This window comes from Macaca thibetana, chromosome 6 (genome assembly GCF_024542745.1).
Source record: "Macaca thibetana thibetana isolate TM-01 chromosome 6, ASM2454274v1, whole genome shotgun sequence".
NCBI lineage: Eukaryota > Metazoa > Chordata > Mammalia > Primates > Cercopithecidae > Macaca > Macaca thibetana.
The window spans coordinates 172,770,984-172,915,162 of record NC_065583.1 but is presented as its reverse complement, the minus strand read 5'-3'; the positions used below and the strand labels follow the sequence as shown (position 1 = coordinate 172,915,162).

Below are 144,179 nucleotides of genomic sequence, written 5' to 3'. Positions count from 1 at the left end.
AAAGTAGCCAGAGATAGACAGAATTTGCTCTTTGTCATTTGCTCATACTGGGCTAAAAAATGGCAATTATCTTTTCCTGAAAATCAGATTTTTTAAACTCTAATTAAAGTTTTCCTTTTTTATCTTTGAAACTCTGCCATGCCTCTGTTCCAAAAAGGGAGGCATGTGTGTGTTTTTATATGTGTGTGTGAGTGTGTAGGTAGGAGTGGAGTGAAGGGTGGACCAATAAATTTAAACCTAAAATAATTAAAGTGATTTTAATCTTCCAGGTATGGTAAATGTGTCTGCCATCAAAATGTGTTCATTCACTGGAAACTAGACATCATGCTAAGTCACTGTGTACAGAAGGCTTTGGATAACATGCAGAGGGAGCCCCAGTGATAGGAACTGGCCATCCAGCCAGGCTGTCCGCTGGCTTCCAGCGGCTGGTAAGTGCTCGGATCATAGGGAGGTGGGAGTGGAGGTGGAGGAGCTGGTCATGCTGGGGAAGGCTGCATGGTGCCTGGTGGCTGGGAGGCAGCAGGAGCAATCGGAAGCCTGGGAGCAAACAGGGTGCAGGTTCATGGGGCCTTTACTCCAAAGACAACTGCTGCCACATCAGCATGGCCCTCTGCAGCATAAAGTGCATTGCATTCACCACTCAGGAAGGGAAAAAAGAACGTTTTAAAGTGGAATTTAATACAAATATAACCATCTGCCGCTAGCCCCCGCCCTTTTTTTCTGGCTATTAGAGCAGAAGCAGAATAACCCTCCTACTTTTTCACACCAGCACATTCAGTCTTACTATGATTCTCGAAGAATGTTAATTAGGGGAAAATACCTTAGTTGTTAAAAAATGTAAACATCCATGCTTCTTCTTCACTACAATCTTTTCAGAACATGATATTCAGAGCTGGGCTTTAGAACTTCAGCGTCATATCGTTTGGTTGAAAGATTTTTCTTCTTGACTTTCCAAGAAAAAAAAAATCATTTGTGAACTAGCATATTGGCTCCATTTGTTTAGGCAAAACAAGGTGTTTTCTCATCCCGCAGTGAGGCTACTTTGAAGATAGCTGCTTTAGTGAATGCTTTGTGGCCAAGAGAAACAAAGCAGGTTCTCGAAAGAAATAAAATTAATTATCTCCATTAGCTACATATACAATATTCTATGCATTAAGTACACCATTAATATATACAAACACTCAATGTTGTACAGTGTTTTATTAAATTCACTTATCTTGCCCTTTCACTTTATTATTACATTACAGAATAAAAAACTCCACTAACATATCTTGTGTCAGATAATTATATTTCTTTTTTTTTTCTCTTCTTGGAAATGTAGTACCCTCATAGAATATCCAAAAAAGATAATTCATATTCAGATTCAACTAAAATTAATCAAGTACTTACTTTGTACAGACACGGTATTGGTAGCTTTGATGTACATTATGTTATTAAAGAGGAAATTATTTATCAAACCCCAGTTTTGTTATCAAAACTAAATAATCAAAAATATTTATCAAACCCTCAGATAAAGATATTATCCTACACTCAATGCATCTCCTTTATAAATTTTAGAGAACTGCGAATTTGAAGACTAATGGGGAGAAAATTGCTTACAACTCAACCAAAAATCAAACAACCCCGTTAAAAAATGGACAGAGGATACAACTTCTCCCAAGAAGATAGGCAGATGACCAATAAGCACAGGAAAAGATGCTTGACATCTTTCATCATTAGGAACATGCAGATCAAAATCACAATGAGATATCACTTTCCACCCTTTAGGAGGACTCCTATCCAAAACTACAGCAAGAATCAAAACCAGAAAATAAGAAGTGTGGGCAAAAATGTGGAGAAATTGGAACCCTTAGTCATAGCTAAGGGAGGGGTGAAAAATGGTTTGGAAAATAGGTATGGTAGGTCCTCAAAAATTAAAAATAGAATTACCGATTCATCCAGCAATTCTACTTGTGATGAAACATATACCCCAAGAATTGAAAGCAGACACTTTAGCAGATATTTGTACACCCATCATCCTAGCAGCATTGATTTCAATAGCCGAAAGGTGGCGCATCCCAGGTGCCCGTGGATGAATGGATAAACAGTGAATGAAGAAACAAAACATGGCGTCTACGTACAACAGAATATTATTCAGTCTTAAAAAGGAAGAAAATTTTGACCCAGGCTACAACATAGGTCAAAATACAACATTAACATTATGCCACGTAAAATAAACCAGACACAAGAGGACAAATATTGTTTGATTCCGGTTATAGCAGACAACTAGCGTAGTCAGATTTGTAGAGACAGAAAATTGAACAGTGTTTTCTAAAAGCCCAGGAGAAGGAAGGGGAGGATTTAGTGTTTAACTGGTACAGAGTCTCAGTTGGGGATGATGAGAAAGTTCTGGAAATGGATGGTGGTGATGGTTTTATAACAATATGAACGCACTTAATGCCACTGAATGGTACACTTAACATGACTAAATGGGATAATTTTATGTTGTGTATATTTTACTACAATAGTAAAAGCTATTACAAAGTGTAGGGAAAAAAATCTAGATTAGAAAGAGCAGAGAATAATATAAAATGATGAAAAATGTCTTTCAGATTTACAGATGTCCTCAAAGTCAATGTAGGAAAATAAAACTGTGAATTATTTAGGCATCTTTTTAAATGACAGTTTCAATGGTGTGAGTAAATATCAATGATGCTGTCCATAAAGATGTTAATGGGAGAGCTGCTAACTGATCCTCTGGGGCAGGAGTTAGTACCGTCTCCATGATCGTAATCACCTAATGGGTTGGCCTCCCAAGGGCCTCCTTCCTCTGCTCTCTTGTTCTGCTGGAGAATGTTGTGTTTCAGATTCTGAGTAAATATTCTTCCTTCCTTTTTCTCCTTTTGACTTTCCAAGCTCTTGATGGATTTCTTAATTCATGCAGTAAGCCACTGCGGTTTAAGCACACAGGTTCCATTCAGGACTGGGCAGGTTAATATTCTGTCCCCTAGACTAGAACTGCAGGAACATGACACCGTGAAGGTGAACAACAATGTGGGTCCCTTTCCATGCTTACTGAAAAACAGTGATGTCTACAGACTCTGCCCCCCGGAGCAGAGAGCAACAGGGCTCTGCTGTGTTTAGGGAACAGGATGGTCGGCAAGGCTGAATCGTTCAGACCTAAAAGTAGTTTTATCTTTTATTAGTAGTTTTACAAAAGTAGTTTTATAAAATGCATTGCATTTTACCTGGATGGAATCAGAGATGATATCCACAAATGAATTGTAGCTGGAGTGCATTGTATTACAATTCACTGACTTCACACAAGACTTAAATATGAAATTATTCCTTTAAGAGTACATCACCCTCCAGTAAAATTTAAGGAGAAACAAACACATCTGTAACTGAGATTTAGTTCTTTTCAAAAATACTTAGAGGGTAATGTGCTCTGCGTGCAGGGCTCTGCACAGAACAGGATGAGGGCAAGCGGAAGCTGAATCTCTGCATGTCCACCCCAGGGCTCTGAGTGCAACAGGGTGAGGGTGGGGGCTCCGCAGGCCCACCCTAGGGCTGTGTGTGGGAGATTTGGATGTGCAATTTACTACTATTTGCTAAGAGAAAATTCCCATGCATGTGCCACACACATATTCATGTGCATGTCCATGTCTGTAAGCTATTAGGAAATCTCGGCATTCTTTTTCTTCATATAAGGTCAAAAAAGTAAGATCTTTTCCTCATTCTTCACAAAGTTCATGACTGACACCCATGTAACAGAAGACAGGTTAACAAGAGAAAAGCATGTAAGTGTTACAGGACACGGGGCCCTCCAGAAATGAAGACACCAGGACGTGGTTATTTTTATGCTTTGGTTGGATGAGGAATGAAGGGACAGTAGTGTGGATATACGACTGGACAGAGGGTATGACCGAATGGTGACAACTGGGGGGAGAATCAGCTGGGTTGTGTGTTTGGATTTTTCTGTGTCTTTTTGTCTCCACTCCTTTCCTCTGGCTATGCAGCAGGGAAGGACACCTGTGCTGGAGGTACTGTCTTTGAGAAAGGCTGGAGAAGGTCAGAGGGCATCCTTCATGCTTCCACAATTATCTCCCTTCCCTCAGCTTGTCTTCATATGATACTCAGCACACCATTGTGCCGTCTTTTGGGGTATTGTGTTCTGAGCCCTGAGAGGTGGTACAAAAATTCAGAGGCCAAACGTTGACCCCATTAGTCATTTCCTGAGCATTGCTCTGGCCAAGTATTTGTTACTTTACGAAGAAAGCCTGATAAGCACCAAAGCATCTTCATCCCATACATGATGCTGTTTTGCAGAAATTCCACTTGTATCAGGCTGGAACCCAGTAACCCTGCATTCTTTCAGCTCCATCTTGCTGCAGGAGCCAGGAGCAGGACAAACCCTTCATCCCCATTTGTGTCGATCTCTGATTGCTGACTCCGTACATTAGAAACACACTCCTCCTCTTTACTATCACAAGGTGTCAACTTGAGAATCTCACCTTAAACATGAGAGAACCAGCCTGGGGAGTAGGTTTTACACAGAAGCAATAACGTGGGCCACTTTAGGGAGCCCTTTAAACACCTCTGGTGGGAAGCCCTGGGAATCAAGGCAAGGCGGGCTTAGGTAGGGGATGGTAAGCCAGACTCGCCATGCTCATGAACAGAGGGTGGGCAGGCTTGCAAGGAAGAGTGACAGAGGAGAAGTGTGTGCCAGGGATGGGGGAAGAGGGTGTGTGGATCCAGGGTCTCCATCCCACGTGAGTGGATTCTGAGGGGGGTAAGTAAGAACACCACTGTCCATCTGTCACAGCGAAACCTCTTCTGTGAGAAGCAAATATTTCTAATCCTTTTTGTTAATTGTTCTAGCAGGAAAGGACAAATACAGAGCAGGCAGGGCATGGAAAGAGATTGTAGACCCAAACTCCCCCTTTGCTGTGTCTGCATTTACACAAATAAATAACTTAAGACCCCATAAAGATAATTTTGGTCATCCTATGTTTGACATTTCTAGCAAATGTTTATTTTAGAGATTTCAAGATGATTGGGTCAGTTTAAACTCACAGGATAGTCTTCAGTCTTATTTTTCTAGACAAGCTTACCTTAGTTCGGGCCGAATGGAGGTAAAGTAGAAACGTACCACTTCTACATAGGACTGAAACAGGAAGTGTCTAGCTCCTAATACAGGATTTGACATTCTCCTGGCTATTTTCCACTTTCTGAGCATAAAGAGAGTGGCAAGTGTGTGTCATGCTAGATCAAAATGAAGGTGATTGGAGGCCTGGGGGAGATAGCGCTGCCTTTAACCAGAAGCCCAATCCGGAAGAGGGGTTAAGGCAATGAATGAGGCCCCATGGCTGCTCCTATAAAATGGCTTTTCTTGACACCTTAAGTTTTCAAAGCCTCCAGAGCACTGATTTCTGGAGCCTCCTCTGGTTAATTCAAACCCCAAATAACTTAGAGAACATAAGGCCTGTTCTTATTAAAAACCCATATAGTCATCCCCATTAGAATGGCAAAAATCCAAAGCACTGACAATATCAAATGCTGGCGAGGATGTGGAGCCACAGGAACTCCCATTCATTCCTGGTGGCAATGAAAACTGTACAGCCACAGTGGAAAACAGTTTCATGGTTTCTCACAAAACTAAACATACTCTTACCCTATGATCAAGCAGCTGTGATCCTTAGTATTTCCCCAAGGGAGTTGAAAACTTATGTCCAAGAAAAAACCTACACACAGATATTGATAACAGCTTTATTCATAAGAGCCAAGAGCTGGAGGCAACCAAGATGTCCTTTAGTAGGTAGATGAATAAACTGTGGTTCATCTGAACCTTGGAATATTATTCAGCACGAAAAAGAAGTGTGCAGTCAAGCCATGAGGAGACATAGAGAAACTTAAATGAATGTTACTGAGTGAAAGAAGCAGATCTGAAAAGGCTACATCCTGTGAGTCCAGCTATAGGATATTTGGTAAAAGCAAAACTATGGTGACAGTGAGAAGATGAGTGGTTGCCAGGGATTCAAGGGAGAAAGGAATAAATAGGTAGCATGCAGGGGATTTTTAGGGAGGAGAAATCGTGCTGTACAATACTATTGCAGTGGGTAGATGTCATTATACATTGTCCAAAACCATAGTATTTACAACACCAAAAGTGATCCACCAGTGTGAATGATGAGCTTTGGGTGACAACGATACCCTGATGAGTCAGTGTGGGCTTATCGCCGTCTGGTGGGTGATTCCCATAGTGGGGGAATCTGGGCATGTGTGGAAACTCTCTGTACTTTCTGCTCAATTTTGCTGTGAACCTGAAACTGCTCTTCAAACATCATAGAAGACTTGAACAGATGCTTAACCAAAAAAGATAAAGAATCCCCGATGAGCCCATGAGAAGATGCTCAATATCATTAGTCATTAGGAAAACACAAATTAAACCACATTGAGGTACCACTATACACCCACTAGAATTTCTTTATAAAGGTGAGAAACACTAACAGTAGCACGTGCCAGCGTGCATGTGAGTCCATCAGGGCTCTCCCGCACTGCTAGTATGAATGCGGGATGGTATGATGAGCTGGGAGAATAGTTTGGCAGGTTCTTAGAGAGAGAAACATGCATTTATCACATGTCTCAGCCCTTTCACTCCTAGGCTTTTGCCTAGAAGTGAACACATGCTTTCACACAAACACCTGACACGTGTTCACAGCAGCGTGAGGCATAATATCCAAAAAATGGAAACCACCAAAATGTCCATCAACTGGTGAATGGAGAAACAAATGCTGCTCCATTTATTCAATGGAATTCAACTCAGCAACCAAAAGGAATAGTGAGGCTTGAGTGAATCCACGCTGACACACAACGCGGGCAAACCACAAAAGCATTATTCCAAGTGAAGGAAACCAGGCCCCACAGGATAGCAAGGGTATTATTCTGCTGATGTGGCACTGTGGGAGAGGAACCCCGAGGGACAGAAATCAGACCTGCACTGCCAGGAGTTAGGGGTGTGGGGAAGGGGTCACTCCAGAGGGGCACCGGGGAGGATTTTTTGATTTGACAGTATTGTTCTATGTCTTGACTGTGGTGGTGGTCACACAACTGCAAACACTTGTCAAAACTCAGAAACACAAAAAGGGGATTCTTACTATATATACAAATTACGTCTCAGTAGCTTAGATTAAGTAAGCCATATTGAATTAAAACATTGTTTCTTAGGTTTGATTTTTACCACTTCTCTCGGGCATAAGACAAAATAACATTTCCTGTGCCGATCTAAGAGGGAGAGGAAACAACACTGTAGAGTGTTGTGGACTCTCCCAGATGGATCTGAAGGCAGATTCCATGTTGTTGGAAGTATAGACGAGGTGTGGGTAACATTCTCCAGGCAGCAGACAAGGCAAAGGCCATTGGTCTGTTCGCGCAGTTATCAGGGATACCTAAGGAAGGGGATAAGTAAAAGGGAAGGGTCAGGTGTGGTGGCTCATGCTTGTAATCCCAGAAATTTGGGAGGCTGAGGCAGGAGGATTGCTTGCACCCAGGATTTGGAGATCAGCCTGGGCAATGTAGTGCGATCCTTCTCTATAAAAGGGGAAAAGAAAGGGGAAGGACACAGAGCAAAGCATGGGGGTCTCAGACCGAAACTGCCTCACATGCTCCCCACAAAAACGGAATACCTCACTGCTCCCAGTCACAGCTGGGGCTGTGTATGCAGGATCACGGCATGCCCAACACACTCCGCTTGAATCACCAGCTCAATGTCACTGTGTCCTTCAGGGCTCTGTTCAGGGCCAGCATGGAGCTGTGTGTGACGTGGAAACATTTCATTTTGTTCACGTCAAAAGTCATCCTTTACCATTTCAGTTCTTTTCGCACACTGTGTTCGCTTTCCTTTATGAGTTGATTTATTCTTAGGAATCAGTTTTCTCTTAGTGTGTTTGCAATACTGAAAGTTATTTTTAGACATAAGGATTAACTGACTTTCAATTCAAGTTTCTTTTATAACCTTGACAAATGGTTCTTCATTTTCGTTGACTTTTTTTAAGAGATAGTATTAAAAGAGACTGAGATTTTAGTACCGAAATCTCAAAACTGCTGCATATTACCTACTATATTTTTAAAAATTCTAAAACCTCAATAAACTTCAATACTTTCTCCTTGTTTATGAGATCACCCATTCTACTCCAGTGTGAAACGGTACCCTAAGTTGTTAATTTAATAAAATTTTATTTTCTTCCTCCTGAAGTTGTCCCTACCCCTTAAATCCCCCAACTTCACAATCTACACACACACATACACACACACACATACACACACACACACGCACCCCACAGATTCTTTGTTATTGCACTTACATTGCCTTTTTAAAATCATCTGATTTTTAACCCTCCCTGTCTATGGCCTAAGCTAGTCGCTAGTGAGGCTTGTTCAAGGAGAAGTCATGCTTTCTTACCCATTATCAATCAATAAAATGAAGTTTATTTTGCATATGCTATAAAATCTGCATGAAGACAGAAGGAACCCCCAGTTTGGGGTGTTTGTGTGGAGCCCAGGAACAGAGGCAGCCTGCATTCCATCATGCATAAAAGGAGAAATGGCATTTATGAGCCCACTCGCGTGAAGCTTGAGTAGGCAGATTCATGAAATTCGCTGAGATTTGGATTAAATTTAAACCATTCTATATAGCTCTACTTTTGATTAAGGCTGTGTGTGCAGTGAAAACCTCCCATTTGAATAGAACTTGGGTTTTCAAGAACTTTGAATGTGTGCTCATCTAATTTGAGCTCTGAGTTTGATCTCGAAATGTACAGTGGGTCAATTTGCATTCAGTATTAAAGGGGGCACAAAGGAGAGAGCACTGCCTCCTAGAGAATTCTAGCTTTGGATCTAAGTTCATTAATTTTGGGATCAACATAGAGGTGACTCACTCCAATTGCACTTATTAAATTATGAGACTTAAAGTCCTTAAATAGAAGACTCCAGCAAGACAATTGAGATCAGCAAAGGAGGAGAAAAAGGTTTTCATGTGTACTCACCCACACACTCATCCCTAAAAAAGAAAAGCTTATCCGAATAGCCTCGCAAGGCCCCAGAAATGAATATTTCTGCTTTTCTTAATAGTAGTCATGGACTCATTTTATCATAGTGCATTTTTTACAAAAGCTATTTTTGATCTGACTCTGCCAACCTAGTCCTTTTCCTTTATGTAATATTCTACCTGTCTGTCTGTGCCTGTTTCTCTTTTTTCTGATCATCAGCAGATGTGGCCTGAACATCCGGTCTTGAAGCTTATTTTAATATCTTAAAAAAAAGAACCTCATCTTCCTTTTCAGGAGCTACAGGATAAGTGAAGTTTCACCATCCGTGGTCTCTGAGTGCTGGTTCTCTCACTGTGAAACGCCTTCGTGGGTACCAGCCCTGCTCCCACGTGTGCCCAGTCAGCAGGTGGAAGCCCTGCTCCTGTTTCAATCAGTTGGGATGGCGAAGGTCCTATATCTTCTGTAAAACTCCATGGTGCACTTGGGAGAAAACGAATGAGAGAATAGAGACAATTGATGTCTTTATTAAAGACAACGTCTTCATTCCAAACATAAACGTATTGAATACTTGATGAATATTAAATATTTGATGAAAATATGATGTCTCAGAAAAAGGAACTGGTCCCAGATAATTATGTGGCTGATGAAGGCAGACAGAAATTTTTCCATCAAAAGCTGGCAAAATATAACAGTTTATGTGCATTTTATGTAATGGTATTTTCACTTACCGTGTAAGAAGATTCCAAGTCCCTGGGCCATCACCAGGGGACCCCACAGTACATCATGTCCATCTCTTTCTCAATTTCCATGCATGAGACCTCATGTCTCATTGGCCCTCTCTCCTTGCTCCAGGTGAGAAGACAGTAAATGCCTGTGTGTAGCTGGAGATCTTGGTGAGTCCAAACAAATGCAATCATTTGGAGAAACAGAGACACCAAACTCAACACAGACAGAAGCCCCGGAGGTGCAATCCAAGTGAAATAACTGTGTCATCTACAGATAATTATTTTTAAAAAAGGTTCAGAAACAATTATAAAGCTCTATAATTGTAAATTTGGAAGTGCAGGATAACAAAGTAGTCCTTATAATTATTTATTGTTATTAGAAAATTGTCAAGATTATTATCCTGCACCTAATACACAGTGCTAAATATTTCTTGTCATCTACAAAAACAAAAAAAAAAAAATACATTCACAATTCAGTGGCAGGAGACATTTCATGGGTAAGATTTGTGGCAAGTCTTAAGGAGGTTTTACTAGAACCCACTGTGTAAGCAATGAAGTCACTTAAGAATAATTTCTGGTAACACCTGAGGTGTTTATGCTCACACGGATTCACTCACCTGGAGAATGACTGAGTCAGGACTCTCAGCTCTTGACTCCGGCATTCCAGTGGACAGTTTTCATATGGATGTAAGCACATGGGCCCTTAAACCCTGTTGCAGGAATCCCATGTCTAACAAGGAGATGGCTCACCTTCAAATCTTCTGTAAGTTAGCTGGAAATTCAGAATGCAATCCAACAGAAAACGGTGTTCAATGTCCAGGTCAGTCTATTGCATTCTGTAGAATGTACATTGTAATTGAACTATGTAGATTACTTGCAACATCTACTAAATGGAAGAACAATTCATGAATTAAAAGTATTTGTAAAAAACAGAACTACAATGGATATTGCACTGGACTAAGGTAGCCATCCACAACTCAGCTTCCAGGCCAGCTCTTCCACCAGTTATGTGAATTTGCCTATTACATAAACTTGCCTCCTGTGTGAGTCCATTCGTGCTGCTGTAACCCAAGGCCACAGACTGGGGAACTTACAGAGAAAAGGTATTTACTTTCTTACGTTTCTAGAGGTTGGGAAGTCCCAGATCAAGGCATTAGCATGTTGGGTGTCTGGTGAAGACCCATTTCACACAGGCACTGTAGTCTTGGGGTCCTCACCCAGCAAGAGAGTGGAAGAGAATGGACACTACCTCAAGTTGCTGTGTAGGGACCCTCATCTCATCCACGAGAGTTTCGTGCTCATGACTTAATCCCCTCCTAAGGGACCCACCTCTTAATGCTATCACGTTGGCCGTTAACTTGCAACCTATGGATTTTGGGGAATGCATTGTGACCATTACAGCCACACATCACTTTCTCCATTTGAAAGTTGAGAGCATTGTATTAAAAAGTTTCTAGCAGTCTATTTAAGACCTTTCTTTTCCAATAACTCACTAATTTCCAAACGTTAACATTTGGCATGTGATGTGAACATTTCAGTTTGTTGCACTGCATTTACCTGAGTTTCTGGTCTTTGCACAAAAAGAACCCCTCCATTTGTATAATAATATTCACAATCAGAAGAAGACATTAGTTGTCTTTATTCTCTCATTCATTTTCTCCCAAGGGCATGGTGGAGTTTAGAAGAAAGCAGAGGACCTTGGCTGTCCCAACTGATTGAATACAGGAGCAGAATGATCACCTGTCTTCTAGTAAGTCAGACATAAAAAAGGTATCCAAAAATGTAAAACTATGCCACTTGTCTCACTCACCATTTCCTGTATTGTTTTGGAAAATATAGATATCTATTTGGAAAATATCTGTTTTCTTTGAAATGTTATATATGTTAAAATGCCATGGATTCATAGTCAAAAGATCACATACGTAGCTAGCATTTTTCTCAATTTTAGTTTCTAATATGAGAAGTGTTGATGGATTAAATCCACATAAACAAAAGCTCTTCGAGGTTCTTCAATAATTTTTGAGACCATGAAGGAAGCACTGAGATAAAAAATCAGTGAGAACCATCAGGTCAGCAAATGTGTATCTTTTTTTATTAACCTAACTCAAACAACAAATTCTATGAAGCAAATCAAATGAAATAAGCAATAGGTTTATTGTTATTGTTATTATTATTATTTTATGATTATTTTTAGAGTCAGGGTCTTTCTGTATCACCCAGGCTGAAATGCAGTGGTATGATCATAGCTCACTGCAGCCTCAACTTCCCCCCTCCTCAGTCTCCTGAGTAGCTTGGACTACAAGTACTCGTCACCACACCTGACTAATTTTTCAAGTATTTTTTTCAGTGACAGTGTCTCACTGTGTTGCTCAGGCTGGTGTTGAACTCCTGGGCTTCCACCTCAGCCTCCCAAAGCCCTGGGACAGCAGGTGTGAGTTGTAGTCCCATACTGGCACCCAGCCAGCGTGTCCTACATCATTGATGAATAATCCTTGTCCCCCCACTCTCCTTCTCCTTCTCTTCTGTTCTTCTTCTTGCCTTTCCTCCCCATGCCTTTCTCCCCTAGCCCATGGCTGGCATCATCCCTCAGTTTTCTGGTGGGTAAGCAGAAGCTCACCCTATCTTCTCCTGTGCCTTCAGCCTTACCTCAGTCTCCTGAATCCCAAGCCCTCAGAGGCAGCCGCATCGCCCTTGTGCCACTGCTGGTCCTAAGAGTGACCTGCACTGGGGGTGCTGCACCCATTGCCTGGGCTTGAGGATCTCTAATAAGGCTCTTGTCTCTTAGCAAACTTCCTGCAGGGTCTGTGCATGTCACACATTAAAGATGGCTCCCCACATGGTTCTGGGCAGTGTGGTGCTGGTGGGGGAATTCTCAGTAGCCCCAGGAAGAGGACATGGCTGCAACCTGATGGTGCCCTGGCTTGTTGGAGAGGCCCAGGTGAGTCTGCAATGCAACCTGCACAGTGAAGACAGGAGTGAAAAGCTCATGCGCTGTCTGATGCACACAGGACAGACTCCTGGCAATAGTGGGTTCCCACTGAGCCCTGAAGGAAAGAATGGGCACTGTTAGGGAAACCCTTGTAGAAAAAATGGGCATAATATTCCATGCAGTCTACAGAAAATGGATTAAAAAATATGTGATGATCAAGGCTTTGGTCTGAGGTCAGCTCCGCCTTCCCCACTTCCCCTCAGCCAGGGACCCTGCTCTGCTCCGGGGCTGTTGGGCAGATGCGGCGTATCCTCTCTTTTCCTTTTCTCATTTCCATGGCCCCGGTCCCTCCCTCTCTTCCTCTGTCCCTTCCTGCCCCCATCTTCTCTATTCCTTTTGCTCTCTGCCTCTTTTTCACCCTACTTTCTTCCTTTCCTTCCTTTCTTTTCTCCACTTCCATGGCTTTATACTCAAGCCTCCATGGTTGTGAAGAACATAAAGACACCGTATAAATTGTGGGAGCCCAGAGGTTCTCGTAATTTGGGGTCTGAGGACACTTTTATACTCTTAAAAGCAGCTATGCAAATTAGGACTGAGATTTATTGGCCTTCCACAGAGGGGACATCCAGAACCAGTGACAGGCACAGCTGGAGCTCAGGCCGCCTCCAGACTCAGACCCTTGTTCTCTCTGGGTCTCTGCTCCTCTCTCTCTTTCAGCCCCTCCCTCCTGCCTTCCTCAGGCCCTAGGGCCCCTCCTGTCCTTGTCATTTTTGCTTCTGTTGTTTGCTCTTTCCTGAGGACTGCTGCCCTGTTCACGGTTCCTGTGTCCTCTGCTCTGTGGCTTCTACGTGGCTTTAGTTTGCTCCACTTTGACTCATCTGCAGGGAGCTTACAGCTGAATTCCCGGGGGTGCAGGAAACCTGAAATCCTAATTTCATGATTGATCCTGCCTCCTGTCTTTACCCCTCGATGACACTGCTGTCATCAGCGGACCAGTGACTGCTGTGTCCCTGCAGGGTAATGGGGATATGCTTGTACCTGGGCTCAAGACCAGCTAAGGGCTCACTCGGGATTCAGGTGCATGGCCACCCAAGCATCCCTTTCTTATGTGCAAAGCCCAGGTTGGGCCGTCTGGCTCGGTGGGGGCCTCGGCTGCCTCCTGACTCTGCCACCTTCCTCAGCCTTTGCTGCCCTCTGGATCCAGTCTCAGGTGGCCCTGCCTGAGCTCCTGACGGGGCTTCCCTGCAGGGCTCCTGGTGCCTGGGGTGTACGTTTTCCTCCTGCTCAGAGAGAGGAGGCGTGATTGGGTTCCGAAATCTGCCATGGTAAGTCCTTCTCCTTCCCTGGGATGGGAAGCGGACTTGCAGCCACACAGCGAGGCCTGGGACTTGTGATACAGAAATAGGTCATTTCCTCTCCACGGGGAAGGAAGCATGGGAGGCAGATGCTCAGGTTCCATCTCAGCTTACATTGCCAGCCCCCAGCCTGCCCGCCCTTCCACCAGGCTCTCTCCTGGCTTGCACCAGGCTTCCCCTCTTCTCTAGGCCTTCACGGGCCTTCTCTCAGCTACTCCTCAGGTCTCCCTGCCAACCCCAGTCATTCTAGGGCACCTCAACCCCCAGGAACCCTCTGCTACCCCAGACCATGGGGCCCAGGCAAGGCCCTCCGTCCCCAAATCCAACCCTCATCCTTGGGATTCAGCCTGGTTGTCTTTCCCTCCAGCCCTGACACTCACATCTGGGCCAATTCCTCTGTCCAGCGCTGAACCCCCCATTCAGAGGGGAACCCCCCATTCAGAGGGGACTCTACGCCCAAAACCACAATGTATGCTTGCTCGTTCCCCTCTGCCTGCCTTCTCTCCAGAGGTTTAGGCTCTGGGCAGGAGAAAGTATGAGGTCTTGTTTGTCACTCAATAGCCTTGGGTGATCATCAGGACTGGAAAATATGGTTTGGTTGTGTCCCCACCCAAATCTCATCATAATTCCTATGTGTCATGGGAGGGACCCAGCAGAAGGTAATTGAATCATGGGGTGGGTCTTTCTCATGATAGTGAACAAGTCTCACAAAATCTGATGGTTTTAGAAAGGGGAGTTCCCCTGCAAATGCTCTCTCCTGCCTGCTGCCATGTAAGACATGAATTTGCTCCTCATTTGCCCTCAGCCATGATTGTGAGCCCTCCCCAGCCAGGTGGAGCTGTGAGTCAAACCTCTTTCCTTTATAAAGTATCCACTCTCAGGTATGTCGTTATTAGCAGTGTGAGAACAGACTAATACACTGAGGATCTCCATCAAGCTGCCATCGTCTTACTTCCTGTCTCTCACCTGCTTGGGCCCTACCTGTTATACTGTGCAGAAGCCAGGCAGCCAATTGCTTGCCTGGACACCCTCTCACAATAAGTATGGCTCCCTCAGACCCTATGACCTCTAGGCATGACACGGAGGGGCAGCGAATGAGACAGGACAGTTGTGGGGTCATGGGGATGAGGTAAGAAATGAAGAGGCCCTCCCAGGGGTTGTTACGGTGGATGGACCACCTGCGTAGAGGCACTGGGTCAGGAATCCTAGGGTTTAAAGGAGTGAGGTGCTGGTAGCAAGGGAGGAAATGGTAGAAAGAGAAAGGAATTGGATCAAAAAATGCTCAGAGAAGAGGAGCAAGGAAGAGCGTCGGAGGTCTGAGTGCTCCTGCAGAGAACTGCTCTGATTTGGAACTGGACCTGGGTATGGACCTGGCCCATTGTGGCCAGGCGTCCTGTGGCTGCAGCCCTGTGGATGCATGAGATAATACAGAGATTGGCAACGTATAACTCTGTGGGTGTGAGCCAGGAGCCCCTGAGATTGGAATCTGGCTGTGTGCACTCCCTTGGCTCCCCACACACAGAGTGCACCCGAGGTTCTCTTACCATAACAGTGGGTCTTGCACTCACAGAGCTGATATGCTGATGAGCCCCAGGAGGGCCCCAGGCATGGGACAGCCAGCGGGGCAGCATGGGGCCCACGTCTCAGGAGAAACAGATGCCTTCCTCCAGCCCCTTTGACAACGGAGTGAAGTTTACCAGTGGTGATGCAGGGCCTCTTCCTGAAGGCTGTGTGTGTCCCAGAGCAAGTGAGCTGGTGCAGATCAGTATATGTGCACGTGCATGCGAGAGTATGTGTGTGTCAGAGTGTGAGTGTGCACACGCGTGTGTGCTTGTGTGTGGATTTGAACGTGTGAGTGTGTGCATAAATGTGTGGCTATGGGTGTGGACATGAGTGTGTGTTTGTGAGTGGATAAGTGTGGGTGAGCAAGTGCGGATGTCCTGGTCACCTCAGCAGAGAGCCCCTTGCTCTCCTCCACAGCCCTCCCTTTCCCATCCTTGGAGGAGAATGAGTTCAGTAGGTTTCTGTAATTATATACTGTGAATATTCCTCATTAAGCTTTGAAAAATGCTTGCCAAATTCAGGATATTTTATCTAAAATTGCTTTCCTTCAGGGCCCAGTTCCTCTCTGCACATTTAATTTAAACTAACAATAAAATGCCCCTATAATGAATATGTGCTGTTGGGAAGGGGGAATGAATATAAAGCTGCGGCCACTTAGTCTTGTCGTGGGTGGGGCACAAATGCTCTGTGCTTCGGCCATCAGAGAGCCGGGGGCACAGCAGGCAGCCTGGGAAGCCCACATGGGGTAGACCCTTTACCCCCAGGAGGCCTCTCTGTGGTGTTGGTGACCTCGGGTACCTAGGGGGCTTAGGAGGTTTCACCCGGGGTGGGGCCATGGCTGTGCACATCTGCATCCCTATGCCCCACCCCTACAGTAGCGGTGGGTGAAATAAATGGACGCCTTGTTCCTAGCATACATCATTTGGGTCAGAATATTTCTTCAAAATGTTGACCCATCAGAATGCGAAACCACACCCCTCAAAATCTTTGTGGAAAAGCATGTGTAGCCTGGAAGCTGATGTTGTGTTTGGGAGAGCCTAGGGGTTGCTAAACATCTGGTGGGAGCAATTTCATACCCAAATCTTAACATCTGTTGCTCAGGCATGAACCTAGAGAGCCTGGAAATATAATAAGATTTATGGTTCTGTTTTAAGTAGATTAATTTGGTAATATTTGCTTTTCACCCCCTGCATTTAATATTCAGATTTAGACATGGGAATTGCCTTATAAAATAACTCACGCCACTCAGTCTCATGCATCCTGCTGCCTGGCCTGGCCCCCTTGATTCTCTCTGTTCTTCCGTGTCCCCTGTGGCTTGGTGGACCCGTCACCCTCCCACCTGCATGGGCTGACTGGCCAGGCTTAAGCTTACAGCTCATCCTCCTTCTTTGCCACCAGGTCTGCAATCTCGGCGAGGACCTGTGCAATCTCAGTGAGGACATGTGCAATCTCGGTGAGGACCTGTGCAATCTCGGTGAGGACCTGTGCAATCTTGGTGAGGACCACTTCAGAGGACAAGTATCTGTCACAGGGGAGTGTTGATTTGAGGTTTCCACTAAAATACCTTTAAAGTATAGGTAGCTGGAGTTATCTATAGGTTTTTTTCTTTTTTTTTTTAAGGTAAAATCACTCACATTGTGTGTGAGTTTGCTAGGACTGCCGTAACAAAATACCACAATCTGGGGGGCTTAAACCACAGACATGTCTTGTCTCATGGTCCTGGAGGCTGGAGTCCTGACATGGAGGTGTCAGAGGAGTGGTTTCTCCTGCGGCCTCGCACCCTGTCTTCTAGATGTCACCTTCCCCTCATTCCTTTACATACTTTTCCCTCCGCAGCTGTCTGGGTCTTCATTCCCCCTTCTAATTAGGACCCCAGTTATATCGGATTAGGGTCCATCCAGATGACCTCATTTTAACTTAATTACATCTTTAAAGAACCTATCCCCAAATATAGTCACACTTTGAGGTACTTGGGTTTGGGACTTTTACATAGTAATGGTGGGGACATGATTCAGCCCGTAACACCCTCCTGCAAGAGTAAACACGAAGGTTCTGACCACGAAGAGGAACCACTGAATGATGTTTCTGAATAATCCCAATGCAGGCAGCAACTGATTTCTATTAAAAATTAATTGGAGAGCATAGAGGAATGAAATTATGCTGTCATGTCAACTTGATGTTCCCTTAGACTAGCACGATTAAACAGATTCAACAGATTTAATAACAGATTTAATAACAGATTTAATAACAGATTTAATAGTGCTACTCTAAGGATCATCACCAAATCCTACAAAGAAGGGTGTTGGTCGTTTTTGCACAGAACATCCAATATCAGAGGGAGACATCAGTGGTAACCATATTATTAATATAGATTATCAATTAGTAACAAAATTCTGAAGTTACTTCCAGTGTTTCAGTTGTCAGCTTAGTAATATTTTTGCTGGAGCCTGGATCAAAATAAATATTGCAAGGTAAGGAACTCATAAAATCCAAGAACTCTATAGGTATTAACTTCATATTTTGCTTTTTCTAAGATTATTGTTAAAGTATACTCTGAGCTAAGGAGCCAACATGCTCCTGATGACTTGCATGCCTTCCCGTGGCATCTGTGCTGTGGCTCACAGGGTGGACAGTGGCTCACAGGGTGGACAGTGGCTCACAGGGTGGCCCATGGCTCACAGGGTGGACAGTGGCTCACAGGGTGGCCCATGGCTCACAGGGTGGACAGTGGCTCACAGGGTGGACAGTGGCTCACAGGGTGGCCCATGGCTCACAGGGTGGACAGTGGCTCACAGGGTGGCCCATGGCTCACAGGGTGGACAGTGGCTCACAGGGTGGACAGTGGCTCACAGGGTGGACCGTGGCTCACAGGGTGGACCGTGGCTCACAGGGTGGACAGCAGACAGGCCTTTCTTTACTAAAATGACCACTTCACCCTTAGATAATTAGGCATCTCATTTCAGGGCTCTGAAAACGAAAACGTGGCTGTGCCCTTCCTCAGTCTCTACAGAGGGGAGACCAGAGCAAAGAGAAATTTCCATCCCTAAAAAGATGGCTGGTCACATTGAAATGTGAGACTTTGGATGTTCCTGGTTTCTTGGTCAAGATCCAGGACACATATGATACTGCACAATTAAGACCCAGTAATTTCATGATAAAATAAAAGGGTTTGTCTTTGCGGGGCCAGGGGTATGTTGAGAGCTCCGGAAAGCACCCAGCCTGCCCAGCCGGGGCGGAGTCGTGTTCATTCCCTGAAAACCCAGGGAAGAATAAGCCAGACTCCACGTGCGTTTTTCATAATTGTTCCCGTGTGACGAGCACAAGTAACATACATATTCCAATGTGAATGCGTTTGGCCTGGGTCCTCTTTTATTTGTTTGACCCGGGAATGAAAGGCTATTTCTCCTGGGACTGGAACAGCCCCTTGTCTTAGGCGAGGTGGGCTCGGGAGACAGTGAGGGGGTTCACAGGGCCGCAGAATGCAAGGCTTTCTGCTCCCCCCCACACACAGGCGATACCTGCAGTTTATGGGTGAAACTGTGGAGCTGGATGTAGTTAGGGCCTAAGGCGCACAACCCATGGCCCCACTGACGATTGTCTCCTGTCTCTTTGTAATTCACAAGCTCTGGGTGGGGGTGGGTGATCACCTCCCACCTCATTCTTATTTCTGCCTTCACCGCCTGTTCTAAATGTGTATGAATGGATTCTGTAATTTTTTTTTTCAAAAAGGCTGTTGTACAGATAAAAGGCAGCGAAGAAGAAAACAATTTAAAACACCCCTGTCGTGGTTTGGGGTATTTACAGCTGCAGAGAAGGCTGCTTCCTGTCACCGCCTGAATGTATAAACTTAACTTGATCACCTTCTGAAGAATTTATGAATCATGGTTAATAATCAGCTGTAGGCACTTCTGAGGGTAGAATCACATTTTGAAGCTACAAAGGTCCCCTAAATAGCTCCTGGGAAATGACCCTGCATCCCATTAAGTATAAAAATTCACTACCGAGCACTTGATGTCAGAGGTAAACCACTTCAGTCTCAACTCACTTCAAAACGTCAAGGAGCCCCTCCACTCCAACACTTGATTAATCTGGAAGAACCCGACCAGACAGCTCCATCTCAGGAAAAGAAAAAAAAAGAATGTGTGTGTGTGCTTTTTTTTCTTGAAGAAACTTTTTCTTTGCATTTAAAAACACAAAAACCCTTCTCTTTTTTCCACTCTTTTCCTCGTGTTCATTATTTTCTGTCGTTAAAACGGCTTTTATCTGGCTTTTATCTTTTCCATATGCCCATGGCCAACACTGCCTCCTCCTCCCACAGTACAAATCTGCCCAGGTGCAGGCTTTATCTGACTGGTGCCGGCTTCCCATTTTCCTATTTAAATGGATGATGTGAAATGAAAGTCAAATGTGAAGGTCAGGAAGATGGTTTTTTTGGTGCATGGTGCATCGTGATCTAAGACACAAACAGAACTCACCTAATAGAAGAGAGTCATAGAGGGTTCCTGGGCAAAGAAAGAAGAGGCATCCAAAACAAAATACAAATAAACCTGCACCTGTTGTCAATATTTACAACATATGTCTGCAGGAATTTGGACTCCTGATCTGATTTGTTTTTGATTATTATAAATAGTCATACATAATTATTATGTGTATTATATATTATGCATAATGTACTGGCAATACAATGAACAATGTATGCCATTTATTTATTTATTTATTTATTTTTGAAAGGGAGTCTCGCTCTGTCACCCAGGCTGGAGTGCAGTGGTGCGATCTCCGCTCACTGCAAGCTCCGCCTCCTGGGTTCATGTTCATGCCATTCTCCTGCCTCAGCCTCCCGAGTAGCTGGGACCACAGGCACCTGCCAACATGCCTGGCTAATTTTTTTGTATTTTTAGTAGAGACAGGGTTTCATCGTGTTAGCCAGGATGGTCTCCATCTCCTGACCTCCTGATTCGCCCACTTTGGCCTCCCAAAGTGCTGGGATTACAGGTGTGAGCCACCGTGCCAGGATGCCTTATATTTATTACAACAAATAAAGGATAATAATCCTTCAGGTATTCGTGTTTTAAATTAAACTCGGTCTCCTAGATTTGACAAAAACGCCACCTCATTTGGAAAGTGTTAAAGAATCTCTGTAATTCCCATAATTATTACAACTACTGTATAGCATGCTATTTCCACAGTAAACAGACCAGTTCCTGATTATGTATTAGGTCATTCTAGGAATTATATTGTTCAAAGTTGTCTAGGCATGTGCGTGAAATGAAAATGTGGCAAATGCCAGAAACAGCATTTTTGATTCAATTATGTGGTTTATGTCATATTTAATACAGTCATTTATTTCCGAATTCGTGAGTGATAGCTATGTCTCTGACCCCGAGGTTAAATCTGCCAGTTCAAGTGAAGTCCTGAGCCTTTGTCCTACATTGTCATGTGTTGCTGCCCTCAGTGGGCAGGTGGAGAAAGTTCCCGATGGTTCTTGGACAGCTCCTCACACCTGCAGAGCTCCAGTCAGCCCATGTAGAGTAACGCCGCCTTGAAGCATGAGCCTCAGGAACATGGTGCAGACAGCAGGTTTCCACCACTGCACCAGCAAGACAGCAAGTCCCCAGCTGCTCCTTGGGGCCAGAGCTTGGCCCTTGTTTTACATCCCCAAGACAAAACCTCACTTGGTGGGAATGCACTGTGTTGTCAGGGACTCAAGGGCCCATCTCTAGGTGTGGGAGAGATTTTGCACAGTGTACCGCACAAGGGAAGCTGGTTCAAGTCTGCCAGCCAAGGGCTTCTTGCGGTGAGTAGCCTCCCAGCTCTTTTCACACATAGCTCTAAAAGTCCTGCGGTGAGTAGCTCTCAGCTCAAAGTGTTCTGGAGTTAGCCCTGTCCTGGGCTTGCTGGCAGGGACCCGTAGGTGGAAAAATAAGGCTGACACACAGGTTAGCAGCCAGAAAATGCGGAATCCATCTGGGGGCCCAGGGCCAGCTGCTAGAAGTAGTTGATCTTGGATGTGAACCCTGAGGTGGGGATCCAGAGGCAAGCATCCATGTGTTGCTAGAATGTGGGTTCCCTGGTCTTCCTCAGACCCGCTGCCTGTGGTCCTCCATGAAGCCAGGAGGAGGGAAGGCCTCACTCTGCTCGTTCTACTGCCTGCAGAGCCAGCCCCCCCAGCTCTGTCCCGGTGAGCAGCTATGGGGGCTGCCCAAATTGTGCATGACTGAAAGCTAACCTGGCCACTGGGTACTGGGGACTTTGCAGGCTGGAGGTGGCCCAACACTAGGCCATGGTGTCTTTCGAGCTCCGGCCACTCTGGTCTCTGGGATCTGTTGTTTCTGCATCCTTCTCTCTTTGCACCCACGCTGGGGCTACAGGTATTAAAAAATTGTGTTCTATTAGTCCGCAGTGAGTCAAGCACAAAGATGAAAATGGCTTTTTACGAATCCACCTGTTTGAGTGGATACATGCTGCCGAGATGTGAAGGATTTGGGACTTTCTACGTAGTGACTATGAAATTTTATTAACATGAAAGGACAGAAATCAGGTTTGAGTGTGATTTATGTAGCAGCAGCTGTAGTATTCTTTTCTTTGGAGTTTAAATAGGTTATAAAAACGTGATAGGGCACTGAGGTTACCCGTGAGTCATTTTCTGGCTTATTAGCAGCAACACAATTCATAGAGACAGAGGACTTTCCCTTGACAAGGGGCTTTTCTGCCCCAGTGAGCATTTAAAAGGCACAATTCTGGCTTTGTAAAATACCAAGTTCCACGCAGGGAGGCAGGATGCTCTCCTTGTCCCTGCACTAAAGGGAACCGAAATGTCACCTTCATCATGAAACAAATAACCCATGCTTCTCTCATTAAGATAAATCCCCAGTGTGGTTGAATTGTAAGGTAGGCTGGAGGGCAAGAAATACGGTCGTGCTTTTTCGCCATCATGATGAGGACCCCCTCTCCTGCCGTGGTACTGACAATCCTACTGGAACCTCAAGGCCTTTCAGCAGCTCCAACAGCCCAGCCACCTCCACCGCTGAAGGCTCTACGCTTTGGATTGCAGCTGCAGGCTTCCTACTGCTCCCCTCGGAGAGAAGCACGTAGCACCATCCCAGCCTGAGAGGCTCTAAGATCCTGAATGTTCACCAGAAAATGGCTAGAACATAGAGGACCACAGAGCTCAGGCACACGACCTCTGCCACCATCTGCCGGGAGCCAAAGCACAGTCCCTGTAGCAGCTGGCCTAGAACAGTCAGAACTTAATCAGTGACGACCAGCATCCCCCATGTTACCCCTTCTTTCAACTCGGGACCAGCCTGAGGAAACCAAATTTGCTCCCCTAACCCATCTCATAGGATACCTGACTTCAAGTGGACCTCCCCCAGCTTCCCCAGGACAACAGCTTCCATCAGGGCCCACCTGAGGCTTCCCTTGCCATCATGAAGCTTCCCCACTCCATATGACTCTCTGCCGAAATGCAAGTGATGGTGGCTGACTCCCCTGTCCCGTCAAGCTCTGAGTAAATCACTCCATTCTTTCCCATGTGGGCTGCCATTGGGCAGTCATTCAGCAGTGCACCGTAAGCACTGACTGGCTGCTCTGTGCTGCTCTAGGCGCTGGTGCCAAGTGTAGCATCGCTGAGACTCAACTGGTCTTTTACCCACTGCTCTTGCACTTCCAGGGCAAATTATAGAGAAGCAGCGTCCACTCTGGGGCTGGAATGCTCAGACTCTCAGACTCATGAGCGCTGGTCGGTAGCGTAGATGATAAGCATGCCTAGTCTAAGCCAACGACCACCACGAGAACTAAGTGCCACCTGGACAATGAATCATCCCACCTCCACCCTACGTTGGACAGTGTCAGCCCATGCTGTTCCATTTTCAGGGTCCTCATGACTTGGACTGGAAGAGGTACAGTCTCCCGCTTTTGTAGTGGTGCAGAAAGAAGTCTTTGCCCTCTTCCTTCCAGAAGACAGCAGTCGTGCCCTGGAAGGCAAGTAGCCAGTAGCCCTGCAGGAGCCTCAGAGGCTCAATTCCCCATGCCCTTCAGGTCCTGGGGTGCAGGGCAGGCTACAACCCTCCACTGTTGAGGCCTGCATGACCTCAGGATGTTCACCCCCGGCCCCTGAGCACATGACCCTGGAATCTACTAGGATCTCCATGCCCTGTGACCTTGCTAGGTTGGAAATAAGTCTGTATTCCTCTGACAGTAAGGGCTGAGACCATGTTAATATTTTACAGTTGCATTGTGTTGTTGACCCACATTATTTGAGGCTAACTAAAATCAGGAGTTGTTTCTCTCATGAGGTTCAAGTTCCCAATCTTTGACCTGTGAAGCTCAGTGGGGGGCTTCCTGTTTCCTAACAGCTGCCTGCTGTTGTGTGTTGAGGTCACCTCGCTACTTCCACCTGTGAAGCTGCCCCTGGGAGGAGGGGAAATGAAAGCAAGTCAGTGCCCCTAAAGGACAACGCCTGCAGAAAGGTGTGTGGGGTCCTGGGTGCCACACAGCTATGCCAAACTTGAGGGCATGAACTGTGGACACTCTTTAGAAGAGAGACTTGTGTTTGTATATTTAATGTAAAGAACTCATTAAGTCAATATTAATATACAGTGTCTTAGAGAAAATAAAAATCATATAATGGATTATGTAAAATAGTAGAACTGGGCCATGACCTCGCTACTTGAGTGGTTATGATTTTTGTGATGATGCTGCATTGACTGAATTTTGGACCAACAAGTCATGAATTAAATTATGTAATGAGAGCTAGTTCCCTCATTATACCCTGTTCATACCCCAGAACTGTAGGTATCATTGGTAAAATAATATTCAGCTATTGGAAAAATATTCCTGACTTTTGAGTAAAAGTAAAATTGGAAGGAAATGTTGTGTTAGTCATCTTGGGCTACCATAACAGAATATCATAGACTGGAGCTTAAATAACAGAAAAGTATTTTCTGACAGGGATGGGAACTGGAGGTCTGCAAATGGGGTGCTAGCATGGATGGACTCTGATGAGCTCCCTATTCCTGGTTTGTAGACCATCACCCCACGCTGTGTCCTCACTTGGTGGAGAGAGAGAGATACCTCTGGGTTTTTTATTTCTTACAAGGGCACTAATCCTCTCATGAGGGTCCCACTGTCATGACCTCATGTGACCCTGATAATCTCCCAAAGTTCCCAACTCCAAATACTATCCCACTGGGGATTAGAGCTTCAACATATAAACTCAAGAGAAACATAACAATTCCATCCAGAGCCAATGTACACCACAAAAATGCCCTCGAGTAAAGAAGACCATGGGAAGGAGAGGGCTTTTTCCTAAGGATATGCAAATTGACAGAGCTGGCCACGGTGGTGAGAGAAGTCATCCCAGCCATGCCTTGGGGGCTCATGCTCTGCAGTCAGGGTTTGGTTTCTTCCCCAAGCCATGCTTCCTCACTGATATTTCATGCTATATTAATAATTGAAGTTGCACCAGTGTCCACAATTCAATTGATTAAAGTACTCCAAAAGACATATGCTGTCTCCTGTGTGTCAAAAGCTTGACAGGGCACTGAGATGCAGGGATGAGTCACGGCAGAAGCTAGGCTAGCTTCCGTGGAGCCCAAGCCCACCCGAACTAGGCCACAGCAAGAGCAGGAAGGGTTTTCTACCAGAAAGTGCTGAAGTCCTTGACATGGGACTTGACTTGGGTGAGGGGTCAGGACGTGCCTCAGAGAACTGATCAGAAGAGACGCCTGGAGGAGAATAACACCACCTTCCAGGAGGAGCTAGTGCATGAAATGCGTGCATTCATGCCCCTTCCTCTGAATGCTTGCTCACATTTGGGTTAGAATTTGGCCGTTTATGTTGTTTCCCCATAAGGATGAAATGAGTTGGCCAACGCAGGACTTATCCGGCCCCATTAGCAATAACAATTTCATAATAACTTAGCCAATACACTTAGGCTTTGATACAGTTTGCATATTTCCCCCTTCAAATTTTATGGTGAAATTTGATCTGCAATGTTGGAGATGGGGCTTAATGGGAGGTTTTTAAGTCATGGAGGTGGATCCCATAGGAATGGCTTGGTGCTGTCCTCTGGGTAGTGAGTGGGTTCTCACTCTATGGCTCCCATGAGCACTAATTGTTCTAAAGAGCCTGGCACCTCCCTCCCTGCTCTTCTGCCTCCTCTCCTCTGCCAGAGGTGGAAGCTCCTTAAGACCTCACCAAAAGCAGATGCTGGCACCGTGCTTTCTGCAGAACTGTGTGCCAAGGAAACCTCTCTTCTTTGTAAAATACCCAGCCTCAGATACTCCATTATAGCAACACAAAATGGACTAAGATAGGCTTTATGCCTTCATCACTTGAGGTTGGTTAAAATGGATTTGCCTCAAGAACAGGGCTCTGCTTTTGGGGCTGCCGACATAATCACCTTTATTGTGCCTTCCTCCAAAGCACTCAGTGTTGCCTTCACAGGCCCCTTAGCTGTCATTCTCTCATCCTTCAGCTTTCTCCTTCAGCTTTCTCCATTAGATAGAAGCATTGGTCTGGATGAACAAAATAGTCTTGCATAACTAGACTTGCTTTCTGTCCCTTGGCAGGTTGAGGCAGAGAACTTGTCTTCCATTCTTCTGCTACAATCTTATCTCTCAACGATTTGCACAATTAGACCACTTTTTTCTTTTCTCAAACAGATGCTACTTTTTCTCCTTACCAATTCACATTAGATAAACGAATTTCTATCAGGGCTAACTTTTGCCTCCACAGCCACTCATCTGTTGTTCCTATGAAGTCAGCTGTTTTGCTTGGAGAATCACTGAGCTCTTCACTTTCTTTTTTTCATTCTTCAAAGGCACGTAGAGTACTCACCTTAATCTCTGGAATGTACTCTTTCTCTCTCCCTTGGACACAGAATTTTAAACCCTATTGAGTTGGCTGGTGAAAGTCAGGTCAAGTGAATACTTGGCAATGTTCTCATGCTGCCTTCTAACCCTTGTGCAGAAAGCTGCCCCAACTCAGACAGACGTAAGTGTGGGCCCAGGTACTGACACTAGCCAGTGTGTAAACTTAGACAAGGTACTTAACTTGTCCAGCTTTATTCTCTAAGGCTGTGACATTTGGATAATGGTGACTATATCATTGGCTAATGGCATAAAAAGTAAGCAATTCTTATTCTGGATGCAAGTTCACCTAGTTCATGTTTGATACTTGCTGGCCCTGCCCCTCACAGGACCACTGCACATCCTGCACATCATGGGGACATTGACTAAAGGAGTAAGAAGGGTACAATTTCACCTGTGGTCCATGCACCAAGCTGTGTGCCTGTAATACTGCAACTCCACTCAATCCACAGAGAGGACCCTTACAGGTAGTTGCAATCTTGAATTCCTCTTAAGTTTCTGGTGTAGTTTTAAAGAAAACTATACCCAAGATCCTGCCCTAACCCACACACTGAATCTTGGACCTCTATTCCAAACTATCAGACATTCGGCCAAGCACCAAGTGGAAGACTCCAAATACTGTACATAGAAAAAATGGTAGTGTATGACACATCAGCCTAAAAATTACAACTAGTGTTATAATACATAGCAGATGCACAATTACTCTATCGTGGTAGGGTGTAAAATGCTCACAACGTTGCTTCCTAGTATCCAATTAATGTAGTTGGTGATAAACAGTTACTCATTTGCAGTGATGTCTTCTTTTTTTATTACAGTCAATTATACAGTAAATTGCAATTGACTCATTCTGCTCCTTATTTAACAATTGTATTACCATTTTTTTCCCCAACAAGAACTAGGCAAAAATAAGATCTAACTTCTAAAAGTGTGGTGGGAAAGCAGTCAATAGAGACACACAATGGCAGAGAGTGACACCCACTGAGGATATCACGGAGATCCTCTGGGCACTAGGCACATCTAAGAGTGCACCCACTCCTGTAGCCTCAGCACATTTTTTTTTTTTTTTTTTTTTTTTTTTACTTTAAGTTCTGGGATACATGTGCAGAATGTGCAGGTTTGTTACATAGGTATACATGTGCCGTGGTGGTTTGCTGCACCTCTCAACTGGTCATCTAGGTTTTAAGCCCTGCATGCATTAGGTATTTGTCCTAATGCTCTCTCTCCCCTTGTCTCCTACCTCCTGACAGGCCCCAATGTGTGATGTTTATGGGAGCACACTTTTAAGAAGAGCTAAACACGATTTTAGTGAGTGACTAACTGTATTTAGAGAGTAACTCAATAGTTTTTGATAAATCATTTGGTTTAAAATATTTATTGAAATTTGCAGCTGTCATTATAAAATTTTTCCTATATTATTATTCATCAAAAACATCTTATTCAAATATATACATTATAAGATATTGGCTACTACAAATGAAGAGGAAATCCACAGGAAAAGAGAGAAAAAATAAAGTTGTTTTCAAAGTATAGGTCAAAAAATTTAGAAAATAAAACAAGTTAATTTTTTTTTCCTATGAAAACTTTACAAATTGAAGAAAAAGTTGTGTTTGCAGGAATAGTGGAACAATCTAAGAAACTTACAGAAAAGAGTAATCTTTTACCATTCTTCCTTTTCTTTCCCAGATGGCTGAGGCAGGTGTGTCTTGGCTTTCCATTCATACGTGGATTATGTACCTTATATGCAATGCCATGATTTTATAAACATTCATGCATGCATACAGGAGACATATAGCACTGCAACTTGACTTTCAAAATTTTGATAATATGTAACGGACATCTTTCTAGGTCCATAGATAATTAGTTTTTTTGTTGTTTTTAAGAGATTGGTTTGTGTTTATGTTGGCCAGGCTAGACTCAAACTACTGGGATCGAGCAACTCTGTCATTTCAGCCTCCAGAGTAGCTATTACTTTTTTTTAAATATATATACTTTAAGTTCTAGGGTACATGTGCACAACATGCAGGTTTGTTACATATGTATACATGTGCCATGTTGGTGTGCTGCACCCATTAACTCGTCATTTACATTAGGTATATCTCCTAACGCTATCCCTCCCCCTAACCCCTCCCCACAATAGGACCCAGTGTGTGATGCTCCCCTTCCTGTGTCCAAGTGATCTCATTGTTCAATTCTCACCTATGAGTGAAAACATGCGGTATTTAGTTTTCTGTTCTTGCGATAGTTTGCTGAGAATGATGGTTTTCAGCTGCATCCATGTCCCTACAAAGGACACAAACTCATCCTTTTTTATGGCTGCATAGTATTCCATGGTGTATATGTGCCACATTTTCTTAATCCAGTCTGTCACTGATGGACATTTGGGTTGATTCCAAGTCTTTGCTATTGTGAATAGTGCCACAATAAACATATGTGTGCATATGTCTTTATAGCAGCATGACTTATAATCCTTTGGGTATATCCCCTGTAATGGGATGGCTGGGTCAAATGGTATTTCTAGTTCTAGATCCTTGAGGAATTGCCACACTGTTTTCCACAATGGTTGAACTACTTTACAGTCCCACCAACAGTGTAAAAATGTTCCTGTTTCTCCACATCCTCTCCAGCACCTGTTGTTTCCTGATTTTTTTAATGATTGCCATTCTAACTGGTGTGAGATGGTATCTCATTGTGGTTTTGATTTGCATTTCTCTGATGGTGAGTGATGATGAGCATTTTTTCACGTGTCTGTTGGCTGTATGAATGTCTTTTTTGAGAAGTGTCTGTTCATATCCTTTGTCCACTTTTTGATGGGGCTGTTTGTTTTTTTCTTGTGAATTTGATTGAGTTCTTTATAGGTTCTGGACATTAGCCCTTTGTCAGATAAGTAGATTGCAAAAATTTTCTCCCATTCTGTAGGTTGCCTGTTCACTCTGATGGTAGTTTCTTTTGTTGTGCAGAAGCTCTTTAGTTGAATTAGATCCCATTTGTCAATTTTGGCTTTCGTTGCCATTGCTTTTGGTGTTTTAGACATGAAGTATTACTTTTAAAAATAGTTATGTGGTATTAGTTATCTATTGCTGAAATAATGCTGTGCAAAAACAACCAAACAACTTAAGGGGTGTACAAAAATAAAGGTTTAATATGCATGTACCTGGGCTATTTGGCTAGGCAGCCTTGTTTGTTTTGACTGGGCTTGCTCACATGTCTAAGTGTCCTTTGGCTCTTAGCTGACCTAAGATGGCTTGGGCTGGGGACATGAGGTGACTCACTTTTTCTGTGTGTGACTCTGCTTCTCCAGGAGGCTAGGCTGAGGAGGTTCTTACAGCGATGGCAGAGGCTCCCAAGCAAAAAGGCAAGTACAAGAGTGCAAGTGCTTTCTAGGCTGCTGCTTTTATCATGTATGCTAAAGTTCTATATTAGCAGTCACCAAAATAAGTCATATGGCTGATCCCAGAGAGAGAGAGAGAGAGAGAGAGGGCTGCACAGTTGCATGGCAAAGGGTAAAAGTGCAAGAGATTTGAAAAATTGAGACTGTTTTTGTAACCTACCACAGTATAAATGTTCCAGTTTTTATTCAACCATTCCCAATGTTAGCTGCCATTTTGGATCCTTTCAGAGTGTTATAAGTTAATATTAGCAAGAGTATACATTATTGCATATCTATCTTTATGTATTTGCATTTATTTTAGTGGTACATTTACCAAAGCGAAACGATTGGATCAAATATTTTTATCAGAATTAAAATTTGTATAGCTATATTTATTCAAAATGTGTAGTGATTCATACCTATGGTAGACATGAAATAAAGAGTCTGTTTTCCTATATCTTGGTTGAATAAGACACAGTGATTTTTTTTGTATTAGATTAAAAATCTAATTTTTGAACTTACAAACTCAGTTCCAACATATAAAGAACATAAAAGACATCATTTTTGTCCTAAAACAACAGCAAAAAAAAAAAAAAAAGCTGGATAAATTAAAAATCAATGACTGTCTTTGACCTAATATACATGTAAGTTTGCAGGGCAAGCTATCACCCTGAAATTTGAAGAGACAGCACATACAGAGAATAACAGGTGAGATCTGCGTACCTGACATGCAAGACACTGAAGCCAAAGATGCTGGAATCAGAAACTCCTTGTAATATCAAATACAATACGTCCAGCTTTTCAGCAAAACTTATAAAACATGTAAAAAGACAAGAAAGAAATTCTGAAGAGATAAAGCAAGGCAGAGTCATATATAAAGCAAATATTGGAAATATAAGACAGGAAATTTAAAAAGGCTGTAATTAATATGCCAAGGGATTTAATGAATTAGTAGGTAGCATGCAAAAACAGGTGGGTAATATAAGCAATGAGAGGAAAACTCTAGGAATAAGTCTAAAAATGCTGGAAATCAACAACACAGTCACAGAAAGAATGCCTTCAATAAGGTTATCACTAGATTCAACGTAGCCAAGAAAAGAATAAAGGACCTTCAAGATAGGTCAATAAAAACTTTCCAAACTTGAACATAATGAGAACAAAGTTTGAAAGAATAAATAGAATAGGACATTCACGAACTGTAGAGCAATTTCAAAAGTTACACACACACACACACACACACACACACGTTTGAAATCCCAGCAGAAGTAGTAAGAGAGAATGGAGCCAAAGAAATATTTAAAGTAATAAAGGCTAAGAACTTTCTATAACCAGTGATAGACACAAAACTCCACATTCAGAAAATTCAGAGAACACCAAGCAAAATGAACAAAGACTTACACAAAATACTAAATCATAAATGAACAAATACACACACAAAATACTAAATCATATATTAAAGCTGCAGAACATTAAATACAAAGAGAAAATTTTGAAAGAAGCCAGAAAACAAAATCACCATGTATATAGAAAAATGCTGATCAGAATTACAGCATACTTCTCATCAGAAATAATGCAAACCAGGAAATAGTGGAATAAAATATTCAGTGCTAAAAAACAAAAACCCTAACCTAAAAATCCACATTTAGGGAAATTAGCCTTCAAAATGTAGGAAATGTAAAGACTTTCTCAAATAAACAAAAACTGAGGAAATCTGTTGTCAATAAATACGCTTTCATGAAATGATGATAAGTTCTTTAAAAGAAACAAAATGAGACTTGGTGACTCACACCTTTAATCCCAACAGTTTGGGAGGCCAAGGCGGGCAGACTGCTTGAGTCCAAAAGTTTATCTAATTGATTTTTACAGAATAGTCTATCCGACAACAGCAGAATACACTTTCTTCTCAAGCTACCATGAAACTTTCACCATGATAAACTTCATCATGTGTGCCATAAGGACACATCAACAAATCTAAAATATTATGCATTATACAAAGTATGTTTTCAGATTACAGTGGAATAAAACTGAAAATCAATAACAGAAAAATGGTAGGAAATCCCTAATTATTTGGAAATTAAGCAACATATTATGTAAATAACCCATGGGTCAAATTAGCAATCTTAACAGAAAGCTAAAATATACTTTGAACTAAATAAATATGGAAATACAAATAACCAAAGTATGTGGGATGAAGCAAAAACAGTACTTAGAGATAAATTAATAGCACTGAATAAACTAGGAAAGAAAAAATTTCAAAAGAAGTAATCTAAGCTTTAACCTTAGGAATCTGGTTCCTCAAATAAGAGAGTTTTAGCCTAAAGCAAGCAGAATAATCAAAATTATAAAAATTAAAGCAGAAATCAATTAAGTTGAAAACAGGAAAATAAAAGAGACTTTCAATGAAATTTAAAAATTTCTTGAAAAAATTAATAAAGTTTATAAACCTAGTCATTGCAATCAAGAAAAAAAATTCCTGTATCAGAAATATCAGTAAGGTCATCTCTATTGACAGCATTGACATTAAAATAATAATAAAGAAATACAACACTAAGAACTACTTTTTGCCAACAAATTTGATAATTTAGATTAAGTATCTATTCCTTAAAGGAAAGTATCAGAACTTATACAAAATGTTATAGGACTTGAATAGGGTTTGGATATTTATATAGTTCTATATCTTTAGAAACGGTAGATACTATCTATATTAAAGTTGTTAAATCAATAATAATTACCAAAATAAGAAAGCACAAAGCTCAAATGATTTTGTGGGGAATTATATCAAGTACTAAAAGAAGAAACAATTATTTCTTAGTAATATAATTAATAATAATGATAGTAATTAATAATACTATAATATTAAATATTTCTACAATCTCTTTTACAAAATAGAAATGGAGAGAACACTTCTGAACTCATTTTGTAGAGTAAACTTTATCTTAATACCAAAACCCAATAAAGACATTGCATAAAATAAAAATTATAGACAAAATCCTCCCACGAACATAACTGCATAATGTCCAATAAAATATTAGCAAGTGTAATCCAACAGCATATAGAAAGGATTATACATCATGTACAGGTGGGACTTATTCTAGGTATTCATGAATGATTCAACATTCAGAAATTAGTTAATGTAATCCTCCAAGTCAATAGGCTAAAGAAACAAAAACACATAATCATATCAATTGATACAGTACAAGCATTTGGCAAAATCCAGCATCATTCAAGGTAGAAACTCTCAACACAATAAGAATAGAGGGGAAATTCCTCAACTTGATAAAGGACATGTACACACACACACACACACACACACAACCTGTAGTTAGCATCATACTTAATGGTAAAGCAAGATTGGACAATGTTACCTTCATTCAGGAATAAGGCAAGGGTGTTCTCTTTCACCATTTTTATGTGATGAAGTTGTAGCTGGTGCATTAGTTAGGAAAACACATATACCTATATACATATATGTGTACACACACACAAATGGGAAAGGTAAAAATAAAATGAAAAACTGTTTCTTTTGCAGGTGACATGGTTGTCTATGTATAAAATCTCTCAAAATCTACAAAATCTCCTGGAACTAATAAGCAACAATAGTAAGTTTGCAAAGTCTGTATCCAAAAGTTAATTATTTTCTTACATACCATCAGTGAACAATTAGAATTTTAAATTAAAAACTAATAGCACTTATGACAGCACCAAAAATAAACATACTTAGGTGTAAGACTATACAAATATGCAAGTAAAAGATAAAAACACTGATGAAATAAAGCAAATAAGATTTAAACAAATGGGAATCTATTCTGTGCTCATGAACAGGAAGATTCAATATTGTTAAGATATAAATTCTTCCCAGTTTGACTAATCTGCATTCCAATGCAATTACAATAAAATTTCCAAAAACCTACTTTGTAGGTATCAGCAAACTCTTCCTAAACTTTATAAACTTAAATTAGCCAACATAATACTGAAGAAACATAAAAAATTTGGAGGACTCCCGTGACCCACACTATGAAAGCATAGAAGGTTTACAGTAAAGCAACAGTAATCAAGACAGCCTTGTATTGGTGAAAGAATAGACAAGCAGATCAATGCAACGTGAGAGAGCCAAGTAAAAGACCTAGACAAATATATTTCACTGATTTTTAACACAGGCACATCTGAAATTCAATGGAGAAAAGATAATGTTTTCTATAAAAGGTATTGAGTCTATTGGACATCCATATGCAAACAAATAGATACAGACATAGACTTTATACCTTTCACAAAATTAAACTCAAAATGGATTACAGGATTGTATGAAATGTAAAACCTGTAACATACTTAAAATAAAATAAATGAGAAAATCTACATGACTGGGAACCTGATGATGAGTTTTGAGACACAAAATAAAAGCTCCATCTGTGAAAGAAAAAATATCTGACTTCACTAAAATTTAAAACTTCTACTCTGTAAAAGACACTGTTATGAGAATGAAAAAAGAAAGCCAGAGCCTGGGTGAAATATTTGCAAGACATGCATCTGATATAAGGCTTGTATTCAAAATAGAGGTAGAACACTTAAAACAACAGTAGGAAACAAACAGTTAAAATGGGCAATGTATAGGAACATGAGCCTCACCAGAGAAAATATACAGATGAAAAGTAAGCATGAGTGCATCTTCAACATTAGATGTTATGAAGGAATTGCAAATTTAAAAAAGATAAAAATAGCACTACACACCTGTTAGTGTAGTAAAAATTCCCAAACACTGGCAATACCAATTGCCGGTGAGGATGAAAAGCAACAAAAATTCTCATTCACTGCTGTGGGAATGCAGAATGCTACGTCCACTTCAGAAGGCAGTTTGGCAGCTTCTTTTAAAGCTTAACATATTATTACCACACAATTCAACAATCACACTTCCAAGTATTTACTTAACCAAATTGAAAATGTATATTCACACAAATGCCTGTGTGTGAATGTTTATAGTGGCTATTTTTATAATTACTAAAAACTAGAAGCAATACAATGTCTGTTTTCTAATAGATGAATGAATTCTCAAATATACAAACAAGGGAGCGCTACTGTTCAATCAGAAATAAACTACCAAGCCATGAAAAGACACGGATGATTCTGAAATTCATACACATTGGTAAAAGAAGGAAGTCTGAAAATTCTACATACTATATGATTTTATATGACAGTTTGGAAAAAGTAAGTTATAGAGATTCAGATGATAAATAGATCCATGATTGTCAGGGACCCAAGAGGCTGAAAGATCAGGAGCTCAGATTTTTTATGGATATCATAGATATAGATACAGATATAGATATAGATAGTATGATACTCTAATGGTGGATATATGACATTATGCATTTTTTAACTTTACGGCACAACAAGGAAACCTTAATGCATGCAGACTTAAAATAATTAGGAGTAGGGAAATCCTAGAGCAGAAATAAGAAAGTGACGGAATAATCTAACTGCAATAAATATAAATGTGTGAAACCACTTTACTGAGGTGAGTGGAGATAAAGGTGTTGACCTAAGTAACTTTTTAAGTAAGTGGAAATCATAGACTCAAAAAAGCAAAAACCAAAACAAAAAAACACCAAAAAAAAAACAGACCTGTGTGTAGGCACTGTATTCTAGCTGATAATATTTTCTGTATGCGTAGAGGTCAACACTTCTGAAACCTTATGTAAATAATGGAAATGACTAAGTAAATGTATGGCAAAATGTGAGACCCAGGTTTCTCAGTGCTGGAAGCCTACAGCTATGAAGAGAGTGAAGAACCCATGTAATGGTGGATTAGAGTTAGAGATATCAGCATGAATTCGTAATATAGACACAGATGATTGTGTATAGAGATATTATTATACATGTGCATATTAATGAGTTAGTATACATACGTGGATTTCTTTATTCAGCTAAGAAAGGCTACATGCAAAGAACTCCTCACTAGCAACAAGCATACCTACCACTCAAATCTTCTTTTCTAATGCCATTCTGCAATCAAAGGAACAAGGTCTCCTTGGAGAAATGGCTCACTAATTTTAAGACTGCGGAAGGAAATATCCAAGATGATCTCTGAGCATCTTGTAGTTCCAGAAAGTAAAGTACACAATGCACACACACCTGCACACTCATGCAATACAGAGGTCTGTCAAAGGGACACCAGCACTAACCTAAGGAACCAACAGTGACCAAAGCCATTTTCTCTTTGCAACACAAAATAAAATGGTATTGAGTTATAGTCCAAAGTATAAAATAAATATTCATGATTCCATACTGATGTAACTGACTGCATAAATAAACAAATGGGGAAAATAGGCAAATACCCTATGCAGAAGGTTTTGAAATAATTTATATAGATCACCTTTAAAGAAATTGAGCATAACTCCCCCATTCCCTAGGTGAACATAACAACTTTCTTCCAAAGTGCATAACAGCTTTCTTCCAAAGAACATAGCAAGAAAAGAGCGAGGAGTAACTTCACAGTAGAAAAAACTGACAAACAGAACCTCAGCCTGATGATCAAGATCAACACCACATACCCTTGCTGTGAAGTGATGAGAAGGCCACTTTGCCTCTGTGTTCTTTTCAAAAATCCATAACCCAGTCTAACCGTGAGAAACACATCAGACAAATCCCAGTAGAAGGATATCCTATAAAACGCTTGACCAGTGCTCTTCAAAACTGTCGAGGCCATCAAAAAGAAAGAAAACTTGAGAAATTGGCACAGCCGAGAGAAGCCAAGGAGACACGAGGACAAAATGTAACACACTGTCCTGGATGAGGTCCCCAAATGAGAGAAGCCTTTGGGAAAAGCTAAGGACATCTGTATAAACTATGGACTTCAGTTAATCATAACGAATGGATACTGGTTACTTCATTGTGGCAAATGTGACATATTAAGATAGGATGTTAATTACAGAGAAATGCAGGTTTGGACATAGGGGGAATAGCTGGACTATCTTTACTTTTTTTTTTTGTACACCTAAAACCTCCTACAATAAAATGTATATTTAAAAAACTAACTGTTGATTCACCCTTTATATAAAAGTTAATAATAACATTGTCTCTTGTGAAAATATGCAACGATGATGATGATGGATAAAACAAAAGGAACTAAATAAACTCGAGGGAAACAGATGGCCTTTTCTGCCTTCCAGAAACTTTAATTTGATGGTCATTCTGATTTGGTTAGGATTCCTAACTGCAAATTGACAGGAGTAATTTCACCTAATGTTGATAAAATCTGTTTTGCCCTGAGATAAGTTGCTGGATCTTAAAGCACTGTCCCTGTGTAGCTAAATCAAATAAGTCAGAACGTGGCCTCAAGTAAATAGCACTTAAGCATTTGGAGGAGAGACACAGCAGAAAAGATAACAAAGACAGTGAACCAACAGCTGGAGTATCAGAGTCCCGAGGGCTGGTTTGAGTGCTCTCAGAGGGCTTGTACCCTCCGCAATTACATGAGGAACCTGTGTAAAATAGCAACTAGTGCCAACTGAACTGTTCACCTCCCAAACACCAGTTTATGTAAACTCAATTACTTACATGACCAGAACCAGTGATTTCTGAAAAGAAGCCTCTCATGTACTCTACTAAGTTTTCTGCCAAAACACAGCATGAGTTTTGTTTTCTTTAAAAACTACCATTTCCATATAATTGGATTAACCCAGCATGTGACTATGGCCAGATGTCGAAGCTTCCTAGATTGTGTAGAACCCTCATGTGACCTCAGGCTTCTCTTACAAAATGCTGCGAGTTAAAATTCAGCTGTTGTTTAAAAACTGCCTTAATCATCCTGAGGAAGTTATAACGGTTGGTTGGAAAACAAAAATTACCAACGGCTCAATTGAAGTTTTAGATGTTCAAACAGCCATGGTCAGAGACCAAGAAATGATTTGTTGATTAAGTGCCTGCAGCAACCTTTAGTTTTGCTAAGATGTACAGCAGGAGAAAAATAAAGACATTTTCAAGCAAGTATTAAATTCAGAAAGAGTCTACCTATTTAACCACTCAAGTCTCCTTTTAAAATATTTTCACTGCTATGAATCCAGCATACTTCTTTTCTTTTTTTCAGCACTGATCATCTATCTCCTCCTAAGACTCAGACTTTCAATTAAGTGAGCATTTGCCAAATTCTCCCATGCCCTGCAAATGGAGGGTTGTGAAGATATGAGAGCATCATTGTCCTTGTCCTCTGAATTCATTCTGTAATACAGGAAGTAGGAAAGCACATGGAATTGCAGGGCACAGAGAAGAGGGACAAAGTTTTATGAAAACGAAGAGAAATATTATTTTAAGTTGGGGGAGGGAGTGAAGGAATGTTTCATGGAAGAAGTGACATGGGAATTGGATCAGACTTCCAAACCTGAGGAAGTTTCTTTCATCCTGGAAGGGGACGGGTGCTCTTTGGCTTTATGACATGTGTATGTTTCTGTGAGGCTAGATTGTTTTCTTGCTTGGGATTTTGAGAACTAAATCTTGATTTTTGCCAGAAGATGGGATTATCATATTCTTTTTGGAACACAGAGATTTGATACCTATATTGAGTAAGGGCAAGACACAAGCTTCTTCTTTTTGGAACACAGAGATTTGATACCCATACTAGTGAGGGCAAGACACAAGCTTCTAAGATGTAGCTCCAGGGGCCTTCTGAAGGGCTGCTCACAGGCTTTTTGGAAGATGTGGTAGCTTTTCTTCTCAGACGTTCTTCCTCATCCTGTATTTCGACCAACCCCCTGGCCCTCTTAGCAGGGCTGCCAACCGTTAATGCATCCCAGGAGCCACAGATGACCTTGGAAGACCTGGCTCAGAGGTGGCCCATGAATGACTCACCTGCCTGGGGATAATTTCCATGTGACTTTCTTGCACCTCTCCTACCTGACTACATTTTTCAAAAGTGTAATCTTTAGAAGGGCCAAGGGTAGCCAAGTTTGGTCCACTTGGTCAGCAGCCTTTTCCATGTGGCCATCTCCACATCTGTCAATTTCGAGGTTCTCTTGCACAGTGAGAGTCAGGCTACTCCCTGATTTCTTGTTGCCATCTGTCTTAGTCCATTTAGTGCTGCTCTAACAGAATGCCACCAACTGGGTATTTATAATGAAGAGAAATTTATTTCCCACAGGTCTGCAGGCTGGCACATCCAAGACTGAGGGAGTAGGCATCTGATGAGAGCCTTTTTGCTGTGACACTCTATGCAGAAGGCAAATAGGCAAGAGAGAACCTACTCTTGAAACTCCTTTTTAAAGGCATGAAGCCCTAAAAGCCTACTGACCTCTTACAGTCACTACCTCCCAAAACCTTTGTATAGGCCATAACATTTCAACATGAGGTATGAGAAAGACATATATTCAAACTACACAACCCTACCTAGTAGTTAACCACTTTTTCCATTTATTTTTCCCTGAAAAAGATTTAGTCATACTTTTGAGTTCCAGCTTCTCTATTTAGCCATTCTATGATCTTTAATTCTCTAAATTCCCTAGTAATTACATTTCTTATACTTCAATTTCTTTTCCTGTAATGTGGCAACAATAATAGCTTCTAAGTTATAATATTATAAATGGAACTCAATAAGATGACATTGTAAAATATAAAATGACATGCTGGTCTTAACTCCACGCACCCATGCTGGGCTGCTGTATTAACCTGGTAGGTGCCATGTTTATAGTAGTCCAAGAGGCTGTTTTGCTAAAAATTATATTCCACTTTGTGGAAATCTGGGTTTTTTTATGTTTATGTCTGCCTTTGGACTTATGCTTCAGTGCAAGTATGTTTATTTTGCATATCTCTCCTGAGGTGAAACACAGCTCCGTCCCTCATTGGGGAACACCACTCACACACCAGCACACACTCCATGTGTCAATGTAGTGGACGTTCATGGCATAGTGGGAGGTTATAGGAAAAAGCAAAAAGGTCCACCTGTTAGCAAAGCTACAAATCACCATGGAACATTAATGACACGAACTGGTAAATGGTCCTCTGGCTGCCGCATCAGTGATGAAATCTCACTGGTCTTGGCTCCTGGGGTTGCTGTGGTTCAGAGCATCCCTGGCTTCTTCCTAGCCCCATCCTCCTTCTCTCCTCTTTCCCCAAGTTCTGCCCCTACTTCACCAAGTCTGCTGTGGCCCAGACTCCCCTGACTCTTGTGCCCTGAAAACAGCACTTTCTTCCCCAAGAGGTTGTCTAAAGTGTTTTCCAAAGATTCCTTACCCTCTGAGAAGAGAACGGGCCAGTAATTTAAAAGAACATTATCATTCTGTAACACATAGATATGTGTCTACTGAAACTTGAGATATTTTTCATCTTTACCAATTATTAACTGCATATTCTCTCTTAAGCTTCTGCAATCTAGCTTCTCTTCTCAGTACCTTTGTTGACCCCTGGGGCCTTCTGTGACTATGCTACTTTGAAGTTTGTGTTTATTTCATTTTAATTTATCTTGATTGGGATCGATTATGCTTCCTGACATTGAGGAGTCCAGTGTAATCTAAGTTCAGAAAATGCATCACCATCATCTCTCTCAATATTGCTTTTTCCTCATTTTCTCTTTCTTCTCATTTGGAAACTCCAGTTACATTTGCGTTAGACTTCATTCTATCTGCCATTTATTTTTCTTTCATATTTTCTATTTCTTACTCTGTCTTTTCTGTATCCTGGGTAATTTGCTCAGTTCTACTTTCAATTTATTAATTTCCTTTTCAGCTGTTGTTTAATCTGTTTTTTAACCCATCCTATTTATTATGTTTTAATTTCATAAAAGAAATTTTTAGTTTTCAAACTTCTCTGTGGTTAATTCTCAAATTCCCTTATTGATTATGGTAGAATTTTGTTCACTGGTCAAACTTGTAATTTGACTTTTACATATTGTTGTAATCACTTTTATTATTATTTTACAGTGGGCATACAACATTTGGATTACCTGAGTTTCTCTGAGTGTAATTGTGCTTTGTCTTCTACGCCGATCCAAGCTCACAGTGAATTTTTATACTTTTTTGGTGAGTTGAACTTTTGGGCCTCCGAGGCCTAAATCCGTGGACCTCCTGTAGCAAAGGAGGCTGTAGAGTCACAGAGCAGCTTTTCACTTGCCCCTTCCTAGTGTCCTGGTGTGACCAGATTGAGATGCTTCCTATGCTCCTCTGATCCCAAGCTTGCCTGAGAGCAGAGCTCACGTCAGGAGTCACTGGAGAAGCCCGCACTTTTTCTCCTCCCAGAAACCAGGCCCAAGGTGCTCCCAATAAATGGCATCTCCTTTTCTTGTCTAAGTTCTAAAGCAATGGAGAAATTTACAACATGATAATCTACATGGGAGACCATCCTATCACTTTTCTTATTGATGAAGTCATTGTTGGAGTATTTGGCCATATCTGCAGGCAAATATACCTCTGAATGCTGTGCCTCAAGCTGACCGAGTGGCCCATCCCATCGGGGCAGAGCAGGGACAGCAAGCCCACTCCCCACACGCAGGGAGCAAAGTCTCCCCACTCAGCTCCCTGTTCACCCAAGCTCGCATGCTTTCCCCCCAGGGATGGCAGGATGGCTTCCACGGGGAAGTGGGAGGAAAGACTGGGCACATGCACCCTATTCCTTACCCAAATGTACCCATCAGCTACTCATTCTCCTTCCACAGGGAGAAGTAAGAGGTGGCCAGACACCGAGGGTGGAGATGGGTTACCTTTTCCATGCAACCCGAGGCACATGGGGTGTGGCTGTGAAGGTCCTGCCTGGGAAGCATCTGTGATGGGCTCAGAGCATGCCGGGAACATGCTAGGGGACCACCTGTCATCTGTTCTTATGAAGCCTGCAGAAATGTCTCCTCAGTGTGCCTCTTCCCGCCTCGCCCCTAGCTTGGACCCAGCCCACCCTAACTTATTTTAGACCACTGAGCATCCCCTACCTGCAGTCCTTCCTACCTCAACCAGCCTTCTGCTCCTGCCAGGGTCCAGCTCTCTCCAAACAGACCTCCCGTTCACTGTGTCCTGCCTGGAAAACTCCGCAACCCCAGTGCCGGGAGACCAATGTCATGTCCTGAGTTGAGCCCACGAAGGGCTTCATCACTGGGACCTGTGAGACTTGGGTTCCAGGGCTGGCCCCATCTGCCCTGTGAACTCACCAAACTTTCCTCACTCCTCAAAACACAGTTGGCTCTGAGCTTTCGGGGTCTGATCGTGCTGAGACCCCCCTCCTTGTTCATCGGGGACCATCATAAAGGTCATCATTCCTTCCAGGAGGGAGACTTCCCAGACAGTCACGGCAGATGTGGTAGGTTGACTTCTCTCTCTGTGTCTATGTATTTAAATCTCAGAACTCTCAGGAAAAAGATGGACAGAACAAAACAAATATCTTTCAGGCAAAGAAAAGTGAGGAAAAGCAACAGGGCTGGAGTGTGTACAGCATCATCAAGAGCAGGGTTGGGTTTGTGTTGCACCAAGAGCTTGTGAAGGAGCTCCAGATGGAACAGGGATTGGGCTGCTGACAGAGGGTGGGGGTCCTTGGACACTGAGAAGACAGGTCCACCACGGGGAGCCTCCGAGACTCCAAACTAGGCAAGTATGTAGGGTCATGGCATCACGCAAAGATCTGAAAGATGCTATCATCACCTAGTCAAGAAGGGAAATTTGGAGATTCCATTTCCCATCTACTCCCAGCTGTGCCCACTTCTACTCCTACCAAGATGGAGTGGTGGGCAGGGCTGGCACCACAGAGAGCAGCTAAACCACCTCTGTCAAACCTCAGTGCCAACAGCAAAGGCTGGCACCTCCTTTCTTGCCTCAGGTGTCCCAGAAAGTCAAGCATGTGGTTCTCCTTCTTTGGAGCCTACTGACTTCAATCCTCATGCTTCTTAGAAGTGTTGGGATGGAGGACTGGGCCCCCTTTGTCCACCGTGGGAAGGTAGGGACTTGGGTCTGGGCTGCAACAACAAGCACATAGATGGGGCTGATGGACGCTGACAAAAACCACTCACCAGTTCCTTTAAAATGCATGGATATGCCCTGCCACAGAGTTACATTTCAGAATCGAATCAGCTCAAACCATTGTGCTAGAATCACATTGCACGTTGAAGGCCTGTGGGTTTTGCGGGAGTACTCGGTGACCAAACAATGGGGAAGTCTCACTGCAAAGTGGTCCTGGCTGGTGAGGGCCTTGCAGTGGGTGCAGTTTACTCAGGCTTCCATGAGAGTGTTAAAGGGAAAAGCATTGTCTCTTAATGCAGCTGTTTGTTGTGTGTTATGTTAGTCTGCTCTTATGCTGCTAATAAAGAGCAGAGACTGGGTAATTTATAAAGGAAAGAAGCTTAATTGACTCATAGTTTCAACTGGCTAGGCAGGCCTCACAATCATGATGGAAGGTGAAGAGGAGCAAAGTCACATCTTACATGCCAGCAGGCAAGAGAGCTTTTAGAGGGGAACTCCCATTTATAGAACCATCAGAACTCATGAGACTGATTCACTACCATGAGAACAGTATGGGGAAACCACCCCCATAATTCTATTATTTTCACTTGTCCCCACTCTTGACATATAAGGATTATTACAATTCAAGGTGATGCTTGGGTGGGGCACAGCCAAACCATATCGTGTGTGCACAATGTTTCATTAGTCTGTCCTTCCTTCAATTCTCCCAGTCCACTGTTCATCTTCCCCACCAATTAACATTAGTAACATTCTATGATAATTGCATTTGCAAATGTCATCTTTTCCCAGTAATGTATAAGGCCACAGGTGTGGGGCTGTACATTACAAAGTCTACCACTACTTATGGCAGAACCAGATCCACAGACAAAGCTATGTGCAATGAATGAATGAAGGAAGGAGCATATTTAAACGTTCACTCCTAAAACAATACAAAATGCCTCCATCTCTGATCAACACATTAATGCTGTCTGCAAAATGTGTTTGAGGCACTAAATGTTGTGTCAACATATTATCACTGTAACTAATTTACATGTACACTGGCATATTTAAATGGTAATGAACTAATCACCCTAAGAAGAAGTCTGTAGTTGTATTTATAATAGCATTATCTATTTGTAATCTACGTCCAAAAGTAACTGAAGGTCTAAGTTAAAATTGATTTTACAAGCTAGAGTTTAACACATGTAGAATTTAAGCAAAGAGGAATCAGAACTTCCCTAAGATGAGATAATGATTTATTAGTAGGAGGTGAAACTAGATGACACAGGAAAACAGTTACAAATATTTTGGCTGCTGCAACAGAGTGGTTTAAATAGAAAGTCAGGGCTTGGGGCTAGTCTGATTGTATTTGGGAAGTGCTATGACTCTTGAAAAACAGGGTATTATTAATTTTTGCTTCCTTTGGAAAGAAAAGTGTTAAGAAATCCTACGTTTTATCCATGTGGATTTTTAATTACACATTCACTGATTAGGCTAAAAACTATGCAAAATTGCAAAAATACAAACTTTTCTTGAGGTAATCTAAAATGAATTTAGCTATGTCTGGTAAGAAAAAGAAAGCTTATAGGATTCCAGGCCATTGCAGACATAATCATAATTGGAAGAAACAAGTAAAAGTCAACATAATAAGGGAAAAGTAAGGAAAGCCTGTTGCTGTTGGACCAGTCATCTCCTCTGCACGATTGATATGAAAGGCCCATCGGATAGTCCGTTTAAATGTGCTGAAGGGGCAGGATGCTTAGGAATGGCTGGTGTCGCCACACCTGGAACCCATCCAGGCTGTTCTAAACAGGAAGGGGCAGAGGGGTCAGTGCGGTCAAACATGATGGGAAGAGCAGGATGACCAGTAAGTGGAAAGCTCTGGAGGCTGTAAATAAACAGCCTGATAAAGAGACAGATTGAGGAAGGGCTGCACAAATAATCACAAGAAAAGCAGAAGGGGAATGAGAGGCGCAGGGTGGAGAGTGGGACTTGCAGAGAACGTTTCCATTTAGAGCTGGTGAGCTCCAGCACTGTCTCATGCAGACGGGGGAGTCTGTGGGAGCAGGAGGAGCCAGGCATGAAGATGAGGAGTGGCCAGAGGCTCCTCTAGGGCTGAAAGGAGAAAGAGGACCCCCCACACCTCCAGTCAGTGCTTCTCCCCAAAAATGCATGGGATGCTGCAAATACGTCGATTTGATGAATAACAGGGTGTGACAAACTACACAGGCTCTACATGGGAATGAGAGAACATTCTGATGAAACGTCGCCCGAGAACTGATACTCAAATCCAACTTAACACTGAGAAAGCTGCGTAACTTACTGGGAACTCGATGTGTCCATTGTGAAAAGAGAGCTGGATGTGTCTTCTCACGGTAAACTGTATTCAAGTTCAACTCTAATCCCTGCTCAGAATCAAATGTCACTAAGTTTGAATCGCTGTATAAAATACTCTTTCCAAACAGATGTGTCCTTGAGAGGCAACACTGTCCATACTCAAAGCCTCTCAGTGTTTTAATTCTCTGCAGCCCATCTCTGTTGCTTTTACAAAAAGTTTTGGCGTTCTGGCCAAAGAAAAATCAATCAGCAAGATTTGAAAAAACCAAATAAATGAAGTAGAATTCAATTTAATATTGAGTATGCATGCATTTTTGTGAACTTAGTGGTATTTTCTCATCGCCCTTTGCTGGGTCTTGGGTAGTCACGGGGTCTCCCCAGTTCTGTACCAGCTGGTTCATCATCTCTAATTCTGACAGCTCTTGGGACACAGGGTGGGTGTGTATGGTACACATCTTTCTGATTGTGCATGATCTGGCTAAATTCTTCTCTAATTTTGAGTCTCCACCCTGGAGCTTCATTCCTGAAGTGAAGCACGGTTTCTGCCTATACATGCAGAGTAAGATTTCTGTAAGCTAATTAGGAACACATTTCTGTTGTGACACTTGGTGGCAATATATGCCACAGTAACATCTGATCCTTAACAAGCGATATCCAGGCTTTTCTAGGGAAAGAAGCAAATATGGACGGAAGCCATCTATCCAGTAAACAGGTATTCATTAACTGGGTCCCAGCTAAGTAAAAACTCGGAATTAATGAATGCATAACCTGCATTCATATCAACCACAAAATTTATGGGTTTAATTTAATATTTATGAGTCAAATAAAATTGCTACAGTGTTGGATGCATAGATTTATCTGTAACCCACACAGTAACCCATTGGGGGTATACATTTACTAAACACCCTACTTTACAGATGAGGAAATTGAGGCCACGGAGTGGCTAAGGTTTTATCCAAGGTCACACATGAGAAGTGGAGACGGGTGTCAAATCTAGGCCCCCTGCATTCAAATGTCCATGTTCCTGGCCATTGCAAAGGCATTTTTCTCATCATTTAAGCTCCCTGAGGAGGCACATTCTCATGTAAGCCATCCAGGAGAAGTTCCTAAAGCTGGTGTTAAATTTGGTTCATGCCTTTGTCAAACTGTGGCATGTGGACGAGCTTTCAACCTCTCCCCATAGTTGCTCTTTAATATCGAGGAAGTCCTAGAGGAAAAAGCAAAATTTAAAATATCTAAGCTTTTGATCTTCAACAAACCAGGTGAGAAGTGTTATTATTATTATTATTATTTTCTGTATATAAGCTCTGACGACTTCCTCTTTGATATCTTCCAGTTCTCTTTCTTAATTTGATCCTTCTTCTCAGTCTCAGATTATGCTTCAGTGCAAACCCACGGTCAAAGAGCAAATACTTTCCGTATTCCTCACTATGGGTTTCTTTTCAAACCTCTGCATGCTTCCATTTCCCTTTGTGGCCAGCCTTTTGTAAGGGGTACCTGTGCCCTCAGGTTCACTTTCCCAGCCTCTCCCAGCTCCCTTTGGCATCGGGGCCGCCACCTCTTAGGCTTTGCTCTGAAGGCTCCAGTGGAGGCTGAGGCTTGCCCCCTCCTTGACTTCCTCTTCCGCAGGGTCATTTGCAATTTCCCAGGGGTCTGTCCTTGGCTACTTTGGTTCTGAGCTCTCTTGGGCTCCCTTTTCCTCAAAGACCACATAGGGTGTGATGATTACTCAGTTCTAGATCTCCAAGGTCTCTAGCTCCTGTTCCCTCACCTTGTAATTCCCCAGACCCTGATGCTCACGGTATCCAAAACCCATCCCCATGTTCCCCAAGCCTGGGCCTGACCCTGCATTTCTGGCCATTGCCCATGCCAAATGCTAGGAGTCATGTTTATCTTTCTCTTTCCCTCAATCCTATCTGCAGTAAAGGCTGAGGTTTTTCTGTTTCCCATAGGACTTTTCCCCTTGATGTTCTGTGCCTTCATTTCCTTTCTCGTGGTCCATTTCCCTACTTAGGCCGCCTTTGTCCATTATAAAAGCCCTTTAATGGCTTGCCTGGGTCTAGTTTTTCTTCTCCCCAGCCTGTGCTTCTGTCTCTGGTTAGAACAGTTCTTTATCTAAAACACAGAGGTGATCTTTCAAGGGGCTTCTCATTCCCCATGGCCACCAGATGGTGACCGGTTCTTCAGCACCATTGTCTTGCCACTGCCTCCTCTCTTGGCTCCGTCCTCCAACACTCTACTTTATTCCTGGGTCCAATCCCAGGTAGCAGCTTCTCTTTCCCCAGACATAGCTCGGTGCCTCTGAACATGTGACTGTCTCCTCTTTCCATCATCACTTGAAGGGACCTCCCCTGGAAGCACTTCCCAGACCACTTGGGGCTGCATTCTTCACTCTTCCTATCTGAACACCCGCCTTGTATATTCCCTATCACCTGGACTTAGGATCGTCTTAGCTGGCTCTCTCGCCGCAGTGAACCACAAGGGCAGGTGTTGCATCTGATTCCTTCCCTACACAGCCCCAGCAGGGCACATGCCTCAGCCACAGCTGGAGGAAGCCAGTGCTGTTTGCATCCACAAACGAAGGTTTTGATGCCGCCTGTGCTGATTTACTGCTCTCAAATCCAATACCATCTGAGCTTGATTTCCTTTCCCACCTACTTACCTGCCCTATTCCTTCCCAGCCAATGCACAGGAGGGAAAACCCCACATCTTCTAGCAGCAAAGGCTATGCATGCCACCAGCCCTGTGGAAGCTGCCGAGGAAACAACCCTTGCTGGCTTGTCTCCCATTCTCCCAGCTGACTCTTCATTCCTGATATTTCCAGTTGAGTTGAACAATATTCAGATTACAGCCAAGAAGCCAAGGGGCCAGCCACATTCATCTTCAGATGACATCCACTGAGAATTTGGCCATCACCTAATGGGGACAAAGCACGTGAGGAGTGGTGCATGGGAGATGATGATATAAAAATGCTAAACCCTTTGGGGGAATGGCTGTACACAAGGTCAAATTTGGTAATTCAAGCTAACACAGTTTGTGGTCCTCTGGAGAAGGCAGTCACCACTCACCAGATGCTCTCAGGGCTGCTGTAGAGCCCAGGGTGTGGGCACCAGGGCCCCGGGAGAGGCCATCGCACATGGGCAGGCCATGCCTGGAAGCCTTGCTGTCTGTTTTTTTTTTTAAATTTATAAACAATAGAATTTATTTCTCAGAGTTCTGGAGGCTGAGAAGTCCAAGATCAAGGAGCCAAGTGATTCAGTGTCTGGCAAGGGCTGCTCCCGGCTTCCAAGATGGAGCTTTGCAGCTGCATCCTCTGGAGGGGGCAATCATTGTGCCCTCACATGGCAGAAGGTTGGAGGAAAAAAGGGAAGGAAGAGCATGTGAAGCCCCTTTTATAAAGGCCTTAATCCCGTTCACCAGGAAGAAGCCTTATGACTTAATCACCTCCTGAAGGCCCCATGTCTTAATAATATTACGGCATTAAGAATTAAGTTTTGATGTGAATTTTGGAGAGACACAAACATTCAAACTGTATCACTGCTCATTGCCACCATGGGCTCACGGCTATACAGGGAACATCTCCCGTCCTGAGGACCCTCCAGGCAGGTATGTACTTGGCTCCCAAGCCTCCCTGTAGAGGACGACGTGCTCACAAACAGGGTGTTCCCGATAAGTCCTGCTCTCGCAAACGAAGCAGGGCATTCCCCATAAGTCCTGCTCTCACAAACGAAGCAGGGCGTTGGGGGCCTGTTTATATGTAAACATCTTGAAAATCCAGAAAGTCAGGGAAAGGTCAGAAAAACAACAATGTGTCTTGTGACTTGGCAACATTCCACAAACGACTGTATAAAATAAAGCGGAGTGCGCCATTCGAGGCGGCCGCCATGTTTGTCTTGTCTTGTGTTGTCTTGTGTGTTCATTCCTTTGTTTAGGAAACACGCGGACCCCAACACCTCCCTGTGGTTCCTCACTGTGTGGAGGAGGAATAGGCCCCACATGAGCCGCTAAGGAGGCCTGGGCCAGAGGTAGGCTTAAGGGGTCAACTCTGTGCCCCCTAACTCTTGGCTCCTTCTTAGCTTTCTGAGGGAAATGAAGGGCACCTTTTCTCAGGTAGACAGCTTAGCTGACCTCGGCCACCAAGCTCCTAAAGGAAAGAAGACGAAGGATGTAAAGAGGAGAAGACTGACTTATCCTTCTGCAGAACTCTCTCTGCAACAAGAAGCCGTGCTGGCTCTGCTCATGGGCTTTGTGCGTGGCTGCTAAAGTGCTGGTTGACAGCAGCATCCTCTCTTTGTGTGGTTAAAACCAAAGCTAGGAGAAAGTGGCAGTGAGGCCATCCCCTCCAGGAGGTGCACACTGGTCTCATTTTCCCTCGAGTCAGCCCTTCATTTACTACCTGTGTTACTTACCTTTGAAATTATCTGGAATAGTTGAGTCCTTTAACACAACCACATCACAGCCAGTAAAAATATTTTTGTGTCCAATCCTTAACACATAGCACTGAGTCTTTCTGTATAAAATCATGTGGGTTTTCACAATGAATGTTGGCAAAGACTTTCCTGGACCAAATTGGACTGAGGTTCCTCGGAGCCTTCTTTGACCTTGGCCCCTGCCCTTGTGGGACCTGCAGAGACAGCCCAGTTGTGGTCGGAATCCTATTAAGCCAGTTTGGTGAGAATCCCCTCCCTCTAATGTTTGATCACCCTTGCTATCTGCTCACCCTGGCCTACCTTCAGCAACAATCCTATTAAGTTGGTTTAGCAAGAATCTCCCGACTCTTAATACCTCTTCTTGGTAATCTTCCACCCACTGACCCCCCACTCCCCTGCTGGCTGTTGATCCCCACTTTGCTGTGTTTGTGGCTGAACCCCCTCTCTCTCCCATGGTGATAGTTTTGACACCTATCACAATAGTTCTGAAAAAACTCTTTCTTACCATGTTAACCAAACCAGAAAGAATCTGTTTTTCACTGCATATTAACATCTCCAGATGGGTTTTATGGATTTTGCTTGTTAGGAAAATGGTCCATTGTCATCACAACTGCATCACCAAACCCGTTTGACCACAGGCATCTGATCTCAAGGACACACACTTTTTAGAAATGCGTTTTCTTCCTGCTGTTGCATGTAGCTATGTCCTTGTTTCAGCTCCTGGGTACAATTTGATAACATAAAATGTAAATGAAGACACAATTTTCATAGAGGGTCTCTGGTGGGTGACAAGTAGAGGACAAGTCAGTTCCCTCCACACAGGGGAAGTAAGGCCACCAGCACAGAGTGTGTGGATGATTCCGTGTCCGGGAGCAGGAAGAATATTCCTTCCTCCTGTCCCCTCCTCATTTTCAGTTACAATGGATGTCAATCTAATTTACTGTATAAATGTAAAAGTCTTTTGTATCTTTGCATTTTACAGTAAATCTTTTAAAAAATCTGTTAGGACAATACACAATATTTCTCCAACTCAAGACTGCCCCCTCACACATACAGATGTGCACACGCACACACACACACACACACACACACACACACACACAAGCACAAAGCAAAAACAAGTCCTTTTTAAATAAAAAGTGGAACAATAAATCTTTCACTTCAATTTCTATGAGGAAATTATTCATAATAGGATGGGAAGTTTTTAGTTTGAGTTGGAATATTCTTAAATTGATAACATTAGGTGTTTTTTAGCACCTTTTATTCTGTAGAAATTAAGAGAATATAGTTAGAAATATAAAGCAAAAACCTGGGTTTAACTAAAAGGTATACAGTTGAAGCATTTATTTGAGTAGCTCAAGTCAAAAAGCATCTCTTGAGAAAGATGATATTGCTCTTTTGAAGGTTGTAGCTGAATTTCCTGTAACTCTTTTCAATTCACCTGGAGACTGTTAAATAAATAGACTACCAGCTTACTTCCCCTGGAAATTCTGATTCCACAGGATTTTCATTTTTCAAAGAACATTCTCTAATGATTGTGATGATTGGACGAGTTTGGTAGCCACTGGCCCAGACAAGTTCATGACGGCACCACGAAACTGTTAGGTTGGTGGAAAAGTAATTGCGGTTTTTTAAAAGTAATGGCAGAAACTGCAATTATGTTTTCACCAAACTAATATGTCTATAGTCATGGCAAAGGTTGCTATTCTGCTTCTCATAAACTTGAAGGCTGGTCTGAATTATGAAACATTGGGCATTTATAGTGTCCGTATAGCTTCGAGACTCTGAAGACACTCTAGATCAGGGGTTTTCCAATTATGCCTTACTCAAGACGGCAGAAACCAGGGTGAAGTTGTGGAGGGCGACAAAGGCACCTCAGAAGGACTAAGGTTTCCCTGTCATAAGGCCTGAAAAGCAGAGCATCCCACCATTGAGTATCTTTGTAGCATTCTTCCACTTAGATTTCCTTTGAATAAAAGATTTCCTGGCTTTAAAAATTGTTTGAGAGCAATGATCATCCAGACCAGTGTTACTCAATCCGTGTGAAAATGCAGCCTCGGATTCTATGGGTCTTCGCAAGGGTGGATGATCCGCATTTTCTGCAGTCTCCCAGATGATGTTGCTGCTACGGATCCAAGAACCAGTTTGAAGAGCTGGGATCTAGACCAGTGCTGCGGAATAGAAGGAATGCAAACCACACATGTAATTGCAAATATTTTAGTAGTCCCAGAAGAAGTAAAGACAAAAAATAGTGCGACTGTTTTAATAGATTTCATGAAACCGAATTCATCTAACATGTGATCAAGTAAACATGCAATCAATTAAAAACATACCAATGTAGTATTTTATTTTATTTTTGTTTATTCTAAGTCTTTGAAATCTGGTGGGTCAGTTACATTTAAGGCACACCTCAATGTGGATCACTACATTTCAGGTGTCCAGTGGCCACGTGCTCTACCCTATTGGAAAGTGCAGAGCTAACCCACACACTGACCCAACGTTTAAATCATTTTCAATGATGTTTCAATATGGTATTTTCAGTCACTTCTCAAACATTTATAAATAACAGGAAACATATCTTCTAAAGTTGTACATTTATCCTCAGTGAGCTTTTTAAATTATTTCTCCCTGTTTAGGCCAAAGTTCCTCATTGTGTCTTCCATTCATTGCTTCTAACTCTTGGAGGTGCACAGAACTAAGTCAATATATTTTTTACAAAATATTTTCACATAATGGGAGTCTTTTTTCCCCCTTTTTTGAGCTTTCTCAGATCTTGTCTTATATTACAAAGTCCTGATTTGTTTTTGAGTTATGTTTGCCTACTTTTATTGGAATATTTTTTGGCCCCTTTTACACTCAGAATGTAGGATCAAGCACCACGTTCTAGCTACTATCTGAGCAGTGCAACATCCTTGTTTTAGCAATGATTCAATCTGGCACGGCTCAGCACTTGTTAAAGCAATGACCCTTGGGGACACCTTTATCTCAGCATCAAGGAGCACCCTGGGCACATCCACCCATGCACCACTGGGACTGTGCAGGGCTCTATCTACCCCAGGCAAATACTGCTGTGTTCTATTCAGCTCATTGTCTACAACACAAGGACGTTTTGGATGCAGGTCTCACCATCCACGGAAATCATTATTACATCAAGCCTTATGCCAGGCAAAAATGTGGACAGTATTACCTCAGTGCCCACATCCTAGTGATGACAAATTCCAGCTTGGCCTTGATCCAATGGCCCATATCCTTGGGGAACTGTCTTTCAATATTCTTTGAACCCCAGTAAGGCATCTCAATTGCAATAGCATGCCATCTATGTGCTTTCCTCACGCCCAGAAGAAAAGAACGTGATATTTGCCAGTGTGTTGCAGACATTGACTGTGTCTACGCTGTTTTTCTTATCTAGAAATCAGTAATCTTGTCCCAAAAGACGAAGTTCACCCAACCTGTGTTTGTGAGGAGCCCAGGTAGACACCAGAGATAGCCGCCCCTTTACTTCTTGTTCCTAGACTGACCCATTCACCTCTGACCCAGGTTGACGTCCAGCTTCCTCTTGAGCACAGTCAGAACTGCACTTGCTCCTCTGAGCTATCCTGTCTCTGTGCTACCCTGTGGCTGCTCAGAATGTCTTGCAACATATTCACAATGTCCTTCATACGTTATTTTTGGATTCCAGGATATAATTTGTCCAGGCCCAAAGCTAAGACCTCATTTGCAGTTTGAAAGATCCCTTCTTACAAACCCTTTACCTCACTTGGACTGCAATTCCCTATTCCAGTCCTTATTTTATCTATGTCTTCCAATCCAAAATATCTTTAACTTCAAGAAAGAATATGAGGGCAGATTAGAAGCAGAGGAATTTGGTGTTTTAATCCTCTACATACGTATAAAGAATGCTATTAACAATAAGCAATGCATGGAGGTTCTTTTCTTTCCACTACTTTCTTGGTCCTTCTTCCTAGTCCATGAATTAATCTAATAAACATTTTAATGAGTGGTTATTATGTGGTAAGAACTGTTCTGATCACTGGGGGTCACAGAAATGAAGGAAACCATCATGGTCCCTTACTCCCAAAACTTAGATGCTACTGGACTCTCAGCCACATGGGAAGTGGAACATGCTATGTTCTGGCCCAAGATTCTAGGGATTATTGAGTAATTACCACGGAAATGGGGAGTTTTTAGTACTTTCTTTCCCCCACATTGGCTAACACCCCCAAAATGGTGTTAATGATATGCCACATGGTGATTTTCTCAACTATAATATAATATGGCCCAATACATGCTATCCTCTTGTGTATTTATTTACTGTAGTTAGAAACAGGGAGGATAGTTACTGGAAGACATCCATAGAAAAAAAGCATCATTCTTCATTTGTCATTAGATTTCTCTTGGTTTACTAAGATTTGGGTTCCTTTAGGTCTAAGGCTAAGGAGACTTGATGAAATGGTCCATTTTGTGATATTAGCCTTTGGCTCTTGTATCCACTATGGCCTCCTTAGTTAAGTTTGAAATTTGAAGTTTGGAGGTGGTTATTTTATCATTTTGCAGATATTATGTAACAAAATCATATTTTATAAATTTATTTTCAAATCACATTTGAGATACATATGAAATGCAATATGAGGTCAAAAATTATATAACAGCTATCAAAGACCCCTTTGACTATCTGTGTTTTTCCTTTTTTGATGTTTCTTTAAAATTTATCAAATAAACATTCCTAAAATAGGGGTGGGGGGCATAGAACTTCCAAGATGGCTAATTTTACTGGGTTTTTTATTCAATAAAAAAATATTTTCTGAAAATGTTGTGACTATATGACTTCAAGTTATGTGTCACTTGGTAGTTTTATGAATTCAGTGATAAAGAACTAAAATCCTATTCGAGGCTACAATTTTATAAAGCAGGATGTTGTATAATGTAAGAGATCACAAAATCACTCAATAAATGATTAATATGCCAACATCAATTACAAAAGAATAGCAACTATTTTGCCTTTCCTCTTATAGTAGATGAGAAAAGCCACCATGTGGCATATTAATACTTTTGGGGGACATTAGGAAATATGGAGTAAATAAAGGAGAAGGAAAAAGGTTAATAATTTTATTTAAAAGCAGTTTTCTAATTATCTTGCATTCACAAATGTGACATGTTTTCTTTTTAAAAAATCACGGCCTTTCTAAAAATGCAGTGCTCTGTATTGTGGTTATAACACCAAGGCGTTACGTGGGCAGATGCAAACATTTCAACATTCGGATTATGAGTAGTGCTGTGATCCTATGCCAAACTCAATCATATCGTTTATTTCAAAGTAATGTCTAGAGAGGGGGCCCAGCAGGGAGTATGGCTTCCCCTGACGTTGCTGGAGAGACTCCGTGGACCGATGCAGGGGGCTGGATGGTCAAAGACAACTGGAGTGTTTGCTAAGGATGCTGCCTACAGCCCACCTTTTTTGAAAGTGAGAGGCCCACCAGAACCTTATGGCTGCAGACGATGGGCAAAGTAGGAGACAGAAAACACATAAAGGAGAGAATACCCCAATTTGGAATGTAAGCAAATTTAGAAAGAAACCAGAGTTACAGGCTTAGTTAACAGAGATGAGATTCCCATTTAAGTTTGACTTTTTACCATCTGTGAATGCTTTAAAAATGTATACGTGTGTGCGCACACGTGTATATGTGTGTGTGTCTAGTGGGGTTGAATATATATATATATATACACACACACATATATATATACACACATACATACACAACCACACATATACATGCATACACACACATCATAGATTTATGTGTCTGCATTATATTCACTGTTCTTTAACAGGCTTGTTTGCTGTGAGAAGCATTATATAGAACATGCCATTCTTTTCAAAATTTAGTGTTTTGGTAGCCTGAAATAACACACAACACATCCATAGAAAATAACTACTGATTGTCTACATAGTTCTATATTCTGCAAGTACCCTTTACATTACTGTGCAAATATGTCCAGCTTAGTGTTTCCAGGAAGAAAGAGACAGAGAGAGTGAGAAACAAAGAGAGAGAGAGAGAGAGAGAGAGAGAGAGTTAATTTTGCCTTCAGCGTGTTTCTAGTGTATGCATACAACCTTAATAGTCTTTTATTTTACTGAGTATAAGAGTATCAGTAACATGACACATATTGTTAGCACTACTGCTCTGAAATTTGGTTTGCTTAGAGTTCATTTCCATGAGGCTGGGCCTGGACCTTTCACTGGGGGACCTGGCTGTAGGAGGCATTGAGGGTGGGGAACCTCATGGGGCTAGGGGAGGACAGAGTACTGCATGTTCCCAAGAAGAGTTTATAAATATTCTTTCAAAATTGTCTAGCACATTCAAAGGCATTTTTAATATTGCTTTAATTTAATATTGGCACAGAGAAATGTGTCTTCACAGTATTTTCCCCTAAATCTGTGTTTGTAGCGTCTAACACACAAAGGGTAGAAACAGAAAAAAAAATGTCAGCTATGCCTTTCATATTCTGAAACGAGACCATATATAGGTGTAGAAAGTCATGTTAAAGAGGTTCATACACATAGACTCACGCATCTCACATATCAGGGTCAGAGGTGTACAATCAGAGGCAGCTTTCAGTTGAAGGGGCCAAAAAGAGATCATACACTTTATTCTGTCCTTCTTTTATCTCTAACCCCCACCCCGATCCCCATCCTCTAGGACACAGGAGCCAGAATGACCTAAACAGCCAATAGCATTTTGGGGTTAGTCTGACTAGTGACATCCACACTTTCTGAGCATGGATCAGGCCTCTTCTGCCATGTGCAACCCTCGGGGCCCCTCCCAACTGCTCTCTGCATCTCATGCTGACTTGGAGCCACAGGTGGGCTGCCCATCTCAGGACGGCAGGGCAGAACTGGGGCCCTGGGTGGGACACTCCATCTTCTGGTAGAGGACCACCTATTGTCCAGCCTGGGCCAATCTGTTCCCTGCCCTACGTGGGGAAGGACACCTCGGGGGGGTGCCTCCTCATTGGTAGGGCAGGCTCCTCTCAGAATCTGAAAGGGAAATGGAGAATGGACTGTGACTGCCTTTGGGGTCCCCTTCAGTTAGGGCACACCATTCCCTGACTGGACTAGAGGCCTAAGGGAGGAAGCTAAGAAGCCTTCACTTTGGGAATCCACCCTTTTCACAACTTCCCTAGGCCTGGGACCTTCCCAGGAGGTTCTCTGAGGCAGGGTCTGGACCGACCTAAGCAAGGAGGATGGTAGGGTTAGTGATGGAGGTCTAAAAGATGTCCTCCATCAAGACAATTGCTTGGCTTGTTAAGCTAATTTTTTTCTGTAGGAACCTCTTTTGGCACTTCAGTATTTGTCTGTTTCCAGGATCTTCTCTATATTTCTTCTGTGAGAAACACTAACCCCTCCCCAGGCACAAGAATGTCTCAGGGGAAGGAGAGACAGGTCATGTGTTCACAAGGGCAAAAAAAAGGCTACTCGTAATTTACAGTATTATATATACATGTACAGAAATACATACATCCCTTGCAGCAATCATTTCTTGAGTAACTTCTATGAAATTCACCTGTTAGGTGCATTGTAAACTATGAGTTCAGCAAAAATAGATGAATTACTTTGAATTAAATTATAATGTCCACAAAAGGCCACATAAATCTCTCCCCATATTTTGACTAATGAAAGTACATTCAAAATAAATCTCCTTGAGATCCATGATTGTTGCACATTTCAAATAAAAATTTTCATAAACTCTAAAACCATTAAAAATATTGCTCCAGAAGTAGCAGATTAGCAATTAGAATACATTAAAAAGACCAGTATGCTGGTAAAGGAGCCAGCACCCTCTTCCATGGACACTTAAATGCAAAATAGATGCCAAAACCAGACAAAGACACATCAAAAATAAAACTACGGGACAAAATCCCTGATGGATATTGATGCAAAAATTCTCAACAAAATACTAGCAACCTCAACTCAACCACACATTAAAAAGATCATCATGATCAAGTAGGATTTCTCTCAGGGATGCAAGGATGGTTCAACACTGGCAAGTCAATCAACAGAATACATCATATCAACAGAATGGAGGATAAAAACCACATGATAATTTCAATGTATGCTAAAAATCATTGGATAAACATCAACATCCCTTCACGATAAAAATCTTCATACAGAAAGAACATTCTTTGACACAATTAAATCATATATGATAGACCCACAGCTAGTTTCATATTGAATGGGAGAAAATCAAAAGTCTTTCCTCTAAGATCTAGAATATGTAAAGGATGCTTAGTGTCACCACTGTTATTCAACAGAGTACTGGGGGTCCTAGTGAGAGCAATAAGACAAGAGAAAGAAATCAAGGGCATCCAGATTGGAAAGGAAGAAGTAAAATTATCCTTGTTTGCAAATGATATGATTTTATATTTGGAAAAATGTGTAGAATCCACCAAAAAATACCTTTTAAACTGATAAATTCAATAAAGTTGAAGGACACAAAATCAACAAACAAAAATTAGTGGCATTTTAGGTGTCAAACAGCGAACAATCTATAAAAGAAATTGAGACAAAATCCCATTTGTAAAAGCTACAAATAAACTAGCTAGAAATTAATTTAACCAAAGAACTGAAAGGTCTCTACAATGAAAACTATAAAACATCGATGTAAGAAATTGAAGGCATTCATCACAGAAATAGAAAAGACAATTCTAAACTATATATTGAACCACAAAATACACAGAATAGCCAAAGCTATTCTAAGCAAAAAAGAATAAAACTGAAGAAATCACATTACCTGACTTCAGATTACACTACAGAGCTATAGTGAACAAAATAGTATAATGCTGGCATAAAAACAGACACATAGACCAGTAGAACAGAACAGAAAAGCCAGAAATAAACCCACAAATCTGTAGTGAACTCATTTTTGACAAAATGTTCAAGAACACGCACTGAGGAAAGGGCAGCGTCTTCAGTAAATAGTGCTGGGAAAAGTAGATATCTGTATGCAGAAGAATGAAACTACACCCCATCTCTTTCTATACACAAAAAGCAAATCAAAATAGATTGAATATTTAAATCTAAGACCTCAAACTGTGAATCTACTAAAAGAAAATGTTGAGGAAACACTCCAAGACACTGGTCTGGGCAAAGACTTCTTCAGTAATACCCCAAAGGCAAAGGCAACCAAAGCAAACATGGACAAATGGGATCACATTAAGTTAAAAAGCCTCTGCACAGCAAAGGAAACAATCAACAAAGAGACAACCCACAGAACGGGAGAAAATATTTGCAAACCACCAATCTGAGAAGGGACGAATAACCAGAATATATAGGGAGCTCAAACAACTCTACAGGAAAAATCTAATAATCAAATTTAAAAATGGGCAGAAGACCTAAATAGGCATTTCTCAAAAGAAGACATCCAAATGGCAAACAGGTATATGGAAAGCTGCTCAACATCATGCAGGTCAGAGAAATGCAAATCAAAACTACTATGAGATATCATTTTACCCCAGTTAAAATAGTTTTTATTCAAAATACAGGCAATAACAAATGCTGATGAGCATGTGGAAAAAAGGGCCGCATGTGCACTGTTAGTGAGAATGTAAATTAGTGCAACCACTGAGGAGAACAGTTTGGAGGTTCCTCAAATACCTAAAAGTAGAGCCACCATATGCCCACTGCTAGGCATATGCCCAAAAGAAAGGAAATCAGTATATCAAAGAGATATCTGCAGTCCCATGTTTATTGTAGTACTGTTCCCAAAGGCCAAGATATGAAATCAATCTAAGCCTCCACCAACAGACACACGGATAAAGAAAATGGGGTTCACATGCACAATGGAGTACTATTCTGCCATAAAAAAGAAAGAATGGGATCCTGTCATCTGCAAGAACATGGATGGAACTGGAGGTCATTATGTTAAGTGAAATGAGCCAGGCACAGAAAGACAAGCTTCACATGCTCTCACTTATTTGTAGGAACTGAAACATTTGAACTTACGGATATAGAGGTGGTTACCAGAGTCTGGAAGGGAAGTGGGAGTGAACAGAGTGAGGATGCTTAAGGCTTACAAACAATCATTAGAAAGAATGAATAAGATCTAGTATTTGATAGCACAACAGGGTGACTAGAGTCAAAAATTATTTAACTGTACATTTTCAAATAACTAAAAGAGTATAATTAGATAGTTGGTAACACCAAGGAGAAATGCTTGAGTGATGGACAACCCATTTACCCTGATGAGATTACTACCTATTGCCTGTATCAAAAACATCTCATGTAACCCCAAAATATATACACTTACCATGTGCCCACAAAATTAAAAATAAAATTTTAAAAATATTCCCCCTAAAATTCAATTCAACAAATAAGTTGTACGTGAAGTTTCAGTTTCTAAAGAAATTATTCAAGCATTTTATGTTCACAGAGAAAAAAAATAGTCAGTGCTACCTGAGGCGGTCATTTTTGGGGAAAATCATTGCTGCGGGTCCAGGAATGCTCCCAGGGAGGACCCCTGTGGGGTCACCCATGAGGAACCAGACCTGGTGGATTTTGTTGACCCAAACCCGAAAGTCAACATCCACTTTTCCCACACAGTGGCATATGGCAGAATGAGTGTGAAGGTTTAGATCCTCTGAAACTACCCCCTCAAGTCATTCCTGAGACACAGGAAAGTGCATGGGTAATGTGTGTATATATGTGAGTCCTAAATGGTTTCAGCCACTTGGGATGCAGAAATCTCCCTCCTGGGGCGACCTGCTTGGGTTTATAATAAATCAATATCCCCTGAGAAATCCTGGTTCCCAGGAGCTCTGCTGTGTTTGCTAACTGTCTGCAGAGAATCCAGGCTCTCTGGAGGCCCCCAAAACAACCCCGTGCTGTGCAAACAAAGCCTCTGGACAGCAGCATAGCCCCTACAACGTCTTCCCTAGTTGCAGATGGCAGACACTGAGTATGAAATAAAGGAGGTTATAGTTAAATAACTGCGATGAGGAAATATTTCCCTGAGTCGGGAGGCAGGATTCCGGCCGTCCAGTTCATAATTAAGCAATAATCCCAAGAAACGCAGCCATTACCAGCAGTTAATGACGACTTTGTTGGTTAACAGCTCGACCTGAAGCTGAAGATTGTTAACACTCTATCAAACTCCTTGTTAAGAGTGCTAAGTTTTTATTTAAACACGCTTGGATCGCAGCTGGAGAGCTGTGGGGGCATCGGGCATCCCCCAGTGGCTAATGACTAGTTTTTTTCCATCAGTCAGAGCACCGGGCACATTCCATTATGTTTATATAATAGTTGTTAACTGCCGCACACTGGTGCCACTTTGTATGGGGACCTCATACGACACTAGGTTCAACTCCTTCTCCTCCCCTTGCACCAACGACATATTTGCGGTTGTTTTCCTTGTTATTGATGTTGCCAACATTTTGACTTCTGTGATTTACCTAAGGCATGTTTTGGAATTTAAGGGAATGCACAGGAAAGGCTAGACAATCAGATTGAAGTGGGGACGTGTTATCAGCCTGCAGGCTTACCCAAGCCAAACCTGAAGGGTGCAAGGCCACGGCAGCCTCCTGAGAACTCCAGGCCTTCTCTTTGAAGGTGGTCAATCGTCAATGCAATTGTCATCAGAAACATGTCATAGTTATTAGCCAAAGAGCTATTTTACCTTTAGGATTCCTCATTGACTGGAAGCTATCCTCACATAAACCTGCTGCAAATGCTTTCATCTCTTCTCCTTTTTCTTTAGCATAAATGAGAGGCCTGCATTGGGAATGTCAAGCTGCCTTTAGTCAATCATTAGACTCATCAGAGGAAGCCAGAGCAGGTAGGAGCTTCCAGAGAGGAACCTGGGTGTCTGTATGTGTTCAGGTGTGCAGAAAGACAGCGGGATTCTCCACCATCTGCATCGACATGAACTTGGGTGCCTGGGTATGTTCAGGTGTGTGTGGAGACTTTGGGATTCTCCACTGTCTGCATCGAGATGAACCTGGGCACCTGGTCATGTTCAGGTGTGCAGAAAGACAGTGGGATTCTCCAGCACCTGCATAGAGATGAACTTGGCCACCTGGGCATGTTCAGGTGTGCATGGAGACAGCAGGATTCTCCACCATCTGCATGGAGATGAACCTGGGCACGTGGGCATGTTCAGGTGTGCAGGAAGACAGTGGGATTCTCCACTATCCACATGGAGATAAAGTTGGCAACCTGGGCACGTTTACTTGTGCAGGAAGACAGTAGAATTCTCCACCATGTGTATAGAGATGAACCTGGGCACCTGGGTGTGTTCAGGTGTGTGGGAAGACAGCGGGATTCTCCACTATCTGTGTAGAGACGAACCTGGGCGCCTGGGCATGTTCAGGTGTGCGGGGAGACAGCGGGATTCTCCACCATCTGCATAGAGATGAATCTGAGCACCTGGGAGTGTTCAGGTGTGCGTGGAGACAGTGGCATTTCTCCACCATCCGCATGGAGGTGAACCCGGGCACCTGGGCGTGTTCTGGTGTGTGGGAAGATAGCGGGATTCTCCATCATCTGCATATAGATAAACCTGGCCAGCTGGGCATGTTCGTGTGTGCAGAAAGACAGTGGGATTCTCTACTATCTGCATGGAGCCATGACACACACTTCTTTCTTATGACTGGAAGAAAAAGTTCAATCAAAGGGACCCACGTGGACAGGCTCAGGTGTGTTGCTGACCCCGTCCCGTGGTCCCATCGTCCACATGGAGTCCACACGGCTCTGCCCTAGCCCTGCCAAGTTAGCGTCCCACGAACCCACTCCTTTGTGGCATCTGTCAGAGGCATCCAGAATTCATTATCATATTAATATCAGGACGGGCTCCCCTGGAACTCTGAGTTTTGTCTGTGCAAGGGCTTCCCGGGGCATTGGAGAAGCAGAGCAAAGCCTTTGGAGCAGGAGGCATTCAGTGCGAGATACAGAGGGGCCAGGCCCTTTGTTCTGCGTGGCCTGGCGTGGGGGGCTGTTCTGGGAAGCAGCCAGCCTGCCTTGGTCTCAGTGAACATGGCCGTGCCATTGTGTGTGTTTAATTGTCACTATGTGCCTGGAATCTGAGGGGTGCTCTGGAGGCTGAGGACAAGTGCTGGGAGCCCTCTGCCAGACCGAACAGAGGCCCAGTGCTCCTGCATTCAGTTCCTGTCACCTTTGCTCAAAGAGGGATCCTCCTGACAAAGCAATTAAAAAGTATGACTTGTTTACAAAGCCGTCTATCCAGAAACCCCAGGATGATCTCTCTGGCACTTTCGCACATGGCTGTCTTAACAGGTTCTCCTACTACAAAGCAATTATTTAGACCCTGAGATATCAAGACAGGTGGACAAATAAAAAACTGACCACAGTGCCTCCTGAAAGGAGACTAAGGGGCCGTGTGGTATTTCCTGTCTTTTTTAGAGACAGGGTCTTCCTCTGTTGCCCAGGCTGGAGTGTAGTGATGGGACCGTGGCTCACTGCAGCCTTGACCTCCTGGCCCAAAGCAAATCCTCCCACCTCAGCCTTCCAGAGTGTTGGGACTACAGGTGTGAGCCACTGCATCCGGCCTGAATTTTCCCCTTTGAAAATGCCATTGTTCCCCGCTACATGCTGAGGCATCTGTTTTACAGCCACCTCGTGTCTTTGGTTATATAGAAGATCTTTCTTTGCCAGGCAAGACTCAGTCCAGTGAAAACACTCACTGGGCATGGCCTGGCGTTCTGTATGCTGACAACACAGCTGTCCAAAGGCAAGGGATTAGGATTTTCTAAAGCATGTTTCTTAGGATGGCAGTGACACAATGAGTTATTTGTTACATTTAGACAGAGCCCAAATTTTTCCTTTTAGTCATGGTTTACCTTTTTCAAAGTGAGTTTTAAGTAAATGCTTACCAAGAACCCAGGGTCAAGATCTGGGCTGGTCTCAGGTCGCGTTTCTTGGATTTCCCCTCCAGGCACTCGTCCCTTGTCTGCCCTACGTGCCCTCCTGATGCATCCCTTCTCCCATTCCAGCAGTGACACCCTTTCACCTGCACCTTGCTGCCACACCCTCGAAATTTCTGAAGTCATTTATCTTCTGATTCATCCAGGACGGCTTCCTTCCAGATGCAGCTGGGCCTCTGCCTTTATGCAGGAACCCATCAGAGAAATCACACTGCCTTCTCATCACCTGCCTTTCTGTATTTAGAGGGCTGTGTGCACCGCAGTACTAAGAATTTAATTAGGTTCTTCTGTTGCTTATGGAGATGTACTTTCATCATTTCAATGAAGTCCAACGTCTCAGCAGAAGAAAGAGCATCTCTCTCTGTTCTCCTGTCCTCATGGTATCCGTGTGGGTGGCCTCACCCCGGCAGATATTTGGGCACTTGGCCCTGAGTGAATGCTTGGCATGTATGACCCTACTGTGCCATTCGCTCAAGCTTCTGTGCTTCTCAAGTCTTTAGACCTGGCATTTCTCTCTTGGCACCACCTGACCCTTCTCCATCTTCTTTGTCAGACACCATAGCAAAAGATGTGCACATGGAAACATCTTCTCCACTTTCCAATGGTTGTCTTGTTAAATTAAATTTATCTTAAAGCTGTCTCTTTCCATATTTTAAGTGTGCATTACAGGTCTCTCTGCACATGGTGAACTGAAACCTAACTGGATGTGTAGATAGACTGTAACCTGCTCTCGTGCCAATCACCAAGTTTTGGCCAATCACAGGTGGTCCACTGTTCAAGCCAGTTTCAAATAAGGCAGCCTGAGGTGTTTGTGTGCCTCACTTCCTTTGTTCTGTCCATCAATCCTCGCCGACTGCACAGTGCTGCAGTCTCTCTGAATCTATTCCACTTCGGGGACTGCCAGATTCTTGAATTGTTCTTTGCTCAGTTAAACTCCCTTAAACTTAATTGTCTGAAGCTTTTCTTTTAACAGTCTTTGACCATCAGATGAGAGGGTGAATTTGGAATGCTCTTAGGGGGTCTAGGACTTTGCCTTTGGTTTTCATTTCATTTTACGTTATTCTGATATGAAGTCAGCTCCAGTGGTCTCCTCATGGGACTCTTGGGGGCCATGGTCCTCAGAGAGCTCACTGACGGTCTACTGAAAGAACTGGAGGCTGCAAGAGTATAACCGCTCTTGAGGAAGGGGGGCTGCTCCTACCCTGGGAGGTCCTCACCCACCCACCCATACCCATTTTTCCCTCCCTGTCCCTGAGCTGCCCTCTTGACTCTGGCCTAGTTTCTCCAACTCTGACCACTTTTGTCTCTTTATACAACACGGCCTCCTCCCATCTGGTACCTCAGGGAGCCACTGGCCATTTCTGGGCACTCTTCAGTGGGTGGGCATCTAAGCCACTTCCAGTAAACACAGCCCCCTTGCCTGCAGTCACCTGCCTCCTGCCATCAACCTTATTAGGCCTTTAGCTCAGATTCCCTGGTGCGAACCCATGGCCCTCTTCCAATAGGCCATCCTCCTCAGCCTTGAACCAGAGTATTTGAAATGGACGTGCCGGGACTTTCCCGTTCCGACTCAGTTTTCAAATTCTTGTCTTCACTGGAGGGTGTTTTCCTTTCATTTTGATGCAGCAGTTTTCGCCACGACCCCTGCCATCCTCCCAGCCAGACCTTCTCCTGACTCCGAGCTGCCTCCCTCTGTCCCTGTCTCACTCCCCACCCATGTCAGTCCTGCCTCAGACACTTCTTCCTGCTCCTGTCTTCACCCGTGCTCCTCGGTATCCCCTCCACTTCCACCGCCTCCATGGGAGGGACTTCCCTGTGACCAACTCTTCCCTGGAGCTCCAAGCCTGGATTCACAAGCTGGACCTTCTTGGAGTCTCGCAAATAAAATGCATCCCAAACGCATCCTTAACACTTTTGCCCAGACCCTTATAGCCCTCTTGATTCCTCTGTTTATATTAATGATGTCCACATTTTTCACTAAACTCGGAGCAAAGTTTTTGTTTTTTCAACTTTTAAGTTCAAGGGCACAAGTGCAGGTTTGTTGCATAGTTAAACTTATGTCATGGGAATTTGTTGTATAGATTATTTCATCACCCAGGTATTAAGACTGGTACCCATTAGTTATTTTCCTGATCCCCTCCCTCCTCCCCCCACACACCCCTTGAAAGATCCCAGTGTGTGTTGCTTGCCTATATGTGTCTATGTGTTTTCATCATTTAGCTCCCATAAGCTCTCTCGCTTACAAGAAGTGAGAACATGTGGTATTTGTTTCTCTGTTCCTGCATGAGTGTGCTAAGATAATAGCCTCCAGCTCAATTCATGTCCCCAAGAAGGACATGATCTTGTTCTTTTTTATGACTGCATAGTATTCATGGTGTATATATACCACATTTTCTTTATCCAGTCTATCATTGATGAGCATTTAGGTTGGTTCCATGTCTCTGCTATTGTAAACAGTGCTGCAATAAACAAATGCATGCATGTGTTTTTATAATAGAATGATTTACATTCCTTTGGGTATATACCCCATAATGGGACTGCTGGGTTGAATGATCTGTCTTTAGGTCTTTGAGGAATCTCCACACTGTCTTCCATAGTGGCTAAAATAATACACACTCCCAACAAGAGTGTATAAGCATTCCTTTTTCTCTACAACCTCACCAGTATCTGCTATTTTTTGACTGTATAAAGTAGCCATTCTGATTGGTGTGAGATGGTATCTCATTGTGATTTTGATTTGCATTTCCCTAATGATCAGTGATGTTGAGCTTTTTTTCATATGCTTGTTGGCCACATGTATGTCTTCTTTTTAAAAGTGTTTGTTCATGTCCTTTGCTCAATTTTTTATGTTTTTTTTCTTATACATTTGTTTAAGTTCCTTATAGATGCTGGATGTTAGACTTTATCAGATGCATAGTTTGCAAAAACTTCCTCCCATTCTGTAGGTTGTCTTTTTACTGTGTTAATACTTTCTTTTGCTGCAGACCAGCCTTGAAGTCATCTTTGATTCTTTTTGTTTCCTTGTGCACCCAAAGAGTCACCGTGAGAGGTTGATACTACTGCCACCACTTCTCTCCTATATTGTACTTGTTCTCTATTTTCCAATAAAGCATTGCCCCCACTGCCTGAAATGCAACAATAGCCCCCTTAATGGTGATCTGGCCTCCCTTACATCTCAATCATGCTCATGCCTTCCTCCTATCAGTTCTTTCATGCTTGTTAATAGGTGCCATGGTAGTACTGGGGAGTGACAATGAGTATCCCTTTATATTCTCAGCTTTTTCACTCCTATCCACCATCTTTCTTTCAGTCAACTGATTTTTGTCTCATGTCAGTGCCATTTGCTTCTCTCATGGAGTGCATGCTGTCACTGAGAAGCAAGGCACCAAAGTAAAATAGTCACAATTAGCAATGTAATCGTGGTGGACCTGGGCAGCAAGATAGAGAAACAGGGTTAGGAGAGCTCCTCCCAGAAACAGGACGCTGCTTGGAGCATGATGAGAGCATCGGGGAGCTCTCCTGAAGAAACAGCTTTTGAGTCCAGGTCTGGAGGATAAGAATGTGCCAGCCAAGGAAGGAAGCAAGAAGCTGGGCCCTGCAGAAAGGGATGCATGGGCTGCTCTGAGAAGGGGCGAAGCTCCCTGCAGAGCCCGGGATAAGCTCCAGGGGAGGAGAAGCGCAGGGAGGAGAAGGGAGAGCCCAGGAGGAGGCTAAAGACGACCACCCCAGGCTGGGATCCTGCAGGGGCCATGCGGATCCGATTAGGCTTTGGTGTTTATCCTAAAAGCTCTCATCCTACTACCCTCATTGTGCTTTTCCCTTTGGGATGAAGGGGGTTATGCAGGCACAGAAGGATCAGACCTGCAGCTTTGGCAATGCCTGCTGGCTGCGGGGACCGAGGCTGAACAGGATGGCACTGGTGGGGGCAGGGTGCTCCAGGGCGAGTCAGAGGTCCTGGTCTCAAACTCCTGCATATGAGGCCAATGTCTCCTCTGCTGCATGAGAGGCTAAGTTCATGGGACACAAATTATGTAATTATAGGAATGAACCAAGCAAAGAACAGCAATGGCCTAGGCCAATTATCTCTGGTGCTAAGAACATCCGTTTCAAAAGCCTGCAGAAAAATTGTATCATTTCTCCATGGAGAGAGAGAAGTTACTTCTCCGTGTTCACTGATTGAGGATGACAGGACAAGGGCAGCCTTAGAAACCCTTGGGCTGCCAGGGCTGGTGGCCTGGGCTGATGACGGCCTGGCAGCTGGCACCCCGGTCTGCACACACCTGGGGCTCTGTAGGTTGTCCGTGGGGTCCCCTAAGTCTGCTGAACATCTCTGGAACCCAGAACCCGCTTTCTCTTCTCATAAGACACCCAGCCCTCCAGACGAGAGACACATGCACAAGCCAGCAACTGCCTGCGCTCGGGAAACCAGGTTTCAACACACAGCTGCACTGAGAAAATATACTTCAAGATATGGGGAACAAAACAAAACAGCAGTAAAAAGGCTTGACTGTTTTCTCTATATACTTTTTCCTGATTTTTGAGTTATGTGATTGAATCTTAAGTTACGTGGTTGAATATCGTGAACAGTTTTAGTCTATTTTTTTGTTAAAAACCATAGGCCCACAATTTGGATAAACTGGATAGAAATTTGAAAAACATAGGCATATAGGATGCAGTAATCCAGTTACATGACATTGCAAGGGATCTCACCACTTATATAAAGTAAATTTCACCATGGACTTACGATGTCAGTCATGTAAGAATTGTTGCTAGGAATATTTTTTCTTGTGTTATGAGAATGCTTTTAAAAATAATGTTCAAAGACATTTAAAAAGTATTATTAATAAGTTTGATACTTGAACACGTACATGGCCGAGTACAAATTTGTATCTCATTGACTTAAGGACATATGTGATTCTGCCCTATCTCCATGCAAAATATGGTGCTAAATAATCAAATGTACATGAAATTCTGCACAGCTCAAATAGGCAACATGAATTTTTCCTAGAGTTAAGAGGCCCATTACTATACTGGGAATTAGAACGCTCAGATTTCATACTGAACTTCTCTTTGTGGAGGGATGTAAACCAGTCTCTGACATGTTAAAAGTGTTATATTTGAAATAATCATCATAATAATTCAGGACTAAAGAAACCCATACATTTCTCAAATGAAATTATTTTTCTTATCGTTCATCTAAGATTCATCCCACATCTTTTGTGAGGAGCTGTAGGTTGTTTGCTTCATGTTGTTTTCAGTGTAAATAAGCAAAGCTGGGGCATAGGTAGTGATCTCCCCGTAACAACTCATGGTTCCTGAGTGACCTGAACAACTGCAGCCTGGTCAGGGTCCTGGTTAGGAAGGAGGCCCTGGCACCTCCTGCTTCAGCCAAGAGACCTGGCCATTTCTGTCTCCGTTTGTCTCTCTTGTGCGTCATGTCCCTGACACGGTTTAGTCGGTGAGTCCCCCAACTCTGTATTCAAGGCCACACTCCTTCCATGGCATAGACAAATACAAGCGGGGAGTTAAAAAGCGAATATCCTATGCTTTCTCTTAAGATAGACATTAGCATAGTAAAGTAACTGTAAAAATCATACGAATACCAAGGAACACAGCTCCTAAACCCAAACATGCAATGCCCCTTTTCAGCAAGTATATCCAGTTTCTCATGTCATAAAAATGCCCAACAAAAAGAAATGGAAGGGCTCAGTTATGTCATTAGCATTTAATTCCTAATCAACTTTCTAGGGAGAAGAATTGGTGGTTTGAAATACAAATATCTCCAGCCAGAATTTAATAATCCGTAAGTTATGTATTGACATCAAAAACACACAGACACAGCTCTGCACAGAAGTTATTGCCGTGTGAGTCACATATTAAAACATCACCACCTCCCCTTGTTTTCAGTGTGAAGATGATCATTTTCCCCATCTATCCACCTCTCAAGTCTGAGGTGTATCCACAACCCCACACTCATCATCATTATATCTTCCTCACTCCCTCCCTGCCTTGATTCCATGCTCATTTCATCCAGCCTCTGTGGATTTCTCTCTCCGCATAATCAAACTGCTGTATCAAACACAGAGGAAGTCTGTAGTGGGCAGAATATATCAATTAAAAAGTGCGAGTTAGAAAAAAAAAGAAAAGGCTTTCATGTGCCCACATGTCCCTGAGCTGGATTAGCATGGCTGGGAGCAGGTTGAGTATCAACGCATCGCCCGGGGAAAGTTCATAGGCAACATTCATTTGCACAACCAGCACACTTGAAAGACTCCAGCGCAGGGCTGTGTTCCTGGCCTCAACAAAACACCTGCTTGAAGTGGAGACAAAATGCCAAGCTGGAGAGAGTTCAAAAGAACAGGGTGACAATCACACAGTGTTGAACAACAGCAACGGCAACCCAATCACTGCAGTCTTTTGTCCATGGCTGCTTGATTGGGAAAGGCCCTGGCTCGGCGCGGCTCAGCAATGTTTCTAGCAGTGCATTGACCTTTTCTGTTGAATCAAGACCAAATCATGATGGGTTGAAAAGACGTGTCAGGTCCAATTCAGACATACTGAACCACACATTCAGAGCCAGAAAACATAAAGAGTTCCATTGCCCGGGGACAATCCAATTGACCTATGTTTTGTGGCTTTTCTTCGCTTCTGCCCATGCCTGGAGGCACCTAGACAGCCCTTATAGTAAGTACCGCGGTTCCTGAAAGAGTGGAATAACTCCAGGGGCCAGCCCAGGGTAATTCTGGGCAGCCTGACAGAGAAGTAGGTCTTTTGCAAAATGTCTCTTGAAGGGCCAGAAGTAAAACTTACCTAAGTCTTTATAGTATAGCTACACTCAGAATTGCCTGGGAGATCTGTGATATCTATGAGCCAGATGTACCAATGCTCAAAAAAACCATAGACACACACCCTGTGATAAAAGTGGAAGCTCTATTTAAATTCTGATTTAAAATGTGGGCAGGAGATATCAGGAAGCAAATGAAAGATGATGAGGTGGGAGATGGCCCTGAAAGGCAGAAATGAAAGGGAAGATCCCGGAAGGGAGTCTCGGTTCCAGGACCTTGCAAGAAACAAGCCTCTGCCTGTTCGTAACTCAAGAAATCAAATTACTTTTTCTTCAGAATTAAATTTAAATTTCTCGCTCAATGAACAGGCATGTTCCCTTCTCCAAGACCACGAGAAGTCATATATACCATGTTCCTTTCTTTGCTGTTATTGCCAGAAGATACAGAATTAGGTGAGTATAATTTCATGAATAGAATGGTATCAGGGCATAGAAGATTCTTATCTTCTATGAATACAAATATCAAGCACACCTCCCACCCCCCCACCTTTATTAAACATTAATGCATTTTGTATGTTTTTCATATATTGTACTCAAATAAAATTCAAGTTCCTCATTAGCACCTTTCTAAGAAACCCAGCAATATTATGTTCCAGTTTTTGCAGAACAAAGGCACTGACAAAGTCTGCGGGAGGCAGACCGTTCTCCACTTGTGTCTGAGCAGGTGGAGTGCCCGTGGCCTTAGAGGGGGTGGCGTTGTGCAGTGAGGCTGGGGTCCTCATGCCACTTTGTGTCCACCAGCAGCCTTGGGAACTCAGGCAAGTCCCCTAACGTCATGACCTGCCTGTATCCTCATCCAGGTCGGATGAAAAGTTCAGGATAAATCCTCCCTTCTTGCTCTTTTCACCTTGGACATAATTCATAATTTAAAAACATTTGAGTGAAGGAGAAGAGAGAACATGAAAGTCAGAGGGCTTAATGGCCAAAAAATTATGTCAAGCTTCTTATTTGGGAAATCCACTCAGTGTGATGGCATACACTGTAAAGCAAATATGAGCATCATTTTTTGGCAGACTCACGCACCGGTTAGGGCTGGCAGATGACGCCCAAGTGCCTGAAGACACCAGGATTTTCCAGGAGTTAGAGCCCTCCCTCCTCCACCGCTTGGTCTTGGCCTGTCATCTGAACATCATGTCTTTGCCTAAAATTCTGACAGCTCTCAAAATGCGAATATCCCTGGGGTAAGTTTGTGGCACCTAAGAAAAATGAGCAATCTATTAAGCTTAGTGCAGACCATGCTGAAGGTGAGAGGAGAGGTGGAAGGTGGGCAGAAAGGTCTGTCTCCTGAGAAAGGAGGGGTAAAGGGGCTGAAATGGGGAGACGAAGAGGAACCGGTCTCCTCTCATCCGCCTGCTGCAATGTCTTACACAGGGGGACCTCTACTCACTGCTTCAGGTCTTAGTTCTCTAAGCCAGGAGGTACTATTCATCAATTTTTAAATAAATTAGAGTTTTTTTCCTTAACAAATGTGTGATCCTTGCATGCCTAAACATTTTTTTTTTTCAATTCATTTGGCAACAAATGACGGCCTACTAAGCCAATTTGTTCCTCTCACTTAAAAATAAATTCTGGATTCAGATCATTAGAGCTGCTCTTGGGAGAATATGATAATAGAGTTTTCCGTTAGTGGAAAGAAATTCTCTCCCACTATAATATCAAGACATAAATTGTGGGAAGTGCCCTTTTATTTTCAGACTGGATGCCTTGTGATTTATATTTATATTTTTCTGTGCAATCTTTTTTTAAGGAAGTGATAAAACAAGGACCTCTGTATCCATATTTTTATTTCCTTCATATGAAGGACCACAGCATACAAAATGCAAATGGAAAGAAGAGAATCAAGTTATTATCTTGACTGATATCCTCTATCTACCAGTCAAGATCATCATTTGATTCTCTTCTTTTATCAAGATTAAGTATCAAGATTAGTTACTCTTGTTCATTCAAAATTAATAAACATTATTTTTAGAGCAGTTTTAATTTTGTAGCAAAATTGAGCAGAGAGGACAGTTTCTGTACACCCCAGCCACCACCCACGCATGGCTTCCCCCATTATCAACATTCTCCAGCAGGGTGATCTGTGTGTTACAATTAGGGTTCACTTCTGAGGTACACCCTATGGGATTAGACCAACAGATGAAGACACGTATCTGCCATTATTGTATTACTCAGAGTAGTTTCTCTGCCCTAGAAATCTTGTTTTCTGCTTGTTTGTTCTTCCTTCCCCCGCTCTGCCCCTGACAACCGCTGATCTCTTCACCATCTCCATCATTTTGCCTTTTCCAAAATGCCGTAGAGTTGAATCATGTTGTATGTAGCCTCTTCTTATGGACACCTTTTACATAGTGCTATGCTTTTCAGTTTCCCCCTGTCATTTCATGACTTGATAGCGCATTTCTCTTTAGCACTGAATGATGGTTCATTGTGTGGATGTACCAGAGTTTATATATCCACTCACCTACTGAAGGACATCATGGTTGCTTCCAAGTTTTGGCAACCATAAACAAAACTCCGTGTACAGGTTTTGTGTGAACGTAAGTTTTTAACTTATTTGGATAAATACCAAAGAGCATGCTTGCTGGATTTGATGGTTAGAATATACACAGTTTTGTGAGAAAACACAAAACTCTCTTCCAAAGTGGCTGCATCATTTTGCACTACCACCAGCAGTGGGTAAGAGTTCCTGGATCTCCACATCCTTGCCAGAATTTGGTGGTGTCAGTGTTCTGAATTTTGGGCATGCTAATTGGTGTATAGTGGTATTTTATTTTTTTTAATTTGCAATTACTTAATGACATCTGATGTTGAACATCTTCTTATAAGCTAATTTGCCTCCTATATATCTTCTTTGGTAAGGTGTTAAAGTTTTGATCAGTATTTTTTTTTTTTTTGATACAGAGTTTCACTCTTGTTGCCCAGGCTGGAGTGCAGCAGCATGATCTTGGCTCACTGCAACGTCTGCCTCCCGGGTTCAAGCGATTCTCCTGCCTCAGCCTCCCAAGTAGTTGGGATTACAGTAATGTGCCACTGCGCCCAGCTAATTTTTGTATTTTTAGTAAAGACAGGTTTCAACATTTTGACCTGTTTTTTAACAAGGTTGTTATTTTTCTTACTGTTCAGTTTTAAGAGTTATTTGTGTATTTTGAATAACATATTATTCAAAGTACATGTTATCAGACATGTACTTTGTAAATATTTTCTCCTAGTCTGTGGGTGGTCTTTCCTCTCTCTTGACATGTTCTTTCACACAGCAGAAGTTTTAATTTTCATAAAGTCTTACAGTTACAGTTTACAGTTTTCTCTTATACTCTCTTCTATGCATTTTATTAATATTTTATTTTATATTTAGGTCCACGATTCATTTTGAGTTAATTTTTTGAAGAGTGCAATATCTGTGTCAAGTTTCATTTCTTTTTCTTTCTTTCTTTTTTTTTTTTTAATGTGGACTTCCAGTTGTCTCAGCATCATTTGTTGAAAAGACTGTCTTTGCTCCCTTGTTTCGTCTTGTCTCCCCTGTCAAAGATTAATTGATTATAATTGTGTGGGTTGACTTCTAGGTTCTCTATTGCATTTCATTGATCTATTTATTTATTCTTTCACCAATATGACACTATCCTGATTACTGTAGTTTTATAGTAAGTAGAAATCATGTAGTGTCAGTCTCCCAACTCTGTTTTTTCTCCTTAAATATTGAGTTGTCCATTCTGGGTCTTTTGCCTCTTCAAACAAACTGTAGAATCAGTTTGACAATATCTAAAACTTAACAGGCTGGAAGTTTGATTGGGATTGCATTGAATCTATATATTAAGTTGAGAAGAACTGACATCTTGCAATATTGAATCTTCCTTCTTAATCATGTGCATAAAATATCTATCCATTTATTTATATCTTCTTTGATACATTTTTCACAGTTTTGTGATTTTTCTCGTAGAAATCTAATACCTGTTTTGTTGGATTTAAATCTAAATATGTTTTGGAGTGGAAATGCAAATGGCAATGTGCTTTTACTGTAAAATTTTATTTGTTCATTGCCGGTTTATAGGAAAGTGGTTGACTTTTCTGTATTAACTTTGTATGCTGCAACCTTGCTATAATTCTTCATTAGTTCTAAGAGTTTTTCTGTCAATTCTTTCAAATTTTATGTGTGGAAGATTATGTCATCTCTAAGCAAAGACACTTTTATTTCTTATTTCCCAATCTGTATATCTTCTACTTACTTTTATTGCCTTATTGCATTAGCTAGGATTTCCAGTATAATGTTGAAAAGCAGCAGTGAGAAGAAACATCCTTGCTTTCTCCTTGAGCTTAGGAGAAAAATTTTGAGTTTTTCAGTGTTGAGCATAAAGAGATCCGTAGATTCTTTGTAGATGTTCCTTAAAAAGTTGAGGAATTTTTGCTATATTTCTAGTTTCCTGAAAAGAATATTTATAATCATGAATGGATGGTGAAGTTTGCCAAAATTTTTTTTGGAACTACTAATATGATTATGTAACTTTTGTTTTGTAGGCAGTTGATTTAATATATTAACTGAATTTCTAATGTTGAGCCAACCTTGCTTTCCTGTGATAAATCCAACTTGGTCATGTAATACAAGCCTTTTTATAAATGGTTGAATTTGATTTGCTAATATTTTGTTGAGAATTTTTGCATTAATATTCATGAGATATTAGTATGTAGTCTTCTTTCTTGAAATGTCTTTGCCTGGTTTTGGTATTAAGATAACATTAGCCTCAAATAATGAGTTAGTAAATGTTTCTCTTTTATTTTTCTGAAAAAAAGATTGGAGGGAATTGGTGCAATTTCTTTCTTAAATATTCAGTAGAATTCAGCAGGCAACCTATCTGGGTCTGGTGCTTTCTGTTTTGAAAGGTTATTTAACTATTAATTCAATTTCTCTAACAGATATTGACCCATTCTGATATTTTAATGTTTTCTTGTATAATTTTCAACAGATTATGTCTCTTAAGATATTATTTCAGTTCATTTAAGTTGTCAAATTTGTAAGCAAAGAATTTTTAATAATAATATTTTATTATTCTTTTAACATCCATGTGATTTTTGGTGGTGTTTTCTCTTTCATTTCAAGAATTAGTAATTTGTGTATTCTCTCATATTTTAGCCAGATTAGAGGTTTATCAATTTTATGGATCTTTTCAGAGAACCTTTTAGTTTTGTTCAGTTTTTTCTATTGATTTCTTGCTTTTAATTTTATTAATTTCTGCTCTAATTTTTATTAGTTCTTTTTTTCTATTTCCTTTGGGTTTAATTTGCTCTTCTCTTTCTAATTTCTTCAAGTGGAAGCTTATATTACAGGTTTTAGATTTTTTTAAAAAAAATTATATTATATGATTTTAATGCTATAAATTTCCCTCTAAGTACTGTTCCTCCATCCTACAAAATTTGATAAATTACATTTTTATTTTCATTTAGATAAAAAGTTTTTACATTTTTTTCTTGAGATTTTCCTGATATGTTTTGTTTAAGCTCTGAATATTTTAGAATTTTCCAGCTTTCTGTTACTGATTTCTAGTTTAATTCATTGTTGTCTGAGATGAGGCATATCTATTTTTTTACATTTTTAAGGTGTGTTTTATGGCTCAGGATGTGGTCTATCTTTGTGAATGTTTCATATGATCACAAGAAGGATGTGCAATCTGTCATTGTTGGATAAAATAGTCTATAGGTGTCAATGATATTCAGTTGATTGAATGAATATCCAGTTGAGCTCAATATCCCTTTACTGATTTCCTACCCGCTGGACCTATTTCTAAGAGAGAAATGTTAAAACATTCAACTCTTATAATAAATTATTTCTCTTTACAGTTTTATTAGATTTTGCCTCACATATTTTGACTGTCTGTTATTAGGTGCATCATGTACATACACCTATGTCATCATGTAATGTCTCTATCTCTGATAAATTTCCTTACTCTGAAGTCTGCTGTGTCTAAAATTAATATTGCCACTTCCACATTCTTTCAATTAATGTTAGCATGGTATATCTCTTTCTTTCCATTTACTTTTAATGTATATGGATCTTTATATTTTAAATGGGCTTCTTGTAGGCAACATAGAGTTGAGTCTTGCTTTTGGACCCACTCTGACAATCTCTGTCTTTTAATTGGTATATTTAAATTATTAAAATTTAAAGTGATTATTTATATAGTTGAATTAGTATCTACCATATTGTTACTTTTTTCTATCTGGTGACTGATCTTTGTTTCTACTTTTGTCTTCCATATTTTTTCTGCCATTTGTGTTTTTAATGGACGGTTTTGATAGTTTAATTTTCTCTCATTTCTTAGTATATTATTTATTCTCCTTTTTAAAACTTTTCAGTAGTTTTCCTAGATTCTCCAATATATACTTAAAACTGTGAGTCTTCATTCACATATTATTCCTCTTCACAGATAGTGCAAGTACCTGATAAAAAAATTCTAATTCCTTTCTTCTGCCCCTTATGTCATTGCCATTATTCATTTCAGTTATAAAAACAAACATGGACATATATATGTCTATGTAGTTTTGATCAAATTGTTATTTATTAAATCAGTTAAGAATGAGAAAAATAAAAGTTTTTACTATTTTTACTGATTGATTCTTCAATGCTTTTTCTTTCATTATGTAGATCTGAATTCCTGGACTATGTCAGCTTCTTCTCTCTGAAAGAATTTGTTTAGTATTTCTTGCAAGAAAAGACTATTAATATATATTAGCAAGATATCTATCTATCTATCCATCTATCTATCTATCTATCTATATATCTCAATTTTATTTTGCCTGAGAAAGTCTTTTATATTCACTTTTGATGAATAATTTTACAAAGTATGCAAGTCTAGGTTGAAAAGTTTTTTTGTCTTTTGTTGATGTTGTTGTATTGTCAACACTTCAAATATTTTATTCCACTTTCTTTTTGCTTGCATAGTTTCTAATAAGAAATCAAATGTAACTTTTACTTTTGCTCCTCTGTTGGTAAAGTATTTTTATTTCTGACTTGTTTCAGTATTTTTTCTTTACTTTTAATTTTCTGAATTTTCAGTATCATTTGCCTCAAATGTAGCTTTTTGGTTCATTTGCATGTTTGGTTTTGGTGACTTCTGAGCATTCCAAATCTGTGGTTTGGTATTTAAGAGTAATTTGAGAAAATTCTCAGTTATTATTGCTACAAAAATTGCTTTTATTTCTTTCTCTGTTTCTTCTTGTTTTGGTATTACAAGTATGTTACTTTTTTTTTTAGTTTAGTTTAGTTTTCTCACAATTCTTGGATACGTTGTTCTTTCTCAGGATTTATTTTTCTTTGCTTTCGGGTTTTGAATGTTTCTATAGAGAAATTGTTTCCTTAGGTGTCCAATCTACTAATCAGGACATCAAGGGCATTCTTTATGTCTGTTACTACTTTTTTGTAAACCCTATTTATTTTTGATTCTTTCTTAAAATTTCTGTCTTTCTGTTTACCTGATGAATTTGCTATTGTGTGTTGTCTAATTTATCCATTAAAGCGCTTCGTATATTAATCATAGTTTTATAATTTCCCACTGCGATAGTTCCAACATTTCTGTCATATTTGACTCTGGTTCTGAGGCTCGTTCAGTCTCTTCAAACTGTATGTTTGCACTTTAGTATGACTTTTAATTTTTTGTTGACGTGTGGGGATAATTTACTGGGTAAAAGGAACTATGGGAAATAGGCCTTTAGTAATGTCGTGGTAAGGTGTAGGGAGGGAGCACGTGTTCTATGGTCTTAGAATTAAGTCTCAATCTTTTGGTGAGTCTGTGCCCTAGACTGTGACCTTCACCAGTGCTTCTCAGTCCCCTTTCTCCCCGTTAGGTGGAACAGAGTGGCTAGGGAGGGCTGGGGTTGGATATTTTCCTTTCCCCACATGTAAGGCTAGAGTGGGCTTGAATTGGTATTTTCCTTCTCCAGGTAGGTTAGGTTTTAGTAATCTCCATTTGTTTAAGCTCTGATAAAACAGTTTCTCCTGAGGGAGGTCTTGTTAAGTAGAACAGAATGCTTCAGTATATATTTAAATAATTCATTTTCCCTGCTCTCTGCCAGAAGCTTGAGGGGATTTTTCTCCACTCTTCACTGTGAAGACCTGGTTAAGTTTCTGAAACGTAAATCCCAGTATGGAGAAACCCTTTTGACCGGGACCCTCTGTAGCTTTTCACTGTCAGGCTTGTCCACACTGAGCTTCCAGCAAATTACTGTTTAGGTTTTCTGCTCTGGAACTGGTTTCCATGGAAGTTTCTGCTCTAGAAGGTTATGATTTCTGTATCTATCTGCCTGTCTCTCAGATTTGGGTATGGGCGTTTGTCCTGACTTCCCTCCTCGAATGGTTTTAGAGTGAGCAATTGATTTTCCAGTTTGTTCAGCTTCTCACTTGTCATCAGGATGGAGTGGAAACTTCTAAGCCCCTTGACTACCAGACAGGAAACTGGAAAATGCAACTTAGGGATTCTTTCTTTTTTTTCTTTTTTAGATGGAGTCTCCCTCTGTTGCCCAGGCTGGGAGTGCAGTGGTGCAGTCTCAGCTCACTGCAACCTCTGCCTCCCAGGTTCAAGTGATTCTACTGCCTCAGCCTCCAGAGAAGATGGGATTACAGGTGCTTATCACCACACTCTGGTTAATTTTTGTATTTTTAGTAGAGATGGGGTTTCACCGTATTGGCCAGGCTGGTCTCGAACTCCTCATCTCAGGTGATCTGCCCACCTCAGCTTCCCAAAGTTTTGAGATTACAGGGATGAGTCACCCCACCTGGCCCAACTTAGAGATTTTTATAAAATGAAAGTATATTCTTCCTTAGAGCTTTTTGAAAAGGGGGACTTAATTTTATTTATTAAGATATATACACAAATATTATGTGTATATATAAATGTAAACATTTACCTGTATGTATATATAAAAATATATACATTTATACATAATATACATGCATATTTTGAAAACCTTATTTTTTTACTTAAAGAGTTTCGTCGAGATCACTCGGACTCAGGAAGGGGAACATCACACACCGGGGCCTATCATGGGGAGGGGGGAGGGGGGAGGGATTGCATTGGGAGTTATACCTGATGTAAATGACGAGTTGATGGGTGCAGCACAGCAACATGGCACAAGTATACATATGTAACAAAACTGCACGTTATGCACATGTACCCTACAACTTAAAGTATAATAATAATAAATAAATTAAAAAAAAAAAAAAAAAAAAAAGAGTTTCGTCTTAGAATTTCCAATTACTGCGTAGCCACATTGACACATGAAGCTCTATATAGGTAATTTGGCTAATAGGTAATTTAGCTAAGAAATAAGCAGGAGATGATCTTGCCCAGGCCCAGCCCTCTTTCTCTCTCTCTCTCTCTCTCTGTGTGTGTGTGTATTAGTCAGGGTTCTTTAAAGGGACAGAACTAATAGGATAGATGAATATATGAAGGGAGCTTATTAGGAGGATTGACTCACACAGTCACAAGGTGAAGTCCCACAATAGGTCATCTGCAAGCTGAAGAGGCAGGAAGCCAGTCTGAGTCCCAAAACCTCAAAAGTAGGAAAGCCGATAATGCAGCCTGCAGTCTGTGACCAAAGGCTCAAGAACCCCTGGCAAGTCACTGGTGCAAGTCCAAGAGTCCAAAAGCTGAAGAACTTGATGTTCGAGGGGAGGAAGCTTCCAGCATGGGAGAAAGATGAAGGCTGGAAGATTCAGCAAGTCAGCTCATTCCACCTTCTTCCGCCTGCTTTATTCCACTCACGCTGGCAGCTGATTAGACGGTGCCCACCCAGACTGAAGGTGCATCTGCCTCTCCCAGTCCACTGACTCAAATGTTAATCTCCTTTGGCAACAACCAGGAACAATACTTTGGATTCTTTAATCTGATCAAATTGACAATAAGAACCATCACCGTGTGTGTGTGTGTGTGTGTGTGTGTGTGTGTGTGTGTGTGTGTGTGTTTAATATCTCAGTTATATCCGAACCCCAGACAACAGGTTTCATGGACAGTGATAGCCATATGCTCTTTGAAAAATATAACTACCCCAAATATTTTTTCCAGAAAGTTATTGATGTGATGGATAGAAGATGTGACTGGAAACATGTAGAAGTGGGTTAATATTCCAGAGCAGTGACATATTAGCTATATAAAATCATGCAATTATACCACTTTTCCTACACCACTGTCCTCATCTACAAAATGATAGCACTAAACTAGATAGCTGCTCACAATGGAGGATATAGAAAGACAAATGATTTCATTCTATGCAAGACATTTAAGAAATACCTTGTGAAATAAAATTGCATTAGCCAACTAGTCTCCTGGAAAGTTCTGAATAGGTGGGAGATGAGACCAGTGACTTCACTCAGCCTAATAGATCTTTCTGCTCCAACTAGGAAGGGGAGAAAGATAAGAGCCACCTGGAAGCCAAGAAAGGAAGAATCACCAAAGACCATTTCCCCTGCGAAAACCAACTGTAGATGGGATAAAATGCAGAACGAGGTGCCTGCCATATCCAGACAAGGAAGGAACAAAAACCATGAAGATTTTAGCTTACGGTAATGAGATATGTCCCAACTATTATAGGGGCAGAGCTATTACAGTAAAAGAAGTAAATGGGGCCGGGTGCCGTGGCTCATCCCTGTAATCACAGCACTTTGGGAGGCTGAGACGGGTGGATCACTTGAGGTCTAGAGTTCAAGACCAGCCTGGTCAACATGGTGAAACCTTGTCTCTACTAAAAATACAAAAAATTAGCTGGGCTTGTTGACACGTGCCTGTAATCCCAGCTACTGGGGAGGCTGAGGCAGGAGAATCACTTGAACCCAGGAGGCGGAGGTTGCAGTGAGCCGAGATCGCACCACTGCACTCCAGCCTGGGAGACAGAGTGAGACCCTATCTCAAAAAATAAAAAAATTAAAAAAAGAAGTAAATGGTTTGCTAAAACTTTGGAATAACATAGGCCTGGATTAAAAAACTTGGACAGAATTTATTAACCTATGTCTCATTTTTTAAAGTCAAGATGATATTATCTTCTTTCAAGGGTTTTCATATCAATTAATTAAAATAATAAATGCATAAAACGTCATCCAGTACAACATATGATCTTAATGAGTGATAGTTATGGCAATGGTGATAGTGTACCAGTTAGCTAGGGTGTGATAAATACCCACGAACTCGGAAACTGCAAACAATAACTCTTTATTACTGCTCGGCAGTCTATGGGTCAGCTGGACTCACTCGTGTGATCAGCTATGGGTTGGCTGGGGATAGGCCCATGAGGGGTGGTCTCATCTCAGAGGGCTGAGATAATGGTCCTCACCTCCAGTGTGTTAGTCTAGGCTTGCCCTTTTATCAGTGCTATCAGGGGTCCAAAGGAAAAAAATGAGAAGATGTCCATGGCTGTTTGAGTCTTACAGCGACTGCAACATCAAATCTACCACATCCTATTGGCCATACTGGGTCATGAGGTCAACTTGATTCAAAGGGAGGGAAATGAATGTGCCTTCTAATAGGAGAGTTGCAGAGGCTCATGGCAAAGGTCGTGAGTACAGAGACGGGGGGATAAGGACCCATTCTGACATCACTATACCCCAGTGAATGACGACGGTGCTCAATGTTTCTGAAATATCCCCTTGTGAAAGGGCCAAGGGAGGACGCATGAGTGGTGAGCAAATACCTCTGGCTGGTGTGTAGGAAGAGTGTGGTTCTCAAGTTTTGAATGTGCAGCTTGTTCTCTGCTTCGGAACTGCGTCCATCATTTGTCTTCAGATGTGACCTGGATGCCATTATACCATAATGGGAATGTAACCTGTCACTGATGTTAAACAGCAGTGACTGCAATGCAAACGTTTATGATATTGAAACCCATGTCAGACAAAACATGGGAATCTTCCTGTATTTAAAAAAAAAAAAAATCACACTGTCATGAATCACACACACAGATATGCTAACTTACTTTTTGTTTTTTGTTTGTTTGTTTTTGTTTTTGTTTTTTGAGACTGAGTTTCATTTCATCACCCAGGCTGGAGTGCAGTGGCCAAATCCTGGCACACTGCAACCTCCACCTCCTGGGTTCAAGTGATTCTCCCGCCTCAGTTTCCCGAGTAGCTAGGATTACAGCCATCCACCACTACACCCGGCTAATTTTTGTATTTTTAGTAGAGACAGGGTTTCACCATATTGGCCAGGCTGGTCTTGTACACTTGACCTCAGGTGATCTGCCCACCTCGGCCTCCCAAAGTGCTGGGTTTACAGGAATGAGCCACGGTGCCGAGCCCTGATTTACTTCTTAAAAATGTCATGTTATTACTTTCTGCTATTCAGGGTGACTATTCGGAGAGGAAAAATCTAAAAATTACACAACAGTATTCCCATGACTTAGTTCTGAGTGGTAGTGTTTTTTTAGATAATATATCTTTTCCATAAATGTACTGCATTTTCTAGTTTTGTAAAAGATAAAATAATTATTGGAAACAACACCAAAATAAATCCTGGTAAAAAGGCAAAAGAGGAATCCCCAGAATCCCTTCTCCTACATGTGCCATGGTGAAGATGGAAGGTGTGTGAGCACAGTGCAAGGCACCCATGTGGACGGCGTGGCTGCTGCCAGGCCCAGGTTGGCCGTCCTCATGTGAGCTCTGCCCTGGGCATCTGGAATTGCTCTCAATACTTTTCCCTTGAGCCTAGCATGGAACTATTTCCATAATACATTTTTTAACTGGACAGTGCTTTGTTTTTCAGGTTCTGAAATTGTAGAGACAGGCCAGGCACGGTGGCTCACGCCTGTAATCCCAACAGTTTGGGAGGCCGAGGCAGGCGGATCACCTAAGGTCGGGAATTTGAGACAAGCCTGACCAACATGTAGAAACCCTTTCTCTACTAAAAATACAAAAATTAGCCAGGCATGGTGGCGCATGCCTGGAATCCCAGCTACTTGGGAGGGTGAGGCAGGAGAATTGCTTGAACCTGGGAGGCAGAGGCTGTGGTGAGCCTAGATTGCACCATTGCACTCCAGCCTGGACTACAAGAGCGAAACTCCATCTCAAATATATATGTGTGTGTGTGTATATATATATATATCTATATGTGGTGGAGACAATTTTTTGAAGAGGTTTTAGAGATCGGATTCTGAAACTTCAAAATTTGCAGACAATGGAGCCTACACAAATGTGTCGAATAGCTTCAGAAATAATTTTGTTCTCTTATCAGTGCTGAGTGACAGCTCTAATAAATTCCTACATTTTAAGCAGACTTATATTTCACATGCACTTGCTCTCCTCTCTCGAGCAGAGTGGAACATCTATTGTCAAATGCATAATATAGCATTAGAAATGCAAACTTGCTGTAGCCAATGGTAATGTGTTATTTAAAACTTATGAACCCAAATGAGGGCTTATTTTCTCCAAATTGAAATTTATAGTTTCATTTTAGGGTGCTAACTTGAATATTGATGGGACTTAGGCATGCTGTTATAAAATGGCAATGAGAAACAGAGCAAGTAAGTGCCAGACACAGAGGAGCGATTAGAGCAATGCATGGATCGTATGTAAAAATTGAGTTCCCTTACCCTACTGGTGGCTAAAAACGTAGGGAGGCTTTTGTGCAGGTGGGGGTGGTGTGCAGCTCTCAGTCTGTTAGTATTCTATTGGCTTTCAAACCATGTGAGTTTAGTGCAAAAGAGAAGAAAAAAACAAAAAACAAAAAAACAAACAAACAAAAAAACCAGAAATAGAATAACACAGAAATGACTGGTCCTTCACATCTTCCAGAAGAGGAATCTTTGAAATCCCAACACCCCTCTGTTAGATGAGCCTGTGATTAGTAGCTTTGTCTGTCACCTTAGCAAAATTGTTACAACGTTATGCTTTACACAGTTGAAATTCAAATCAGTTCACCTAATAGACATTAAAGGTCAGGCCCTGCTAACGGGTGAGAGATTCAAATCAAACAGAATATCTGTTTTCAAGGGGCCTGCAACGCAGAGGGAAACACTTATTTGTGTACACTCTAGATGTCACTGTGTAGCACATATGACATTTTTAAATATACAACAATATAAATAAAATAATATAAATAAAGACAAAATGCATAATAAAAAATGAAAAAAAATAAATTAAAAAGAAAAATTGAACAAAACTACATAATGATTGCAATCTGAAAAACAAGAACAATTTAAAGGATAGTTACCCTGAATTAGGTAGAATAGAATAATAATTTAGAAAATAAATCAATATTTTAAAAAAATCCAAACTCCTATTCCCTACAGAAGTTTCTCCCACCCATAGGGTGTGATTCTCCAGATGTCCTTGACGGAATGAAATGCTACTTGTGGGCTCTATTCTATTTCCGAGATGGTTCTGAAACGTATAGTGTCACCTGAGTCAACTACTGATAGAGTTCGTGTGCTTCTCTGATTGAGTTGAATTGATCAAAACTGCAGGAGAAGCTCCTTCAGCCTGGTCGCAGCCTTGGTTGCAGCCTCATCCTAGACAGCTCTACAGTAAAACAGTCAATCTCTCCCCATAGGAAAAGTGGACTGCTCTTCTCACCTGGGAAGGTGCTGCCTGTTGAAGAGGTGCCTGCAATGTGATTCTATGTTGGGAAAAGAGTTGCAGGATATAAATGCAAAACAGAAAAGAGGAGAGGAAAGTGGCCAATGTCAACATCAGCTGTGGCTCTGGGAAATGGCTTCTCTTCGTGAGACATATACATAACTAAGCAACAACAGCAATGACACAGAAAGCATATGGAGGCAGAAGGAAAGGACAACCTCCAACCTCAGTTCATTGCATGGAACAGGATCGTTTTCGGGTTCCAGCACTGACGCTTGGACACATTCTGAATTCCTCCTAGGAGAGCTGACTTGGGACTTTTGTCAGGGTGAAGGAAAACAATAGGAATGTAATCAGGTAATCACAATGACCAGGCCTTGAGTCCTATGGGGCTCACTTGTCCAACTGATATAATAGCATAGACTCATTGCCTCTGTGATGTCATGCCAGAGTTATAGTAAATGCAGTTGCAACTATTAATGGTTTTTACTTAAGAGTATGGCAAAATTGTCAAAAACACAAAGGATAATTGCAATTGCTTGTAAAAAACAAACAAACACACAAAAAACACAACAACAACAAAAAACAAGATGCTCTATTTTCCTGGTGGGATAACACAACTATGACCTGTATTAGTCAGGGTTCCCTAGAGGGACAGAACTAATAGGATAGATAGACACATAGAAAGGAAAGTGTATTAAGTGTTAACTTACACAATCACCAGGTCCTATGTTAGGCTGTCTGCAGGCCTGAGGAGCAAGGAGAACCAGTCTGATTCTCAAAACTGAAGTAATAGGAATCTGATGTTTGAGGCAGGAAGCACCCAGCACGGGAGAAAGATGCAGGCTGGGAGGCTAGGTCCTTTTCGCCTTTTCCAATTTTTCTGCCTGCTTTGTATTTGCTGGCAGCTGATTAGATGGTGCCCACCAGACTAAGGTTGGGTCTGCCTTCCCCAGCCCACTGAGTCAAATGTTAATCTCCTCTGACAACACCCTCACAGACCCACCCAAGATCAATACTTTGCATCCTTCAACCCAATCAAGTTGACACTCAGTATTAACCATTACAAGTTCACCCCTTGTCAACTTGAACCCATACACATCTCCTGAGATCACACATACTCTTCAAATAAAGACAGTAATAAGGTCATAATTACACCTAACATAGTACAACTATCCTTCGTACAACCAGAAATGCACCAATGCCTGAGCCAAATACCATTACATAAACTTAACAATACTTAAATGCTGATATGAAGTCAATAATAATAACAATAATCTTATGCCACATGATAAAAGAGAAGGGAATAAAATGAAGATATTTTCTTTGTACAAGCGTATACATGCACAAGTGTGTTTTTAACAAAAGAAAGGGGAAATGCTCAAGACAATCACGGTTTTCATTTCTGCAGCTGGTCACACGGTCGGTGCTGGTATTGATGACTACCTTCTTCTACTGCCCATTCTGTATTCTCTTTGCCTTTAGCAGGCATCTCAGCACATTGTAGATTTTTCCTGGTGGAATGATCCAAACCTTCATTCCCGAAGGGCCTGGGCCATTTGTAGTCCTGCCAGGATTGGGTTGTTGTAGTTTCCACTGACCTTAATCACAGGGCATGGTAATACTAACAGACACCCGAATGGATCTCCTGAATTCCATGCATACTCTTCCTTACTTCAGTTGTGGAGTAGTAGACTGATTTCATCTTGATAGTCTGGGTTAATCACCCCAGCCAACACTGTAGCTCCCGTCTTAGTCTGTTGACTTTAAGAAAGGAGGAGCCCAAAGTGTCCAGGTGGCAATCTTAACTTGCAGTTCAATGGAATCATTGTTGTGTGTACTGGTAGCAGTGATCCTCTGTCTGGAATTGAGACCTGAAGGCCAGCAGAACATAATGTTGTGGAAACCGGAAGCAAAAATATTGCTAGTGGATCACTAGGGGTGATGGTGAGTGGTGCCACTTTCACTTCCACATGTTGATTCCTGGACCAATGAATCCTGGCTGTGACAGAAACAGTAAAATATATTGGACACTGATTCAGAGCACACATGCCCATTGGATAACTTTGCTTCTGACCTGCCAAGTATTGTCACCTAGTTGGCATTATAATTGTGACTTCAAAAGGCCATTCCACCGTTCTATCAATGCAGCTGTTTCAGGATGATGGGGAACATGATAAGACCAGTGAATTCCATGAGCATGAGCCCACTACCTTACTTCTTTAGCCATAAAGTGAGTGCCTTGGTGAGAGGCAATGCTGTGTGGAGTACCATGATGGTGGATAAGGCATTCTGTCAGTCCATGGATGGTAGCCTTGGCAGAAGCATTGCATGCAGGATAGGCAAACCCATATCCGGAGTGTCTATTCCAGTAAAGACAAATATCTTCCTTTTCCATGATAGTAGAGGTTCAATAAAATCAACCTGCCACCAGGTAGCTGGCTGATCACCCCAAGTAATGGTGCCATATTGAGGGATCAATGTTGGTCTCTGCTGCTGGTAAATTGGGCTCTCAGCAGTGGCTGTGGCCAGGTCAGCCTTGGTAAGTAGAAGTCCTTGTTGCAGAGCCCATGTGTCACCTCCATCCCTGCCACCATAGCCACTTTGTTCATGGGCCCATTGGGCGATGACAGGGGTGGCTGGGGAAAGAGGTTGAGTGGTATCACAGAATGAGTCATTTTATCCACTTGATTATTAAAAGCCTCCTCTGCTGGCATCACTCACTGGTGAGCACTTACATGGGATAAGAATATCTTCACAGTTTTTGACCACTCAGAGAGGTTCATCCACATAATTCTTCTCTAAATTTCTTTGTGACCAATTTTCCAATCATGCTTCTTCCATGTCCCTGACCATCCAGTCAAGCCTTTGGCTGCAGCCCATGAGTCAGTATATAATCACACATCTGGCTATGTCTCCTTCCATGCAAAGTGCACAATCAGGTGCACTGCTCAAAGTTCTGTCCACTGGGAATATTTTCCTTCACCACTATCCTTCAGGGATGGCCTAGAAAAGGTCTGTAGTGCTGCAGCTGTCCACTTTTGGGTGGTGCCTGCATATCATGCAGAATCATCTGTGGCCCTAGTGTTCTCTTGTTCTGTCAACTGATCATAGGAAACTCCCCATGAGGCCATCGGTGCAGGCTCGGGGAGGAGGCAGGGCTGCAGGAGTGGAGACTATGGGCATTTGAGTCACTTCCTCATGTAACTTACTTGTGCTTTCAGGAACTGCTTAACCCCAATCATGTATATACTTCATTTGATGATGGGATGTTGCTGTGCAAGACCCACTTTATGGCTAGATGGGTCAGAAAGCACCCAGTTTATGATAGGCAATTCAGGTTGCATGGTGACTTGATAACCCATAGTTAAACGTTCAGTTTCCACCAAAACCCAGTAACAGGCCAAGAGCTGTCTCTCAAAAGGAGAGTAGTTACCTGCAGAAGATGGTCTTGTTCCCAAATCCTAGAGGCCTCCACTTTGATTCACCTACGGGGGCCTGCCAAAGGCTCCAAACAGCATCTCTATCTGCCACTGACACCTCAGGCACCATTGGATCTGCTGGGTCATATGGCCCCAGTGGCAGAGCAGTTTGCACAGCAGCCTGGACCTGTTGCAGAGCCTTCTCCTGTTCTGGACCCCACTCAAAACTGGCAGCCTTTCAGGTCACTCGATAAATGGGCAGGATTAACACACCCAAATGGGGAAGGTGTTGCCTCCAAAATCCAAATAGGCCCACTAGGCATTGTGCCTCTTTCTTGGTTGTAGGAGGGGCCAAATGCAGCAACTTATCCTTCACCTTAGAAGGAATATCTCAACAGTCCCCACACCACTGGACCCCTAGAAATTTTACTGAGGTACAAGGTCCCTGAATTTTAGTTGAATTTATTTCCCATTCTCTGGTACTCAAATGTTTCACCAATAAGTCAGTCCAGTGTGTTTGCTACTTCTTTCTCACTGGATCAAATCAGCATAATGCCATCAGTGTAATAGATCAGTGTGATACTTTGCAGAAGCAAAAAGCAATCAATTTCTCTCCGAATAAGATTATGACACAAAGTTGGAGAGTTGATATACCCCTGAAGTAGGACAGTAAATGTATATTGCTGGCCTCGCCAGCGGAAGGCAAACTGCTTCTGGTGGGCCTTATGAACAGGAATGGAGAAAAAGGCATTTGCCAAATCAATGGCTGCATATCAGGTACCAGGAGATGTGTTAATTTACTCAAGCAATAAATCACATTTGGTACAGCAGCTAGAATTGGAGTCACCACTTGGTTAAGCCTACAATAATCCACTGTCATTATCCAAGATTGATCTGTCTTCTGCACAGGCCAAATGGGAGAGTTGAATGGAATTTGGTGGGAATTACTAACTCTGAGCCTTTCAAGTTCTTGATGGTGGCACTAATCTCCATAATCCCTCCAGGGATGCAATATTGTTTTTTATTTACTGTTTTCCTAGGTATAGGCAGCTCTAATGGCTGCCATTTGACCTTTACCACCATCATTGCCTCAACCTACCAGTCAGGGAGCCAATGTGTGGGTTCTGCCAGCTACTAATTACATCTATGCCAATTATGCATTCTGGCACTGGGGAAATGACAACAGTTTGAGTCCAGGGACCCATTGGACCTATCGTAAGTCAGACCTGTGCTAAAACTTCATCAGTTACCTGACCTCCATAAACCTCTACTTTAACTGCAGGACCAGGATGATGTTTTGGGTCCCCTGGAAACAATGTCAGCTCAGAGCCAGTGTCCAGGAGTCCCCAAAATATCTGATCACATTCCTTTCCCTAGTGCACAGTTACCCTGGTAAAAGGTTGGTGGTATCCTTGGGGAATGATGGGAGAAAGATTTACTGCATAACTTTTCGGTAATGTAATGGGGTTCTTTCTTAAGGGGACACAGCCTCCCCTTCATTCAAAGGGTTTTGGCTCTGTAAACTGGCTTAAGTCTGGAAATAGATTGTGGGTGCGTGATTCTCTGTTTTTATACTTCACATTAATCTTTTGTCCATTCGACCTAGAAGTTTTCTCCTTATATAAATTAAGTAAGAATGCAGTAGACTTCCTATCAATTTCACTTCTAAGAACACCGTGATTAATTAGCCAGTGCCAGAGCTTTGCAAGAGTCAGACTATTCTGATTGCCGCTTTGCCTCTTCTGTCCGTAATGGCAGCTACATCCACCTTGCTTTTGATGGTTGAGTGGTGCCATTGGCCCCTGCCACCTCCAGATCCAATAATTCCCACTGTATTTAAATTTTGTAGTTGAGTGACTGTGGTTCCCACTGTTAGATCTGTCATATAGAGAAGAGCAATTACAAGACTCTTCAAAGACGCAGTTGCTGCCCTTGCAAATCTATTTCTCAAGACATTGGCCAAGGGTGTATCTTCTGGACACCCCCACCCCCCGATGGGATGAGTAGGTTTAAAGTGACTAACCCACTCCACCATCTCAATCTCCCTAAGCCTTTGGATCCCTATCTTTACATTAAACCAAGAGAGATCAGGCATTTCCAACTCCTTCACAGTAGACCATCTTTTAATCCATATTTCAACTAACCAAGCAAGTAAACTATCAGAACATTTTTAAACTCCCTGAGCTGCAACATTAAATGCAGAGTCCCAACTTAGTGGGTCCAAATCAATAAATTCAGCCTGATCCTACTCTAAGTTCCTTCTACCATTATCCCACACCCTTAATATGCATTTCCATGCTTGTTCCCCAAATTTCTGTTTATGTAAATTAGAAAACTCAAGCAGTTCTTTTCCAGTGTAATGCACCTGTTCATGGATCACACTCTCAATATCACCTCTAGAGACCTGCCAGGGCTTTAGTTTAGTTATTGGTCTGGAAGTAAACAGGGGTGTAGTGGGTGACTCCTGAGGAGAATCAACATTATTTTGCCTAGAAACTGCCTCAGGGGAGGCCATCACTGTTCCCTCAGGCAGCACAGGGTTTATCTCTTCAGGCAAAGGTGGAATGGCTGAAGGCAGGCTGAGTCAGGTAGGAGATGTTGCCACTACTGGAAATGGGGAAACTGTTCCTTCTAGCAAAAAAGGTTCATCAAGGTTTACAAACTCAGTGTCCCCAGTTTCATCAGGGTCCTCCCACACATCCCCATTCCAAGTTGCAAGGTCCCATTCTTTTCCGCCCTCACGTTAACAGTAGACACCTAATGAGGCTGTGCATGCACCTTTTTTTTCAGGTCAGCCACTCGCATGATAAGAGCTTGTGTCTGATTTTCCACAGTTTCAGCTCTTTCTCTATAGGAGATAAGACTCTCACTCAGGGCAATCTTAGCAGATGGGAGGCCCATTATCTGCTTCTGAAGCTGGGAGTTCATAATTTTCTTTCATCACTTTGTCCACTGAACTTAGGAGCAACCAACCAGCTTCATTATGTCCCTTGGTTCTTCACATATGGTCAAAGGTATTATGTACAGAGTCACTAAACTCCTTGCCTCTCATAAGTGGTGAATCAAGAGTGTCAAATGCATTTATTTTGCATAACTCTCTAAGCAGTTCATACCAAACTATCAGTGCTCTCCCTACTATTAGAAGTAGAGTCCTTAGCATTTTGGGGCCTAATCATATTAAGCAGCCAACTCCAAAAACCCCCAAACCAACTAAAGAACTCTATCTTTAATACTCTGTTCCTCTAGAACCACTCCTGGTATCAAAATCTGTATCAATCAGGATTCCCTAGAGGGACAGAACTAATAGGAAAGATACATACATATAAAGGGGAGCTTATTAAGTTGTAACTTACACTATCACAAGATACCACATTAGGCTGTCTGCAATCTTGAGGAGCAAGGAGAACCAGTCTGAATCTCAAAACTGAATGTTCCAGGCCAGGAAACATGCAGCATGGGAGAAAGGTGTGGACTGGGAGGCTGGGCCAGTTTTACCTTTTCATATTTTTCTGCCTGCTTTATATTCACTGGCCACTTTATATTCACTGGCCACTGATTATGCCCATGAGATTAAGGGTGGGTCAGCCTTCTCCAGCCCACTGACTCAAATGTTAATCTCCTATGGTAACATCCTGGCAGACACATCCAGGATTAATACTTTGCATATTTGAATCCAATCAACTTGACACTCAGCATTAACCATCACAGGACCTGTTGATGTGCTGACCAGCTGGAGTATTCCCTGCTTCACTTGGCCCTTCCTGGAGTGCCAGTTAACCAGATCAGTCTCTGGCCCACTGGGCTTGTTCTTCTCACATTGATTCATCTCTCTTGTCTCCATTGCTGAACCAAGACCCATCTGCTGTGTATTGCAATAGAGTATGATGATCTCCATACATCACTACACTTGCATGAGGGACTTGGAGCCACTCAGGGTGTGGTCAGGTCTCCCTGCCGGCAAGTGTTTGCAGCAGGATTTGAATAATAACATCTGGAGCTTGAAGATCACGAATGTCTTTGAGGATGCTATGGATCAGGAATCTCCTTGAAGATGCTGATCCCTGGCTATTCCATGATTTGGGAAGCACAAGCCAAACTCAAGTAGACATTACACTGGATTTCCTTGTTCTCATGTCTCCTTTTAATGCATAGGGTTTGCTCTAGACTTAATGTTTTGTCCTCTTAAAATTCATTTGTTGAAGTCATCCCCCGCAACGTGATGGTATCAAGGAGGCGGGCATTTGGTAGGAGATTAGGTCATGAGAGTGGAACCCTCAGGAATGGGATTAGTGCTGTTATAAAAGAGACCCAGAGACCTCTCTTGCCCTTTCCACCATGTGAGGACACTGTGAGGAGGTGCCATCTGTGAACCAGGATACGGGGTTTCACTAGACACAGAATCTGTCAGTGCCTTGATCTTGAATGTCCCAGCCTCCAGAACTGTGAGGATTACATTAATGTTGTTCATGTTACCGTTTATGGTATTCAGTCACAGCAACTCAAATAGATAGACAGGATTATGGGCAAGAATATTATTTTCAGGCCCCTTCCTTCTTCCTATTCTTACGGCATTTCTTTTCTTTGGCGTTTAACACTTCCAAACGTTAGATGACCTCGGAGACTTACAAGTGTGATACAAGTTGGAACCTTCTGTACACATTTTAGCAAAATAAACACTATTTTGAAATACCTGGAATTGCATATAAGTCTTATATATTTGGAACACACGCACACACATTCTCTCTCTCTCTCTCCTCAAAGTTTGCTGTGATAGATCACTAAGAAGCTGTGTGTCTTTGGTGAGTGTCTTACCGTTGACATGCCATGTTTTTTTTCCAGGTGTGAAATGGTGATTAGAATAGTATTTGTAAATGAATACTTACCACATTGTCTGCCACATGTCCTGTTTTTCATTTAAAAACTTTTGCTGCCCTTATCAATCACTATGGCACATGTACACCTATGTAACAAACCTGCTCGTTCTGCACATGTGTCCCAGAACGTAAAGTAAAATAAAAAATGAAAATAAAATAAATCTTAAAAAACTTTTGGTTGTAACTGTTACAAGTACAGATATTTGCATTACTATTTCTGTTTCTGAAACAAGTCACTAAACAATCAAAGACTTCATACAGCTTGACGCAGTATCTTTAATGCAATAAAGTTATTTCAGTCAGATATTCAACCTAATTTGAACTTGGTAATCAAGTCAACTGGTCTTGGAGTCATTAAGATTGGACAGATAAGGCCTTCCATTGGATTCCTCTACTCTTGCAGTCACTTTCTATTACATAAGACACTTTTAACATCAAATGTATACATTGCATGAAAACAAACAAACAAAAATCTCAAAGCACTCATAACAAGCTGTGTATTATTATTGTTTCATTAAAACTAAATTTGTCAGACATGGTGGTTCATGCCTGTAATCTCAGCACTTTGGGAGGCTGAGGCAGGTGGATCGCTTGAGCTCAGGAGTTCAAGACCAGCCTGGAATATAGCGTGACCCCATCACTATTAAAAATACAAAAAAAAAAAAAATAGCCAAGCGTGGTGGTGCACACCTGCGGTTCTAGCTACTTAGGAGGCTGAGGTGGGGGGATCACTTCAGCCTAGGAGGGCAGAGGTTGCAGTGAGCTGAGATGGCACCACTGCACTCCAGTCTGGGGGACAGAGCAAGACCCTGTCTCAAAACAAACAAACAAACAAACAAACAACACCTATACATTCTGTTACAAATTATTTCTAATCACTTTTAAATTGATGATTCATGTGAGTACATATATCACAGGAAATATTATTTAGGTTGAACCACATAAAATTGCCTTTTGAATGTCAAAATGCTCAAATATTTGCAATTTCATATGGTCTAACCTAACGTTTAATTTTGAAGGCATAGATACATCATTTTAAAATTTAATATTCTAAATATACAAAATATATATTTTACAGACAGTTTAAAAATGATCGTGTTCTAAATGAACTGCATACAATTCCACCATATACACATTATCATTGTGAATTGAGTAGCTCCCTCGTTTAGGGACTGAATGAAATATTTATGGTGGACCAAATAAAAAGCCTTGTAATGGCAAATTCCTATATCTGGGGACATCGCTGTCACTGTGGGCACCAGTGAAATAGCTCTGGCCTAATTTCATCTGACTTTGGATGTGTGCAAATCACAGGGAAATGTGAACTGACTACAGCCTGAGAAAATCAGCAAAGACAGAAAATCATTGCAAATCAGAACCTTATCAATATTTCACTAGACTAAGACTACACATCTCACTCCTCCAGAAGCAGAAAGCTGTTTTCCTGAAACCTTAACACTGTGATATAAAAGTTCATCACAACACTGTTTTATGCCAAGAATTCAAATTGGACCTCAGAATCCACTGTTTATGTATATCTATGTCACATGAAATTAAAATTTGCAGGTCTAAATTTAGTGTCCTTGGATAACAGAAATATTTGTATGGTTTATTCTAATTTGAAAACCATTCAGTCCATGCATTTCTCTTTGTCTACAGTTTTTTAATAGAGAGCTGCATTGGAATCTGTTTGGAAATTATTCTTACCAGCATGACGACGACCTTGAATCCAGAGATCAGCTCCATGGTAACTTCATGGTTCTTTCTGATATTACCGAAAGGAAAAGAGTGCCCTTTTATGGCTCACGACGCTTCTTCCTGACATCCCTAGTGTGACGGCTTGAAAGTTTGGGGTTTAAAAAAAAAAGTTCCAGTCACTTAAAAACAAAACAAACAAAACAGATAAACAGGTAATGACCTCCAACCTAGTCCTGAAATACAGTGGATTCTTAATTTGATCAGCGTGGAGTTTTCTCCAAGAAATGTACTCAACCACATGGAACGTTGAAGATACAATTCTTTGTTCTGTGATACATTTCTCTTAGAAAGAGGCAAATAAAGCAAGAAAAATAAACAAAATCCACCAATTAAGGTTCAACTTAATACTTCACATAAACTCAGAGAACATTGATAAATTTAGCCATTTGCTGGATTTGGAAGGCTTATGTTTTGGTTTGTCATTTGAGTTTTTGCCTTAAGGGAGGAAAAATGTGCTTCTAGTGTTTATAAAAGTAGGAGCTCTGCAGGGAAAAATGTTTTAGATATGTTAGAGGTTTTGTCAAAATTAAAATGTCCAGGTCAGAAAAGGGTGGCCAATTTAGATAACTTAAAGATGTAAAAAAATCATAATTGCCTAAGAGATGGGATCTTACACACATACACACGCAAACACATGCACACACACATGCATGCACACATACACACATGCACACATGCACATGTACCCACACACGTGCGCACGCACACACATGCACACATACACACATACACATGTACACGTGCATGCATGCACATGCACATATACCCATGCATGCATGCACACACACATGCACACAGACATACACACATGCATATACACATGCATGCACACATGCACACACATGCACAGAGACATACACACATGCATATACACATGCATGCACACATGCACACACATGCACACATGCACACATGCACACATGCAAGCATGCACACACAATTGACTTCTTTCTCCCAGTACACTAAAGCTCCCTTAGTTCCTCAAAAAAGTCCCCCTTGTCTCAGATTCTGCCTGATAATCAATTTATCCCTTGCCACTTCTTTCAATTCCAGTCCCCCAATGAACGCACTCAGAATCAGTGCTTCTCCTACCTCAGTGCCCATTCATTCCATGGAGCCCACCACTCAACTGGGAGGGCTCTAGCTGAGGGTAGTGTTTCATTTTTCCCAAATTTCAGAGTCACGTTTAGTCCTTCCCTTACTAAACACCATTCTACTCCCTCATGTCATGTCTTCTCTCATCCTTCTTTTGATGAAATGCTCACATTCCATGGCTCCACACCCACCCCTCTCCACATCCCAGGACTCTCCAGGGATGTCCCTGCACTCATGGTTATGGTCCTCCAGAGGCCTTCTGGCCCCCATCGCCTTCAGGCCTTCACACTCCTCTCAGGTCTCTCCACTGTCATCCTGTATAGGCTCTCTCTGCAGAGCGCCTCCTCATCCTCCACTTCTCCCACCACAGGCAGGCTCCAGATTTGCCACTCTGTATTTTTATCCCCATCTGCTTCCTGTGGCTGATGAGTCGTGCATGTAGATACCTGACAGTCGGTATGCCAGACATGAACTCTGTCAGTTAGATATTGCATCCATCTCTTTCCTCAAGACCAGATAGAACTTGAAGAGCACCAAATAAAAATGCAGGCTCTCTTGACAAAAAAAGAATTTTAAAACGTTCACAGTAAAGCAAACCCAAGCATAGGGCATGGGTGAGAGGCAGTTCCTGGCCCCTGTGTTGGATGGAGCCATAATTTGGTTACAAGTAGCTGAATAATTATCTGGGAACTCCCTATCAAAAGTCTAGTTAATAGTGCGTATTATTAAATATGCAAATATTAAATGCTTATACACTGAGTGCTTAAAACTAATGCAGAGGCTACTGCCCTACACAACCATGTACACCTGCTTTAAGACGTATGCTCTTCTCTCCTCTCCTCTCTTACAGACCAATAACAAGAGTTGTCAGTGCCTTCTGCCCAGAGAACTGCTTAGCCTGCCAGGAAGCTACAGGACTTGGAAAATATGTGGCAGCAGGATATAGGGAACTGGGTGTGGTACTGTGTCCTCAGGGTTCCATAAAAGAGGACAGAATATAAAGGTAGATTAGAGTTTATTACATCTTTCCCACATGGGAGTCACTCATCACACAGGAATTAAAATTCTGGCAAGACACAGCTAAATTGGCTCTTGGGAGGAAGCAGTGTCCCACACTGGCAGAGTGGAAATGCTGGACCTGCCATGGAAAATGATGGAGTGGTGGAGGAAGAAACCACCAGGCCTGGGAAAGGGGGCTGGCTAGGACAGGGGGCTCTGAAAGTGTTTGGAGGATGTTCTACATCCTGAAATGTCAAGAAGTAGACTTTTAGAAAGGCATGGCAGTGTCACAACCCTCAGTGATACCCGTGTACTGAAGGCTAGATCTCACAGTAGAAAATGTTGTCTGAAATGGGGCTTCCTGATAGTGGTGTGGACAAGGGATTCTTGAAACAACCAGAGCCAGGTCCACTGCCAACCCCTGTTTTGTGGGAGAAAGGCTGGCATGGTGACTGTAACGCGTGTCCACCATGAACCTGCCTCCCAGGATCCTGAGCACGGTGTTCCCCAAAGCCAAGAAAACAGACAACCAACATGGATAATATCCAATCTCTATCACCAAAAGATTACAAAGTGAAAGGTCAGGGGCCTGAGGGCAGCCACTCCAACAGGAAGTCTTGGTGACCCCTGACCCATTTCTCAGACCTGAGCAGTCATCACTGTCCTCATCCACCAGCTGGAGGAAAGGCCAGAGCCCCATGAGGAAGGACAAAGGTGGAGTCCTGGGGACCAAAGACAGGAGTCCCAAGGCTCCTCTCACTGTCCCTCCCAGGGACTTCCTCGGGGAGCTGTATTTCTCTCCATCTGCTGTCCCTGGAGGCTCCGTGGGTCTAGCGGTGATGGTTCCCAAAGGGGAATGATTTCTACCAGGGGACCCAGGGGGAGTGCCACTGAGTTGGAAGTCCTGGCTGCCTTTTCCGTCACTTCAGATTCCTTGCCAGGTGGGCAACAGGCAAGGGAAGGCTCACGGTCCACAAAGAGGTAAGGCTATTTCCGAATAACAGGTGCTGGGAAATGTGTTTGGTACAAAGGTGACCCACTGTGCACCCCCTAGTGCCCTCCTGCTCTGCCCTGTCAGTAAGTGAACAAATACAGCATCCACGGCCTAAGAAGGACCTGGCACCAGCAGAAGTGCTGTCAAGGTGGGAGGAATCTAGAATGAACAGTGCACAGAGGGAGATGAGGCCAGGTGCCACCTGGGCCACAGCTGTGATGACAGAGGTGATATCCATCCCACTAACCTTCCCTCGCTCAGTTCTCACCACATATAGATGCTGCTCCTCAGAGCACTCCCTAATAAGCAACTTGAATTTGTGTCTCCATCTCAGTGATTGTTTCCTTTAGGACGTGACCTTTGACACTTTCTTCCAAACCCATAACTACATCCATGTCACCACACAGGGGAGCAAGATATTTTTTTTTTCCTCTGGAAAGATAAAGCTCTCTATCGAAAAGAACTACAGGTTTCTTTTAACGTACCTGAGCAGGACCTGGGAGAGCATGCCGGAAATGGATTTTGAGGGTGTTGGACTAGGGAGATGAGAATTTAAATCTGGATGGGAAAGGAATTCATTGACCTGGGAGCAGGCCTATTACTTGGGAAACAGATTATTGGCTAGGACACAAGAAGAATCTTAATGTACTGCCTGCCCAGCTCCTAGAAGCTTGGATTTAAATATGGCCTGGAGTCGATGAAATTGAGAAGCTGAATGTGCCCAGCCAGAGCACCGAGGCAAGGGTCACAAGGTTCAGAGGGGCAGGGATGGTAAATGGGCTTATCACAGGAGATCAAGCAGCAGGCCACCTGATTGAGACTCCTTGACGAGACTCAGAGGGCCCTGCCTTTAAAGAATGCCTGGTGGCTCTCACCTGTAAGATAGGACTGTGGTGTCATGGGCTGACCTGGAGTCCAAGGTATCCATGGGAACAACAGAATCTAACAATGGCAGAGCTCAACCCTCAGTGACAAGATGGGCGTCATGACTGCAATGGATAGCAAGGCCTGAGTGGCAAGCAGAGTGCCTTTACCTGGAAGGGCTGGAAATACGTGAATTTTCGCATTTATATAACAGAGAGAGAGAAAGAGAGAGAAGACAGAGAGAGAAAGAGAGAGAAGACAGAGAGAGAGAGAAGACAGAGAGAGAAAGAGAGAGAAGACACAGAGAAAGAGAGAGAAGACACAGAGAGAAAGAGAGAGAAGACAGAGAAAGAGAGAGAAGACAGAGAGAGAAAGAGAGAGAAGACAGAGAGAGAGAGAAGACAGAGAGAGAAAGAGAGAGAAGACACAGAGAAAGAGAGAGAAGACACAGAGAGAAAGAGAGAGAAGACAGAGAGAGAAAGAGAGAGAAGACAGAGAAAGAGAGAGAAGACAGAGAGAGAGAGAGAGAGAAGACAGAGAGAGAAAGAGAGAGAAGACAGAGAGAGAAAGAGAGAGAAGACAGAGAGAGAAAGAGAGAGAAGACAGAGAGAGAAAGAGAGAGAAGACAGAGAAAGAGAGAGAAGACAGAGAGAGAGAGAGAGAGAAGACAGAGAGAGAAAGAGAGAGAAGACAGAGAGAGAAAGAGAGAGAAGACAGAGAGAGAAAGAGAGAGAAGACAGAGAAAGAGAGAGAAGACAGAGAGAGAAAGAGAGAGAAGACAGAGAAAGAGAGAGAAGACAGAGAGAGAGAGAGAGAGAAGACAGAGAGAGAAAGAGAGAGAAGACAGAGAGAGAAAGAGAGAGAAGACAGAGAGAGAAAGAGAGAGAAGACAGAGAGAGAAAGAGAGAGAAGACACAGAGAGAAAGAGAGAGAATACAGAGAGAGTAAGCAGAAGGCCAGTGTCAGCCCTGCACCAAGTCCATTTCAGAATTGGTCCAATAGATTCACCCCCCACCTCCATTTTCCACCCTCTTTTACTGTCTGTTGTTTGCCTACTTGGGTTCACCCCACCCTTGCTACAGCCATGGTGGTGCTATGGTTCCACTGGCCTTAGTGAGAATGGGCTACATTACCAGAGCTTTAACCGTATGATCTCGCTTGATAAACCCTCCTAAAGCATCCTGAGGGAGACATCACTGTTACGGATGCAACACTGAGCCCTAGGCTAGACATCACTGAGCAGCAGACCTGGCGTCTGGCTGTTCTAGTACACGACCCTGAACTGAGACCCTCAGACAATGCTGCCTTCCATGTGTTTAAAGTGGATCCTTCAGACTATCATTTGCTTATTTATTTTAGATTTGTGGTTCTATTTGAAACCATTTAAAAGTCACGGCATCCTGCTGGCATTATGTAAAGCCATGTGCCTGTATTTCATCTTCCCTCCCTACCTATCACGTGGACAGTATGTCACTTTTCCTCTTTATAGAGAAAAATTGTTAGTCTTTTCCACATATTTAAAAATTGTCCAAAAGAAATGTATTTGTTTTAAAATGAGGGTTAGCGAGTTTTCTTCTTTGCTTTGTTTTTGACTGCTGTGGTTATCCACGGTGCTCTGTGAATGAAGTGTTTCATTTTGCTCTGAAGAACTGCAGAGCAAAGGCTTCCTAGAGAGAGGCATGGTTGGCAGCATCTCTGCACAGTGTCCAGCTTTCACCCCAGAACCACCATGCCTGCACCAGCATGCACCGACTGTTGCTAGAGAAGGCCTCTTGGCAGGAAAAAAAAAAAAAAAATTACAACATCCAGGAGAGAGAGAGGAAGCAGCCATGCCTGCTTTGCCTCCACGAGGCATTCTATTTTTCCTAAACCGCAGTTCCCCAGCGCCCTGTCTGTACTGCGCGTTGGCTTGCTCGGCTACACGGTGTGCATTTCCTAAGAAAACCGGAGCAGCAGCGGAGGCTCGATCGCACTCCTGGCGCTGTCCAGCCCACGGGGGCAGAAGCGCAGCCGCGTCTGAACGCACCTCTTCTGGGAGCCGCGTACCGAGATTTGGGAGCTGGTTGGGACGGGGCCTATTTCTGAGCTAATCTCTCAAAGATTTCTTGTCTATGAAATAAAGATATAAATAAAACAGGAAGGAAATATCACCGAGCAGGAAAAGGGGAGGAGGAAAGCATTGCGGCGTTGGGTTCTGTAATCACCGGAGTGCTCCTGTCCGTGGCTAATGTGAGGGTGATGGGACATCGTAATCCCTTCCCTGAGCTCCTTTACTGCAGCCATGATGACTAAATTTCTTGTGTCTTATCACACTGTCACAGGCTGGAACCAGGAGAAGGGGCTCTGAAGAAAACACAGCATGGAAACCAGAAAGAATATGATCAGATTACCAGCCTCTGGATTTGTGAGCTGGTCTCAATCGGACCAGAGCAGGCTTGATTTCAGACCCACAGAGTCTCACACGCCAACCTCACCCCCTTCCTCCCCGCACACCACTATTTTTAAAGAACCCCCAGCCTCTTTCCAATCATGATACTGTTGCTTTCTTTTCTTTTTCTACTTTTTTTCCCTTATCTATCCACTGAAAATCTTCTAATGAAGAGAGTACCACTTCAGGAACTCCAGGGTTGGGAAAATCAGACGGGTTGGTGGATTTCAAGTTAGAACTGCCTCTTAAAATGTTTAAAATGAAAACAGATGGGGAAGTGGAAAGTTAAGTTCTGTGCCCCTTGAAGAAATGTATGTGTCTCTTGCAGATATTCTTGGGGGCAGGCCATAGTGGGGTCCTCTTTCACAGCATCCCCATCACTTTTGTGATTCTGAATCGTCACTGTCACCCTGTGAGAGAAGAAGAGACACAGCTCCGTGCTCAGCATGCCTGCTTCTCAGAGCTGCCCCCTTTGGATTTGAGGGAGAAGGTTTATGTTGTTTATTGGGGCTGTAACAAACATGAACTGATGGCATTCGTCTTCAACAACGTAAGTGTATGTGCATTGTCTTTGAAGACCTAGGGCAGTATAAGGAGTGGTTGGGAGTGGCCCGTTGGGACTAATCTCTTCTACCTAAAGTGTTCCAGGACCCACGACTGGCTTCATGGAGAACCTGGACCACACACCTCCAACCTGCCGTGTTCTTCATCCAGGTTCTCTCACTTTGAGTCATAAACTCAGGGAAGGTGCTAGATGCATCAAGATGGGGAATGCCTATTCCCTGTCCATCTGGATTTTACAATAAGCAACAAGATAGATTCATCCAAAAGAGCTTAGTTTTTAAAAAGATATTGAGCAAAGATGAACATGTACAAAAACATGAAAAACGATGCTCTGAGGAAAGATTCATGCATTCATTGAACAAGTAAGATAGTTGAGCTGTAGAAAGAAATATGCTGAAATACCCTTGCAAAGAAATTTTGAAAAATATCATGTTGACTTTTATGTTATGATCTTGACGTAGAACCAAAACCACAACAAAATTGCCAGATTTGCAAGCCTAGGGAAAAGTCATTATGGCTAGGGGAAGAAAAAAAGAACACATAAGACAAAAGCAATGTTGGTAAACGACAGGAAGCATGCCAAGTTCTTCAGTCACATATGAACTACAATGAAATAAAACAAATCTTACATTAATAAGAAAATTCAAGGTATCAATTTTTGAGATTTTCTTGATATTTTACCCATATCTTCTGCAGATGTATGTTTTATAGGTGCTGGAGGGAGTGGGTAGTTTTGAAGGGTACTAACTGTGTCATTAAAACACATAGAGTTGAAGTTTTGAAGGGTACTAACTGTGTCATTAAAACACATAGAGTTGAAGCCTTGCCCAGTTTCACTAGCCGTGGTCCTGGTGGGCGACCTGTTGAGCCTCCTCAGTGCTGTGTTTCATAATCAGTAGAAGGAAGAACTATTGCTTTTCATAGAATGGCCATGAAAAACCTGCAATACGGAGTAAAGTCTCCATGAACATTGGTTACCATTTTTAACGATGGCATGTGTGTGTGTGTGTGTGTGTGTGTGTGTGTGGTGACCTAAAAGAAGAGAAACTTTGAGGTATACACATACATTATTGAAATTGGTCACACTTTCTCTGGAGCTGGATTTCCATGGAATGACTGATTCAGAGGTTTTGTGGGAAAATATACACGTATTTTAAATTGAGATAGGGTCCCTGTGACGCTTTGGATATAGGAGATTAGTCCCAATGGGCCTCTCAAGCTGCAGTGCCATGGCACAATCTCCATTTACTTCAGCCTCAAGGGATCTTCCTGGGCTCAAGTGATCTTCCTATCCAAGACACCCATGTAGCTGGGGCTCGAGGAACACATGACCATGCCTAGCTAATTTTTGCAATTTTTGTAGAAACGGGGTTTTGTTATGTTTCTCAGGCTTCTCTCCAATTCTTGAAATCAAGTTATCTACCCACCTCGGCCTCCCAAAATGTTGGGGTTACAGGTGGGAGCCATCGTGCCCAGCCATGTGGGAAATATTTGAATGCTTATTTGTTTGTCAGAAACAAAAATGAGACCAGGCGTGGTGGTTCATGCATGTAATCCCAGCACTTTGGGAGACTGAGGCCAGTGGATCACCTGAGGTCAGGGGTTCAAGACCAGCCTGCTTAACAGGGTGAAAACTGGTCTCTATTAAATTTTGTATTTTTTGTAAAAATAAAAAATTTAGCCAGGCATGGTGGTGTGTGCCTGTAGTCCCAGCTACTTGGGAGGCTGAGGCAGGAGAATCACTTGAATCTGGCAGGCAGAAGTTGCAGTAAGCTGAGATTGTGACAGAGCAAGACTTCATCTCAGAAAAAGATTTTCCTAGCAGGGTGGCAATTGTGTAGAATTACAATACTTCAGCACTATTGTAATATTGGACTAGATGATTCTTTGCTTTGGGGTCTGCCTCAGAACTGTATGATAATTTAGCACCATCCATACCCTTAGGATGCCAGTGACACCCTTCCATTTAGTCATGACAATCAACAATGCTCAGACATTGCCAAGTGTTCCCACAGGGACAAAATCTCCCCCAGGGGAGAACCACTGACATGACCCTCAGATAGCCTGGGATGCTCTGGGAAAAGCGTTCTTCCACTTCCACCTCTGAATCTGAGCAGACTTTCAATGGCATACAAGCAGGTTGGCTCGGAGGACAATAATGCAGCCCTGTGTCCTCACCACAAATTGTCCCCACGAAAATGCATGCCTTAGAAGGTGAAATAAATGGTGGGTGAATTTGGCACACACCTTCTTCTAACCTTTTCATTTTCATTGATGGGCACTGCCCCACTGCACAGACCCTTAGTGCATGGCACAGCCAACTATCCACACCTGTAAGACAATTAGAGTCTTAGAATTGAGAAATTTCTAATATTGGTCTAGAAATTTTAAAAATGTTTTTGAAAGGTCAGATTTTATGCACAACACAAATTATACTATGAGGCTAGTTAGTTCAAAGTACCCTTTTATATAAAGAAAGAAAATCGTAGATAAATAGTAAAAAAAAACCAAAACAACAACAACAAAAAACTAATGATTAAACTTGATTTTTAAAATATTTTCTAATGAGCCAGTCTAACGCTTATGCTAATATTTTAACTGTGATCATAGTAAAGATGAAAATGTAAACCTGTTATGTATTATTTTCAATAATAGAAAAAAATGAGGAAACTGCAATTCAGAACATTTAAAACAATAATGAGTTCAATTTGTAATAAACCCAACAAGAAATTCAATGAAATAATTCAGGAGGCGTTAACATCACAATTATCCCAAAACATAGAAAAACACAAGCAAATGTTTTGGATAAAAATATATTCATTTACACAATGTTGTAAGTTGAAGAAAATATGTTTTTTATTTAAATAATTTGGTACCCTTGTTTCTAAATAATGTCTGTAAAACTTTTTTAAAAGGCCAAAACTTGCTGGAAGCTCTATGTATTTCTTAACAAATACAGTAAAAACATTTTGTGTTGCTTTTATGTTAATAGGTTTCCACTGGAAAGCATATCCCTGATTATAATTTCCTTTAAAATTAATTTTTAAATTGATTTTAAAATTGCTCATTTTGCTGAGAAATCTTGAAAGTAACTTTAATTTTACTATTTGGTTTATGATATTTTAACGCTTTTCTTTTTAATTTTTTAACAATAAAAAGAGCTGGCATTTATTGAGAAATTGAAGCATTTTATATATTAAATTATTTGCACCCAATATCTTATTTAACATGAATAATAATTTCCTGAGGTTAGTAATTTGGCTAAAATATTATATGAATATATGTTTCTATTTATTTATTGAGATTCTTATAGTAATATATAAGCAAATTTATATCCTTCATTTTAAACTTAATGTTGCATACTATTTTGAATATCTTTAAAGATCCCCCAACCTAAATCTCAGTGTTCTTCTTTGAATATTTTTATAAGATATTTTTCTGTGATAGTATTCCAGAGTAAAACCTTCATGGTACATATTCTCAGATTGTTCTCCCTAACTTTCTAATTCAGTCCTATGGTATCAAATAAGAGAGTATATTTCTCACAGTCACAAAAGCTGGCTATTGTGCTATATTTTTAAATTTTATCAATGTGATAAGCAAAAATAACTTTAGTGGATTTTATTTTTTAAACTTTTTATTTGGAAATGATCATAGATTTATGTTCAATTACAATAAGTCAAACAGAGAAATGTCATACAATCTTTTCCTTTCTCCTCCCAGTGCTAAGGACTTGCAAGACCCGAGTGTGATCCCACAATCACCATATTGACCTTGAGCATGACACAGAGCACTTCCATCACCACTTCTGCGATAGTCACACCACTTCCCTTCCTCTCACACCCCCTTCTTAGCCCCTGGCTATGACAAATCTGTTCTCCGATTCTATAACTTTGCCATTTCATGAATGTTATGCGAATGGAATCCTCCATTCTCTGGGGTTGACTCTTTTAACTCAGCATAATCTCTGCAGCTCCCTCCAGGTTGCTGCAGATATCCTTATTACCGAGGAGTCTTCCATGGCATGGATGTGCCCCAGGTTGTTTAGCCCTTAACCTATTAATGGGCATCTGATTTGTTTCCCGAATTTTGTCTATAGGGGATAAAATTTGTGAACATTAGTTTTCGTGTGAACATTAGTTTTTGTTTTTCCAGAATACGTTCCAGAAATACAATTGCTGGGTTCCCTGATAACTGCATGCATACTTTTTTAGGGAGATGCCAAAGTGTTTCCAGGGTGGCTGTGCTGCTTTACAGTCCCACTGCTAATGTATGAGTGATCCAGTAGATGTTTTCTAATGTCTGCTTTTTTTTTTGAAAAAACTTTTTTTCTTTTACTTTTGAATGATTTCAATACAATAGCAACATGTTAATATTTGTGATATGGTTAGGCTTTGTGTCCTCACCTAAATCTCATCTTGAATTGTAATCCCCATAATCCCTACATGTCAAGGGAGAGACCCGGTGGAAGTAACTGGATCATGAGGGTGGTTTCCCCCGTGCTGTTCTCAGGATAGTAAGTTCTCATGAGATCTGATGGTTTTATAAGGGGCCCTTCCCCCTTTGCTCAGCATTTCTCCTTTCTGCCACCTTGAGAAGAAAGTGCCTTGCTTCCCCTCACCTTCTGTCATGATTATAAGTAACCTCCCCAGCCATGCTGAACTGTGAGTCAATTAAACCTCTGCCCTTTATAACTTACCCACTCGTGGACAGTTCTTTACAGCAGGATGAAAAGAGCCTAATAGACTCTGTATTCATGCTCATTACAGAAATATCATAAAAAGCCCTTTTCTCATTTATCTGAATGATTGCATGATGCTCTTTCTCTGGTCTACTGAATAAAACCACCCTTAAGGAAACAAAGTCAAGCCTGACAAGAATGATTCCCCAGTAAAGTAGTGCCTTCCAGAACAAAACTGATGCTTATTAGCAGAAAATAATCTAGTGCCTATTCCCTACAACATATCATGCACAATGTCTAGCATAAAATAACACTAAAAATCACTAGACCAGTGAAGAAGGAGAAAAACATTTATAATCAAGAAAAAAAAAGGAGTTAACACTAACAAACTAAAAAAGGACCCAGATATTGGAATGTTAGGAGACGAGGATTTTAAAGAGGGAATTTTGAGTATATTCAAAAACTTAAAGACTAAAGGGAAGGGAATATCCCCACCCCCTGCCTTTTTTTGAGATGGAGTCTCACCCAGACTGAAGTGCAATGGCATCATCTTGGCCTACTGCAGCCTCCACCTCCCATGTTCAAGCAATTCTCCTGCCTCAGCCTCCCAAGTAGCTGGGACTACAGGTCTATGCCAACTCACCCAACTAATTTTTGCATGTTTAGTAGAGACAAGGTTTCAACTTGATAGCCAGGCTGGTCTTGAACTCCTGACCTCAAGTGATCTGCCCGCCTTGGCCTCCCAAAGCTCGGGGATTACATGCATGAACCACTATGCCTGGTGGGAAGCTCAGTAGATAATAAAAGCTATGAAAAAGAAATCCTAGAGCTGAAAATAAACATATTAATTTTAAAATATGTCACTGGAAGGACTTCCAGTTTCAGGTCTTACAAATAAAGGACTTGGAAGTCATTATTTCCATAGGTACAAAGAAAGAATTAGAAACACTGAAAATCAGTGAATATTCTTAGACCCATCAAAAACCTGAGGCTGCAGGTTAAAATGACACCTTAAAGTCTACAAAGAGAGGCTCATCCAGAAAGATAAACCTCAGATCTGCTAACCTGAGGCAGAAGTCACAGATGCAAAAATGGTCATTTTGGTGAATTGTTGGAGGATGAACATGGACCAGATTTAGAACAAACAACTCCCTGAGTCTGAAATGTTAGGGGACTGCCCACACTTTTATGCACTTTATTTTCGGGAAATTCACCAGATCTTGATGGTGAAGATCTGAGAAAGATCCCCTGGTTGGCAGAGGGGCAGATTAATCATAATGAAACATACTCAAAGCCGTCACCATAGCACAGTCCTATACTCCAGGAAAAAAGAATAAGCCAGAGACTTTCATCCTATTGGAGAGAAGCACAGTGCTTCTCTTCTATCCCCATGTAGCCTTCCTGTCCCACCCAAGGAAACATATATAGTTATTAAGGGTCAAGGATTCAAGGGAATGGCTTTGGAAACCTGTAACCAGGGGAGACAGTAGGAGGCAGGGGTGGGGAGGAAGTTGCACCCTTGTGAAAGTCACAGCTTTATGACACAGGCCAGTTATATATTGAGACTGAACTAGAAGAATATATAGTATTTTCTCCTCCACACCTTATCACCACCATGACAGAGCTCCATCATATTGAATGGATTACACGGAAAGAGCTGCAAGACACGGATTTCCTCAAAGAAGGAGTACCTAGGCAAGTCCAAAATCAAGAGGGAAGGCAGAAATAGGTGTGATAGCACTTATACCTCTAGCATATGTTGAAAACAACCAACTCCTAGTCAGATTAATGTAAGTAAATATTGAAGGCCCTTTTCCTGTCTTTATACCTGATACAGTACATCTGGCTTTCATGCACACACCAACACGTGCATGCACGCACACACACACACACACACGATAAAAACCAAGGGGGAAAAGCTAGAGAACACCAAGCAGTATAAGTATCAAATGCACACACACACACAAAAGTCCCTAGGAAAACCATATTAAAACTGCAGAAAGCAAACAAAAAAGAAAATCTTGAAAGAAGCTGATGTGAAACAAGAAATTCACGTACACCTATAAAGGGACAAAACTAGAAATTACAGCAAACTTCTTGTAAGAAATGACGCAAACAAAAATGACATAAAATATTTAAAATGTGGGGAAAACAATCACTATGCTAGAATTGTATACCCACACAAAAACCAACATACTAATGTTTAGAGACATTTTGTCATAATTGCCAAAAGCTGGTAGCAGTCACAATGTCTTTCAGTGGAATGAATGACCAATTTCAGGTGCATTCATTTGGTAAAATAGTCAGTGGTAAAAGAAGTAAACTAACAAGCCACAGAAATCCATGAATAAATCTTTAATGCATATTGCTAAGTGAAAATGCCAATTAGATAAGGTCACATACTATATGATCACGTGTATATGACACTCTGAAATAGGCACTATTAGAGAAAGTATAGTGATTGGTGGTTGACAAGGGCTCCAGGAGATCAACAGACCTAGGAACGTTGGCCAAATCAATATGCCCTAGGGATGTTTTAGGGCTGTGGACCTATTCTGCATGACACTGCAAAGGTGGACACATTACACTGTTCATTTGTCAAAATCCACTGACCTTTACAGCACAAAGAATAAACTTTAATGTATTCAATTAAAAAAATTAGGAGATTGAGAATTTCCACACTGGAATGCAAAATGTTATCAAATTCAAACTGTATTACAAAGATATGAAACAGAGTCACTGGAGTTGGGGGAGGTGGGTAAAAAGGTGCTAAGTAACTTCGGAATGAAAGGGGTTTACAAGACTAAAGACAAAGAAGAACTGTATATAAGCACTCTTCTCTCATTGATAAAGTTGTTTCCCACTGGTATATATGTTAACAATTCCAAGAATAAAACTATACATGTACCCTGGTGTTGAATAAGTAAATGGATGGTGAAAGATGGGTCCCATGTTTCTTATTGTTGGAGTGGGAAGTTACAGACAAGGAAGCAGAGAATGCAATAATTATCTATACAATATAAATTAGAATAGAAGATATCTACATGAACACATATTTAACTTAGTATAGACAGATAAGAACAGATATAAAAACATTCACAGATATATATTATACATATATATAAACTTAGGTTACTGTATTACGGTTCTCTAGAGAGATAGAACTAATGAGAGGACAGAACTAATATATATGTTTATTAAGTATTAACTTACATGATCACAAGTTCCCACAATAAGCTGTCTGCAAGCTTGAGCACCAAGAAAATCCAGTCCGAGTCTCAAAACTGAAGAACTTGGAGAGGATGCTCAAGGATGAGAAGCATCCAGTGCAGGAGAAAGATGTAGACTGGGAGGCTAGGCCAGTCTTTCTTTTCACATGTTTCTTCCTGCTTATATTCTAACCTTGCTGGCGGCTGATTAGATTGTGCTCACCCAGTTTAAGAGTAGGTCTGGCTTTCCCAGCCCACTGACTCAAATGTTAATCTCCTTTGACAATACCCTCACAGACACACCCAGGATCAATACTTTGTATCCTTCAATATAATCAAGTTGACACTCAGTATTAACCATCACAGTTACCATATGCTCATGTATCTCTTTGCTCTACCAGCCAAGAGGGAAGGGCCTAGAAACAATGACTCCCTAGCAGTAACAACAACAACAAAAACAACCTAACACCCAAATATTGTTTTGTTTTTAATAGAAACAAGATGTTACTATGTTGCCCAAGCTGCTCTCGAACTTCTGGGCTTAAGCAATCCTTTCGCCTCAACCTCCCAAAGTGCTGGGATTACAGGCATAAGCCACCATGCTGGGTCCCAAATTTTGCTTTCTGAAACCATTTTTCAATGAAAAAAAGGAATTATTTAGGAAAGTAATTGGTTTTAGGAGTCAGACAAGAAATATACAAGATAAACTTGGATCATCATATATCTTGCAGTGTTCGAAAACGAGGAAGTAAGAAAAAAAACCAGACAATATTGATAGAAGTATGTCAAAGTGACACAGACCCAACTGAAAACAGCCCATGGTCAAAAGCAGAACAATTTGAGGAAAAAAAAAAAAAAAGATTGAATTGGATTATAATTTAAAGTATAAAATAAATATCCAGAAGTCAAAACTATTATGTGACTAAATAAACATAATAATAAATATGATATAATAAAAAACCTATGCAAAAGAATTCCAGATAGTGTATATAGATATTTTATTCTGAAGGCAACGAAGCACAACAGCATAACTCCTCAATCATTAAGTGTAAGCAACACACAGTGATGTCCTTCCAAAAAGTACCATATAAAACGGGGAGAAAAGACTAAATTTACAGTGGAAAACTCAAGAAACATTACATCAGCAAGATATTCAGTGTTAATGTTAGCAGTTTTAAGTCATGTGTTAGTTTATATTTTTGATGTAGTGTGATCAAAATGTCCATTTCCTTTTTATTTTTTTTCCTTAAAACCCATAACTTTATCTAATCATGAGAAAAACAATTAGGCAAATGCCAGGCACGTGGCAATAGGCCAGTGTTTCTAAAAATGTTTAAGGTCATCAAAATAAAGAAAGTCTGAGAAATTATCACAACTAGAGGGACACAGCAACTAAATGTCACATGGTATCCAGAATGGGAGGCTGGAACAGAATAAAAGATAACAGCTCAGATTAAATGATTAAGGAAAGTCTTTAGTTTGTAATACATCAGTATTTGTTCACTAATTGTAATAAACACTCCAGACTTATGTGAGATGTGAATAACCGAAGAAACTGGTTATAAGGTCTGTGAGAACTCCCTGTACAACCTTTGTAATTATTTTTTAACAAATATAAAACTATTATAAAATAAAAAGTTTACAGAAAGTACTCGCTGGAAAGACAACAAAACATTGAAATCTGCATAAGAAAAAGTAATAAATTTGAATATAGACCAACATAAATTTTCTAAGATGAAAAGTAGAGAGAAAAAATATGAAAAGAGATAATAAACATCTTAGTGATCTGTGAAAATTACTAATCATTCTAAAATATGTGCAATTATTCACACAATGGAAGAAAAGAAAGAAATTGGAACAAGAACAAATTTAAAATAATTAAATTTATCCAAATTTGGTAGAAAATACCAACCTAAACAATGAAGAAATACATGAACCACAAGAAAAATAAATAAAATGGGAAAAAAACCTAAACACAAAATATTCAAATTTCTATATAAAAAGAAAAATAATAAATTGAAGTGCTTAAAAGTAGTCAGGAGAAAGAAAAGACATATTGTCTGCAGAGGAACAATAAAACAGATGATGTCTGACCTGTCATGAAAAATAAGTGACATTAAAATTCTAAGATAAATCCTTAAAGTTCTGGAAGAAAAAGCAAAAAAGATCATATAAGCCTTTATCGAGTCAAAATATTCATATATTGAGGTAAAAAAACATTTTTTACATAAGCAGTAGATGAGAGATTATGTCACCAGTAGATCTGCACTACAAAGATGGCTAAAGAAAATTCTTCAGGCTAAAAGAAAATGAAAACAGATGGAAACACAGATCTCCAGGAAAAAAAAGAGCACAATAAATAATAATTTTCTGGGCGAACATGAAAGACTGTCCTTTAAAAATATTTGGATACAAATTTTAAGACAAAAATAATATTGTATTTTTATGAATTTGCCTATAAAAGACAAAACATTAGCATAAAAGATAGGAATGAAGATATTTTAGATTTGTAAATTTATTACATTTTATTTGAATGGGTACCCAGTATCTCTATGTAGGAAGAAATAAGTTAAGAATGCATACAGTAGTTTGAAAAGCAACCACAGAAGATATGAACATCTGTACCTACATATTCAATAGAGAAATTAAAATAAAATTATAATGTATATTACATAATCCAAAAGAGACCACAAAGTCAATAGTAAGATGATAAACATAAACCCAACTATATAAATCATTTTATTAATTATAAAATAAGTAAACATGTACAACTGAAAGGCAGAGATTGTCAAACATGACTAAAAATACAAGAACACAATTGTTTGCTGTCTAGAAGAGATATAATTTAATACATCATGTAACTATGTCCATAAGAATGTCCCTGTAAATATATTTAATATCAGAAAAACTTGAAGACAAGAGATAATATTGTAGATGAAGAGGATCATTCTGTAATAATAAATGCATCAAATTGTTAGTCAGACCTAACAATTACAAATGTACATAACAGTAAGCTTTTGTGGACAGAAAGCAAAAGTAACAGAACTAAAGAGAACTATAGATAAATTCATGTTGATATTTAATACCCTTGGCTCAGTATTTTATATAACTCTGAGAAGAGGAAAAGTAAGCACGCAGGCAAGCAATACTACCAACTATCTACACTTCATTGACAAATTTAGAACACTATATACAATGGTGACAAAATAGACATTTTGTCTTAAATAAACTTGAAATGTCATCAAGATAAACTATATGTTGTAGCATAAAATGGGTCTCAATACATTTCACATGATTTATATACTGTGCTGCACATTCTCTGGCCACAATAGAATTCTGTTAGTATGATTAATAATGAAATATCTAGGATATTACCAGTAACACATTAGTTAAAGAAGAAATTATAAGATACATTAAATATTTCAAACTAAATGATAACGTAAAAAAAATATGAAAATGTGTGGGATTTTTGCTACAGCAGTGTTCAGTATTTAGTTTTATATGTTAAATGTTTATGTTAGAGAAGAAGATATGTTTATGTTTATTTTTCAAAAGATGAAAGAGCTTTTTAAAGAATGAATTATATTTAAACTACAAAGAAGAAGAAAATTAGAAATATAAGAGAAAAGTTATTAAAACAGATGACCACAAATAGAAAAAAAAAACAAAGACAAAATTAGTTCTTTGAAATCATCATTAAAATGATAAACATTTAGCAAGACAGAGAGATAGAGAAAAAAATGATAGAGAAAGATAGAGACAGATATACTATATATAGAGAGAAAGAGCAACAAAATAAAGTTTTAGAAATAAAAGAAGAGATATACCACAGTTGCTGCCATTATTCAAAATACAATAAACCCACATAATAAATAAGTTTATGCCAATAAAGTTTAAAACTTAGAAACATGAACACATTTCTTGTACAACACAACTGACATAAACTGACTCGAAAAGAAATAGATAATTTAAATAGCCATATATATATATGAAATTAACAACTTAGACACACATGTATCACCTAAATAAAACTGCAGGTCCAGATGGCCTATACAGTGAATTCTATCAACCATTTGAGGAAAATATAACAAAAGTGTTGCATTATTGTTTTGCAGTATTGAAAAAGTGGTTACATTTCTCATCTCATTTTATAAGAAACACCTAACCCTGATTCCAAAATTTGAGAAAAAGTTTTTAACAAAACCATATAAGTAGTTCATATGATTTAGACTTTACAGATTTGCATACATAAAAATACAAAACTCGTAAAAAATATACTATTCAATTGATAATCACAAAGCAAAAGGATAATAGACCATAACCAAGTGAAGTTTATCACTGGAATGCAAGGTTAGTTTCACATAAAAAAATAATAATAATCAGTCAATTTAGGGTATTCTGCTTCCAGTTGTGTTGGAATAACTGACATATTAATTGCCAACTTTCTGAATAAAACCATAAAAACTAAAGAATATATAAAAATCGATTTTCAGACTTTGGATAATAGCAGCACAAAACTTTGAATCTGAGAGGAAGAAATATCTAATGTGAACCCTACAATTTCCTCAGGTTTCTATCTAAGGCTCCTTTTGGATTGCTGAGAAGAGAGGTGTCACTAAGATAGAGAGAGAGATTCAGTCAAGCTGAGTTAGCGGGGACATCCTGGGTAGTTCAACATAATGAAGGCAGCTTGCAGAGGAAGAGCTGCTGTTATCATCATAAAAGTCTCATTGACTCTACTAATGATTTTTAATCTATGAAAGAGGATGCAGAAAAATCCACTAGGCTGATAAAAGAACCTCTGAGGAGCTGTTAAAAAAAAAAAAACTTTTAAAAATAAGAAAACCTTATTACAATAAGTAGCCATCTTAGAAAGACTTTGTTGAACATGAAAGAGATCAAAGATGGTTCATATGTTAAAGTGCAGGATGAAACTACTCTTAAATATAAGCTATTTCAAGACCCCCAGACCAAAAACAACTTACTTACAAATTCTGAAAGGATCAGCATGATCTTCAGTTAACTGAAGTGGAACAGTAGAACAGAGCTCAAAAACGTGAATGTGGTTTACCATTTTAAAATAAAACAATGTAACTCACTATATTGGACTGCTATCAGAATAAATATAGAAAAGGCTTGTGAAAAGTTTAAATTTCACATGTGATACTCTCCATAAAATGAAAATAGAAGAGAAATCCTTAAGCTAATAAAAGAAATGTACAAAATTGTAACAGCAAGCATAATACCAAAGTAAAATATTGGATACACCTCTCTAAAGTCCATGAAAGAAGGAAGAAGACCCACTTTTCAATTTTTATATTCAACATTCTACTGGATGTCTGAGCCAATGCAATAGAAAAGAAAAATAAATAAAATCAGGCAAATTGAAGATAAATAAATAAAACTTGCTTTATTTGTAGACAAAATGATTATGAACATTTAAAAAATCCTAAGGTATTTACATAAAAGTTACTTTGAATTAATGAGTGAATTAAGCAACATAATAGACCACAAGGTCAACATAAAAAAAAAAATCACTTGTTTGTCTATGTTCTAGTAATGAACAATTAGAAAATAAAATTAACAAAGGAATAAAATTTATAGTAGCATTAAACAATAATAGTTTTAAACATAAAGTTAACAAAATATGTGCAATGTCTATATATTGAAAATTAATATCACTCAGACTAAAGATATGAATGGAGAGATAAATTATTTTCTTATATAAGAAAATTCAACTTTTTTAATGCCATGTTCCCCAAAAATTTACCAATCATTTCTATGTAGTCCCAAAGAAAATCTCAGCAGATTTCTGTAGATATTTTACTAACTGATTTGAAAAATGTATACAAAAATTAAAATGCCCTAAAATAATCAAAATTATTAAAATTGATGAATATAATTGGGTAATTTAAACTATTTAATTTTATGGCTAAGTATAAAACTACTGCAATCAAGTCCTACTTTCATAAAGGTAGACACTATAGGTTAATGGAACAGAAAAGATAATCTATAAATCAACATATACATATTTATGTGTATACACATTCCTTTCATTATTTAGAGCTGTATATATATGATATCATGTTATCTATTTCTTGAAGTATAAAATAATTGATATGTGAAGAGTAGTTTCTTTTATTTCAAATTGTTTTTTATGTATTTTTAACATAATTTACCTATAAAGTTTGATGAGAAGTTGATCATTATTGTACATTAAATTTTATCAATATGAACTATTATCTTTGTACCATGTAGTTATTATTTTCCACTTTTTCTGGCATTGATATTGCTACTGTGTTTGCTAATATATTTATTAGCCATCATATTTTTAACTCCTAAGTTTTTCAGTTTTAGGCTTCTCTTTTTTAAAAGCTTTTAGTTTAGCTTAATTTATTTTTTAACACAGTTAATTCCTTTATATTTGTTTTTATAACTGATAATTTGATCTATTACTTTCTTTGAGGACTTATTTTTTTTTTTTGTACTCAAACTTTTGGCCATTTTAGACCCTATTTAAATCATAGTTATCAAGCTCAAGGATGCCTACAGATTGGTTTTGTTTTTGTTTGCTGTTGTCTTAAAGAATAAGGTAGTATCTACTGTTACTATGACACTTGAGGTGCCCAGGGTACTCTCACTTGTTGACCCCATCTTCTTCCCACTCTACGTTTTTTAAGATACTTGCTAAAGTATTATGTTATTTTAATTGACAAATTATAATTATATATATTTACAGGGTACAATGTTACGTGTCAATGCATGTATAGGTGGCAGAATAATCAAATCAAGCTAATTAACATACTCATCAACTTAAATATCATTTTGTTTTGTTGAAAACATTTAAAATCCTCTCTTTTAGCTATTTGGAAGTATTTGGAACATTATTATTAGCTACAGTCCCCATTCCATGCAATAGATCACCAGAATGTATTCCACCTGTGTACCGGAAACATTGTACCCTTTGACCAAAGTCCCTCCTTTCCATGTCTACCTCCCTGCTGCCCACCACCCATCACCAGACTGCCTGCCTTTGGTAGCCATCATCCTACCCTGTACTTCTAGTTCTCTTTTTTTAGGTTTCATATAAGTGAGCTCATACGGTATCTGTCTTTCTGTAATGCCTGGCTTATATTCATTAGCATAATGTCGTCTAGGTTCATCCATGTTGTCTTAAATGACAAAATGTCCTACTTTTTAAGGGCTAAATAGTATCCTAATGTGTATATATTCCACATTTTAAAACTCTATTCCTCCACTGGTGGGCACTTCAGCTGTTTTTATTATTTACTTATTGTGAATACTGCTGCAACGAACACGAGAGTGCAGACATCTCTTCAACATACCAATTTCAATGTCTTTGGATATCTACCCAGAAGTGGGTTTGCTGGATTGCATGGTAATTCTATTTCTGTTTTTCTTTTTTTTTTTGAGGAAATTTCATAGTGTTTTCCAAAATGGCTGTACTAATTTATAATGCCACCAACAGTGTATAATTGTTCCCTTTTTTTCCCCCACATTCTCACCAACACTTACCTTTTATCTTTTTAATGATAACCAATGTAACACAATGAGATGGTATCGCATTGTGATTTTGATTTGCATTTCTGATGACTAGATATGTTGAGCATTTTTTCAAATATCAATTGGCAATTTGTATGTCTTCTTTTGAAAAATGTCTGCTAAGGTCATTTGCCCATATTTTAAGTGAGGTTATTTGGTTTCTTATTATTGAGTAGTTTGAGTTCCCTGTATATTTTGAATATTAGCCCCTTATCTAATAAGTGACATGCAAATATTTTCTCCCAATATATGGATTGTTTCTTCATTTTGTTCATTGTTTCCTTTGCTGGGCAGAAGCTTTTGTTTGATGCAATTCCATTTGTCTATTTTTGCTTTTGTTGCCTGGACTTGTGGGGTCATATTCAAGAAATCACTGCCCAAATCAACATCATGGAGTCTTTTTCTTATGTTTTCCTCTGGTAGTTTTAGAATTTTATGTCTTATGTTAAAGTCTTTTATCCACATTAAGTTGATTCTTGTATAAAATATGAATTAAGGGTTCATTTTTATTCTTCTGTATGCAAATATCCAGTTTCTCCAGTACTATGTATTTAAAAAGCTGTCCTTTCTCTATTGTGTGTTCTTGGCACCCATGTCAAAAACCAATTAGGTATAGAAGAAATATTCCTGAACACAATAAAGACCATATATGACTATCGCACAGCAAACATCATATCCTATAGTACAAATTGAAAGCTTTTTTTCTAAGATCAGAAAAAGAACAACTATCCCCACTCTCACCATTTCTGTTCAACATATACTGGAAGCCCTAGTCAGAACAATTACTGACTCTACATTTTTCTTTTCATTATGTTATGTCAAACTGAATTGTTTCCATCAATGCATTATTTTTATAGTTATATTCTTCTCAAGCATTTCTTTGGTTTCTATGAATTATAATTTTGAATAGGAGACTTTCTGTTGGAGAACTTGGAATCTAAACCTGTGTCTCTAAAACTGCAATTCTTAAAAAAAAAAAAGTGATTAAATTTATAATATAATTGCTGTCAATCATGCCATTGAACATCTAGGGAACTGGATCAATTTCTTAAATTTTATTACATTATCTTTGAATGTGATAAAGTGACTCAAATTTTATGTAGAATTGTATGTACATTTTATGTTACTTTTTAAGAAGAAAAAAGTCAGAAGTCAGCTATTTTCAAAAGAATAATGTTATCCAGAAATTCAGGTCAAACATATGTTATACAGCAAAATGAAGGCAAGGAGCAAGAACATGGTTCCTTGGCTTGTGAACGTGGGCTTAACTCATTCTTCTGCTGTGCACTCCACTCAGACACTTTGCAAACCTACCGCTGTCATACTGCTGCAGCTAGAATGAACACCTACGCTGCCGAAAGAAGCCTCCGACCTCAAGACGGTGGGTCTAACCACATGCTAAATAGTACACACTGTGGGACATGAGAGTGAGAATTTCAAAAACAAAAACAAATACTGAAAGAAAAACCCCAGAAATGTAACGGTATTTAAAAGACAGCTGTTGAAAATGAGCATCTCCTCTTCTTACTTAGGTTGATGGCTTCACCGAATCCTGATGCCTTTGCATGTCACTATAACTGGATGCTCTAGTGTGCTAAGAGCAGCACCTGTATACTCAGAGTATTGAAATGTGCAGATGCATCCTAATTTATGGAATAAATCTAAGGTAGTAGGCTGTTTTATGTTGAATACATACACACACACACTGTTTAAAAAACTAAGCTGTGATAGATGGCTTTCTAAAATGTGACTAATGTGTATTACCCATTTCTACCTTACTTATTACTACCTTATTACTTATACATTTTTTCCTTATTTTCCATGATTTTTGGCTTGCAGATGGTGGTTGGTTTCCTAGAACATTTTTCCTTATTTCTTGTGTAGAGAAGAAATCTAACTGCATCATGATCTTTTGTCCTCCTCCTCTGTTGGGATAGAGGGGAGGAAAAGGGGTGGTTTCAGACTTTTCAGAAAAAAAATACATATAAATTTTATGTTTGCCAACAAAGCTAATATACTAAATGTATTCATGTCTAGGAATAAAATAAATTACTAAGTCTATATCATTAATAAAGACACATGAAACCTTTCACATTATGTCGAATTATTAGAATTAAGAAGCTTGAGAGAGGGAGAGCAAGCCAATAAAGCCTGAATATGCTAAGTGATCATTAGAGCTGGGTGTGATAATTGAAATTTGCTTTGCAGTAATTTCATTAAAAATTCATAACTATTCTAACCTTTCTCTTTCTCTGTCTGAGCTAGTGAGGAGTTAAATGATGTTGGTGTAGGGGCTTAGGATGTGTACACGCTGTTGACGACAGTTGAAAACAGGAGGTGAATGACAGACATGAGCAAAAGGCAAGATAGAGATCAGCAAAAAGACTTTCTTGGGGTCCTGAGCTTTGGTCTTTTCTCTAAATAAGCTTTTAACTTCTACAGCTTTTTAATTATTATGATGATTATTTCTAATCTCATGATGCCTTGTACAGTGTTTTGGCCAATATTGAGTTCTTGGCAATTGTCCTGGACAGATAATGTTACAAACTATTTCATCTCTTAGGATGACATTTTCCATCATCCGTTAAATTATTTTTCTAAAAAATTATAGGTGGGATGAAAATCACGGGCATTAATGTTTTCTCCTCCAAGAATCTCTCTGAGAAATGTGTTACGAATAAACACTCATTGTAGACCACCTGATATGAGAGGTTCTGGGGCACTTTTCTGCTTCTAGAAAGGAGCCTGATTTTATCTCATGATCATCACCCATTCCTGAATTTGTTTTATGAAGTCTTGGATGTTGAGTCTAAGAAACCAGTTACGGGTTGAATGCTTCAAAGTCTCATGCACGTTCCAGTGTGAAGAGGGGTCTGTCAAATTTTAAATGCATTTTGCTAAATATATTATCCTTTACAAAATAAGTCCTTTGTGTTTTAAGGACAATTTGACCATGTGTTTTTAATCCATTTTAAGTTAGCTTGCTAAAATGTTTATTTGTAAGAGCTCTTAGAAGCCCAAAAAGCCTTAAAACACTGATTTGCCGGCCATTTGAAGCTTTTATCTCAAGAAAAGACATCTTCATTTGCTAACACAAAACAACTAGAGTCTCCCATGGCTAGTTTTCCATAAATCTTAAATTTCAAAATGTTTTGATACATTCTAAAAAGTTAAATATTTGTGGTTATTTTCATCTTAAAGCTTTAGAAGCTAGATTTCAGATTTTATAATCATTGCAGTATATTAGATACAAATCTATTTCAATCATTTAAGGTATGTGTCCTAATGACACTGAGGTATTAAAGAAATAACCTCATAATTATGTATAATGGAAGACAGAGTTGTACCCATTTACAAATTCCTTAAATGGTATTTGGAATGTTAAAGTCTTGTTTTTGACAGGTTTGTGGTATGTATAAAATAGCAACTCATACTCAAGATAACCCTATTTAGCAAAGATGAAACAATAATTTGTTTGGCTTACATTTGGATTTTTATCAATTTGCTTTTGTTTTGATAATATATAGTGGCAGAATGAGATTGTATAGCAGTTGATATCTGAGGGACAAATGAAATTCAAAAATAAATAATTATTAAATTTTGTCACAGATTTTGCATCTTAAACAAATATCAATATATCATCACACCATCTTAGAAATTTTAAATAAGTTGGAGCAAAAAAAAAAAAAAAAAAATCCAGTAATCGTAAGCAAGACTTTCACAGGAATTCCTTACATCATTTTTTGGGGATTTTTTTTTTCAGCCTCTAAAAATTTTGGGGAAAATGCAGAATCCTGTTGGAAAATCATCATTCTAACGGACACCTCCTTCAGGAGCATCATGTAATGAGCTAGAATTAAATCAAATTACTCTTATAGACCATGGATAATGTAATTTGCAGGTCAAAACATGTTTTTAAAGGAGTCTGAGATGCACAGTCTGGACCTGGTCAACTGCCACGCGGTTGCCCACTTGTTCTTTGAATGGCCCCACGTTCACTGAAGACTTTTGTACTTGAATTGCACTTTTTCCATCTGTTATCCCTACTCAGCTTCACTGACCTCTATGTTTGAGAAAGCATCATTTTTCCCCCTCTCTAATCACCCACCATAGAATGGGCCTTCTGGTCATTGGTGTCATCTACGCTCAACATATATCATACTCTGAATTTCATTTTGTCCATGCAGTTTGTCTAGCAAAGCTGGAGGCAGCTCCCCAGTCAAAAAGGCAGCTCTGTCCGCACATTGGCAGTGGCCAGCTCAGGCCACTTAGAGCTTATCAGCTTTTTTAAAATTTATTTTATTTTATTTTATTTTATTTTATACTTTATTTTATTTTTAGACGAAGTCTTACTCTGTCTCCAGGCTGGAGTGCAGTGGCACGATCTTGGCTCACTGCAACCTCCGCCTCCCTGGTTCAAGCGATTCTGCTGGCTCAGCCTCCCACATAGCTGGTATTACAGGCACACGCTATTACACCCAGTTTATTATTATATTTTTAGTAGAGATGGGGTTTCACCATGTTGGCCACGATGGTCTTGATCTCCTGACCTCGTGATCCACCCCCCTTCCCCTCCCAAAGTGCTGGGATTAGAGACGTGAGCCACCGTGCCAGACCTGAGCTGATTAGCTTTTATAGTGTCCTTAGACATTCTGTGTCTATGTCTCCTTCTGTCTCACTGGTGATATTTTCAAACATTCGCATGGCTGTTCTCTAAGTAACAAAACTGAGGCCACCTGGCAAGAGAGAACTGCCTGTCCCTGGTCCCTTCCCACCACTAATCTGCATCCACACACGCTCTTCCTCCCAGTCCATAGCTTCCTTCCATAGCTTTTCTGCTCGGATAATTCTTCTGTCTGGAAAGCCTCCCATCTTCACACCCCACTGTTGACCTGGGTAACCTCTTTGTATCTGTCTGTCAAGCCCTGACTTGCTCAGGAAGAGCTGTTCATGACCCTTGTCTTGTGGGCTGTCCTGATGTGCTCCACTGAGTGCCTCCATACAAAGCACTCATGCTTTCTGCTAACATTATCGGTACCTAGAGTTTTCTCTTTGCAAAGGGCACACCACCCCCCTCACCAAAAGAGATCACAAACCCTTAGACAATGAGGATTACTTCTTTCTCATCTGTGTGTTCTCTCAGTGCCAAGCAAAGATGGTCCCACTGTTAATTTAATTATGCATCCCAAGGATAGAAGCCTTCTGATGTTTCACAAATGAATGAAGCATGGTGCGGTCCTCTTGAGGTGGAGAGAAAATTGGAACTTTTTTAGTGCTTCACTTCACCTAGCATCATGCTTGGACTTAGAAACGTGTTATTCTCTATTAATTAGCGTATTTCCAGAGTTCGGAATGCCACCCTCTTCACAGATCTGAAGTTATTTGTTGCCAGCTGCACCTAAATCACCTTCGTCCAGTTAGTTTTGCTGCGTGTCTGGCAGCTCAGTCTCAAGGTCCTTGGCTGGTTTCTCTTTCACCTCTTAAATACACGTCTTCCTCAATATTCTAGGACTCCTATTCTCTCTAGGGTGTTTTCTGGACTATCTGATCTAACCACTTGATCTAATTCTCCGCAGTTATCTCAAATGCACTCCCCTGGCTTCAATTTCTTCCTTGATTGCCTGTCTGCTAAACATCTCTACCTGTAGGAACAGAAAACTTCTCATTCTCAATCCACGTAAAGCAACATTTTTGATCTTCCTTGTAAAGTCATGTTACTCTTCCTGGTTTCCTGTCTTGATTAACGACATCCATCCGACGAAGAACACTTACCCTGCTGCTCTCTAATATTCTACCAAAAAGGCATTAAATTCTTTAGGTCCTGCCTCTTGGAAGACACATGTCCACCCATACACCTGCTATGTTAATTCAGATTTGGGCATACAGACCCCTCCACTGCCAGCATTCTGCCCCCTTGCTGTTCCAGCAACCTAAAATGGGTTGGGCATGCCCCCCGCCCCTAACATGTGCTGGTTCCTTCTTTCTGTCTTCGTACTTTGTTGTTTTTGTTTGTTTGTTTGTTTTGAGACAGAGTCTCGTTCTGTAGCCCAGGCTAGAGTGCAGTGGCATGATTTCAGCTCCATCTCCAAGGTTCAAGCAATTCTCCTGCCTCAGCCTCGTGAGTAGCTGGGATTAGAAACGTGCGCCACCACGCCTGGCTAATTTTTATGTTTTTAGTAGAGACAGGGTTTCACCATGCTGGCAGGCTGGTCTCAAATTCCTGACCTCGTGATCCACCTGCCTCGGCCTCCCAAAGTCCTGGCATTCCAGGCTTAAGCCACCGTGCCTGACCCGACTTTGTTCTTGATTCCCCTTCTTCCTCAAGCTTAAGCTCTTTGTCTAATTTTTCTTCACCATTCGGAGCAAAGACCACATTCTCCAAAGAGTGTCAGATAGTCGGTCTCAACTCTCTCTCTCTCTCTGTCTCCCTCTTTCTCTATTACAAGAGCATCTAACTTGTCTTTCAGATTTATCTCACAATCAACTAAAGTGACTTCCCATATCACTTTGCTCAGACATGAAACTTCCAGTGCTAAATTAATCAAGTTTAAGGAAAACCAGGAGGACTGGGCACCCTCTAATTAACTGATTATTTTGTCTATAAAATTCTAAAATATTTAACAGATTTTGTTTTCACTGAAGTTGCCACTATTGGATACTGAATTAATGTCATAAATTTGAATGATTATTTTAATCTACTGCTAATATCTTCTAAATAAAACTGTGCCATTTGTGGCATTTAATGCTATTTTAATGTTTTATAATAGCCTCACAAATAGTTTTCAAAATATTTAATATGCACTGAGAAGACTGTATTTGGTTTTTCATGCTTTGATTCCATTTTGCTCGTATTTAGTGACTCCATGGCCATTTCAATACGGTGTTATTTCTCCTGGTGAAGACAGCATGAGAATCTGTTTGTTCTTACATAATCTGTAGTTTATCAAGATGTGCTCAAAATGTGTTGGAGGCTAAATAAATTATTTCTGTAGAAGTGGTTTAATTTTGTGGAAAAATTTCAAATAGTGTAAAAAAACAAACAAGCACACACAATACTGTGTGTAACTATGTGGTTTTCATTGTAAGGTCAGCCCACATTTACCTTTCCTCAAGAAGGGAGGTAGAAAAAAACTGCATAGTACAAGCTATGGTCCCAGGCAGTGAAGGACACGGGGCATACAAGCCTGTGGCTTTGTTCTGGAGACCTTGGGATCTGAGTTTCTTAATGTCTCTAAGTCTGTTACCTCATGTAAAACTGTGAATAATAAGGTTTTTCATATGAAAGGGAACTGTGCACATTCAGGTTAATGATCAAGCAGGGTTCCTATTGGAACTCCTGCCCTGTGAGAGAGATGAGTGAATGGTGCTCCTTATTAAGTGTTCTCACCATCTATCCTCTGATTTAGTAGAACCTGGTTGGTGTAAAGGGTCTAGCAAAGGTTATTTTAATATCACAATTAAAAAGTATACATTTGAATTGCTTGAGTTTGGATACACATAACTTGTAGCTGAAATCTTTAATTTTATATGCATTGAGAATACCATGACTATATTTTGCCAAGTTTGCAAGAGTTATGAAGTCATTTTCCAATTGTTTATCTCTATTTTCATTTTTTATTCATGCTATCCATGCACATAGATTTTACAAAAAAAAAAAAATTGGTTTGGGTAATACTTAGTCAACATCTTAAAACTCCAACAATTCTTCCTATAATAGTAAATACAGAGTATGCTATATAAACGAGTTGAAAATTATTATGGTTCATTTTATAAATAGGAATTTATGGACTGGCTGGGTTCAAATCTTGACATAATGTGATCCTTTGCCTGTATTACCTGATTGAATGGAAACTGAAGCAGATCCCAGGAGCTTCATGTAACAAGAAGCCACAAGCCTCAAAAGAAGGATTGAGGCATTTGCTTTTGGGTTCTTGGTCCCAACGTCTTTGCCTAAGCCAATGTCCAGAAAGGTTTTTCTGATGTTATCTTCTGGGATTTTTATGGTTTCAGGCCTTAGATTTAAGTCTTTGATCCATCTTGAGTTGGTTTTTGCATAAGCTGAGAAATGAGGATCCAGTTTCATTCTCTTACACGTGACTTGCCAATTATGCCAGCACCATTTGTTGAATAGGGTGTCCTTTTCCCACTTATTTATTTATTTATTTATATTTTTCCTTTGTTGAAATTCAATTGGCTGTTAGTATTCAGCTTTGTTTTGGGGTTCTCTATTCTGTTCCATTGGTCTATGTGCCTATTTGTATGCCAGTTCCATACTGCTTTGTTGACTATAGCCTTGTAAAATTGTTAGATGTTGAGTAATGTGATACCTCCAGATTTGTTCTTGTCTTACTCCATGACTATTTGCATGTGTGATTTAATCCTTACATACATCTTTATAATTTAATTAAATTTATTTAGGTGATGAAATGAATACCTAGTTTATTAAAAAAACAATGTGTTTTCCATATCTCACTCAAGTGAAAGGGCTGACATTGCTCGTTGAAAGTTTAGAACTGCTTCTGTGTTAAGATTCATGTTCTGGTTAGCTAACACTAAATTGGATTTTAGAAATTTGTTATTCATTGTTTACCTCAGTCATCATTTAAAAATCAACAGTTAGGTTGCTTCCTTAGGATTTATGAAGGTTAATATTGCTTGTCACCTTGATTGGATTGAAGGGTGCAAAGTATTGTTCCTGGGTGTGTCTGTGAGGGTGTTGCTAGAGTTGGTGGACTGGGAGAGCCAGACCCACCCTCAATCTGGGTGGGTACCATCTGATCAGCTGCCAGGGTGGCTAGAATAAAGCAGGCAGAAGAAGGTGGAATGATCAGACTTGCTGAGTCTCCTGGTCTCCTTCTTTCTCCTGTGCTAAATACTTCCTGCCCTCGAACATCAGACTCCAAGTTCTTCAGCTTTTGGACTCTTGGACTTACACCAGTGGTTTGCCAGGGGCTCTCAGGCCTTCTGCCACGCGCTGAAGGCTGCACTGTCAGCTTCTCTACTTTTGAGGTTTTGGGACTTGGACTGGCTTCCTTCTTCCTCACCTTGCGGACGGCCTATGTGGTACTTCACCTTGTGATTGTATGAATTAATTCTCCTTAATAAACTCCCTTCCACGTATATCCTATTCTGTCACTCTAGAGAACCCCGACTAACACAGGATTCCAATGTATTTATCATCAAAGTACCCCTCAATTAAAATCCATGAATTATGAGTTGGATCCGGAACACTGCTCTCACTGGTCCTCATGTAAGCCTGTTCCCTGTCATCCAGAAACGTGCAGTAAGATGTGGTCACTCAACAAAATGGACCTTCTCAGCACAGCAGTCCCATCAATAAGGTAATAGCATGAATCAGTGGGAAAGGCTTGCAAGAACTCTTAATTAAAGAAGCAACTGTTGATAAAAACTTTGTTTCCAATGTACTGCCAGAGCACCAGACATACCGGTGGATAACGTGAGCAGTGCCGCAAATCCCAACCCCCTCATCAGGGACTGTGTTTCTCCAACTGCCTCCTGTTTCTTCTCAGATATGGAGTCTTTCAGTGATCAGGTGAGCTCGAAACGCATTCCTGCAACTGCAGCGCCTTCCATAAACTTAGAGTCATTTTCTCCATTTCTTACCTGTTAAAGTGTTGATCAATGACTAAAATTCTCCCTTCTTTTGTAAACTATAACATTCTTCTAACCTTTCTAATATATCAAAATAGCCAGATAATAAATTAGATCTACAATAGAATTCAAAAACAATAACATTATTTTTCTTATCATTGTGTGATAATGTTTTTACTGCATGAGCCAAACAAATATTGCATTAAGAAGACACTTTATAAACCTGTGCTCTTCGTACAAGAGCCTGCTTCAAGCTACATCCACAAATATCAAGGGAGAGTAATTCACCCATCTTGCAGAAAAGAACATTTATAATTTGTCAGGATAAAAAGTCTTGAGAAGGGGTGAGGAGTGGGACAGAAGGTAAAGCGGAGGGACTGGACACATGGAAGGGCAGATGGAAGAAGGGAAGGGGAAGAGGTGATGGATCCTGAAAGCCCTCTCTCTTCCTTGGCAGGACTTCTCAAGAATCAGGAGTCAATAGCTGGATATTCCCAGTGGCTGGCTCTCAGACACAGTTTAAAGAGACATCAATCTGTGATGTCCGCAGTGTTCAGCAGAGAGCTAATGGACCTTCAAAGATCAATATTCAAATGTGCTTGCTGTCGTGTCTGAACCCCTGCGCCTCCCCGGCGACTTGTCCTGGCCAGGAAGAGCCTCTGATGTTAACTAGCCCATTTCTAACCACCACTCAGAGATGCTCAGATGCTAAGGGGCTAGGAGTATTTCTCTTGTGCTTGGTTCTTTTATTGTGGAGAAAGATGCTCTGTCCTAGGACACTCAAGGGGACTCCACAGAGCAGTTCAGCCGGTCACCCTGAATGTATCTTATTTCCATGTCAGGTTTTAATGAAGTCACAAGCATCCCCATTCCAGTGCCCCTGTCGCCTGAAGCTGCACAGGCATGGGGGCCAGGTGACCAGGTCTGAACATAGGCTTTCCAATCCCATGTGAAAGAGAAAACCTGCCACTGTGATTGTCACTAGCATTCATAGGATATGGACAGGGGAATTAGAAACCTTCCAATGAAAGCAAGGATTCAGGAAAAACTTTTTAGAGTAGTCTGAAACAAAGTCAGAGTCACTTAGAAGATGTCACTGAGAATATGGTCCTGACAATTAATTAAATCTCATTGACCTCATGGGAGAGACGAGCAGTAGACATTTAGGATTAATTCGAGCAATGTTAGGCTGATACCAAATGTGTGTGGTTAGGTACTTTATCGCTTGTTCCTCCACCATGCCTAAGTGGCCTTTAAGGTAAAAATATTAGAAGTGAGTGGTCTATTACCAGGCCCACCGGTAAGGATAGAATGAGTATGAGACCCTTCATTCAAGTCATATTTTACCTTGTCTTCCTCCTTGAGAAGTTATGAGAAAATGATTCTGAGGTTAAGAGGAGTCTAGCAGTCTTTTATATATTTTGCTGTTAATTCAAAGATTGGCTAATAAAGCTTATTTTATTATTTTATAACAAACTGGGAGAGCCATTGAGGATTTTTTTTAATCTGTTATTTGTATCCTTTATTAGAGACATTCCATTTTACATTTTTTGTTGATATATTCATATATTTATAGTCCAAATATTGAGGAAATCAACTAATGCATAAATAATGTGATTTAATATCGCTATTTTGTGGTTAGCTTTTTTTTTTTTTTAATTATACTTTAAGTTCTAGGGTACATGTGGATAACGTGCAGGTTTGTTACATATGTATACTTGTGCCATGTTGGCGTGCTGCACCCATCAACTCGTCAGCACCCATCAACTCGTCATATAACTCCCAATGCAATCCCTCCACCCTCCCCCCTCCCCGTGATAGGCACACACCATTGAGGATTTTGACCGTGTCTTCCTTGCTCTGCCTTGTTGTTGGCTTACCTTGCAAATGAGACAGGGAGGGTAAACAACGGCTGATTGTTATTTGCAAATCCATGCATACACCAGGACACCTCCGCATGTAGGCTTAGGCTTGGAGTGGAGGTTCCATCTGTGTGATGTGCTAAAGGGAGAAAACTTTTATTTATTTATTTATTTTTCTGAGACAGAGTCACTCTGTTGCCCAGGCTGAAGTGCACTGGCATAATCTTGGCTTACTGCAACTCCGCCTCCCGGGTTCAAGTGATTCACCTGCCTCAGCCTCCCATGTAGCTGGGACTACAGGTGCCCACCATCACTCCTGTCTAATTTTTGTATTTTCAGTAGTGTTTGGGTTTCCCCATGTTGGCCAAGCTGATCTCAAACTCCTGACTTCAAGTGATCCACCCACTTCGGCCTCCCAAAGTGCTGGCATTACAGATGTAAGCCACCACACCCAGCTGAGAAAACTCTTTTCCTAAGGAAAAACGTACATTTATTTATGTATTTATTTATTTTGAGACGGAGTCTTGCTCTTTGCCCAGGCTAGAGTGCAGTGGCCCTATCTCTGCTCACTGCAACCTCCGCCTCCCAAGTTCAAGCAATTCTCCTGCCTCAGCCTCCTGAGTATCTGGGATTACAGCCATGTGTTACCACCCCTGACTAATTTTTTTTTTGCAGTTTTAGTAGAGATGGAGTTTCACTATATTGGCCAGGCTGCTCTCGAACTTCTTACCTTGTGATCCACCCACCTCGGCCTCCCAAAGTGCTGGAATTACAGGTGAACATCCACTTTTTATACACACATCTTGCATGCATTATATACTAAGGAATCTCCTACACTCTGTGGCACTCTGCTTCTCTCTATGGAGATTCAGATCAAAGTCACATAGGAAGCTTACCTGCTCCCAACGCAGCAAAAATGTACATGCTGTTATAACCTGTTAGACAATATGAAAATGTGTGAAAATTCTGAGTCACAATCTAAAGCCATTTCCAGCAGACTTCCCCTTATGCATGCTCCAATGCCCTCTTATCTGAAGTGTATCAGTGGGAGGCATTGGTTAGATCTTTGAAAATGAGGGTTTGAGATGGTTCGGTCAACTCGAGTCTCCTGATCAGACCAATCACTTTCCATTATGGAAAATCACACTCTCTCCAAAATGACATTTGAATACACTTGTAACAAAGTTCTAATGCGAATATATAAATTTAGGTCTGTTAGTCTCAGAAGTGAGGCAGGGTGATGAGTTTAATGAATATGTTATGTCTCCATGATAGTTCCCTATGCAATATTACGCCAATAAATCATGAAGCTTGAAGGTCACAACATCTCAAAGCTCCCTGCACAGTTACAGCACCTCTTTTCCCTTAACCTAGCCTATAACAAAGGTAGAAGTTAATGAAATGCTCTGACTTAGTGGGGACATTCTCAGGTTGGGCTGGTGCCAAGTGCAGGTGCACCTGAGCGGACTCCTCTGTTTCTTCGTTATTAGCACCGGAGCCTCCAAGGAGCTGGTATCTGGTCCTCAGACCCACAGGCAGCATCCCGACTGCCCAGGGAGGGGGCGCCAAAGAGCAGGTGGTATTTGGGGTTCAGTAGCTTAAAAGGACAATAGCTCTCTGTTAACACCTGAACTTTATGCCTGAGTTTCAGGATTACAAATGACACTTCATGGATAAACGTTGTCAGCTAGAGGAGGCAGCTTTTGATACATTAGGATTATTTCTACGGCTTTCAACATTCAGTATTTGTATGCACTGCAAAAGAGAGAAAATTAATGGAAGAATTAAATGCTCATTGATCCTTAAAACAGATAACCACTGAGGGTTTCAGTACTTGAGGAAGGAACTGGGCTCTACCACTCCTGAGAGATTCAGGCAGGATGTGAACAGAAATAGGTGGGTATTTTTCTCAAACCCACAACCGTTGGGAGGCAGCTTGTCTGCTGGTGTGTGGATCAAACAGCTGAATTCCCTCAACTCAGGGTGTTTCCAGAGTTGAAAGCAACTAACGTTCCCAACAGTGAAACCCAAGCCCTATTTTCATTTCCAGTTGTACCAGGGAAATGGAATGTGGATTTAGGCAAATCATGTTATTTCTCAGGGTCCAAGAACCCCACCATTTAAAATGTGAATGATGAAAATAATCGCTATCAGCATGTTCCATAAAGAACATCTATTTTCTCTTATATTACAACAGTATTAATAGCTGTAATTTGTGTGTGTGTGTGTGTGTGTGTCTGGTTGTGTGTGAATAAATACATCCACAGCATGTTGAGCTCTTCATAAGAAACATATCATTTAAATGCAAATTGCTACTGCTATTTTGCAAATAATTTGAGAATGAATAATGGTGGTCACAGGAAAAATATATATCTCCCTTATGCATTTTGTAACTTGCAATAATTAAGGTGTGCATAGAGTTTGTGTTTACATCGGATGATATTTTTCTCATGATTTCTCTTATTAAATATCTACTACAATTTGGAATGGGTTAATTGGATAATAATTTATTTCAGACCACTTGAGTCATATAAGTACTGCTAAGGAGACTGGCTGCAGGTTCTAGACAAGAATGGGCATATGGAGTGAGGCGGCAGTGGGGTGTGTGGAGAGCTGGGATTGCATGCGACTTGCAATTTCGCTCATAGATGGGGCGGGGGCAGGGATCTATCCTGTTAGTGATTATTTTTGCTGGAAGGAGTAATGCGTGTGTTTTCCAAAACCTGGCCCTGATGTTATCCTGCTTGGAATGAGTTGTCTATGGTTTTGTCATCAGTGAGAAGGATATTCAAGTTTGGGGGTCTGTGATTTGTCTCCACTATTGAAAGGCAGGAAACCTTACTAGGATTGTAGTTGCCACAGTCCAACCATCGATCAATCAATCAACACACAAATAAATACATGCAAGAGTGACTCAGCATCAGATTTATTTATTTAAATCCATATAACTAGCTTGACTGCTCATTCGTGGAAGAAATAAATAAATTGAACCCATGTTAAATGGTTGTATTGACAGGATGACTTCACCCTTATGACCGTCCATCTGAAAACCTACTTAGGGTGTGATGGAACTGGTTCATCATAGTCACAGCTGTTTGTTTTATAAACAGTTTGATGGACATTGATTAATCTGCTCTGCATTCAGAGATAGGCCATGGTGCAGCCACAGAGCAGAGACCCTCCTGGTCTTCTGTGCAATAGTACGTATTTTGTACCCTCATCTTTCTGTCCATAAGAAGGTGGCATTTTGGGGCAGGGTCCTCAGAAACAGAGGCAAGCCCACTATTGGGAAAGTGTCAGCATTTCTGAGGGACCAGAGGAGTATTATTTTATTTTGTTTTATTTTATTTTAGAGACAGAACCTTGGTCTATCACCCAGACTGGAGTGCAGTGGCACGATCTCAGCTCACTGCAACCTCCACCTCCCGGGTTCTATCAATTCTCCTGCCTCAGCCCCCTGAGTCGCTGGGACTGCAGGTGCATGCCACCACGCCCGGCTAATTTTTTTGTATTTTAGTAGAGACGAGGTTTCACTGTGTTACCCAGGCTGGTCTCAAACTCCTGAGCTCAGGCAATCCACCTGCCTCGGCCTCCCAAAATGCTCGGATTCCAGGAACGAGCCACCATGCCCAGCCCCAGAGGAGTATTCTCTAAGTGTCACATGCACCCCTCAGAGACACAGACATGCCCTCAGGATGCCCCCACCCGGCCTCTCCAGTACCCAGTTACCAAAGGTGGTCTCAGGTGAATTCACCGCCCTGGGTGAAGCACTGATGTGCAGCCCAAGCCTGAAAACTGCCTCTCTTGGTGGCTGCCAGCTCAACATCCTCCGTTGACCCAACTCTGTGCTGAAGGTGTGGTCACAGGCTGTGGACAGCAAATTAAAGCACCGCCTGGCATGAATGCATTGGTCTAGGCCTTCACCTTTGGATTCTTCCTTTGTAACTCCTGGTGTGGGGGACTGAAGATCGTCACCCCAATTTCAGGTGCAGAAGCCGACACTGAGGTTAGAAGACGTGGTCAAGCTCCCTGAAGATGGCCTGCACCAGGCACTGGCTCCCATCGCATTTGTTTTAAAGGGCCTGTGCATTCGGTAGGTTTATCATTGTTTTAAAGAAACCTGCAAAAACACTGCATCATATTTTATAGTGTGTTAACTCAGATAAAGCATACACTTACACATAAACATGCCTACCACATACACGTGTACACAAAATCTCCCCAGTAAAACAGTGAATCGAGTGGTAGTTCTTTTTTTTTTTTGCTTTATTTTGCCTCAACTTCAATTTATAAAAATAAATTAGGAGATAATTTGAGGTTATTGATGTTTAAAAATGTATTTCTATGCTTTGGATGTTTTCTGAGTCACTGAAAAGAGAGTTTGTGGGTCTCGAATGCTTTTATTATGTACATACATGGTGGAATCTCATGCTATGAATGAGATCAATGAAAATGTTTTCAATGCTGATGAATTATCTGCCTATTGGCGAGAAGAGGGCAGAGTGAGAGACATTTCCAGAAAAAATGTCAACCCAGCCCCACGGCCAAGAAAGCTGATCCTTATAAAAGAAAGTGAGTGGGGCTGGGCTGTGGGATGCTGGGCAGCACACAATTTGGGCGTCCTGGATGCGATGGGAAGTGCAACCTGAGGACAGGGAGGTTTCCAAGTCACTGGGCCTCAAGGACTCACTCCTTGGAGTGCAGTCAGGCGTTCCAGGGCCACAAGCCTTTCACGGAGAGAGAGGCACTCCTTCCTCACAGTGTCCGAGGAAGCTCACAGGTGGGGTTAGGGCTGTGCAGCCAGGCACAGCCAGGTGGTCAGAGTTTTATTTTGTTTCAAATCTTCTACACTAACTCTACTCTTCTTTCCCGCCTTTGGGAGGTTTGTGTGGTTCTGCCTGAAAGGAAGTGGTGCACCCCCAGGGCTCCAAGGGTAGAAGAAAAGAGGATCCTATCTTTCAGTCTCTGCTGTTTGACCCCTGGTACATCTTTTCCAGATGCCTAGCACGGGCTTCTCTGTCAGGGTGCAGGCGACTGTGGAGAGGACGGGAGCGGAGCCAGGAAATTGCGGTGCTCCAGTAGGAACTGGACACTCGGCCTGCTGTTCCTTCCCTCTCATTCTGTCCACCAAGTCAGCAACACCAGGAGGAGAACCTTCTACTCCGAGATAATCTGTTTCTTCTTCCAAGAAATCCCCACAGAGGATGGGGAGGTGTCCAGGCAACGCCACAGGCAGTGTCTGTGCTTCAGGAGGGTGAGCGGCTTCAGGGCCCTGCCCTGTCCACTGTCACAGCTGGGCCAGCTCCATCTGCAAGATTATTAAACAAGTGACTGAAGAAATCAAGGGGAAGATGGTGAGCGGCCTCCACCACATCTGCTGGGAAAAAGCGGAATGCATGGCGACTTGACTTTATTTCGCATTTCATGAGATATTGTGTGTATTGTCTTCGTGAGTAGCCATTCAGCATTTTTCGCCAGTGAAAATCCATTCACGTTTTTTGAATGATTATAAAATGACCAGTGAAAGCTGAAGATATTTAAAACTGTTGGCAAAACCTGCCTTCCCCCAAAAAGACTATGAATATAAAGATCTAAAGAACACTTTTGCTCTTTTGAATAAACTCTGTCTAGAGAGAGAGAGAGAAAAAAAGATCTCCAAATATGTTCCACATCTTCTTATCACAAACCAGTAACATTTTGCCAACTCAAACATCAAACCCAGACTTGCTTCTTTCACAAAAGCCACTAGAAATTCCTCAGAAAATAGTTCTCATAGAAGCCTCATTGTGCAGTAAGCTATGGAAAACTCCTCAGTCTTGCAAGCAGAAAGAGTCCTTTAGTTTTGTGGGGACAAGGATGAGGCTGATTGCAGGACAAAAGCAACAGAGAGAAAGAAGCAGGGTAGTGACTGCTCACCCTCAGCCCTCAGCCTGCCTGGGCACCTTCCCTCCACAGCTCATGAACTCCACAAGCTGCAGGCGAGGATCAGGCTGACCCTGGATGTGCGTGACCAGCAATGGCTTTTCCACCTGAAAACTCCAGCCAGGTCATGAGTGCCGCCTCACCTAGAAAACAACAGAAATCTACTGCACACAAGGTTCCAGAAAACAACAGAAATCCACTGCACACATGGTCCCAGAAGTGCTGTAGTGTGCGTCGAGGGTGGGTTCATAATGAGCTCTTTGTTTCCTATGGGTCACTCTGCCAGGCCTGGTCAGGATGGGGTCTTTGACCTTCAGCTCAACCTTGGACCTTCATCGGGCTTCTTAGTGTCCCCTTCCCCAGGGCAGTGCCTGGCTGACCACATGCCCTTGGATGGGGCCCAGAGGTTTGTTATGGATCCATTCTATTCTAACCACATCAGCAGCAACCGAGCCTTAGCAATCTCTTTTCCAATTTGGGATGACAGAGAGATCTAAGTTCTTGAGCAGCATGGAATCAGCCGGGGACACTGACCTATACACGTTTATCAGCACACTGCATGCGGAAGGGGTGTGGACACAGCAACACGCCTTGTCACTCACCTGTCGGGAGGAAACAGCACCTGATACCCTCTTGCATAGCTTCCTGCGATAAAACCATCTAACATCCCTTCCACAAAGCTGCTGCGCTGTCGTGGGCCTCCACCTAGAAAAGGCCACTGACAAACTTCAGATTGTCCGAAGTCAATGGTTTTTAAAGCGATGTTAGAAACAAGCATTCAGTGCAGATTCCTGGGGAGCCGTGCTTCCGTGTCCCCGACGTCCATCAGGACCAGAGCATCTACCTCTGACACACAGGGTGTCATCAAGCGTCGGTATATCATACTGATAAAATTCCAGGGATGAAACTCTGGGCAAGGTCTGGGTGGAATTTTTTTATTATTTTTTATTTTAAGACAGCCAAATGATTCAAAATTATGGCAAAATCAGACATTGGTGAGGGAGAAAAACACTGATACGCTGAACAGAAACCACTTAAATGCCACACGTCCTGATAATGTAATATCTCCACAACTGTTTCTGTTTAAAGCTAATAAAAGTAAACATAAGGCATTCCAGTCCTTTCCTATCAAATTTATTACTTTGAGCGACAAAATGACAAAATGATTAGCAGTTAATAAGGCCTTGGCTTAAAAGATTGACTGACATTGCATTACTCATTTAATTTCCGCTTCTCTGAGCTTTTTTTCCTCTTCCTTCCAGCACGGAGGGAATTAATATTATCACATCAAAGGCTTTCCTTTAAATGGGGAGAAAAATCATTTAAAAGGACACAGCCTGTGATTATTCAAACTAGGTTATTTGCACCTTGTATATATAACAATATCGTGGTACAACTTCATTTCACTCAAATTGCTGTCAGTCACTAATAGAAGGAATTTGCTTCCATTTTATCAGCAGCATTGTGCAGCGTCAGATGGGGGAGGGGAGTTTGAGGTGGAATCTGATAAAAAGCGCAGGACTGCAGAGCAAGGCAACGGCCACGTGACCCCAGGCTGCCTTCCAGACTAATGCTCAGTATGTAAATTCTTCTTCTCCCCTCTTATTTCTTTTGCTTCTTTCTAGTCTTTGTTTTTGTTCCACTTAAAAAACACAATTTTAAAGCGCTGTACACCTAGAGAGGTAAGTACCAGCCTCCAGGGAATCCAGGGCATAATCACACGATGCTGATTGTGTATTTTATTTCCTTTCATTCTCAGCATTGGCAGACAAATGATTACACCAAGGCTGCTATAATACCTAAAGAAGTATGTCCTATTCCCATAGAATAGTTGTATCTGTGGGTGAAATTCTGAGTGTCCCAATGCTTGGCCCGAGCATCAGCCAATGATCTCTCCCCATTTAGGGCCTGACAGATTGAATGACTGCCCCCTGGAACGGACTGTGTTAGAGCTTCCATGACAAAGAGTTCACTTGTCAAAGGTTTATTCTTCCTCCCTAAAAAAAAAAAGAGGGGGGCAGGTCGACCAGTAGGCAGAGGGGTGTCATGTGAACAGGGAAACACCCGCTCCAGCATGAAATATGAAACATCAATCACAAAGGTCGGGAGGGCACAGCTTGGTTTCCAAGGCTCCAGGTGGATTAAATCACGTGCGTCCCGAGGGAGGACAGGGAGGCAGGCAATAAAATAATATCAGAACAGAGCGCCCCATGTCCCGAGGTTTGAAGACAAGCCTTGTTAATTCGGGAAACTGCAGGGTTAAATTAGTCCATGCCCTGGTGACAAGCAACACTACATATTGTGCCAGCGAGATAAATTTCCCCTCGCCTGCTCCGATACACTGGCCACTGACAGGACACTGCTGTGAGTAGTTCATTAAAATGTCCAACTCCTTGGAAATTTTAAAAATTTATAATGCTTCCTATGGATGGCGGGGTCAAGTTCAATGGGCAGGAAAAAGTAGTAGCTCAAAGAATTATTCACGGATGACTATTTCAACAAGTTAGCATTTTTAACAAAAATTAAGAGAGCTGTATTGTCTTCTCAGTTATAATCATAGATCACAAAAATACACTAAAAGTATTGCCTTCCTGGTTCAGATCTCCACACTCCACAAGCAGCACTTCGAGAGGATGCCAGTGTTGTGCTGGCATCACACTTCTAATCAGGTTGTATTTAGATAACACCTGAGCATGCATGCAATAGCGTGCATTGCAACCAGGACGGCAGAGTGTGCCTTCTGCTTGGTCCTATAGTTTCAAAGTAAAAGTAGATGCAGTTGTGGCTTCGTTATATTTTCACGTAGTGACAGAATTTTCCTGGTTTCTTCTGATCACTCTTGCCTGGGCAGCCTGTGGGAGCCCACCTTTCCTTGATGGATTGACCTTCTTTGCCTGTGTGAAGGCTCTCCCAGGATGGAGATGTGCTAAGCAGTCATACTCCTGTTAGTGGCACTGCACCTTGCTGGAAGTTTCAACCACAAGGCCTGTGTGTTGCTGTGGGGTCTTCTGTTCATTGTGGAACAATTGTACTTCGCAAGCCCTCGGAGTCCATCTAGCTGGAGAGTTCTGTCAACACATTTGTAGGAACCGAGGAGTCACTGGGAGGCTGAAGAAAGAAGACTCAGACCACACAACAGTCTCCCCCGAAGATGCCCTGCTGTTCACTGTAGCGTAATTACAGTAATGCTTAGGTGATTACAGTGATGTTTGAAGCTACCACATCTCTATGTCAAAGTCCCTTGTTTTTGGAAATGTAATGAGACACAATTTTAATCATAATAACTTAAATAAAACCGAGCTTAATCTTCATTGAAAACATGATTTTCAACCAGTTCTATAGATAAAATATCTTTTAAAAATATTACTGAATCTCTTGATAAACCATCTGCTTAGCTTTCATTTCTGAAGAATTAGGACATGTGTATTCACACTTGTTTAATACGAATCTTTCATTTTCTAAATAATTTGAATAAGCACTGTGGTATTGGATCAAGAGCTGACTTGAGATGAGAGCTCACACCCTAGTCTGGTGGAACCATCGGAGCTGAGCTCTGGGAGCCCTCAGAGAGAAAGGGGGGGCTTGTCCACTCCACTCAGCCACCATCAGGCACTGACTGGCACAGTGACATAGCCCTACTCTGTGTTGCTCTGGTGGTGTATGGGAAGCGTGGACAGCAGCCTGTCTTCCCCAAGGACTCACAGCAGCCAGGAAGGGGCACTGATCGACCCTCAGTGTTCCCTAACACTGTTACCCGTGAAACTAAGAATCGTCCTTAGGTTGAGAACTACCATTGCCAAAATTTAATGAGAGTGATTTCAAAAATGAAGCTTTTATCCAGCTATGAAAAAGTTTAAAATGACCCAAGACATATGTTTCATGTGAACCAGGCACTCCTATAATCCCAACATTTTGGGAGGCTGAGGTGGGTGGATCACCTGAGGTCAGGAGTTCATGACCATCCTGGCCAATATGGCGAAGTCCCATCTCTACTAAAAATACAAAAAAAAATTAGCCGGGGTGGTGGTGTTTGCCTGTAATCCCAGCTACTCGGGAGGCCGAGGCAGGAGAATCACTTGAGTCCAGGCGGCGGAAGTTGTAGTGAGCTGAGATCATGCCACCGTACTCCAGCCTGGGCAGCAGAGCCAGACTTTGTCAAAAAATATAAAATAAAAAATAGACATATGTTTCATTTGTTTTTGTTTATTATATGGGGAAACTTCTTAATTATCCAGTGTAGGTACTGGGAGGAATACTTACCTCAAAATGACAATACCATTTCACAACTGCTCTGAGGCCAGGGTGGGGTCCATCCTAAAGTCAGGAATTCCTCCAATGGTGGCTGTATCATCGTGGGTGTCCTCTCTGGAGCAGAAAGTTACCTCTAAACTGCTCAATTCAACAATAAGGATGACACTTCCCACATAGAGTATGCTTTAACGCAGATCTTCTTAATCAAGGCTGCCTTCCTTTTACTAAGTTGTATTTGGTAATTTTTTAAAGGATGTGTGGGAAAAGCCTTGTCTTCCAGAGAAACAAAAACTCATTTGAAAGATTGGAGATATCTGAGGTACTTCTCATAATAGCCTTTAAAGAAGTAAGTACTAAGAACACCTCAGTGTTTATGGTTTGTCCTGTGAGATGAAAAATTACATCTGTCTAGGATTCCTGGGCCCAGGATGGATTTGGGAGACGCTTGGGGGATTCAGAGTTCCGGGAAGGGAGGAGGAGGTCGATTCTGGAGCATCCAGGTGTTGTCTGGGAAACCCAAGCACCGGAGGAGCTCCAGGTGGAAGGGCTGAGCCACAATGTGCACACCTCTGTGAACCCGGATGAAATGGGAAGCCGGGAGCTCACTCTCTGGAGCTGGGAAGCGTGAATGGGCTTGGAGACTCTCGCAGTGCAGATCCACGGAAGCCACGGAGCCCAGCAGGTGGGGCTGAGCTGAAGTCTCCATGAAAGGAACGAGGAACGTGGCAGGAGCTCACCCAGGACAGGCAGGGGCAGAAGCACAGAAGCGGTTGCCAAGGCTCTTTGGTGACCTGTTCTGTGTTAAGATGGGAGCTACTTGAGCACCTTGGATTGCTGGTGGAAATGATCTAGCAACTGTGGCCCGGAGAGCGATGATATGGAAGGGGAGGGGACGCCAGAAAGGGAGGAAGTGCAGGTGACACTTGAGATTGATTCCCGGGGCAGCAGCCTATTTAGGCATGTAAGGGCCTGTCTCACCGCACTCCACCACGCTCAGGTGGACGAACGTCACCGCAGAGCAGAGCACTGGGTTCTGTTAAGATTGTGGTAGCCAAGGGAAGACCACGAAGAAAGAGAGAGTTGCAAGAGCATGCTTTGGTCGCGGTGCCTTAGACTCCACATTGTAAAGTATGAAAATGAGGGGAGGAAGAGGCTGATGGAGAGGGTGCTAGATCCAAACAGTGGCCATCGTCAAAGCAGTGAACTCAACCATGGCACAGTTAGTGGACTCTGCTGGAGGACAAAACATTGTGGTCAGAGAGTGGAGGCTGGAAAGTCTCATGGGAGAGGTTGTCATGAAATAACACACTACCAAGGGTGACAAACACTACACCGATAACACATCGTTTAGCGTGTAAAATATTGCTGAAATGAACCATGCTTGTGGCAGGCGTGTTGAATCTGTTTCAAAAAATAGGAGGCAGCAAATCAAAAAACAAACAAAAAAAGACTTATAAAGATGGTAAATGATGAGGGGGAGAATTAATACTCCACTAACATCTCAGCTTTCCAGATATTTCAAGGTTTCTACAAAATCAATCTAGTGACCATAAATATCACTATCAGTTTACTGCTTTTAGTCATGAGAGTGGGGGCTCTAGACACTAGAAAACAGTGGCTGAGTGGGTGAAAAAATACCTAAAGAAATGCTCTGTGTCCATTTTAACGTACCTTATACTGTAGGGGTCACCAGAAGTTTTGCTGAAAACCATGGAGGGTTATGGTGGCGTGGATCTATGTATTGGTAGTCAATGCAAAACTGTGGATCAAGAATCTTTCACACGGTAGTGAATTCCACCAGCTCTGCCTCCCCCTCTTCCATTAGCTAATTTGTTCTTGTCTGTCTTTCCACGAATGCAAATCAGCCTCCTGAACCACGAAGAGCAGGCTGCTTTCTCCTGCAGCCCTGAGTTTTCCCACTGGACCCACCGGGCATTTCTCGGTCTTTTAAGATGTCATTTGTGGTCCCTAGGTGTCCAATCTGTTAAATGAATTAGCCGTCTATTGTTCTGACTTTGAGCTGCCTGACCTGCCCGTCCCGGGCTTGGCATTTTCTACCACGGGGCCCCATCTATTACTGCAGTGCAGCCCAGGTCCTCGCGCTGTAAATCATCCCAGGGAGACATTCTGCCCTTTCTCCCTTCCCCGGTGCTGGTGGCCCCCACCACTTTGCATCCCATGCATTTATGTCAGCTCATCACAGCCTTCTGAGAGCGCCAGGGAGCATGGCTGGGGGAAGCGTCCATGCAGGCTTGTTTGAGGGTCCAGGTTGTGTTAGGCTTTAATTGAATTAACCATCCGTTTCCTGTTCTCCTAATCTACCATACACACAGAAACAGTTTTAAGCTCTAAATACCAAATATCTTAAATAAAAGTTAGGACTTCATCAAGGCCTAATGATAGCATCTTACATTAGTCAAGAATGCATGTGTCCTCACTATACATAAGTGAGGTAGGCAAAAGTTAAAGAAGACAAATAAAAACAGGATGGAAGCGCTGAGATTCCCGAGTTCTGCTGCCGGGCCGTCCTGTGCACGGCACCGCCCTCCAGCTCCATTCCCTCCCAAGACTCTATGCAGTTGCTCTGATTCCTGGTATTTCCTTTTTAACCTCCTTGTGCCTTTGGAGAACCACATTTCTAACCTCCTCCCACAGGTGTAGGCTGAGAGATCCTAAAGTAAGAGCCCTTTTTGAGGGCTCATTCTGTGACAGTCACTGCTCCAGGAACTTATGCTGTTGATTGCTGAATGCTCATAACAGCCCTATGTGCCAGGTGATGTCACTATGCACATGGCGCAGATGACAAAACTGAGGCAGGGGGAATCAGAGGCTTCCCAGAACCACTTAACTGAGCCACAGTTTATATGGATCTGCTTCTGGAAGAAATGTCAGAATGGGTCACTCACTGAGATGGCAAGCAGCTCTGCTCAGTCTGACCACCAGCCCAGGCGGGCTTAGTGCTTCAGTATTATTGACCTCTCCCTTACCTGGTACTTGATTTAGTCATTGAACACTTTGATTTTAATTTAGTACTTCAAATTTCATTTCGTAGTGATTCATCCCATTATCATTGATTAATTGCCAACCACGTGTCAGTTGGGACACAGAACGAAAATATAACATGTTACCAATGCATGAGTGCCACCCGATCTATAATAGAATAGGGTCTGATGCAGTGTAATGTGCTTTCTGCAGGACAGCTGCTGAGTGCTGGAGCCCACGTGGGGATGATGCGACACTAGCATGGCCGGAGAAGCCTTGGCCGGAGCAGCCGGTGGAAGGATAATTCTGGAATAGGGGTTGTGCATGTACAGAGAGAGACAATATGGTAAAGTCGGTGAAACAAAGCCATTTGCCACAGCTGGGCTCTGGATACAGAATTGAGGAGCACAATGCTTCTGTAATCTTTGAGAAGACACATGGTGTCATGAGGTTAAAGAGCTGAAACGCCCAGCCCCTCGGTCCGTCAGCTCTCACTGCATTGCAGTCAAGAGTGGTGGCTGCTGCTCACAGAGTAAGGGACGCAGACCTGGCCTGTTTGCTGTGACAAGGAGTGGGGACTTCATGCTGGCAGTGATGGGGTCACTGGAGCTGTCCTAATGGGGCTTGACATGATTAGATTTGCTTTCTAGAAAGATTTCTCTGGGAGCTCTATGGAGAAACACAGCTCTGCAGTGGAGCACAGCTAAGGTGGAGGCAAGACACAAACATGCACATAAGCCACACCACAGGCATGTACATGGATACACATGTATGGGCACACATGTACGTGTACACCCATCCACATGTGTGCACTGGCACAAGCCATGCATGTGCACACATGAGCTCACATGCACACACCTCACATGTGTGTACATACACACACTAACTCTTGTCCACAGACCATGCACATGCACACATAGGCTTCCATGCACACACAATACACATGTGTATACACATGATCACATGCATAAACCCCTGCACACACACCACACATGCACACATGAGCTTCCATGCACACACATGACACATGTTTGCACACATGATCACATGCACAGACCTCTGCACACATGCACCTGCACACGTACCATGCTCATGCATGCATGGGCTCACAAGCTCTCACACACCACTGGGCACAATAATGCATGATGAAAATCAGAACGACCACATAGTTGCTGTGATTTTCAAGTCAAGGGATTTCAAAATTTCTTCACTGACAGGAGTCCAAGAGAAAGTGTTTTTTAGAAATAAATAGAATGGGAAGAAAAGGGGGAGGTACCCCCTCCCCACGGGCCCGCTCCCTGGGGTTTCATGCATCAGGAACACGCTCATTTTTGTTGCTGATTCACCAAACCAAGAAACATCAGTCTGTTCTTCAAAACACTGCAATTGGTTTCTTTTTTGTCCCCATGAAATTACCATCCAGCTTAAGATATTCAGAGTATATAAGCCCTAAAGTAATTTTTTTTTGCAAAAGTAATAAACTCCTATAAATCGAAAGAAGGGATGCCATCTCAAACTCACTCCTGGAATCATTTGTGTAATGCTGTGGTTCCATAATTGTACCTTGTTTTAAATTCATATGTATTCATTTCATAAAAATAGTCTATATTTTATACTGATAAATTTATCAATAGAAAAAAGATTCCACAGAAAGATATAAAAAATTACCTGCCAAAATAATGATTTATGCTGGTCTTGAAGCTTCCTCTCTATTATTCATGTGCACAAGACTTTTTTTTTTTCATTTTGACATTTACTTCATGTTATAAAAGTGTGTTCCTCTAAACTAATGCCTTCATTTGAATAGCAGGTAGGGAGGAACGGGCCCGAGTGACGGCTTCTGTGTCCAAAAGGCTCTGTTTGTACGGAGCCCCTGGAGGTCACTGTTTGCCAACAGGGATGGACAAAGGGTTGGGTGGGCGTGTCCACCATGAAGTGAGAGGACAGGTCCCACAGAATCTCAAAGCTTTGTTGGGAGAAAGCAGGAAACGAATGCCTTCACCAATGGCTAATTGGAAATAGGGTTGGTTTTTGGTGACGTTTACTTGAAAGGTCAAAGGCAACATGTTGCCAGTAATGTTACAAATTAGAAGAATAAATAATCTGTGCATTGGAAAGCAAGCTGAAAAGAGGGTTGTAAGTCCAGTCAAACCTTGAGGAGGTCACCTTCACTCCTTCTGTTTCCCTACGAGAAGTTGCCAGCAGCAGCTCTCAGTCTAAAGAGTCGGAAAACTGTAGAGCGTTGAGAATGCTGCCTTGGGTGAGGAGTGGGTGAGTCACTCAGATACAGG

At 41.3% G+C, this 144,179-nt stretch overlaps 1 long non-coding RNA gene across 2 annotated transcripts; it reads right to left on the bottom strand.

The window, feature by feature from the left end:
- Positions 1–50,814: 50,814 nt before the first annotated feature.
- LOC126956307 (uncharacterized) lies at positions 50,815–98,861 on the bottom strand. 2 transcript variants are annotated; one of them, XR_007726295.1, is made up of 3 exons: positions 98,826–98,861; positions 94,812–94,943; positions 50,815–51,667 (listed from the first exon to the last, which is right to left on the bottom strand). It is a non-coding gene; the product is annotated as an uncharacterized LOC126956307 (long non-coding RNA). The 2 variants fall into 2 exon arrangements; XR_007726294.1 differs by having other exon boundaries at positions 98,436–98,840.
- Between the last annotated feature and the right edge of the window lie 45,318 nt (positions 98,862–144,179).